Source organism: Anthonomus grandis, chromosome 3 (assembly GCF_022605725.1).
Source record: "Anthonomus grandis grandis chromosome 3, icAntGran1.3, whole genome shotgun sequence".
Taxonomy (NCBI): domain Eukaryota; kingdom Metazoa; phylum Arthropoda; class Insecta; order Coleoptera; family Curculionidae; genus Anthonomus; species Anthonomus grandis.
In genome coordinates this window covers 32,123,968-32,264,553 of record NC_065548.1, presented here as the reverse complement: position 1 = coordinate 32,264,553, position 140,586 = coordinate 32,123,968, and the positions used below count along the sequence as shown (strand labels likewise).

Genomic DNA, 140,586 nt, shown 5'->3' with positions numbered 1-140,586 from the left:
GTAGTTTAAAAAAAAAATCAAAAAGGTAATTTAGATTCAGGCTTAAGGTGTTATTGTAACGCTACGTCTTTTCAAATAGACAACGAATGTCTTCCATCATGCGCGGATGAAAGCCATTCTTTCGAAAGGGAAAGATGTGGTGCGATCAAGGTTTGTTATATTATGTTATATTATTATAACCTTGATGATAACCTTATTCCGAGGTTGTGTTATTGTTATAATGCGTCACAACCAAACTGTATTCAGAGGAATCAAGCATACGATAAAGCAGTCTATTACCAAACCTTGTTATAGTCTTATTTCATACACCCTATGGTACCTACCTTCCGCATATTGCTGCTATTGCGGTAGTCCAAGTGTTATCATTTTAATTGGTAAGACTGGCTCTTAATAAATTAAACACTGTTCTCATAACACGCTCTACTTGGCCATTTCCTCTAGGTACGCCGGTTGCAATGTGGTGAAGTTCAATTTTTTGGTCATTTAAGAAATTTTTGAAAATTGTTAAAGTAAAAGCAGCAGCTCTGTCAGCAATAATGCGTTGAGGTTTTCCTAATTCTTCAAAAACTGGCAGTAAGGCACGTATTGAATACTCTGATGTTTTCTTAGGAATTGGTTGTAATCGACATAATTTTGAAAATGTATCTATTATTACTAGGATTTGGGTGCATCCATTTGAATTAACTAACGGGCCAGCATGATCAATATGCCATGATGCTAGTATATAATTTGGTTTTTTCCCACGCTGCCAAAGTCCATGTCGGGGGCCAGTGTTTGATTTCCCCAGTACGCGTGCTCTACGATTCCTAATATATTTTTTTAAACACTTGCCCATCCTAGGCCGAAACAAATGTTTCGTATTTTCTTTAAACACTTGTCCCAACCAATATGAGAGGATAGGTCATGGTATAAACGCATCGTAAGCAAACGCGCGGCCACGGGCACGAAGCACTTAGGAGCCAGCCGATCAGACCATTCAAACATAGAACTTTTTTTTAACAAAGCAGTTATAGGCACACTTAGTTGTAAAAATCCCTTAATAAATTTACGGAAATAACCGGCGAGTTCCATAAATTGACGCACATTTTTCACATTTTTTGGAGGAGGAGAATTAACTAACGCGTTAACTTTCTTCTCACTAGGACGTATTGTTCCTTCACTTAATATAACACCCAAATATTCAGTTTGTTTGGCAATAAACACACACTTTTCGTAATTTAACGAAAATCCAGCCACAGATAAAGCACTTAAAACTTCTTTCAAGTTTTTTAAGCCTTTCTCAATCGATACACAGGGCACTAAAACATCATCAATGTACACCAATGCTTTTTTGTTTTTAAGAGAACCAAGGGCTTTACCAATTGCACGCTGATAAATTGCAGGAGCGTTAGTATATCCAAACGGCATCCGGTTGAACTCATAATGCTCATCTGGTGTTACAAAAGCAGTAATGTGCCTACAGTCCTCTTCTATTTCCATTTGGTAAAATCCAGATTTCATATCAAGTTTGATGAAGAACTTAGCATTACACAATGTATCAACTTGGTCTTGGATGACAGGTAATGGATACCTTTCGCGTACCACTTTTTTATTTACATCACGGTAGTCCACACACATCCTTAGTTGGCCATTTTTCTTTCTTACTAACTATAGGGCTGGCATACTCTGACTGACTCTCGCGAATAATACCGTCCCTTAATAGTTCAATTATTATGTCAGCAACTTGAACACGCTCTTCATAAGCTAAACGACGAGGGTGATATATTCCATTACCAGATTTACAGAAAAAATATGGGTACAAATGTTTCAAGTATTCAAAAACTCAGGAAATATTTCCTGAAGACCAGTGGCGAAGAATGGAATTTTGTGAAACCATGATGGAAAAAGCAAATGAAAACGAATATTTTTAAAAAAATATGTTGTTTTCTGATTAATCTTCTTTTCCATTACATGGCAAACACAATCCTTCCATGGTTCGTTATTGGTCTCAGGAAAACGAGCACAGAAGTTTTCAGTTTCGTACCCAGTATCCTCAGAAATTGAATGTTTGGGCAGGTATTTTAGGCGACAATGTTATTGGGCCATTTTTTATTGATGGCACTTTAAACGCCCAAAAGTACCTTGAGTTGCTGCAAAACCAAGTTCTTCCTGCTATTCAAATCCTACCTGATGTAGACCTGGGATCGGTTTATTTTCAGCAAGATAGGAATAAGTAAAAGAATTTTTAACAAATACTTTTCCTAACCGCCTTATTAGTGGGACTGGCTATATCAAATGAGTTGCGAAATAAAATTGTCGGAGGTGCCAATTCCATTTTACCTGAAACTCTTTTGGAGGTGCGAAATAGCTTTTACGATAGGTTAAGTTTTTGTTTAGCGAAAGAAGGCGGTTTATTTGAGCCTTTTATTTAAAAAATTATGTTTTGTTAAGTTTGTTTATTAGAGTTTTATTTCTGATTTTTAATTATATTTTTATTAGAGTTGATATTTTATTTTTTATTAGAATAACGGTTTCATTTTCATTATGCAAAACACAGCATATTATACATTTTAAGATTACAATTTTATGCGGGTTTTACACATTGTCATGTCTGTAAAAAACGCATTAGAATAAATATTTTAAAAATGCCTGGATTTTCGCGTAATATTTTGGAACATTTTGTCGCCAAACGACGCAGCTCCCACGAAAGTCAGATGGTTACTAATCCCGTCCTCGTAGTGATGCGAAGAGTCCGGATTAATCGTCCGTTCAATCCGAATATCAAATTATTCCGAATCAATCCGGATATCTAAATCTCCTCCCGTCGTCCGTTAGCCCGACGATGAAATAATTGTATGAGCTTGCACGAGGCTCACGAAGTGACACGAAGTTCCACCGGCTAAGAGAATCCGAATTAAATCGTCCGGACAAATACCCGGCAATCGGCAACAAAGCATTTTCATATTGATATTTTGCATCGTTTAAAATACACTTAATTTATTACATACATAATTAGCTATTTTAGTTTTAACATCATGTAGAAATCCGTAAAAACGAAATGTCTAATAAGTTGCGTAATGCATACCTTATATTTGAAAAACAGCTATAAAAAACGTTTATCGGACGGTCGAGCATCGAGCCCGAAACATGACATAATTTGCCGAACGGGCGAGACATCGAGCGGATGAATTAATCCGCATGAAAAAACCGAATTTTCAATTCATCCGAATCAATGCTGTCCGGATATTGAATTAATCCGAATTTTTACAACACTACGTCCTCGGGCCGGCCGGTGCGGTGCTCTGTCGCAGACACTCGTACACGCGCGACGTTGCAAAATTTCGCCTCTATGCGGTTTCCTATAAGTAACGAACGAAAACTCGATCTGTATGTGATCAATGTGGTACATAGATCTTTTATGCCTGATGCAAATTTTTTTGTGTTGACATTTTATGTTACATAGATCCCCGAAGTTAGGTTATGTTTTTGTTCATACCATCCTTTTTCATTTCCATTTCACATATTTTTCTTCCTGCTGTGCGTATTGCTGTTGTGAATATAGTGAAATAAGTTGTGAACAGGTCGGCAAGAAGTAGACGTCTAGTTAACTTAGGTCAAAAACAGTTTGAAGGTATGTTAAATCCAAATAATTTATCTTTCTTGGAAAAATATGTGTTTTATTTACAATTTGAGGTTACAATCTTACCGGTGGCCTTAAAAATGCATAAAGGAATGTATTTATTGTTTAAATTATTTTAGAACAATCCGATAAGAATACACAAGGCTTATTAAGTAGGAGCGAAACGAGGGAAACTGCAATTGTTCCAAATTTTGATTTGCAAGAACAAGAAAATAAAGAACATGAGATGATTATTGCAGATGGTATGTTTTTTTTTAAATACTTACCTTAACACAAAAATACCTAACTTGGGCGGTCGGCTTATTAGAAGCGAGTCCATTGTGGTTCGGAACCCACGTAAAACTGTAGGTCCATGAGGAAAAAAAATAGTTACCCCATTAAAAATAAAAACGTTAATTTATTACGTTAAAATAAAAAAAAACAAAACTAAGAAACAAACTATCAGAGCCTAGGCATGAGTGTTATTTTATATGATACCTATATCTGAAGTGATAAAAACTTAAAAAACTTTATGTTTATAGAGGTCGAAGAAGTTTTACCAACACAAGATAAAACTCCACCTAGTATCAGGAACATCGAATACGAGAAACGTACACAGCTTAAATCTCCACCAGAAGTACAAGATATATTATTTAACGGTAAATATCTAATTTAAAATGCAATTTAGGTCATAGCATAAATTCTAAATAACTAAAAAATGTTAGATTCTCTCTCCGGAGATGAAGCATTTTCTACAGAAGATACTTCGGACGACTATAATCCCGGCAGTACCGAATCAAGTGAAAGTTTTGAAGATGAGGATGAAAATGAAAGTCACCCTAAAACCTTACTACATGCTACAGCAGAAGATTCTGACAACTATCAAGAAAGGCAAGACAGTATTTTGAAGTCTAGGGTAAACAAAGCCAAGAGGAAGGTATTTGATTGGCCAGGAAAAAAATCAAGAATCAGAAAGCGTCGTCCTGAAACATGGAAAAAAAATAGGACTGCTTCGGCAAGACAGAGAGGCGAGACTTACATTTCATTAAAAAGTAAAAAAGAAATACCAAGCAAAAGTCCCGAATTGGGATCTTTATGCAAAAAGCAAAATTGTAAAAAAAATTGTGAAAATCAATTTGACAAGGATGATCGAGTAAAAATATTTAAAAAATTTTTCTCATTAGATCAAAATGCGAAAAACTCGCTACTTTTTAAATCTGTTTGGATTGCGCTTGTTAATCGGCATAAAAAAACATTACAAAAGGAAAATCATATACATTTAGGTTCGCAATAACCTGCAACAAGCATACCAAAACCGTTTGTAAAACTGTCTTTGTCTCCCTTTATCAGATTTCATATAAAAAAGTACAACTTATTCAAAATCAGCTGAAATCAGGGACTACAGCACCATCACCAGATAAAAGGGGTCTTCACCTTTTTTGACCAAATAAAATAGAAGAAGATGTGGTTGATGCTGTAAAAAAACACATTTTCTCTTTTCCTGCAGAACAATCTCACTATTCACGAAACAAAAAATGCCAATAAGATGTATTTGTCTCCGGTATTAAATATAATGAAAATGTATAAGCTGTATCAAGAATATGTTCAAGAAACTAATATGCATAAACGGTTTTTGGTTTTAAAAGTTTTTATACCCACGTTTTTTCAACGGAATTTAATTTTTCCTTTAGACAACCCAGGAGTGATACATGCAGTACCTGCGATGCCAATTTAGGAAATGAAATCCATACAGAAAATTTTAAATTTGCTTTTGAGCAGCAAAGATTCGATAGAAAGAGCGCCCTTGAGAATAATGAACTCTGCTATTTGACTATGGATTTACAGCAAACTATGCCTTTAGCACGACTTACCACTTCCAAATCATTTTATTTAAGGCAGATGTGGTTCTATAACTTTGGAATTCACACAATAATATCTGACGGTGATAAGGCCTATTTTTTTAATTCGACCGAAGATATAGCAACAAAGGGCAGCCTTGAAGTTTGCAGTAGCTTGCACACATTTGTTCAACTTTTAACAAATAGAAACAAGGACATAAAACATCTTCTCATCTGGTCCGATTCTTGTGCTGGGCAGAACAAAAATTTTAACCTAATATGCCTATATCAATATCTAATTTTAAAAGGATATGTCAAAGTTATATACCATAAATTTCCAGAGGTGGGACACTCTTTCTTGAATTCGGATAGAGATTTTAGAGAGAGATTAGATAGAGAATAGAGAAGAAAAACTCAAACTAAAATCTCTAAACTCTAAACTGTTATTAACATGACCGATCATTTTAAAAATATTCCTGAGATAGAAAATAAATTGAACTTGTTTAACAAAAAAAAAATGGTGTCGAGACAAAATAAATTTTAGAGATGATATTAAATGGATACGCGTGGAAAGCTATGGCGAATATTATTACAAAACCTCATTGGACCCAAACGCACCTTTCCTAAAAGTCGATATAATTAAAAATGCCAGGACAAATTCAGTAAATGAATATAAATTGGAAATAATATCAAACAAAAAAAATACCTTATCGGAAGAAAAAATAAAGAACCTAAAACAACAACTTTGCTTTATATAGAAACTTATAAACATTTTTATTCTCGTTTATGGGAAAATGAAGATAATGACGACAATAATGAAAGCGCAGAAGTCGAGCAGACAAGAAAAATTAAGAAAAAGAAAAACTGATTAGAATTTCTTAGCATTAATAAGCATATTCTTGTAAATGATACAAATAAAATATTTGATTTGAATTTATTTGTCCAAGTTTTGTTATACCTTGTAGGGGAACTATGGACAAAATGACATACAGTTTTCATATTGCTCCATAAAACTTTAATTTAAACAGTGAAGAAGGTCAAAATATGTAACAAATATCTTTGACACATCAAGTTTTCATGTAACAAAATATTTTGCAAATAATTGTAAAGGTATAAAAAGTTAAAAGCTAAACACTAAAATGTAACAGAAAACCATTTTGTCCATACTAAATGGACAAAATGATATATGTTCTATAGATAAAATGACATACACCAAAACTACTTTGAATCAGGAACACATAGTTCGCAAATAAACATTTTTGTCTTTTGAGGCACTTCGGTGCAAATAGCATGAGCCCACTGTGAACATTCCTTACTTCGTAACCAGTTCTCACCAAGTTTCGAACGCGAATACAGGTCGTTGCAATATATACAAGGGCAATCGTCTTCGTCAATTTGCGTATCACTTGTGAATGGATCTTCATCATCTTTGTCATTCTCATTATAATTAATTATAAATTTAATTCTGGTTCAAACAAAGACAAATTATAGATTGATTATAGATTCGCAGGGATATTAACCCGTTGAAAACCACGCACTTTTTTCTTTGACCCAGAAAACTCTACTGCTTAAAACCTTAAAACATGAAAATAAAAAATCTCTTCTCTCCCCAAAGGAAGTTTTTCAGAAACCTTCAAACCGGCCGCTTTCTCGGATTTTCTTTGGCGGTGCGCTATAGTACGCTTCACTTCTAAAATCTTGGGTTTTTAAATTAATATTCATATAATACAGTTTGATTCACTCATTACCTAACATCCTCTCCCCCCTTGAGGTAACATCCTCAACAAGTCTCAGATGGAAATGGACAAAGTTTAGTAATAAGCCTTACCAAAACACTGTTTTCGGTACGCACTTTAACTACTCGCACCTTACCATCCTTTCCGGGAAATATTTCTAAGACGCGCGCTAAAAGCCACTTTAAAGGAGAAACACCATCATCCTTTAACAGAACAATGTCATTCACTTTCAAATTCTTCTTAGCCGTGAACCATTTAGTGCGGTTTTGAAGAGTGTTAAGGTATTTAACTGACCAACGCTTCCAAAAATATTGCCTGATTTTAGCGCACCTTTCATAAAAATTAAGTCGATTTTCCTGAATATTCAAAACATCTTTTTCCGGAAAAATGTTCATAGGTTCTCCGATAAGAAAGTGTGCCGGAGTCAAACACGAAAAGTCTGTAGCATCAGTCGAAATTGGACACAGTGGTCTGGAATTCAAAATTGACTCGACCTGTGCCAGGACGGTTGAAAGTTCTTCATACGTAAAGCAAGAATTCTTAATTGCCTTGTATAGCAGTGATTTTGTGCATTTAATTCCGGCTTCCCAAAGCCTTCCCCAATGTGGACTGTTTGGTGGAATGAAACGCCACTTAATCTCTTTTGTTGACAAAAAATCAATAATTACATTCTTATTGGAATTTGATTTAAAAAATTTATATACATCTTTAAGGAGATTGTTGGTTCCCTGAAAATTTATAGCATTATCGCTAAAGATAATAGCAGAATTACCTCGACGTGCTATGAATCGTTTTAAAGTTAGCAAAAATGCCTCAGTTGATAAGCTAGTTACCAGTTTGCCTTTGTGACCATGCAAATGAAAAGAGCTATATAAGCTTTTGATTTGGAAGAATTTCGAAGTCTGGATTGTTTTATTAATATCGGTCCACCGAAATCAACCCCAACTTTAAAAAATGGTCTCGCAACTGTAGTTCTGTCCGCAGGTATAGCACCCATAATCTGATTTGATGAACTAGCCCTAAATCGAAAACAAGTTGCACAAGCTTTCAAAACAGATTTTACTTGACTTAAACCATGAACTGGCCAAAATCTTGTTCTTAAATTGGCCAAAACCGTATGTGCTCCTGCATGATATAACTTTAGATGTTCCAACCTAATTAAAAGCTTAGTAACATAATGTCTTTTTGGGAGTATTATAGGAAATTTCCGATCATATGCTTTTAAAAACCGATTGATAATTTGCATTCCCTGAATTTGCATTAACCGTTTGTTGTTTAAGATGCTCATTAAGATTTCTGAAAGAAAACATTCTTCCTGAACCAATTTAACAATTTTAAAAAGTGAGTTTCTCAGCTCATTAACGGTGACCAGGTTAGAAGAAATGTGTCCATCTGCATGCAATCCCTTGATATATATACATGCACCATATGCAACCATAGATGCATCTGAAAAACCATGAAGTTCAACCTCTGTTACTAAATTGGAAGAAAATAAGTATCTTGGAATTTTTAAATTCATTAAATTTGTAAGACCATCAAAAAGTAAATCCGATTTTTCCCTTAAGTCAGGTGGCACCGTTTCGTCCCAGTCTAACTTTCGCATCCAAATTTCTTGCATTAATAATTTACCAATGACAATGACTGGACCTATGAGACCCAGTCGGTCAAACATTTATGAAATTTTCGAAAGAACCAGCCTTTTAGTGACTTGCTTTAGTTGATCATGCTGTGGAAATGATATTTTAAATATATCGCTACGAGGCTGCCAAACTAAACCCAAAACCTTATTTGACAAGGTTTCATCCTAAATTTGAACGCCATTTAAATTAGAACAAAAATAATTTAATAAGGAAGTTTCGTTTGAGCACCATTTGTGAAGTAAAAAACCTGCCGAACCTAATATTTCAGTTAATTGCCTAATTAACTCAACTAATTGGTCTCTATTATTTGCAGTCCCTAAAATATCGTCCACGTAACATTGTTTTAAAATTGCTTCAGAAGCTAATGGATATCTTTGAGCTTCATCCTGTGCTAAGTGCTTTAAACAACGAGTAGCAAGAAATGGCGCTGAATTCGTACCATAAGTAACAATTTGAAGTTGCAAACATCTTAAATTCTCCTCAGGAGAGTCGCGCCAAATAATGTTTTGTAAGAAAAGTTGATCCGGATTAATTCGAATCATCCGATACATTTTTTGAATATCAGCTGTAACAACAAACAAAAACGAGCGAAATCTGATCAGAATATCGAATAGATCTGGTTGAACTTGTGAGCCCTTTAACATAATGCTATTAAGTGAAATTCCACTAGAAGTTTGTGCACAAGCGTCGAATACCACGCGCAACTTGGTGGTTAAGCTAGCTTCCCTAATTATGCAGTGATGAGGAAGAAAAACCCTAAAGTCCCTGTTTGGATTTTTAGAATCGAAATGTACATACTTTGCATGACTCAAATTGACATACTCGTCAATAAAATCTTTATATTGTTTGAATAAGTTCGAATCTTTGTGTAGTCTTCTCTCCAAATAAGTAAAACGTTTAGTTTCCATTGCAAACGAATCTCCCAATTTTTTGTAATCATCAACACTGGCAAAAGGTAAATCTACCCATTTTGTAAACGCTGTACCGTCTTAGAAAATATCTGTTCACAATGTTTATCCTCGTAAGACAAAACCTTTTTTCCAGAAACTACTTCTAACTGCCAAAACCTTAACATACTTTTATCAAGCTCCTGAATTGAATGACAGACCGTTAATTCATTTATGTCATCAGAATATTTTCCACTGGAAACTGTTGTGGACGCATTGCCACAAACCAACCAACCTAACCTGGAATTTTGTAGAACGGGCAAATCTTGACCCAATTTAATTATCCCAGAAAGAATAATGTCGAAATATAAGTCTGCTCCAATAAGCATGTCAATATTTGAAGTTTTAAAATAGCTGGGATCTGCTAACTTGATGTGATCTGGTATCTCAATTTTAGTAGTGTCTAGCAAAACATGTGGTAAAGGAGATGTGATTTTTTCTAAAACCGAAAACGTCCCTTCTATGTGAAAACTCCTGTCAAACTTCGACTGAAGTTTAAGATTAACTATTTTATTAACACGAGAAAAAGTATTACCTATACCCCCAATTTTTATAGAATTAGTGAAAAATGACACCTTTAATTTTGTAAGAATTTCCCCTGTTATAAAGCTTACTTGCGAACCTGAGTCTAATAAGGCTCGCACTGTGATTTCTTTTTTATCTTTTGTAACCAATGTGACCTTGGCTGTAGCTAATAAAACCTGTAATGTAGATAATTTACCCTGTGAAACTAAAACTGTCCGATTTGATGCCTCATCAGGCTCTGGAGTTTGATGTGTCCTTGCCTCATTACTTGAAGACCCTGTGTGTTCATTTTGTTGCTGTGAATAGCCTTGACCCCTTAAATTATTTTTCTCAGTATGTAAAAGTGTATGGTGTTTTTTGTTACAAATGTTGCACCCTCGAGACTTGCATTCAGCAACAGAATGCTTTGACCCCAAGCAATTATTATTGCTTTGAATAAATTCCCTTTTTTTGTCAAGATTAATATTGTTAAATTTGAAACACCAATGTATTTTATGAGTTGCCTTACAAAATGAACATAACCCATTATTGTTAGTCCCCTTGTCTTGAACCCCCAAAAGAGAACTTTTTGTTTTATTTTTAAAAGTCGAATGAAACAATGTAGATATTGAGTTTCTAGGTAATTCTGGACCTGTGATATTTTCTAAAGCTGTGCAGCGTTTTTCCAGAAAATCTAATAAATTCTCAAGTATTGGCAACCATCTTTTTCCAGCTCATAAGCCTTATGAGTCTCGAAATCTAATTTTTGTGATAAAATATAAACCAATAAAATATCCCATGTGTCCACTGGAACCTCCAGTGCCCGTAGTGAGTTTATGTGTTGCCTAACCGTGGTTAAAAATGTTCTTATTTGAAACCCATTATTAACCGAGTTAATGTCTAGAATCCCTTTTATGTGTGTGTTTATGATGATTAAGTTATTATCATTTACGTTCTTATCATATTAACGTTTTTTGAGTAAATCTAAGGCAATTGTATAATTTGCTTCCGTAAGTGGCAAGTCTTTGACAATATTTAAGGCTTCATTGGAGAGACTACCATTTAAATATAAAAATTTTTGTATATTTGTCAATAAAGAGCTGTTATCTATCATAGCTGTGAACAAATCGATAAATGTTTTCCAATCTTCATATTTTCCCGAAAAGGAAGGTGGGTTAATATTTGGCAATTTTATTTTACCAAGGGGATCATCTGAGGAAAATTGAGAAGCATTTTGTTCAACCCTAGAATTTTGTAAATTATGTGTACTTCGTTTTTCTATAGCCGATTTTATTTTAGCCCAAGTTTTAAAATATTGATTTTCCACCCCAATACGATAATTTTCTTCATTTAAATCATTACTTTCAATTTCATCTTGAACGGTGCAGTAGTTTTCGAAAGCTGTCTGTAACCTAACTTCCCTAACCGAAAACTCATTTATTTCTATAGACATGTTGTTTTCATTTTCATTAACAAAATTTTCTATCCTAGTGATTAGACCCTTTCTTAGTAGTTCTTTTTCTTTTAAGCTCATCCATGTTAATTAGTAAAATTAATTAATTAAAATTTATCCAAAAAAATTACACTTTAAAATAATTACCTAGTTAATTAACAGTAACAGTACCTTAATAATGTAATATACTTAATTCTTAGATTCAAAAACCTTTGCATTAAATGTACCTCTTGCCCCAACTTAAAGAAATTAATTAAAAATGCCAAGTTACAATCTTACTAAAAATATGCCAATCAGCACCAAACTGTAATATGTAATTGAATGAGAAATTATGTCTACTTTATGAATGTTTTCGTAAAAAGTCCCTATTTAAACACCTTGTTTAATTATAAAACGTTAAGTCCATATATTAATTAAATCGATCTGACCTTCTCTTCCTGGTAGTCCCAATGGTATGCCCTGTTTGTGTGATGTACCATGTGCGGTACGGCCTTGCGTCTCTTGTAAATCGTATCCCTGCGTATTGTGAGTACTCCTAACAGCTTGGTTCTCCAGTACATCCCTAGTGGATGTAGTGCGATGGAAATTCTGTAGAATTTAGTTCGAAATTTCCAGTAAAAACATCAGCGCCTAGACGTCTGTGCTTCTTATCCGTGACCCAGTAATGCAGCAACCCGTAACTGCCTCTTCTTACCAAAAGATGCGGCTCGAAATGGACCATAAATTATGTTCCAAATTGTGTTTTTTCCTTTGAAGGACCAGTCTGCAGCAGCGTTTTTGCGTTATAATAAACCTTAAGCAAATAACACAGTTTGTCATTTCATACATTTATTAAAAATGCCCAAATAAAACACTACTACAAACACATTTTAAATGAACTGTAATAAACTTAATTCTGGTTCAAACAAAGACAAATTATAGGATGCCAGAAGCATTCGAAAAGAACCGGCCGTTAATATGTAAATTACGCGTATGTAAAGGTGAATTTGTAAATTTGTATCATCATAGTTCGCAGGGATGTTAACCCGTTGAAAACCACGCACTTTTTTCTTTGACGCAGAAAACTCTACTGCTCACAGAACACAAATATATAAAACACTGCTAAAAAATCTCCTCTCTCCCCAAAGGAAGTTTTTCAGAAACCTTCAAACCGGCCGCTTTCTCGGATTTTCTTCCTGATCGAAGTAGGTTTTTAAAGGTCCATAAAAGCATACATCCAAAGGTTGCATCCGATGGGTGCAATGTGGTGGCAGACATAATATGACTATACCATTGCCTTTAGCATATGTCAGTGATTCTAATCCTTTGTGACTAGCATGACCATCGAGGATGAGGAGAACCTTTTCACTAAGATTAGCCTTTGCATAGGTTTGAAAGTGTTTGAGCCATTTGAAAAATAAATCTGTTCAGGAATCGAGCTGGATGACCAGCCCGATTCCTCTGCAATTCCAAGAGTGCCAGTTGGATCTCCATCCAAAAGCTCATTTTTTAAATTTTTCCTCGGGAATATTAAACATGGTGGAATATAAGAGCCTATTGCATTCATGCAACAAACAACACTAACATGAGATCCACGCTCAGCACTTGTTAAGCATCCGACTTACTTCCGACCAGCTGTTTAAATTTTCTGTGGTCTCTGAACCGTGGACAGACCCGATTCATCCATATTATAAATTCTATCCGGTGAAAAGTTGTGTGTATCCAACAGTTCTTGATATGCCCTAAAGAACTTCTCAACCTGCGGTTTATTAAACGCCTGAGCCCTAGCCGCTTAAGTCAGTTCTGGTTTGCGTACTGAAATATCTTTATTGCTATTTAAAAATCCGGTTAGCCATTCTTGTCCAGCTCTTTGTTTTTGTACATTGAAAATATGGGCAAATTTATTTTTTTCGGCCAACTGGAAAGCTAAGTTTTGAACGTCTTTACGAGTTAAACCAAAAAGTCGTGTTTCTAGTAATTTTAAATGATTAACTAGCTGCCTTTCAATTTCAGGGGGAAAAGTAGGTTTGAATCTGCCTAATCCTTTATCAGTGGCATTTAATGATTTGTTCTTTCCTGATGCATGTCGTCTAAGGGTCGCCTGAGGAACACCAAACGTCTTGGAGACTAAAAGCCAACCCATTTTATTTTGCTGAACAGCCTCGATTCCAATTTTCATGGACAGGTCACTCCAAGATTGCCGATTGGTTTTTCTTTTATAGTCGCGCGGCATACTAGCACTGTTACCTGTAAGCGAATAAATATAATGATAATTTTTAGCGTGTTAAATTATAACAACAAAATGGCATACTATGTCATTTTGTCCATATTGAAAATTGTTAAGTTTTCAATTAAAAATTTAATAAAATTAAAAATTCAAAAAAAATTTAATATTGAAATTGTACAATAAATGTTATGTATTCATCAAAATAATGGATCCATGTCTTACAATACACAGTAGAGCATTGATTTACAACAAAATCAATTGATTAAATAATGAAAACTTACCAAAAAATCGAAAAACAAATTCACACGTGGAAAATTTTCGAACACCATATACGTTCACTATACGACTGCCTCCGCCTAACTGAATTTTGAATATTCCCGCTTCGCAGGTGATCGCCAATCGTTTGGAGTACGTGACATACTAGTCGGTAGGGTGGTAAATGGCGCGAATTATGAAATAATGGCCATATGTCATTTTGTCCATATATGTTATTTTGTCCGTAGTTCCCCTACCTTTTATGCATTTTGTATAATTTTTTTTTAACTTACCTAGGGAATGAAGGATTCATGTACTTTTAGAACTTCATAGTTTTCTTTGATAATGTAATATGCATTATTTGTTAAGACTAGTGCACATTATAGTCTTAGGGTCTAAAACTTTAAAAATTTTATATTTATAAGTTCAATAATTAAAAAGTTCTGATTAAAAAACTTTAAATTCAGTTTGCGCAAAAAGTTGTTTTTGTTACGTAAATCCTTTAGGCACTTGTGTCTTTATTTATTATTTTCATCCTGCCTACATTGATTGACCCACAAGTTTACTGAAACTGAGTCATTATCATGTTTAACCCCATCTGCAATATCAATATGATATGCTTTTCTAATACTCCGAATATCCTTCCTTGTTATTAAATCTTCATGACTCAGATCTTCTTCATTAATTTTTTCAAGATATGAGTCTAGGATAAGTGAAGGAACACCTAAAAAATATTTATTATCTAAAATGAAACAACCTTTACATTTTTTTGTATTTATACTGACTTGATGGTAGAACCCCAGTGTAAGTTTAGATGCAACTATTCATTTATCTACTTGCAGAAGCCTTATATGTTGCAAATCAAGTCTATGGCTATAGTGTGTTTTAGTCCAGGTAACTAATTATTTTTATTTTTCTTCTTTAATAACTCTAATCATATTGATACAGTTTCAATTTATCTTACATGATCCTTGACTTTTTGGAAGTCTTTTGTTCAACATTTTAGTTTAGACTTTTCCTGGAAACAAATAGAAATTATTCAGCAACAAATATTTATAAAAAAAGCAGAGTGGGGAAAAGATAATGTATTTTAGGTGATAATAAAATAAATATTACCTATATACTTGCCAGATCTATTACATAAATAATATTTAACTAGCTTTTTTTGAACTTTGTTGTATTTAATAAAATTTAATTAATTATTAATTTTCTCTGTTAACTTCTTCTAGGTAGAAATTCTAAAAAATAAAAAAATTAAGAATTACTATTCACTTAAAACTCAAACCTCCACAGGGTTACCTTCTTTGCTTGCAAACTCTATGTTCTCACATTCAACTTTCTTGTTATGGTCTTTGGGTAAATGATTTTTCAGTCCTTTGTTATGCAGGAAAGAACTATTACAGTTTTTTTCTAAACACTTGTACATATATTTTGATTGGTCTTAAGAAACAATCTAGGGCTTGAGCTTATGTACTTTTTAGTATGTTTATTCCAATTTGACTGATTAGAAAAACATCTGTTACAAACAAAACGGAGAACAAGTAAGGCACACTCACAGTTTACTTTAATTGTTTAATCAAAAACTGGATGTCAGATGGCGCTGCTGAGTGAATAGCAAGACTGTTTGGTCGCTTAGTTTTTTCCAAAATTATGGTGTTTAAATTAGTGAATAGTTCCCAAAAGTTATAGTAACCTATTGTGCAAGTGTCAGTTAGAACAAAAAATTATGGTTAAATCAAAAAACGAAGAAACTTCCTACAAAATCTCAATGGATATTCAGAAGCTGAACGATAGATTAGAAGAAATGGCGGTAAAGTTTGACAGTCAAGTGCAACCGATTTATTAAAATAGTTAACACTAACATTGGCATCAAAATTACAAAAAATGACATAAATTTTTAAAATCGTCTAGGCGAAAAAAATACGATAAACTCAAACACCGGCGTTGATACCAAACCCAGGCCAGTTATAGTTTCGTTTTGTCAACGGTGGCTCCGCGACGATGTTTTTTACAATAAAAAACATCTTAAGGGACATAAACTTTTAATTACCGAAGTCCTTAATCCTGCGGTAGGAAAATTGTTTAAGGTTGTAAGAAGCCATTTTAAGAATTCCTGTTGGACATCCCGGGGCAAAATTTATGTCATGGCTAATGGTGTGAAACATCAAGTAAGTTCAGAGGAAGACTTTCAGGGGCTCATTAGTGCTCATTTCTTCATTGTATGACAATTATATGTTAATATAATTTTAATTTGCATTATAAATTATCCTGTTCTTATATATGTCAGGTTTATTTCAACACTTCATGATAAATTTAAAAGAAAAATTGATTGTTTATTAGTAGCGATTTTAATTTTAAGTCAAGTATTATTATTATTATTACTATTGTTACTATTATTATTATTAAATTGAGAGGGTTTAATTATAGTAATTAGGATAAGATTAAATTTTAACAAGTTTTATAACGAAAGTTCTTGAGCAATATGTTTATAATAAATTAAAAAAATAAATAATATCTTTTGGGGGCATATAATATAATATGGAATACTTTTGGAATATTATTATTTTGTTTACATCTGGTTTTTTGTGCGGTAGGAAGTGGATAAAACTTAGAGACCATCAGGCCACATTTTTTTCTTATTATATGTTTGCATATTACCATATAGTCGACTGTCTTTTTGTGCATTTTTTTGTGGAATGACATGGAATTTGGTGGGGCGGTTTGGCACGGGTTGGTGGCGAAGGGTTAACGTATACAATGGGGGATAGTTTTGAAATCCTGCAGGATCGGCAATCTGAGGCCAATTTCAGTGTTGCTCATTTAAATCTTCGCTCCATAAAAACCGGTTTCGATGAATTTCTAAATTATGCCAGTGAATATGACTTTGATATTTTGAGAGTTACAGAGACTGGCTTACACCAGATGAAAATAGCTCGAGTTTTAACATACCTAATTATAATTTTATAAGGAAAGATCGGAATGGGCGGGGTGGCGGGGTTGGTATTTATGCAAAGAAAGGCATTAAGTTCTCTTTAGTAACATTTCCCCATATAACTGATGAGTTTGAGTATTTAAGTATAAGGTTTATTGCAAATAAAAGAAATATTTTATTAATAAATATGTATAGGCCACCCTCTTCTAGCATGCCTACATTTCTTGAACTTGTTGAAGAAATTTTTACTATATCTGTTCCATGCTATGATAGTATAATTTTTATGGGCGACTTAAATATAGATTTACTGAGACCAACTGCAGCAACTCAAAACTTTAAGAATCTTTTGGAAGTATTCGATCTTCGGCAACTGATTAATAACCCTACTAGAGACAACAATCGGTCTAATACCCTTGACGTCATTGTAGCTAAGAGTAACATCGAGTGTATTAGCTCTCAATCTACCTCTATATCGGAGTCCATAACTGATCATAATCTAGTTCAAGCGATTTTAAACTTACCAAAATCTAAATTATGTAAAAAAGTTGTTAGGTCCAGGGACTACAATAGTATTAACATGACTTCATTTGGGGAGGAGGCCCAGCAGCTACAGTGGCATAATATTTATTATATTTTTGACATTAATCAAAAAGTATCATTACTTACCAATAATATTTCCTATTTAATAAATAAATACGCTCGGTTTAAAACTAGACTATATAAGGATAGACCATTTACGCCGTGAATAACGAGTAATATTAAATATCTAATTAAATTAAGAGACAAAGCTCGCAAAAAATATACTCGACAAAAAACTCTCGTGAATTTGACATATTACAGGCAATTAAAGAATTATACTAAACACGCAATTAATCGCAAAAAAACTACTTTTTATAAGCAAATGTCTATAGAAAAGGGTAAAGAATTTTGGAACAAAGCAAAAAAACTTAATTTTACTAAAAGAAGATTGACCCTATTCCTGAAAATCTCAATTTACCCGAGGACTTAAATAATTTTTTTTCGAACACCGTGGGCCTTACTAATTCAACATCAATAGAAAAACTTAACTTTTATAATTCAAATACATTTAGTCACTTTGAGACAGAATTTAATATAAGTCTTATAACTGAAAATAAAACTGTCAATATTATAAATAAAATAGGGTCAAATGCAATAGATGGTGATGGAATTTCCATTAGAGATCTTAAACTATGTCTTCCTTTTTGTCTTAAGCCATTAGTCAATATTTTCAATTCCTGCATCTTAGAAAACCAATTCCCCGATGATTGGAAAAAAGCGATACTCATTCCCTTACCAAAAATACCTTGTCCAACAGATTATAAAGACATTAGACCAATAAGTATTCTGCCTGTCATTTCAAAAATCTTAGAGCGTCACGTATATAACGAAATAGCTGACTATGTTTATAATTTAAAAATTATTCCTGATTGCCAGTCAGGATTTCGTAAATCTTTTAGTACTATAACAAGTCTTATCAGTATTGTTAATGATATCAGGTTTAAAGAGGATTCAAAGGAAATAACTTGCCTAACTCTTTTAGATCTAAGTAAAAGGCAAAACTGCACTATTATGGTTTTTCGGCAAATGCCATAAATTTTTTTAGCCTTTATCTTAAAGATCGGTTACATTGTGTCCGAACGGTGAATGATGGGGAATTTAAATTTTCAAGGTTTTTGTCATTTAAAAAAGGGGTGCCTCACGGGTTCCATATTAGGCCCCTTACTTTTCTCTTTATATGTTGCGGACATGAATCAGTGCATCGAAAATTCTAAGCTGCACCAATTTGCTGACGACTCCCAAATTTATAATTCTTTTAAAATATCGGTGGTTTTAAAATATGTTCAGGTGGCACAGAATAAAATTAACGCCGACTTAAATCAGATTGCTTTGTTTGCTAAAAACCATAACCTCAAATTAAATGCTTCAAAGTCATGTGCAATGTTTTTTTCACAAAATAAAAGTCATCTTCTAGATTGCATGGAAAATTTTAAAATTAATATTAATGGAACAGTTATACCAACCGTTGCGGAAAAACGTAATCTAGGGATTATATTCGATTCAAATCTCAGCTTTGCCTCCCACATTAAGAACTAAATTAAAATTGCTTACGGTCGTTTAAAAAACTTATATATCTCTCTCTTATACTGATTTTTGTATATATCAATACAAAAATCAGTTATCATTTAACACCAAATATTTGCTTTGCAATTCGCTTGTACTGTCTTTGGTAGATTATGCAGACATTGTGTATGGCGACTCACGTATCTCTGTCAAGGACGGTGCAAAAACTGCAAAATAGTTGTATGCGTTTTTCCTTTAATATATCGTATAGGGACCACATTACTCCTTATCTAAATTCACATTTTATATTAAATATGAGAAATAGAAGGAAGTGTCATATATGTATATGTCATATATGTTATATATGTATAATTTAATTTACAAAATAATTAAATCAGGTCAGCCGCCATATTTAAGAGACTTATTTTTTCACCATGATTATATACACAATGTGAGAAATCCAAACTTGATTAGAATTCCATTTCATCGAACATCAGGTTTTAAAAAATCATTCTAGTATGTAGGCATTCATATGTGGAACAAGTTACCGGATTACATTAAAAATAGTTCACCAAAGAAATTTATTGCATATGTTAAAGAAATTCCTCTTAATTCTCAACTAACATAGGCATTTTAACAAATTCACACCACCAAATTTTTATTAAAAATTTAATTTAATTATTTTTATTTAATTGCAACCATATTATTTTTGAGTTCTTACTTTTTAAATTAACACTGGTCTTGTTGATCTTGCAGGCATAAAAATAAAATTTTAAATGGTTCATTTTGGAATATCTATTAATTTTTGCGTCGTGTTGCCCTGATTTTCCAGCCTCGGCTCGTGTTTTTTGCCGCCCTTCCTCCTCTCTGTCTATTGCACAAATGGTACCTATATTAAAGTAATTGATATAGTAAATTATTACACTATATTTTTTTTTGTTTTTAGCTTTTATATGTTTTTAGGGTTTAATGACTTATTTTCTAAATAATTATAATTGGGAAAGTCTTTATTCTTCTTTTAGTTGTAATTAGGTTAGTATGTTTTAACGGTCTGAGCAGCACATGCGCGCTAGCTCGTGTATGTGTTATCGGTTGTTTTTATAATCGCAGTTCAGTCTGCATTACTCTTAGCATTGTGTAAATTCTTGTAATAAAAAAATGTAATTTTGTACATAGAAAATTACATTTTTTTATTACATGTTTAAGTGGTAATAAAAGTCTTTTGAATTTTGAATTTGAAAAACTAAACTACAAAATCAACTTAATCAACACATTTACGAACTTAATTAATTACATGAGGTTTCCATTATCATATGGTCGTGTCGAGAGTCTCGAGGATCGTGGTAGACACGAACTTAAAAATATACCTGGACTGCTAATGCATATGGCCACGATACCCAAAAATGACCACTGCATGGTGGCCGCCATTGTTATAGTGGTTGTGTCCTTTTGATGTTGGTCACTCTGAAAATTTTTAGTGTTGCCAACAAAAAATATATTAAATAACGGTAATGAAGTTGACATTTGACGTGTGAGTATAGCGGATTGCCTAGTTTTTGACGATTTGTAAACGACGCTTGGGTATATCGTCTGGAACAGGCGATGTAGCTTTCTCCTTATTTAATACGTGAATAATGTATCACCATCTTTATTTAAAGGTATTTGGTTCAGTTTCTCAAAACCGAATTATTGTGAAATGTCCGTATTGTTTATAATAGAATAATATATTTTTTCTATATAAACCCTTTATAATTACAAACCCTCATAAAAGCATCTATATTTTGATTCTTATATATGGTTGTACCTATTAATGTGGAAACACTGTACATGGAAGGAAAGTAAAAATCGTAGGTAATAGTAAAAATAGAAAGAAAATAAGTGTTTTTAACTGAATTTGTTAAGTAAATACAAGCAAAAATTTAAATGAATATCATGATTTTCATGGTATTGAATTTATAAGATTCAAGATTATCAGAATGATAAAACAAATATTTTAAAGTGCACGCATCTATTTCAAGTTGATTGAAACTTTGTCTCATTTTAGGTGAGGATTACTTTCTTTCATAAATTTTAACGAAATTCTTAAAGAAGTACCAGAAAAATCACAGATCTAACACAACTATCGTAAATTCTACCTATATGTATGTATTTTGTATTTTTGTAAACATAACCTCTCAAAAACTTTAATTGTTTTGTTTCCCTACAGTTGGCACAATTAAAATTTGTCAGAGTGACCAACATCGAAAGGACACAATCACGCAAAATGGCGGCCCCCTAGTAGTGGTCATTTACTTTTCATTGAATTGGCAGTCCAGGTATATTTATAAGTTCGTGGTGGTAGAGTCCCGAGGCGATTCTTGACAGTTCACAGCTGATCGATCCCCACCGGCGTTGCCAAGCTTCATGCATCTGTGGCGCATTTTCACTGTATGTATACTCGCCACAGGGCTCCCCCCGAGTGAGGGACCCGGCGGTTGCGAATGGTTCTGTTGAATTGCATTGGACAGCAAACGGTTGGCATATGAGTGTTCTTCGATGAATGTGACTGTGGCACATAAGCTGGTTTGAGTCGATCCATGGAAATTCGTTGTGGTTGGTTCTGAACATCTACTGTCAAGTACTTGTCATGACGCTCCAACACTCTAAAAGGGCCGGTATATGGTGGTGTCAGCGGAGGCTTCACTTTATCAGTACGGATGAACACATGAGTCGTCTTCTGCATGTCTGGGTGAACATATGCTGTGCGGTTTGAGTGGTTACTTGTAGGTACTGGCCGCAATGCTCCCATGGTCTGCCGAAGTCGCTGGACAAAGCTATGTTCATCAGGTGCCGCTGCAGCTAGGACGAGTAGCTGTCCGGGGAGGCAAACCGGAGTACCGTACACCAACTCTGAAGCTGTTCAATTGATATCTGGTTTAAAGGTGTTTCGAAGGCCCAGCATGACCAAAGGAAGGGCTTCTACCCATGATGTCGCATCGGCGGCGATTAAGGCAGCTTTTAGTGTTTGGTGAAAGCGTTCGATACACCCATTTGACTGTGGGTGGTAAGCAGTTGTCTTAATGTGTTGCACTCCAAGCAATGCATTAAGCTGGCGGAACAACTGGCTTTCAAATTGTCTGCCTCGATCCGTAGTTATCGTCACTGGCACCCCAAAGCGAGAAATCCATGCCTCAAGCAGCTTCTGTGACACGACTTCTGCTGTTATTTCTTGAATAGGGATAGCTTCAGGCCACCTGGTAAATTGGTCGATGATCGTAAGAAGGTACCGAAAGTTGGTTTATCGGCAGGGGGCTTACGATGTCGATGTGTATACGGGCGAATCGGTCATCAGGCATTCCTATCGGTGCAACAGGCGTCACGGTATGGCGTCCAATCTCAGCACGCTGACATTGGATGCATTCTCGGGACCATTGTTTCAATTGACGGTTCATGTGACGCCATACAAAGCGCTCAGAGATCATTCGCAGTGTAGCAGCATGCCTCGGGTGGGACTGGGTGTTGAATTTTAGGAAAACATCCCTCTGGAACGAAGCTGGCACGTAGACTCCTATACGACCATCCTGGGCTGAGCAATAAAGTGGTAGATGACTGTCCGGTAGAATCATGTGTTGAAGGTGTAATGCGCTAGCTAGGGTCGTTCAGTACCTGCTGCAGACTCTCATCTTGAGTTTGCGCTTCAGCCAACCGGTCAAAGTCGATGGTAATGGGCGCTATAATGGCGTCTACTTCAGGTCTCGAGAGGCAATCGGCAACGATGTTGTCTGCATCCTGGATATGACGGATATAACTCGAGAATTGACCAATAAGTTCTAGTTCGCGGATTTGTCGTGGAGACTGTCTATCATGGCGCTGCTGAAAGGTATATGTTAGAGGTTTGTGGTCGATATAGATGACAAACTGTCTGCCCTCCAAAAAATGGCGGAAATGATGAATACCACTGAATATGGCCATTAGCTCATGGTCATAGGTGCTGTAGTTTCGTTCAGTTCCAGAAAGCTTTCGTGAAAAGAAGGCAATAGGCTGCATGTGCCCCCCTTTAAGCTGTTGCAAAACGCCACCGATGGCAGAATCCGAGGTCAACTGACATGTTTAGTTGACAATTCGGTGCTGGGAAAACCAGCTGGCTAGAAGATGTCAACAGTTCTTTGACTCTGATGAAGGCGGCACATTTTGTTAGCACTGAACTACCCTAATTTCATACAGATTAGAAAAGGTTGTCAACATTTTTGTGCTATTTTCTTATAATATATCTAAAGGCATTCCCATTAGGTTAATAATATCCTCATTTTATTAACACATAGAGTCAATAGAGGATGAATTATTCTTATTTAATATGTACTTGTATCTGTTTCCTAAAGAAAAATTAATTAGATTTTAAAATAATTTAAATTATAATCTAAATATGAATTTTTTAAATTAATTAAAAATTCTATAACAGAGTATTATCGAAAGAAACAATATATCCATCGACAAAACAAAATAAACTCTTTGAAAATAAAAACAACTTTTTAGTATAAACATATATCACTTACGAGTACATAGTATATATTTGTTGGTCTCTTATAATACTAACAACATATCTTGGAACTATAATATTACTAAAAACTTAATTCAAGGATAGATGTTTACATAAAATAAAAAGAAACTCTTAAAAAAACAAGTTGTAAGAAAAACATTAATTCTGATCCATTCCCGGTGCTCAGGTCTCTTAGCCGCTATACCTATGTCTTGTCTCAGTGAACACAGGAAGTGGTATGATACGAGCAGGAAATAAAATAAAAAAATAGACAGTGCAAACCTTATGAATCAATTTACTAAATGATTCATGTAAAAAAAAAGACAAAATAAATGTTTAAATAAATATGTATTTTAGTGTAAAGCCAGGGGTATCAGCATTATTAAAATTTGTGAAGAACTGATCAGAAGAAATTCTATAGCTCAAAGTGTTAATAATATTTCCATGGTATATCCCTTTCCATGTTTTTTTTGTAATATGAACTGAAGAAAATTAAAAAAATCTTTTATTACTGTTTCTCAGAAACATTTAAAATATACATACTCTTACATCAAGGTCAGGAAAATTTCAATAAATTTTTAATTGTTGAATAGAAAATGAGAGGCCAGACATTTTGTAATATGTATTTATAATAATCAAGTTAAAAATTAAATACTTGAAAAGTGAAACTTCTTCATTGAAATCAACTGAAGTTGATTTTATTAAAGACTAAAGATTGATAATACAAAAACATAATAGTAATAAATAAAATCAGATTTTCTTACCAGAAACCTGGAATTGCTTGCCGCAAATTAATTAAAACACTACTCCCAATATTGAAAGAGAACTTTTTAGAAAAAAAGTTATAAATTTAAAATAACATCCTTAAAACAAATAGCAAACTCAACACACGCTGGCATTCATTGAAATGAAAAACAAACTCAAATGGTATGACAAATGCAAATGATGTTCTATCAGTCAATGTCAACAACTGTCTGTCAGCTCCCTGTCAATTTTGCCAAGCAAGATGGCCGATATACGATTCCGATTTTCACCATATAAGGCTGGGATTCTAAAATCACGACTCGACACGATTACTCGATATGACTGATTCTAAATAAAATTTTCAATCGTGAGTGTCTTGCGGATTGCCTATTTTTTAACGATTTGTCGACGACACGCTTGGGTATATCGTATACACCAGACGATATAGCTTCTTCCTTTTTTAATACGTGCATAATGTAACAGCATCCTTTTTTAAACGTATTTGTTTCATTTAATGTTTACCAATAGTCATACCAGGCATATTATCTATGATACCAGGTTTTCATTAGTATATCAAGAAGCTTTCTTAAACACAACAACTAATAAATTTAATTCGAACCTATTTTCCACAACCTTCTGTTAATAAAAGAGGCAGTTTGTGTACATTCAGTTTTTGTACATTCCTTAATTTTTCAAATATAAGAGATTAGTGAAATTATTAAATTAACATTTATAGAGAGATCCAATTTCCCTGGTGTTCTAGATCCTATTGATTGCACACATGTTGCCATATTAAAACCAAAAGTGGATGAACACAACAAGTTTTTGTGATTTTCCATGAATTCAATTATGATTTTCCAATGGATAGTAGTGGTTTTAAACGACAATTTTTTTATTTTAAAGAAATGATATGGCATATATTTAAACAAAAACACACGGAGGCGAAAAAAATTAACAAAATAAATATAAATTCTTGGTGTTTACCAATAGAAAAGACAATTGACGTTTCCATCTGTCAAATATTAGGGAAAATAACAAATATATACCAAGAAACCTAAATCAAATCGAATAAAACGAGTTTAGCCGACGATTGAAATTTAGAATCACCCTTGTCGTCACGACCGAGTCGCGATCGAATTCGAAGTCGGGATCGTATCGAGATCGAGTCGTGATTTTAGAATCCCAGCCCAGGTTTCATCCATGTGATTTAAACTAGCCACCGTATGGTCGAATTTGCAATTGTCTGCGGTTATTTTAGCCTGTCGAAACTGTGCTTCTAATCCGTTCGGCCATTGCGGAGAGCAAGTAAGGCACACTTACAGTTTACTTTAATTGTTTAATCAAAAACTAAACTACAAAATCAACACATTAACGAACTTAATTAATTACATGAGGTTTCGATTATAATATGGTCGTGTCGAGAGTCTCGAGGATCGTGTGTAGAGTCCCGAGACGATTCTTGACAGTTCACAGCTGGTCGATCCCCGCCGGCGTTGCCACAGCATAAAGAAACCAGCAGTCGCACTTCAATAAAAATACATTGGCTTGAATAAGCGAGTTCGGTGCATGTGTACTAACGCAGGCGAGGCATTTTTGCTTATAGTAGGGATGCCGCTGATACTCGCTACGGTCCACGCGGCTTTTGTCTTGGCTAGAGCCGGACTTAAACATTTTTTAGATGTTATTATCTTGTAAAATAAAAATACCTACATAGTACAAATATTGATTTTTTAATATAAATAAAGTTCATACATTAACAAAATATTTAAACAAAAATAAACATCGCATTTCTATATCTAACAACGACGATATAGAAGAATACGTGCAGGAAGTTAATTAGGTATGTACCATAAATTTAAGAGACCATTCTTTGAGTAATTTTAAAACAAAAAGTTCATATAAACATATGTCCAGAAATTCTTCGTTCTCAATATACAGGGTGTTAAAATTTAACAACAACTAAAATATATGCTACTGACTTTTGTGCAATTTTTATTATGTTCTGTGGATTATACAAATAAAACTTTTCTGTCTCTTGAATTTTTTTCGTATCTTGCTTAGTTAATAATAAATTCCAAATGAAACTTTTCCCCAAATTCCTTGTGTGATCCAGAGATATGCAATTAAGTGGACTTTTTTTTTCTCGAAAAATAAGCGAGATACGAGAAAGTTGTATTTGTATTTGAGTAAATCAAATAACATATTAAAAATGGCACAAAATTCAGGTGCCCCAATTTTTTTGCCACAAATATTTCTTCAGGTCCCGTTCGAGATTACACTGAACCTAATAAATTTAATCATGTTAGGGGTAAATTAGCTTCTTAATGTTATAAATAACACCGCCAGAGAACTTGCGGACCTATGTTCATATGAACTTTTTGTCTTAAAATTACTCAAACAATCGCCTGTTAAGTAATTTATGGTACATACTTAATTAACACCCTGTATAGTAACGCTTTTAGATTAACATCTGACTACATAGTAGTTTAAGGATAACTAATTATACAAATAAAGTAATATTACAAAACAAATAGAAACTCTTAGGCCAATAAATAAAGACAAATAGTTGGCAACAATTCAAAACAATTCTAACATCTGCGAATTTTTGTTATATTATTAAGTACCAACTAAAGTAAAAGTATACAATTTTGCAACTCTTTTAAATATGGCAACACTGTTAAAATGGCAGAAATATAAATAATGTCCTTAAAAATCAAAAAAAAAAAAATTACATTGCTGCAACTTTAATTGATGCTTAATTATGTTATTTAAGCCATACAGCCAAATTTGCAGCTATTAAAAACTTTGGCAAAGTCAATTATTTTGCTTCATTAATAATTTTTAACATACCCCTCTTTTAATACAAAAGTTTTTATAAAAAACGCTACGCTTTGTAAAAATGCTATTAAAATAGTCACTAAGTACGGCGCTGAACTAGGCGATACACCTATGAACACGGTTCGATAAACAGTGAGCTCGGCATCCGGAGAACATGGCTGCGGCATGGCTAAGGATGCTATTCGTTCGCTTACATTTTCGAGCGGAGTGAGACTGCTGGTTTCTTTATGCTGTGGCGTTGCCAAGCTTCATGCATCTGGGGCGCATGTTCACTGTATTTATATTCGCCACAACGCAACTTGTGACTTATATCTTGCCTATGCGGAAATATATCTTGCCTATGCGGGGTGAGCCGTAGCCGATCGAGAGTTCTAGCCGTGACACTTGGTTCGTGGCGTCAAAATTGAAGCCGAGATTTGGGGGCGCACGCCGTACAGTGGAACGACTAAGTGGAGATACCGCGGGACCTAATATTTTACATTTTACAAGATAATATATTTTTTTTATTATTACATATTTTTAGGTATATGATAAATGTTTTAAATATTTTTTATTATTTATTTTATTGGAAAAATATACATAAACGGTGTTTCAAATTCGTCTACCCTTAAAATACGAAAATGGATAATTTACCCCAAAGTTGCACATTATTTACTTATAAAAGAATATGCCATAAAAAAAATATATATATATTTTATGTGGTTTTGAAGATTATTGAAAAAAAAAACAAATTTTCAAAAACTTATTCTTGACACTTTTGTGGGTTATCTTGGTTGCTATGGGAAAGTTTTTGCATTGCTGTTTTTTTTTTCGTAAAAATGTTAACGCCGAAAACAAAATTAGGTAGGTACCTACGCCAAATTTTCGTTGCTTATTTAAAAAATCGAAAATTTTAATGATTCCGAAGATAATCAAAAAAAATTTAAAATCCATTTTAATTTTTTCTAAGCTTAAACAGGAATGCAGCAAGAGGTAGGCATTATTCTAAATAAAATTAAGATTGTAAAATGAACGTTAAAAATAAAATTGTTAATTTACCCACCTAATTTAAATACCGAATTTTTATTCTTTTTAAAACTCAAAGCAAGTATCAAGATAGTTTGGTAGTTTAAAATTTTAAATGCATAATCTTACTATAAACTACAATAATAACTGCAGTAAAATATTATTTCGAATCAACGCAAAATACGTGCCCCAGCGCGGAAGTTTTGCCATCGCGATGCGGTCGTCGCCTCGCATGATTTCGGCTTCTGTTGTGAGGTATCGATGGAAGTGGGGATAAGTGTCCAGGGCTGGGATTCTAAAATCACGACTCGACACGATTACTCGATATGACTGATTCTAAATAAAATTTTCAGTCGTGAGTGTCTTGCGGATTGCCTAGTTTTTAACGATTTGTCGACGACACGCTTGGGTATATCGTATACAGCAGACGATATAGCTTCTTCCTTTTTTAATAGGTGCATAATGTAACAGCATCCTTTTTTAAACGTATTTGTTTCATTTATTGTTTACCAATAGTTATACCAGGCATTTTTAGTTATTATATATATTATCTATGATACCAGGTTTTCATTAGTATATCAAGAAGCTTTCTTAAACACAACAACTAATAGATTTAATTCGACCCTATTTTCCACAACCTTCTGTTAATAATAGAGGCAGAGGAAATAGAGTTACCATTGAATAGGCAGTTTTAGTACATATATCAAGATTTTATGCCACATATTGTTACCAAAGAAGCATTGGACAAGATTTTAAATTTGAAATTAGCGAAACTACTACAAGTCATTGGATCCATAAAATTACTGAAATTATTGACAATCACCTTGCTGACCGATTCATTAATTTTTCAAATATAAGAGATTAGAGAAATTATTAAATTAACATTTATAGAGAGATTCAATTTCCCTGGTGTTCTAGGTCCTATTGATTGCACACATGTTGCCATATTAAAACGTTTAAACATACCAAAAGTGGATGAACACAATCACAAGTTTTTGTGATTTTCCATGAATTCAATTATGATTTTCCAATGGATAGTGATGGTTTTAAACGACAATTTTTTATTTTAAAGAAATAATATAGGCATATATTTAAATAAAAAAACACGAAGGCGAGAAAAATTAACAAAATAAGTGAAAATTCTTAGTGTTTATCAATAGAAAAGACAATTGACGCTTCCATCTGTCAAATATTAGGGAAAATAACAAATATATACCAAGAAACCTAAATCAAATCGAATAAAACGAGTTTAGCCGACGATTGAAATTTAGAATCACCCTTGTCGTCACGATTGAGTCGCGATCGAATTCGACGTCGTGATCGTATCGAGATCGAGTCGTGATTTTAGAATCCCAGCCCAGGCTAGAACTATCGATCGGCTACGGGTGAGCCAAATCTTAAAACTATAGCGAAGTGATGGTTGCATACAAACTGATAGAAATTCTTCCGAGAAATTTGCTAGCGTCCTCTCGCTTGGCAACGGAAACTGCTGTAACTGATAGAAAATAGTGCATTTTTGATTTCGATGTTAGCATCAGCTATTAATCAGGATAAAATAAAATTCTTATCTAGCTTTATTTTACATATATAAATGAATTAATGTACTGCAATAATCAGTTAACAATAGTGTACTATGTACATATCGCCAGTCTCAAAAAATTTAAATAAAACAATATGATTTTTCTCTAATACATTATTAAATTATATATTATTATAATAATTATACATTATTAATCATTTAATTTTATTAAAAAATAATTTCATAATCTAAAAATTATTTTAGATTAATTCTAACTTATATAATGTTTGATTAATAAAAAGTATTTTCTTAGCACTGATCTACGCCAACCCAAACAGATTAAAAAAAGTTGTAAAGATTTTTGTGCTATTTTCTTATCATAAATCTAAAGATATTACCATTAGATTAATAATATCCCTATTTTACTCTAACACAAATATAGATTAAATAGAGGATGATTTACGTTTGTTTAATATTTACTTTTTTTTGTCCGTGTCCTAAAAAAATTAAACAGATTTTAAAAAGTAATTCAAAATTCTATAAAAGTATTATCTAAAAAACATACATATATACAATATAAAATAAACTCTTTAAAAATGAAAACAATTTATTATTATTATAGTATTAAAATTGAAATAATGCTTTATTATATGAGAGTGTAGTACTTCCTCATTTACAAAGCTAATAGAAAAAAAAATTCAGAAACTAAAATTGTAACTGTAATGTTCTGGGTTATTATTTAACTATAATAAAACACCGGTAATAGCACTAACTGCTTATTTATTAATAGCTTAATAAATTCCTTTTTACTTTTACCACAAACGTTTTGTTAAACTCATGACCCGAGTACAACCAACACCCACTCAAAGACAAGGCCTTAGTGCTTGGCGCGTGACGTCATCGATGTGGGCCACCGATTTTTAAAAACCAAGGGATTTCATATGCTAATATCTCAATATTTGGCTTATTTTAAAAAATGCTAGGAATAGAATAGAGTTCAGGAAACATTCAAAGGTATGTTTTAGTTCTGGTTGGATGTCAGGTTAAATATTATGGTGTAATATTAAATGCAGACTCCCAACTCCCCTACATCTGCGCCAAAATTCAACATATGTATTTAGGTATTTATAATAATTTTTTTATACCATCAAGTAGTAAAAAATTTTATTATATACACATAAATACATATATTGACTTTAAAAGCTTAAAAAGCTTATCGTACTCTAGTTCATGTAATTTTTTAATTGCAGAAAAAGAAGTACATTTTTTCTTTGAAGTGTCAAAATCAGGAAAATAAATTTTTTGGTCTGGTTTAGAGTTAAGCCAATTATTAAATACACATGTAAGTAAGTGAACTGTGCCGAATAGGTAAAATAATGGTCTCTGATTATCTATGGGATGAGGATAAACAATGCTAAGTTGGTCTGCAGTTGAAAAATGGCTCATGGCTTTCCCGTTAATGGCATTATTATCACTTATAACACAAAAAACTATGTACCCAATCTCCTCTAAATATTCAACAATTGTCCTAATAAAATTATGAAGCATGCCTGATGTAATTTTGAAAATGAGAGCTATGTGAACTACTTCTTTAAAGCTGGAACACACACTTGTAATCATAAAAGTAAATGCCGAGGAAGCTAGAGACTTATTATTGACTGATGTTCCAGTGATATTACCGCCTTTATAGTCCATGTAAGGGTCAATATGAATTTCATCAAAAAGTAGTGTCACAAATCTCTCATGATTCTTTAGTAAACTAAACACATATGGGGCATAAGTTAAAAACATTTTTTTTCATCTATGTGGGGATCGGTCATGTGTTTGTTACAAATACCCATTATAGTTTGAGGATGTGGTAAAATTAGGGATCCATAATATTTGGATTTAAGTCACAGTCGGGGTTATCATTATTGGTAACATTTTCCTCCAAAGGCAGGGTAATAATAGTAAGGTCTATTGCTTCAAGTATTGCATATAAATCATCTAAACCATGGGAAGTATATGGAGTTTTAAATTTTGATGTTAAAACACAAACTGGCTCGCTATATAAAAAAGTTTCAACATTTAAATTAAAAACAATTGCTCAATTAATGCATGAACCAGGTGTGTATTCAATTTTAAAAAATTGTTAGCTTTTTGCTGTCTTGAGACTCACTGTGAGCAGTAAACCAATTTTTCGGTAGTTTAAAAGCAAAAAATTTTTCAATAAACTCTTCAAAACTGTCAAAATTATTTTGTTTCTCATGCTTGCCAAAGTCAATTTTGCTTAATTCAACTCGTCAATATTTTTAAACCTTTCATCTTTACTTGGCCGTATTTTTATAGTTTTTGACAAATAACTAGGGCAATTAAAAAAAATAGATGGTGTACAGTCTTCTTTTAGCCGTGGTTTTAGTAATTCTATTGTAAAAATTTTATCTGTGTTGGAATCTTGAACTTGAGTACTCTTTTAATATACTACCTTCAGGAAAATGAGCTTCACATACTTTGGTGTTGTTTGTGGGCTCAAAGTCATCTCTGTGTATGGCTTTTACCCATTTTCGCCTTAGATTTATATCTTTAGGAAAACCGAAGACATGCACTTTGGGTCCATTTTTATAGTTTCCGTTACAACCCGGAACACAACACTTTTGAGACATATATACACTCTGGTATTAACTACAAGCCGAACTAAGAGAAAAACATTAAATTAAACACGAACTAAAGTATTAAAGTCTGATATAAACAAATAAAACCGCGGCGCGCCGGAGAACCGGTTTTTTCGAGGATTTTTCTAGTCTGAAAATACGATTTTGCGATTTAAAAGTACGCGAAGAGTTTACATAAATATAACATACACGTTTCGTGGGAATAAACAGTTCCGATTTTAGAAAAAAAAACACAAAAATGAGTTTACTGCGGATCTGGTCAGAAATACCGGCAACCACAGAACATAAATATAAACAACCTAACCTCTCGTTTCATCAGGTGGCACAACTAATAGATGCGCCGTTGTCAGATTTATATAGAAAGAACTTCTATTGGCAAATAACAAGGTATTAGATAAATGATAAAATTTGGAAAAATGGAAGTTTAAATTATAAAAAGAGAAATAAGGATGCACTCTTTTTTTTAACTAAATTGTAAAGTAAGAGCAGTTAAAGATATAGATTTAATTATTTTAAGATAGTAATAGAGCATCCCAACGTTCACGGCAATTTGCAAAGTCTGGCAGCGTTGCAGGCAGCTTTCCGTGGACGAACAACGGCAGCGTCAACAGCTGAATTCACCCGAAAATCAACCCGAAGTTCATGGCCCAAACGCGTGACGTCACGAGCAAAATTTTTTGGAGCGCTTTGTCCTTTTGTAGAGGTGTTATTGGTACAACTGATCTTATTAGTAAGAATCTGCCGCATTTTTCACTACAATGTGCGGTATGTCGTAGTACATACGCTAGCTGGACGCATTACTAATTTTATTTAAACTGAAAGATACTACATTCTTGTCCCCGACAAAAAATAATAATACATATTTATTTAACCTTAAATTTGTAATATAATTATAACTCTGTATATATAGATATAATTCACCCTTTTAATTAAAATCCAAACCTTTCTATAGGTTTAATTATCATGCTAACTAAGTGCAATAAAGTGATCCAATTCTGTGATATAGATATTTTTAATAGAATATCTTTAAATTATAGAATATTTTTAAATTAGATAAATATGATGGCGCTTGAGTAACACAGGCTCGTGGTTGCTCTGTAAAGTTTTGATTATAATTAAGGTTTAAAAAGTTATCTACTAAGTGATAGCAGTTTAAGTGATTCTTTGGTGCTCTGGTCTGCTGTTTTTTGTATTTTCACCAGGATTAACCCCATAAATTGAGATTGCATCTTTTATGTGTTTGCCGCCAAAATGGGTCTGTCATCAGTAGACATCCGAGAAATAAAAACAATAATAAGTAGTGTTTTAAATGAAAAATTCTTGTCAGATTTGGCCGAAAAAGTTGCTTCTATTGTATCTAAAAAGTTTGAGGAGCAACTAAGGCTACAGAGAGAGGAAATAACGGCCCTAAAAGAAGATCTGTCCTAAAGGAGGAAAACACCAATCTTCATGTTAAATTAGATATGCTGGAACAGTCTAATCGTAACAAAAATATACGAATTTTTGGGATTAAAAGTGAACCCGGCGAAAATATACGTCAAAAAACGCTACGTATCTTTAAGGATCACCTTAAAGTAAATATTTCGGACTCCGACATAAAAAAGTGTCACCGTATCGCCGTTAAAGTCCCCAACAATAAGCCGCCGCCAGTATTAGTTCGGTTTGCATCTTACGATGCACGTTTGTCGATATTAAAATTCCGCAAATCATTAAAAAACTCCGGAATACACATATGTGAAGACTTAACAAAATTACGGCTCTCATTGTTCAATCGGGCTAAGCTAACTTTTGGTGAAAAAATACCTGGGTATGGAGTGAAAATGTGTTAGTGAGGTGCACAGATAACTCTGTGACTAGAATTATGTCTGAGGCAGATTTAGCAAGGCTCCAACGCTCAGGAAGCAGCTAGAATTCATGAGGTATATTATTCTATTAATTTTTTTTCCAAATGGTGACAATACATTTTAAAGTTAAAATTTACCGTAGCTTTTGTGGGTGTGTGATGGGGCTTATTTAAGTATAATTTTTAGGGTAATTAAACTGAAACTGCTAAAACTTTTTTATTGTTGATACTTAATAAGTAAGTTTACAAAATCCCAGTAAAGAGAGTAATAAGCTAGTTATCTCCAATATTATTTTGTTAATGAATATTTAAACATATGTATATTTTGTTCTACTAAATGTTTTTTTTAAGATAATTCTATTGTAGGTAGATGAACTACAGAGCGGCTATAGTATAATGCCTTGTTTTACAGATTTTTTCATATTCTAGTTTTTCTTTTTGCTTGTTATTTGGTTATAGACTTAAGTAGTAATAATAAAATTTTTATAATATGTTAAAGGTTGGACACTTAAATGTTAGATCGTTGCTGAACTCATCCGATGATATAAAAAACCACATATCTAATTACAGTTATGATATTTTTGCCATTACTGAGACCTGGTTGTCTAATAATATTACTAATAATTCCATAACTATTGATGGTTATCTGCTAATCAGACAAGACAGACCTTCGCGACGGGGAGGAGTGGCTGTTTATATGAAAAGTTTCCTAAAATATAAATTATGTATAAATCAAGCAATACATTTTCTGGAGCATATCTGGATTAAGGTTCTTGTTGATGGCTCGACTCTTTTGATAGAGGTAATATACAGGCCACCCAATACCAATTGTAGTGAGTTCTTTGCTTGCTTTGAGGATACTCTTTTACAGTTTTTTATGACTACCGATAAAATATTGTGCTTGGGTGATTTTAATATTGATTTCTTGGATGACAGTTCTGCAAACACCAGTACATTAAATAATATTTTACACACTTTTAATCTAAGTCAATATGTTTCTGAGCAAACTAGATTGACTAAAAAGACCCAAAGTATTATAGATTTAATCTGTTTTGATAGTGATTTTAAAATTAATACTGAGGTAGAAGATCTTAATATTTTGGATCATCTTCTCACAAGATGTAACATTCCTTTTCAAAATGAGGCTCCACCGAGCTCGACAGTGGTTTATAGAAATTAAAAAAAAATTAATTTGGCTGAATTTCAAATGGATTTAGAAATGATCGCTTGGAATGAAATTTATAACTTAGATACAGTTGATAAAAAAGTTAATTTTATAAGTCAGAATTAACAACCCTACTTAATGCACATGCTCCTCTTAAAACTAGAAAAACAAACAATAAAAAACCATACTGCCCGTGGTCAATATCTAAATTGTATATATAGACTTTATGTGGGTCTCCGACTTTAAAGGGTACAAGGATCGATTCTGTAATAAGAAGTTCTTCAGCGGTAATACCTTGGATAGAAACCTTTTCGGGAAAACGTTGTTTAAAATTTTTCACGGCATTTTCTTTAAATATTGAAATACCTGCACCTGTATCGATTAATAGTTTTAAGGTATTTGTCGCGTCTGTAATGTAGTATAAGTTTTTAGGATTAACTGTTAAAAGGGGGTTTACATAAAATTCTGTTCCGGGAAATTCAGTAACGGGTCGAAATCGTCTAGATTCAATGTCTGAATTTGGTCTTGGATTTCTGTCATTTCTGACTGATTTTCTGATTCGTGGGTCATATTGGACGTAAGGTCTGGTGGGTGGTTTTGATTGGATAGGGATAGAAAATCCTGATAATTTTGGATATCGATCTGATCTGCTGATTGATCGTATTGGGATACGACTTTAAAGGGTACAAGGATCGATTCTGTAATAAGAAGTTCTTCATCGGTAATACCTTGGATAGAAACCTTTTCGGGAAAACGTTGTTTAAAATTTTTCACGGCATTTTCTTTAAATATTGAAATACCTGCACCTGTATCGATTAATAGTTTTAAGGTATTTGTCGCGTCTGTAATGTAGTATAAGTTTTTAGGATTAACTGTTAAAAGGGGGTTTACATAAAATTCTGTTCCGGGAAATTCAGTAACGGGTCGAAATCGTCTAGATTCAATGTCTGAATTTGGTCTTGGATTTCTGTCATTTCTGACTGATTTTCTGATTCGTGGGTCATATTGGACGTAAGGTCTGGTGGGTGGTTTTGATTGGATAGGGATAGAAAATCCTGATAATTTTGGATATCGATCTGATCTGCTGATTGATCGTATTGGTTGAATTCTGAGGGAAAATGTCTATCGTGTGATTGATAATAATTATTAGGGTAGCCATTCTCATAGTTAGGATCGCGATTGACAAAATGGGCTCTAAACTTGTCGGGATTTAAATTTGGATTTCTTTGTATTACTGAAGGACGTGATGATGAAAATTACTTGGTTGTGGGTTAGAAGATGAAAAGTGGGGTCTTTGTTCATTGAGTCTATTTTGTTGATAGGATTAGGCTGATTGTTATTAAAGAGGGGCCTTTGGAAATTGTTGTTGTTGCCATTTTGAAAATAATTTGGTCGTTGTTGTGAGCGACATTCATTAGCGTAATGACCAATGCGGCCACATGAATGACATTTGGGTGATTGAAGACTAGGTCTTTTGTTTATTGGTTTAGGAGGGTTCGGTTTAACAGCTTTTTGATTTTCAAAGTAAGACAGTTGAAGTTCACGTCTTATGCGAACCTGGGCTTCTAAAAGATCTCTTGGGTTACTTGCTCGAATGATATGACCAATTCTGGGTTCTAATCCTGTTAGTAAGGTACTGAGTGCCATTGATTCGATTAGGGTTATTTGTGCTGGTTTTTCGTCAGTTGACATATTGGATTTCTGAATGTTTGCATGCATTATTGCATTTAAGGTCTGAACACGATTTAGGAATGTTAAAGGAGATTCGTTTGTTATTTGTTTAATGCGTTGCAAGTCCTGAATAAGTGAGGATAGGTCTCTAGTATCACCAAAATGAGAGTTAAGTAGATGCTTTATTTCTAAGTATGATAAAGGGTTTCTAGAGCTTATTAGCTGTGCTGCTCTTCCGCGTAATTTATTTTTGATGTGAATTACTAATAGATGTTTCTGATTTCTGGTGGACATGTTATAAGCACAATCGCAAGCATTAAGAAATGTTTGATCTCCTTCAAAGTCAGGAATTATTGAGAAAATTTCTAATAGTTTGTATGGTTCTATTTCTGCAGCATTATTCGCGGCATTATTATCGTTTTCTGTCATGGTGATCAATAAATCGATAGTAAATAAAATAAAATTACAAGCAATTTGTAAATGTTTTAACTTAATAAAAAAAATAATTGTAAAAGTAATTATTTGTTATTACAGATAAATGTATTGTTATTTGTGTAAAATTAATATTTTTTCTGAAAAATAAATAAATACTAATAATAACTTCCAATCAATAAAATTATAAAAACAATGAAATACAAACACGTGATGATTCAATATTGTACTTACAGTAAGGATTCTAGTTCATTCTAGTCGATTCTAATCATCTAGTTGATCGTCTTGTTCTCTACGTCGATTTAACTACCAGGGGCTTCACCAGGTGTTCCTTCCGTAGTTCGCCGTGAGTGAGGACGTCAGGACGTGAAGAATTATGACTTCGGGATTCTTTTATGGTTCTTTTTCTGTTAAAGGATAGGGATCCACCGTTACTAGTTAGAATGCTCGTGTTCTAGCAACGTTGTCAGATCCTACTATCGACTGCGCCAATTGTTATATCACTGATTTTAAAATTACCTTTTAAAAAAATATATTTTTATTATATAAAATTATAAGTTTCAAAAATTACAGTATCGTGACTTAACTTAAAGAGTCTAATCTAATTAATTCTATACAATGGTTTTTGTCATCCTATTTATATGTAAAATATGCCGATTCAGTGGGAACAGGCATCTTGGTTGATCGTGTGTGTGGGTGTCTGCTGATCCGGCATCTGGGAAGTGACTTATCTGGTTTAGATAAGTGTTATCCGATCCGGTGAGCACCAAGGACTGGGTGACTTTGTGAAGGTGACATTTATTGTGGGAAATTAGATATAACATTAATATTTATTATTTATCGTAAATAGAAAGAATAAATATACGTACGTTGTACCTAAAGACAGAGACGGAAGAGGTTAGTTGAAATGTTTGATTTTTACCAAAAATGGCGACTAAAATGTCTTGCAAATTAAATAAATTTAATATTTATTATTAAGTTATTATTTTGTTAAAACAAACACCAATCTAGGCTCGATTGGATCAAATGTCGTCGTCAGACTTCTGATTTAGTGGACTGTATTAGGTTTTTGAGATAGATTGAGATTTAATATGGTTCTTCGTTTTTTCAATGAATGTTCGAACGCACATTAGTGATGCATAATGGCTTACCTTGCTTTATTAAAGTCGGGCTTGGTACCGCTACCAATTCATCGTTCCTTCCATATCAGACACTCACACTTTAGGTAAAGTTTAATTTAAGTCGTTATTATTAGTTTAATTTAATTCGTTAAATAATTACTGCAGGAAAATCACCGGCGGTCAATATGTATAAGGCTCCAGATCTGTACCACGTCGCGCAACCGTACCACGTCGCGAACCAATTTGGACGTCGAAACGAACGCCGTCGCGAACTTAAAAAGTGTTGCAGCTCGGCGCTCGTCGCGATCCAGGGTGAGTCGGTTTTCTGACGAAACATCAAAGGATTGGTACGCGACGACGCCAAGCAAGTCTGGACGGGAAACGAACGACGAGACCGTACGACACGATTTGTTTCTTTATTTTAGTATTATTTTGGCTATCGGCAGGTGTCATGGAGTGGACTGAAAAGCATATATCTAAGTAAAATACAACGGTGGATGAAATTTAAAAAAAAATTACTAATTTGCTTTCCTCATTTCGAAGGGAGAGGGCAAAAATTAAAAAAAGTGTAGGAACCGGAAAAGGTATGTTTTAAAATATTAATTTTGCAATATAATTTGGGTATGTTTTATTTTCATATAGGGACAGATGAAATTTATGAAAGCAACTGGCTTCATTTCAAGAGCATGGAGTTTCTTTTAGACAAAAATACCCCTAGAGAAACATTATGTACGGTATTTGCATCTTTAAATCCGCAAGCAAATTATTCGCACCATATTTCAGTCTATTTCTATAAATTTCTGTTTGCCACCATCGCCTTTGTTTCCGTTTCGGTTTTTTACTTGATAAAGCGTAATGAATATAAATATATGCAGCAGCAGCAACATCCATTTTGAATGCTAAATTAACTACTGACAAAAATTAAAATATCAGTAAAATGGATCGCACAAACGGTTGCGAAGCGTTGTTCGGTACGGCGTACGTGGGTTTTCTGCTCGCATCGTGGTACGTGACGTGGTACGGTTGCGCGACGTGGTACAGATCTGGACGCGGCTTTAGCGGTTAGCTGTTTTACAAAACCTACTTGCAAGTGTGTGTAGGTACTATTGCGCGTACTTCCTTCCAATTTCTGGCAATGAATTTGGCCTGCATTGCGCAAGGTCAGTAAGGTTACAAGCCCGCAAAACAATGTGCGTATTTTCGCGGAAAAAATTTATTTTAAATAAAATAGTGAATTATTAAAGAACCATCCTATCATTTCCCAATTTAAACATTCCGAAAAATTATTAAAAAAAAATACAAATATTCAATATTAATTTCTTCCTAATTCGAAAATACTTTATATACTTTTTTTATATGATTTGATGGTTTATTAGGAAGAAATTTTGATGATACCACATAGCAGCTGAAAATTTGAAAGATAAGTATATTTTATTTTTAATTTAATTTAATTTTACTTTAATTACCTTGATAACGGTAGTAGATATAACAACCGAAACGTTGGTTCAAATTAGGTATTTTTTAAAAAAAGTAGGTTTTCTTGTTGTTTTTTATCGTTTTTTAATTGTAATATTCATAACAAAGTTAGGTAGGATATTGAAAAGAAGAAACGAGCTCAGAGATTAATAGATTGAACCTCAGCTCCCTCAGAACCTCAGCTCAGGTATATAAAAAAATCTATTATACCTCAAGTAAATTATTGTATTTAAAACTTATTGAACTTAAATTAAATTAAGTTTATCGAACGGTATCGTTACAGATTTAAGTTCATATTTCTTTTAAATACATGAATAAGTCTATTTTCTTCTTCTTTTCTATTTTTGAGCGTGTGAGATAAAAATTTCTAAATTGTTTTTTGCTATAAGTGACGTAATACCCAATATAATAAGTAACTCATTATGAATTCGTCACAACAATATAGATTTTACTTAGGAATGCTTATGCAGTAAATGATTTTTTAAATTAGTAGTCCCACCACCTGATATGTAACATTTACTACATATTAATACATATTAGAACAGTACATTTTCAATGTACCTGTTCCGACCTGTAACAATTCCACATATGTACCTATTCCAAAAACCTATTACAGCTCTAGCTACTTCAAAACAAATAAATTATAACCGGTAACGGGGCGGGCCGACTGAGACCACAGGTTTTTGAATTTTTGCGGCACTTTGTTCTTTGCTATCGCTCCGAAGAGACCCATTTCTTGACTTCTTGTTGTTACTACCTAGTATTAGTTTAGTAAGATAGTTAATAATAAATATGAATAGAAAAAGCAGTGCGGTTTGGGAGTTTTTTTCTATCACAGATGGCACTAAACATGCTATGTCTTATAAGACCACCGTGTCAAACTTAAAAAACACATGATTAGATAACATCCAACTGTGGAACTTTTTCAAGAAAATACACAAAAGTGTAATAATAACAAGGACAATACAACTCAATGTACAAAATAAAAATGATGTTGATATAAAAGAAGATAATGATATGGCGACCACATTAAAACGGCAGGTAAGTCTTGATTATATAGCAAATAGGTACATAAAAACAATAAAAACTATTCTTTTAAAATATCTTTATCTAATTGCATTATTTAATTTATTTCAAAATAAATATTTGGTGCAGGTATTTTTTTTTATAAAAGTTAAATAATTATAATTTATAATTAATTATAAAACTTACTTGCATTAAAGGAATTTTATTGTATTTATTTTAAGTATTTCTTTAAAAATAATTTACATGCCATTTTAAAAATCTTTTGACATATATGATTTTTTACTTTTTTGCTATCAGTATATTTTTTTTAAAGGTTTATTTGGTGTCGGATGCAACACTAACTGCGTCTATCTCCAGTATGACCGTGTACCAAATACCGAAACCTACTAGAAACCAAAAAACTATCGCATGTCAGTCTAACATTTCCTCATTTGTGCCCAAAAAGATCAATGCAGCTTCCAAAAAAAAATTCACGATCTGCTACTGAAATTATTTTATAAAGATTTTCAATCATTTAGTATAGTTGAGGATGAAGGGTTTCGACAATACACGCAGGCTCTTAATCCCTCTTATCAACTACCAAGTAGGCAGGTGATTTCCCGAACGTTAGTGCCAAGTTGCTATGAACAATGTGTGGTGGAATGCAGAAAGCGAGTTAAAGATATAAAAGCAGTTTCGGTGACAACCGATTGTTGGATTTCTGCAAATAACGAGAGCTATATGGCAGTAACAATTCACTTTATTAATGAACATGTTATTCTTCAGACAATGCTCTTAAAATGTGCCATATTCCATGACTCCCATAAAAGTGCCAACCTAGCTGGGGAATTAAAAACGATTACACAGGAATGGGGCGTTGAAAAAAAGATAATATTAGCAATATCTGATAATGCGACTAATGTAAAATGTGCCATTACGAATGATCTAGGATGGAAATTTTTTGGATGTTATGCTCATACCTTAAATTTGATCGTACGCGATTCGCTCAGCGAGGTAGCGGTAGCAGGAATTCTCGAAAAAGTGAAAACCGTCGTTTCACATTTTAAAAGAAGCTCAAAAGCAACCTTAAAATTAAAAACTTTTCAAGAGAATATTGGCATAAAAACCCCTAAAAACATCCTTTAAGATGTTGTAATACGGTGGAACTCCACATACTATAGCTCTACTAGACACAGTCCTGCCACAACTTACATTAAATGAATGGGTCATGCTAAAAGAATTAAAAGAAATCCTGGAGCCATTTGAGGATGCAACTAAAGTTATAAGTGGACAACAATATCTTGTAGCTTCTTTAGTTATAGTTCTTACAAATGGTCTTTTAGATGTATGCAGTGAACTTTGTAAAATTGAAATGTCCACAACTTCCAAGACGATAATAAAAAAAGTGCAGCATGGAATTCGAAACCGATTCGGAAACGTGGAATATAGCAGTTACCACATATTTAGATCCACGCTTGCCTCTGTCCTTTAAGAATCCTGATGTGTTAGAAAGGGTAAAAAAGAATGTAGTACAAGAATTTAGCGATAACGTTTTTAAAAAAGACCTAGTAAAAATATCTGAAATCTCACCATCCACCAGTAATGCAGAACAAAATATACAAAAAAAAACAACATTGTCAGTATGGTTTACTTTTGATAAAATTACTTCCCAAAATGAAACTGGAATACCTACTAAAAATTCTACCTCTAGGGCGATTTTAGATTTTAGAGATACATGGAAGACACCATTTTAGATAGGATAAAGGACCCATTGCAGTGGTGGAGGGAACATGCATATATGTATCCTAATTTAAGTGCACTGGCCAGAGAAAAACTAGGTGCTGTAGCGACCTCAGTACCATGCGAAAGTTTATTTTCGAAGGCAGGCCAAATATTAAGTAACTGTCGACGTCGCCTTAAATCAAAAAATGTCTAAAAATTATTATTTTTCAACTTTAATGCAAAATTTTGTAAATAGAAACGTTCATATACCTATATCTCAAAATTTGTCTTTATTTAGCTTTAATGTGTTAAAACTGATTTTTATTTAACCAAAGATAGAGCTATTAAGTTTCTACAATATTTGTTATGTATATTTTTATTTTTACACATTTTTTTTAGAATATCCTTGTTTTTCTTGTAGTATATTTTATATTAATAAAATAGAAAAATGATATAAAAAACTAGATATATTAATATCTAGTTTTACATTTCGTTTTAATTCATATTGATTCGGCAATCAATATTTTAAGATTTTATTATGACAATTATAAACCTCATTTAAAATTTGGTGTTCAAATAAACATATTTTAAATAAATAACTTCTTTTAGCTTTTCTGCGTATGCCCAACATTATAAATTTAAAATAGATATAAATGTACTATTATTTTTATTTATATAACAACCTGGCCAGGCTTATTCAAGAGAACGACCGCAATACATATTACATAGTTACAGTTCCAATGCGCTACTGAATTGGAACAGTATAACTTTCGGAATCGTGTATCGATTTATCAAAGCCATCATTATTATATGAACACGGAGAGGTGCACTCGGAACAGGTTCATCTAAGGTGCAATTCACACAGAACGGGCGTATGGCGGTGGCGTGGGACTGGCATGGAGCTGGAATGGAGCGGACGTGGCGCGCACAATTCACATAGAAAGGGATTCAATGTGATTATTGTCATTTATTTGTTACGTACATGACTGTGTAGTAAAGTACAATGCTTTCGGATGACGAAAATGATCAAGATATGTTGAACCTTGTAAATTTAGCTAACATTCAAAGGCAAATGAGTTACTGAATACATCCCTTGTGGTTGGATAAAGAAAAAACTGGTGATTCGTTTAATGTTATGTAGGAGCTCAATATGTACCCTGAATGTTTTGAAAGTTTCTATCGCATGTCTGTTCAATGTTTTTATAAAATACTAGCTTTAGTAAGGGTTAATATTGAGAAGAAATCTACAAATTGGAGAGAATTGTCAGTCCAGAGGAAAGGTTGTTAATAACGCTGAGGTAAGTTGAAGAAAATATATTTAAGTGAATTTATTTCTGTTTAATCTAAAAAAAATAACGATAATGTTACCCTAATATTAATTATTGTAATGTATAAATTTACTCAAATGAAATCTATCCGTGTACCTGTGCGGTACTGAATCTAGATTTCTATTTACCGAATCTTCAATCCAAGATTGAGAACTATCCATTGGGATAGTAGAGGCTTCAGGAATGGTTGAGGATAGTATTTGCTAAATTCAAAATTCCAATTTTGAAACGCCGCTTCTGAACAGAATTCATGGACTTAAAAACGCCAGGTCTGAGTCAGGAGGATCGATTGTGGCATTCGTTTTCGTGCTGTTTTGGGTCTTCAGCAATTGTTGTTTTTTTTTCAAAGTACTGGAAATCATGCTGGTTGACCTCATTAATAACGGTTGAGGCTGCTAACTTCTTTTTTTTCTAAAATCATTTTCTTTCTGTAGTAGTGTTTTAGGTGCTCTCATTGCTGTCGGTTGATCATCGATAGACGTACTGGAAGATGGTACAGGTGACCGAGAGAAACGACTGGATAGAATGTTATAAGGTGAGAGTACATCAGCATTGGACTTGTCTTATATTAATATAATATTCTTTGACTCGTTTTGTTCCTTGTCCTGATTTTGTTTTTAATTTGGCTTTATATTTTGAGTAGCTTCCTCGTATGTTTTTCCAGCGGTTACTTGTGCGTGTGTTTACAGCGGTCTTGACACTCGTTTACTGAAACAAAAGTATAATTTATAATGTAAACATGAGTTTAAACATCTTTTGTTAATAAACAAGTACATACTTACCTTTTTGATTGAATTTATTTAAAATTTTTCCCATGCTTGATTTTGTGCACTTCTATTGTAGTAATCCGACCTTCTATAGTCGTATAGAACTGCATACTGTTGCACATCTTTACAGAACTCGGTATTAAATAAATAATCATCCCGCATTTTACCAAATAGACGAAAAGAAGCAATATAAACCGCTGTTTGGTATATGGCATTTACCACTAGTGTAGGCCCCTCGTGGCGTCGAAGTGACGTGGCGGTGGCGTGACTTATCATGCCTGTGCCACGCCATTTGTATCTGTATTGCCCCAAAAGCGAACATGTAAGTGGCACATGCGTCTACCACGCCAGTCCCACGCCACCCCCATATGCCCCCGTTCTGTGTGAATTGCGCCTAATTTCTTGTAATTGGTACAAGGAATAGCCAGCTGATACCTATTCCGAAAGAACAGGTCCAGTTCCATCGTCACATCTCTACAACTTATTCAATATTCAATAATCGGTACCCTTAAATAAATTTTTCTAATTCGGAATACAAAATAACTGGTTTTCGGTTATTGCTTCAATTAGTCGGTTATCAGGTTTAACCTAAAGACAAGAATAACCGGTTAATAATCGGTTATTCGATATGAAAAAACCGGTTTTGTCCATCCCTGGGAGATATCTCTCCTCCTTTCAATCTTCTTAGCGCGACATTAACGTTTCTCTACTAACGTTATTGGCTCAATAACAATAGTAGGGGATGTCGCGATAATCGATATGCAACCAGTATATCGTAAGCCCCCAGTTCTATTACTTCTTGTGTGTAACATTTTAAGACAAATGTGTTATCCAAATTCCTAATTTTTACTAAAAGTCTTGTACTTAATTAGAAACTACTTAATTTAAAGCCAAACTAGTATTTGCTATTATATTTTTGTACCTAATGGAAATAATCAAAAAATCAACTGAGGTAAATTTTACACTATAGAATTTGCACTTCTTTAACTTAATCTATTTTCAAACAAATTCCTTTAAAATAGGTGGACCAAGATGACATCAAAGCCCTGGCCTCTAAGGGCATTGAAATTTGGGGAGTAGCCCAGGAAAGCCTTGAAAATCAAGCCTTAAAGGAATTGGAAATATTTGTTGAAGAAAATAAGACAAAACAACAAAGCACTCTTGATCAAACCACTGTTGGTAATCTAGCTTTTTACGAGTCCAATTTGGAACATAATTTTTCCAAAAATGTGGTTAACAACAAGTCACTCTCAGATGATGAAATATCACCAGAAGATTCTGATTACATTCCAGATGAAGTAGAAGGAACTGATGATGACTATCAACCTGATCCAATTAAATATATTAAGATTCACAAAAAATCAAAAAAACGTCAACGACAAAGAGCAAAAAAAAAAGGTATTACCAGCAGTGATGATGCGCTTGATAAAAACTATAAGGCTCGCTTGGATTTATACTATAAAAGGCTTGAAACTGAAATGCAAAGTCTAGCAGTGCAGACCAATAAAAATAAAAAAGATTATATAAAACTGAAAGGAGGCCTTAAAGTGCCTAAAGATGTGTGGGAGAAGCTGTATGAATATCAGAAGGAAGCAGTTTATTGGCTATGGGAGCTTTATCAGAGATTAACAGGAGGTCTTTTGGGAGACGAAATGGGGCTAGGAAAAACTGTTGAAACCATAGTATTTCTGCATGGTTTACAATACTCTAGTATCATTTCAAAATATGGGCACTTTACAGGACTAGGTCCTAGTATAATTGTTTGCCCAGCAACAATAATACATCAGTGGGTAGAACAGTTTCATGTTTGGGCCCCAGAATTCCGAATAGTAATTTTACATCAGTCGGGCACCTTTCAAGGATACATGCCTAACCTAATCACGAAAGCACATAAGGAGAAGTGTATTCTAGTAACAACTTATGCTGGTATTTTAAAATATAAGGCGCACATTTGTGAGTACCACTGGCATTATTTAATTCTTGATGAAGGTCATAAGATAAGAAATCCTGCAGCAAAAGTGACTGTTGCCATTAAAGAAATAAGGTGAGTTTGTTAAAATTGTATTTATGTTGGTTTGAAGATTAAAACTTATTCTTTTGACAAATGTCTGACTCAGTGTGATGAAAAAGTTGCCACCTTTGTATAAAACCTTAAAAGCACTTCCTTATCTATGATCTTATTAATTTCACTGTACTATTAAATTGTTTTCTTGGAACACCTCATGCACTGACATTTTCTATTTCATATTTCTAAGATAAGTTTAATTAAAAAATTTTTTTACTTTTTCTATATGGTTTTAAATTTCAAAAAGTATCTACTATTATTTTAAATAATATACTTACTTTCATCAGTTTTATTATTTTTAACCAATTTTTATAGAGTTGTGGTATTTTGATGCTTACAATACTAATGGTTATATTTCATATTATCTGCTTAATTACTTTTTTTAAAATCCAATAAGTAATATTTCTAGGGCTTAGAAAACTGAAATAGAAAAAGGAACATAAAAAAATCCATGATTTTAGTTAATATAAATAGATTTTTTTGTTTATATGTACTTTTGTTAATTATTTTTGGATAAAAAATTTGTCATAGAAAGTTTTAACATATAGGTAGTTAAAACTGTCACACTAAATTAACTACTTATGTTTGTTCAGTATTTAGTATATAAGAAAATATTATTATGATTAAGTTTATAAAATGTTTGCACTCTTGTTCACTACTGTGTATTTTTAATTCTAATTTAGAAAAATCTACTAAAAGTGAATGAACAAACATATTACTTATATACAATGTGTTAAAAAAAGTCTTGGATTCCCTTAATAATTTGTGAATGCATGCTTTTACTAGAAACTGTCCCGAATAAAAATAATAGATCACTTTCAGATCTACATTAGGATGTTAACTTTGCATATACAGGAAGCATCACAACAGTAGTAGAGACCAAAGTTACCCTTTTTACCATTTAGAATGGTATATTTTATGCATTTTCTAATTCTACACAAAATTTTAACACAACTTCATGTAAGATATGCTCTACCTGATGTTAGGTAAAATCAAAAGATATAATGCATTAAAAAATACAATGGGTTATGTAAAATTTAAATAATACATGCAAATATTAACCCATAACAAAAGACACTATACAAAAAAAGTATTTATAATATAAGTAATAAAAAATTATTTATAAGAAACCTATTTGATTAAATGTTAAAAATAGCCTCCTTGAATGGTTTGACATTGTACCAAATTGTAGTAAAAAGCATTTGCTAGAGAAAATAGTCTTAAGGGTGGGGTCAAAGTCATTAGTGTCAAAGGGTGTAAGATCAGGCTGTCTTGCTGACCACTCAATATCACCTCTTCTGCCAAAACAACGATTTGGAAAAGTCATACCTAAGAATCTTCTTACATTAACTTCAAAATGAGAAGGGGAGGCAGTCATCTTGTTGAAACCATATTTAATGAAAATTAGCATTAGCATGTCTCCTTATTTCTGGTGGTATCTGATTTTCAAGCAAATATCAGGTGGAATTTAGATTATCCTCAGTAAAAAATGGACCTATTATCTATTACCAAATATACCTGCTCAAACATTTACCTTTTTGAGACACAGAGTATGTGTTTCACCCATCCAGTGCAAATTTTTATCTGATCATTATTGCACATTTGATCAATTATGTCCGTTCATCATCAACTGTTGATTCATCAGAAAAAAACAATGTTTTTAAAAAATCGATTTTCTTCACAATTTCGCATGATGAAATCACAAAATTCATTCCAAAAGTGGCAGTCAAAATCGACTTGAAATAATTTCTGTGCTAAGGTGATTTTATATGGATTAAATTTATTGCGGTTAAGGACATTTTCAAGCAATATAAAATAAGAGTCTGTTAGCATTAATAAATTATTGATTGGCAACTTGGCGTAATGATAAATTTGCGTCTTCAACAAAATGTTGTAGTATTTCTACACTTTTTTGATTATTTCTATTGGTTCAAAGTTATCTTTCTAATGTAGACCTGAAAGAGATCTTTAATTTTTATTTGGGATACTTTTTGATAAAATAGCATTCACAAATAATTCGTGAAAAGGGGGTCTGAGACTGTTTTAACACACAGTATATGTTACTTGAATTTTAAACGATTCATATTAATCTGATTTAACAATTAATTTAATTTCTACTTGTCATTGTTTCTACAATCTCTAGGATCTGTCTGTGTTTTGATCGACCTTACAAAGCACAATACCTTGGACAGAACAAAATAACTAATTGAAAATGAGCAAAACCATAACGAAAATCAAAATCATTTAAAATCATTGGCTCACTATATGCTAACATTATTAATATTATCTAGAAAAGAAGGGAATTATGAAGAAAAAATATATATAATGGTTTCTATTACAGAAATTGTATAAAAACCATTATATATATATTATAATTGTACAATATACTATTTGTAGGATGATGGGTATGAAGGATAGAAGAGGATGGGTGTGAATGTGGTAAAAAAGCACTTAAATTATTGACCAAAAGTCATTCAAAAAAATTTGGAGCTTTCGGTTCCTCTTAAAAACTCTGGCTTTGCACTAAGTAGAATTCATCTGTCTCAATACTTCCATTATCAAGCTAAATGAAACCGAATGTAGAAGAAAGTATTTAAAAAACAAAAACTACAAAATCAGATTATTTATATCAGATTGTTGTATATTTTTGTAAAACCGTTGATTTTACTTGTAGGTTGAACTAACTTTTTAATTTGAACTTCTCCTGCAAAGGATGGTGGGCTATTTTTAATTTTTAGTAAATTTAATATTTCTACTTTTATTTTATTTAAAAAAAAGAGGGCTTGTACCTCCTGGTAGCAGCCACCACTGCCTTCTCTTAATTGTTGTCTGTTTATTAATTTGACTGCAAAAATATTTAAATATTCCAATATTTTCTTTATTATCCCCAAAAAATAAATTCCCCATTTTAAACTTTTTACTTATATTTAAGACCAATAATTAATTTATTTAGTTCTAATAAAGTCTTTCAGGATATTTATGAAAAATGAAGGTGCCATATAAGTATGGACATGTAATGGCACCAAATTTTTTTTTTTAGAATTGCCCTGGTAAACTCATTACCTATGGTATAATTTTTTATATTTCTAAGTGGTAATAAAACTGTTTTGAATTTCAATTTCACTGTCATAACACATTCACTATAATACATAATACACACTTAACATATAAGATAGACCTTTTTTATTTTTGTACCCAGATACTTAATAAAAATTTTATTATTTACAAATTCGATGAATTTCATATACCGCGGTTATGTCAAATTTGGTTTATAGGAACTTAGATTTAATACTTATTATATAGACTATAAAAATCTTTCTATATGATTGAAATCATGCATTGAATTACTTAAATTAAAAATATCAATACAATAATCACAAGTAGATAATAAATATATTTTTTTTGGTCAGCTATTTCAAATTTTTATAACTTATGAAGCACTTCTGTTCATTTGAAGCAATTGCCCCTATGATTTGATTCATACTTCACTAGCCTCCGCGAGTCTTTCATAAGTATAATTTTTTTTCTGCTAAACATATTTGTAAATGAGATCCTTTGGGTTGGACCCATCTTTAAATAGCTGAAGAAATGATTGCGCCAGTGTAGCGCAGTCAGTTCAGTTGTTTTTCCTATATTGAACCCGTTTTTTTTAGTAGCTGGCAATCCTGTCAATATTTTCAAAACTAATACGAACCTCATAGTTATTTCTCTTCGATGATTAAACCTAAATATAAATTAACGTTCAACTCACGATGAATCCTCCTGTGCAAAAAAAAATATATCTGAAGAAGTTGATTTCAAAATATATTCAAAAAATTTTAAGGACGCTAGAGCCCTTTTTTAGCCCTAGATTTTTTACAGAAATTGTTCAAAATTATCACCATTTGTTACTAGAATCTAAGTTGGGCATGTATTGGATCTTACTCTTAAAGAAATAAATATTGTGCAAAATTGTTGTGACATATTTAATTCCTTTTTGAATATAAATATGTGCTAAAAGTAAATAATATTTTTTTTAGGACTCCTTATAGAATTTTGCTCACCGGAAGCCCTATGCAAAATAATTTAACTGAATTATGGAGCTTATTTGATTTCACCAATCCAGGAATGCTTGGAAATTTACAAATTTTTACTGAATATTTTGCCAATCCTATTTTGCATGGAGGATTTACCAATGCCACCCCAATACAAGAAGCTACTGCTTTATCCGTAGCTTCAACGTTAAAAAATGTTATTAGTCCGTTTTTGCTCAGGCGAATGAAAAGTGAAGTTAGGGACGATATACATTTACCTTACAAAAGTGAGCAGGTGCTATTTTGTTCACTTACTGAACAACAGAGAGATTTGTATAAGGACTATTTGATGAGCGAACAGGTGAATAATATACTTGGCAGGGGGGTCAAGCAGTGGAGGAGTGATAATTTTTTAAGGGCCAATATGTTGATGGCCATTACTGCTTTAAGAAAAATCTGTAATCATCCTGATTTGTTTTTAAATGACGATAGACCAAATGAAGACTCTAATTACAAAAACTCTGGAAAAATGGTTGTAGTCTCAGCTTTGTTAAAAATTTGGAAAAAACAGGGACATAGGACATTGCTCTTTTCACAAGGCAGGGCCATGTTAAACATTTTTGAACGCTTTCTAGATAACCATGGGTATAAGTACTTAAAAATGGATGGTGCAACTAATATATCATCCAGGCATAGCATGATAGAAAAATTCAACCAAAATCCCTCTTATGATGTATTTTTGTTGACAACTAGAGTAGGTGGATTGGGAGTAAACTTAACTGGGGCCAACAGGGTAATAATATATGACCCAGATTGGAATCCAGCTACAGATATGCAAGCAAGAGAAAGGGCCTGGAGAATAGGGCAAGAAAAATCTGTAACTATTTACAGGTTAGTTTGTGCAGGTACTGTTGAGGAAAAAATGTACCAAAGGCAAGTGTGGAAGCAGCTGTTAAGCAATAAGGTTCTTATAGATCCTACAACTAATAAATTTTTTAAATCTTCAGATTTATTTGACTTATTTTCATTGCCAGAGTCAACAAAATCGGAGACGGCCAATATCTTTACAGAATCTCGAGTTAGGATACAGAAGAAAATTAACGAAAAGGGAAAGATACATTTTTCTGAGGGTAAGGTAAAAGAGATGACGGATTTAGCTCAAAAAATAGCCAAAAGTATAACAAAAGAAGATTTAGTTGTGAAGAAGAATGCATACGAACAAGAATTAGAAGAGAATAGACAAAAGCGATTAGAATTGAAACAGAAATTAAAGAAATTAACTGCGCCCGAACTGATGGAGTATAACAGAAAAAAAGCTTTACAGGAGGAAAATGATCAAATTAACCAAATCGATAATAAAGTGACAGAGGCAAGCTTTGATGAAGCCTTAGAACGGAGTTCTAAAATGGCCAAGCTTTACCATAAAATGGTTCATGGCGAAATAAAATGCAAAGTAATCAATGAAATGAAATCCAATAGCATTCCAAACAAACGCAAACGTAAAGAATTGTCAGTTGATACTTCTGGTAACATTGATGGTGAACAAGTAGAAGGACTTGTAAAACGTGAAACTAAGAAATATTCGTGTAAAAAAGCAAAACTGTCAACCAAAAGCTCAGATGATTATATTTTGGAGCATCTGTTAACAAGAAAGGGGGTTTCGGACGTATTGGAGCATGATTCTGTATTAAATGGGGGTAAGAAGAGGCAGACTCTTAAGGATAGGACTCTAGCAGATGAAAAAGCGTCTGAAGCGTTAGATGCCCTAAAGAAGTCGAGGGTAGACAAATGGAAATGGTAATTAAGTTTTGAAACTTTTTTTGTGATATTTTTGCTTATGCTAGCTGGTAAGATTTTTAATTATTTTTTTAGTATTTATTGTTTCAGGCAAAATAAATATGTTTTTCAAATGGTGTGTTATTTGCGTAAGATTTATTAGAAAAAAAACTGTATACTAAAATAAGGTTAAAATTTAACAATCGGTTGACGCAGAAATTAAAACTTAAAGAAGGCTGTTATATAATCGGTGTTTATGCATACTTTTTACAACCAAACTTTAGAATAGATTTTTATGAAAAGAAGTTAAGAATTAAGTTATATTTTCTTAAAAAAATATTAGAAGAAATTAATCACTATTAGTGATTTAATTTAATTCTCCTTTTTAAATATTTTGTTTTTGATATAACATAAATTTATTACTTGAAGTTGATCCCTACTAAATGTTGAAATCACCATACACCACATTTTATGTTTAAGGAAATAACTATTGTTGAACTACGGGACCTCATTAAATCTTAAATGAACAAAAATAGTCGGGACTTTTATGGTATGAATGCCCCACGAATTAAACATATTGTGAGTAGTATTGTGGACCCTTTAGTTAAACTTCTTAACATGTGTATTCAAGAGTCAAATTATCCCAGTGTGCTCAAAATCTCAGAGTTGTGCCTGTATACAAGAAAGGTCCTTGCAACCAATTATCGATCGACCCATATCAGTTGTGCCCATTTTTTCAAAAATATTTGAAAGAGCCTTAAAATCTCGAATAACTAGATTACTTTGAGTTAAAAAATTGTGAGTTTTTGTTATTTAACCAAAACCTTCTATGGTGTCTCCTTCAGAACTCTTTCTCTTGCTAGAAAACTAGTACTATGAATATTCAGACTCTAGCGTTAAATTAATGGAATCATATAGTAGAGCTCAAGTAGCGAGTTGCAATAGTCAACAACCAGGTTTAGTACGTAGTGGTCCGGGTACTGATTTTATTCTATTTGCGGATGATACCTACTACATTGGCGAAGAAGGTTGGTGCACTTGCTGATCTGGAGATGAGTCTAGAGGAGACGCAGTATTTGATGACTGGATTTATGGTAGTCAGTTAAGCATGAATCCTAATAAAAATCAAAAACTGTTTGTGATTACTCGTAATTTGAATTTGCAGGATTTTGCAAATGAACTATAATTACTTTTTTGGGCATTAAAATTAATTCGAAACCTATCTGGGATGCGCATGTTGATTAATTATGTCCGAATGTGGCTTCTGGTGTGTTTGCTCTTAGAAGACAGCCTAGAAGAAAATTAAGACATTAACTTGTATCTAAAAGTTCTTTTAGTATTAATGAATATCTGAATCTTGTGAATTAACGGGTAATATTGCTCATTTAAGGCTCTAATATTGACTTGTGTAAACTATCTAATCTTTTTTATATAATAAAGGGATGACTTTTAATCTGGGATAAATAAACTATAAATACAAATAGAGACTAGCGAATTTATAGGTTTTTATAACTATTGTAGTTGCATATTAATCATAATGGTACATAATTAAGGTAGATAATAAACAAGTTTAAACCCTCGGCTTCGACTTGGCTGCCAAATTAACAAGCGAACTTAAGCATTCTAGGTTATTTTCTAGGTTACTAGACCTGCTTCAGGGAGATAAATTACTACTTAAGAAAGTGGGACTGTTGTCTCGCTGTTTAAAATAAGAATTCCACATTCCTTCCTGACACCAAATTTAAGTGCTGACAAAAGGAAATAAAGAATTCTACTATTTCCTAATTGTTTGAAATAAAAATTTCCTTAACTTTAAAGTGATATTAAAATTCATCGTTGAAGTCACTCTCATCTCTGAAGAAGAAACATAGAATATTACAATGTTAAATAAATAAAAGTAAGAGTATTTAATTTAAGCAAATAAAAACTCCACAAGTTCATGAATATAATTTATTTACCTAATATATGAAAAATATTGTCTATTTGCTCTTAATAATATGTATATATACAGGGTGTCCCGGAAGATGTGGGAAATCTCTCGAATTCAAATAGAAAAAAAAACAGTTATATGGAACTTGCCTAAAAGATCTCCCTACGAAGATATGGCCTCTTAAAGACGTCGCTGGAAATCGGTTTTTCTTGAATAACTTTTAAAGTAACTGGTATAATTAGTTAAAAATTTAGAAACTCTTAAAACGGAGTCCTTAAAACACATTTACTTTACATTAACACCCTGTATGATAAAGGCTGAAATAATAAATGTGGATAGCTTGAACCTTAAACTAAAGAAAAAGCACTGTTGTTCATTATCGATAGAATTAACCGTTTTGGAGTAAAAAAAATTTAAGGAATCACTGTTTTGTTTTAATTAAAAAGAACCATAATATCTAACTCAAAACTTTGGTGTATTCAACTCCTGTCCATACTGGGGAGGAACTTTTACAGAGAATTAGGATTCATCGTGATGTGATAAGGAACAATCCAGGGTTGTAGCGAATAGGAAAGACCGGGGTTAGTTATTCATAGAGGCTGGTTGAGCCAGGCCCTTTAATTTTCCATGCAATTAGTAGATGGCACCGCAAGTCACATCAAATGAAGAAATTCGTTAGTCTCCACCTATTGTATTAATTTCTAATTGAGACACTTAAGTGCCATTTTTTTCTATTTCCTTACATCGCACGTTACTTTTTTAGTGTTTGTAATATGGTAAGTGTTTTTATTATTTTTTAATTATGCTATAAGTGGTGGCTATTTATGTGATTTTTTCAATAATATAAAAATATTTTTATTAAAGAGGTTATAAGTCAAACCGATTTGTTATAGACCAAGACCTGTGGGGCTAGTTGAGCCACCTAACTCGGAGTTAGTTGGTCCTATGTCCACCCAACCCCGATTATGACAATTAAAAGGTATAATAATGGTTTGTTTATATATTAATTGTTTTACTTTGTTTTAAGAATATCCATATTGAGAAACTTTAAAAAGAACTGAGAAGGGCCAGACGCCCAAAAATATTATGATGCGTGCCGTACAGCCCGGCTACTTCGAACGAGTGGCCGAAATTCGAACATTCGAGTTTCTTGTCGCCACGTCCAGATTCTCATAGTACGTCGAATTCCACTAATCCCAAACGGTGACAGACACTTTGCCGATTGCTTTCACGCTAAAACGAGATCATTTATAAGGTAAGTAAGATCGTATTTTTGGTTTCATAGTTTTGTGAAAACGAACCCAATTTTGAGAACTATGATGAAACAAATTTGTGTGATGATCCTGACAGGGTAAAGGTCGTTTGCAAGAAAGGCACAAAATATGTAAATAGAATTTTAGATTCTAGCAAATACAGCATTACTGTAATGATTTCAGTCACTGGGTCTGGAAAATTGGTACCCCCGTATGTTGTTTACAGAGCGACAAAATACCTTTACCCTACTTGGACTGAAAATGCTCCCGATGGTGCATAATACAACCGTACCAAAAGCGGTTGGTTTAATGGCGCCGTATTTAAAGACTGATTCGAGCAGTGTTACCAGGTTAAAATCACCACAAGCAGTAGATTTATCATTAAAAAAGCGATAGATTCAAAGATAAAACGGCAGATTTATTTTTGTATTTAAAACAAGAAATAAGATTATTAAACACAACGTTTTTCATTTTAAAACCTAATAAACACACAAATATAGTTATGATCAATAAAAATTTTATTGTCAAAAATAAATACCTAACAAAAGTTCGCTAAAGTCGCCACCGTCTAAGAATTTATGAGTGGTAATAGTAATTTAACATTTATACTATATATTTTCTTTGAATCAAGAAATGTTAAAAATAAATTGACATAATACATAGTTAAATGCCAAATTATAAAATCTTATAAGGCGGTAAAAAATTTTCATTCCTACATATAAACAATCTGACTAAAAGTCCATATTTAATTCAGTATGAATCAGAAAGGTGATCGGATTTTTTGTATATATTATTATTATTATGATATGACAACAATTCTTGACCAATGTTTTAGTTATAGCATTAACTGCTGCCTATATATTCCATAGATAAGGTATAACTGATGTATTCTTTCTAAAACATCAGACTAACAATAGTGTTAGTGGGTAGTTTGTTCTTTTGTTTTGTTTTTAATAAATTAATTTGTGAAAATTTCCTTTCTGCATCTGTAGATAAATGAGCCAAAATTGAAATATTAAAAGCAAAATTTGAGAGAAGATACCTCGGTATATCTATCTATGTACCTCGGACTATGAGCATACTGCTCAACTTGAGTTATCTAAAATGGCATCTATTGAACGTGTAGATAGTTGCTGTTGTTTTTTGATAATGAAAACAAATAATCATTATATGCTACTAAGTTTGGAAAATTTATTAATAAAGGTATATTTTGTGGATTCCCATGTGCCTTCAAAAATACATTTAGGGTTTATTAATGATACGTTTTTAAATATTATGTCATCAAAATTATATCATAGTCATCAATATATACAAATTTTAAAAAATTATATTTTTTTGACATTTTACGTTCCCCATTGTTAGCTCTGTTTTAAACTCACTAAAAACTTAAACTACAAAATGTTAACATATATTTACAAAGATCGGCAATTTGTCTATCAAACTATTGACTATTTGTCGTGTGCGAACTAATATTTATTAATTCTTCTCTATTTTTTTGTAAATTTATTTGAAAATATGAGTAGTTTATATTTATAGTAGTATAAGTTTTAACGGTAGATCTACCGCAAAAACGGTAGACCTGGCATCGCTGTCCTCCCAAAGTTCGATTTTCCACGAATGTTAAAAACCCTTTTTGACACTGTTGGACTTAATGCCCTTAACAATATCCTGCCTGGTTTCAGAACTTGCGGAACAATTCATTGTGACAAACATGTTGTTTTAAACAACATATTTGCAAACTTCCAAAGCTTATGCCTGATCAACTGGAAGAACAGCAAAACGAGATTGAGATTGATTGGCGCTGGTCTGCAACTTTTCTTGACTTCTTGCAAAACTCAAGAACTTTGCAAGAATGGCAAAATATGAAGCGAGGCAAAAAATTCGATGTAGCGCCAGGGAAAGGAATTAAGGCATGTGATTTAGGTCAGCATTCAACCACAGTATACTATAACAACATACTATATAACAGTATACTATAACAACCAGTAGGTTATCTCGATGCTCCACGCGCCGAAATTTCGTTGACCTCCAACGTGCTTCATCCGAAATATTTCACCCGTCGGCTCTTGCCTATGATCAGTGACGTCGTTAGCAGGGGAGAGATACGTTTGCCTCTTTTATTTTTGTGTATGTTATTTGTTGCGAGAAACATTTATATTTGATTGCGTGAGTTTTATAATTTTGTTTTTGTATTCTTATTGAAAATGGAAAGACGTAACAAATTTAAAGGGAGAACTGTTTGTGCCGTACAAGAATGTAAAAATAAATCGTACAATTGTAATGAAAAGTTTCACAAATTTCCTAGAGATATAGAGAGGTAAGTATTGTTTTCTTTTAACATATTTTTTTATTTATATATAATTAAATAATATCTAATGCGTACGAAGTATCGTACACGTTATAAATTTAAACAGGTCCATCAATAATAATTGTATTTATTGTTGAATCAAGTATACCTAATAAATTTGTGTAAATATACGAGGTGACCATATAAAGAATGTCTAGTTTAAGATAATGTAAGTAGTTAAAAAAAAATCTTTTTCAGGGCCAAAGTGTGGCTTGAAGCTAGCTAGAAATTAGATTTAATGCCCAAAGTTGATGTTTTACACAGACTCAGTTATTGTATATGTAGTGCACATTTTGAGCCCGATATGGTCATGCAGAATCATAAACGGAAACTTCTTAATAAGTCGGCAATTCCTACAATTTTTAAACAGACATCAGTTTCCAAAGGTAAAGAGTTTTATTTATTATAATTATAATTACGTTTTTCCATAATAAATTGTAATCTCTATCGTATGTGCATGTAATATGGCAATCTTAATTTTAAGCAAAAAATAGGTTTTGATTTGTTTTTTCCAGGATCCTCATCTATCAGCTTTGCAACAAACTCATCAGAAATACAATGTGAGTTTGTTCAGTTGGAAGAAAGCAGTTTGGAATTAAAAGGTATTTGTTAAAACATTTCTTATAATGTATTAGTATAAAATCGGGCAATTATTTTAGTTGTCTTTTTTATAGGTTAAAAAAAACAATTTTTTAATCCTGTTTGACATGGTGATATTTTGGCGAAAATATTTTTACAGTTTACGAATATAATATGCAGTTAGTGTAAGATGTTCTTTTTAAGCCCAGAATAAAAGTTTTCGCCATGCGCATGTGCCACAATGAAAATTACTTCTATTATTACTTTTATTACTATATTATTATTGTTATTATTATCATGTATTTTAAAATAGAATTGGCCAATTAAATTTTTAAAATCTAGCCCCTAGAAAAGTAAAACTAATAAAAGTGCAATAAAAATGGAAATACTAATAAATCTAGCTATTAACACTTTTAGGGATCTTATAAATAACTAATCGTTTTGTACTGGCACAGCTTATTATCTAAGGGTGAAGCGTGATGGTACATATATTATTAAAAATTAAAAATGATAAAATTTTCAAAGAAAATTGAGAATTGGTTAAATGTATCTTTTTCTACAAGTATAAAACGATGGGATGAATTAAGTTCTTAAGTATTGCAAGCGACAGGATAAGTTTATACATTTTTCGTGTGGATGAAAAGCTAAAATGTTTAAAATTCTAATTTTCATTTTAGATTTATCTTTAAAAGACTGTGTGACTGAATGTTTTCATAAAAGTAATTTAACGTTTTTAAATATTGTTTTGAGTCAATTGCCCTGATAGATTTGGTCAAATTAATTTATGTTTATTTTAGAGTCTCGAAAGTTCGGTGATGCAATCTAGTGTTTCAATACCCACAAAATCTACTAGTTGTGTTCAGACGTGTCAAATGTTAACCAGTCATACACCACGAAAAGAAAAACTGAAGAAAACTTGCAAGGAATTACAAAATGAAATAGATGAATTAAGAAAACAAAATAGCGCATTAATTAGACAAAACGGCGAGCTAAAGAATAAGTTGACTAATGTTTACGATTCAATAACTTTAGAAGAATTACAAAAAATTGTTTTAAAGTCTTGCTCATCGACTGAACTGGCCGAATTTATTAATGTACAACTAAGTTATCATCTACCTAAAGGTCGACGATATTCTAACGAGTTCAAAAATAGATGTTTATCGATATATTTTTCTGGGCCTAAGGTTTATAGGGGTATATTAATGAAAATATTTTGTTTGCCGGGACCGCAAACTTTAAGAAAATTATTGAACGGTTTAAAAATATCTTGCGGTTTGGAAAATGAAAGTGTATTTAAAACATTAAAAATTAAAGCAGAAACCCTTAGTTCTGAAGATAAATTTTGCGTTCTGTGTATTGATGAGATGAGTATTAAGTTTTTTTTTACAAATTTATTTTATAGTACCCTAGATAACATTGTTGGATTCGAACACAATGGAATGAGCCAAGTTTTTAAACCTGCGAAGGTTTCAACATCTATAATGGTTAGGGGCATTTATTCTAATTGGAAACAACCTTTAGCATATTTTTTTTATAATACTACATGTCCAGGCAAGGCTTTATGTAATATGCCTTTAGGTTATGTAAAGTGGTAAAAGATGCAGTCACAAAACTAAAAGAAATTGGACTAACTGTGATTGTTTTAGTATGTGACATGGGATCAAACAACATTAATTTAAAAAATATACTTAAAGTATCATCAGATAAATCCTATTTTTATATTAATGAGCAAAAAAATTTTTTTATGTTTCATATTCCTCATCTTCTAAAGGCATTAAGGAATATGCTGATAAAACAACTTTTTTTTGGAAGAAAAAAAAATTTCATGGGACTATATTAAACAATTTTATAAAATGGATAAAATGTACCCTATTAGGTCAGCGCCAAAATTAACGCCGTCGCATATTTACCGAGTTGTTTTGAAAAAATGAAAGTTCGGTTTGCCACGCAAATTTTTAGTTCGACTGTTTCTGCTGGTTTGCAATTGTATATTCGTTTGGGAGAATTACCTGTGGAAGCCTATGAAACAAGTCAATTTGTGGATAAAATGGACAAACTTTTTGATATTTTTAATTCAAAACAATATACAAATGTGAAACCCTTTAACTTGGCATTTAAAGGTTCAGAATACCAAATTGAGTTTTTAAATAAAAGTCTCAATCTATTTAGAAATTTAAAAGTTGTTAATAAGGAAGGAGAAACTATTACTAACAAAGTAAAATTTATAAAAGGATTTTGTATAACAATTTCTTCATTATTACAATTATGGCCTGAGTTAAAGTTGTACAATTATAAATTTCTACTAACAAGAAGGTTAAACCAGGATTGCCTCGAAAATTTTTTTGGATTGGTCAGGCAGCAAAATGGAAATTGCCGAAATCCCACTGCAATACAATTCAAAAGAACATTTAAAAAAATGTTTTGTGTAAACCTTCTAAACTCTGGTACAGGTAACTGCATGAATGACGAAGCAAATGTGCTACTTAAAGCTGTAGATCTTTTAAAAAAACACGATTCGTCTTTTGAAGATAGAAGTATGCGTCCAAAAAAACAGATTATTGACAATTCAATAACAATACCCACAGATTATCGAAAAAATGATTTATTAGAAAAAAATTTTGCGAGATACTTTTGTGGGTATCTCATTAAAAAATGCTGCGAAGTTCATATATGTACAATTTGTGAAACTTATTCAAAGTCGTACCAAAATTTGGACGAATCTTTATTGTACTGCTATCTTAGAGCATATGAAAATAAGAACATGGATGATTTTGGAAACTTAAACATGCCACATGAAGATTTTATTAATTATATATCATTATTAGAAATTATCTTTCAAAAGAATTTTGAAAAATTAGCGACACAAAATAATATTGTGGAAATGTTTATAGATATTGCTAAGCCAAAAATAAATTTTGTTCATCCATGTTCTAAATTTCCAAATTTGTACTTATTAAAACTTTTTTTAGAGTACGTTTATATTATACACTTAAATTTGTTAATAAAACGTTTACAAAATCAAACAAATCAAAAATATTAATTTGGAAAAATCAATAAAACTTTTTAGTGTATATGACATTAAATTAAATAAAATTATTACACTGTACCCCATTGCATTTTATTTAAAAATATCTTGTTTATTTTCTTGCTTCTTTTTTCTATTTTTACCCTTTACCGGATATCCAACATAAGAACCCTAATGCTGACTAAAAAATTAAAAATCCGAATGATTCGGAAGATATTCGAAAAAATCCAAAACTGTGAATTTTCGTGTTTATTTTTTCTGCGCTTATTTCTTACCTGATTTTAAAATAATTAGCAAGTTTTTATTTAATTAATTGAAAGTTTACCCACTAGCTAGCTATTTATCCTGTGCTATTATTAAGAAATTTATTTTGCATGCTAATTTTCAATTTTCCTATTAACATGGCTTTCCATAATAATGTTTATATTAATTTTATTCCTCTTTATAAACAATTTATAATAAGTAATAATATTGGTAAACAAAATTTGCCAGTTGCCGAAAAACCATAATCTAAAAAATTAATATCTAAATTTTATTATTGCACGATGCACGCCGCCCATGGTTTTACGTAAAATTACCGTCTATTTGCTGTCGGTGCGGGCTTCAAGGTTTTTGAGACCGTCGTCGATTTATGAATGGAAACGGGGAGAGATAACCTACTGGTTGTTATAGTATACTGTGCTTCAACTTCAAGAGAGTCGATAAGCTTTGCCATAAATCAAAACAATGATCTCGCACACAAATATTGAATCAGTCATGTTTTAAGGAACAAAATTCCATTGTGAATAACTATATCTTAGTCAGGTTTAAATGTTCCAAGAATTTTTTATTGGCAAAGTTACTGAAGTTTTTTCTGATCAGTCTGACCTTATATTGTTAAATTTTGAGGCGAAGACCATCTGAGAAACTAGAAAATTGTTTTAATTACCCAGATGTCAAAGACGAGTCTTTAATACATCGAACTGACATTATAAAAAAACTTTATGTTCAATAATTTACCGGCAGGATATTCGATCGAATAAGCATTGGTTTGTCTGTATTTCTTTTTTATGTAGGTATAGTTTTAAGTTTTGCATTTCAGGTATTACCTAATCACTATTTGTTTGTTCATTTTCAGAATAAGTTTTTTACTTTATATTTTTATCAAAACATACCTAGCTTGAGAGAGGAAATGTAAATTTATGTTAATAAACATTTATTTTGTTATAAGGTTGTCAGTATGTTACGGCAATTGGTTAAAATGCCACCAAATTGGTGTAGCTGAAGATGATTGGTTTTCTGATTTTTTAAAACGCCATCTCGACATATCTATAAGGACACCAGAGGCTACAAGTCAAGTTAGAGCTTTATGTTTTAACCCAACTAACGAAAGTAGTTTTTTTGATAACTTGGAGCGGGTTTTAACGAAATACAAATTTAATTCGGCTGATATTTATAATATGAACGAAACTGTTCAAAAGCCTAATAAGGTGATTGCATGTAGAGGATTTAAGCAGATTGGAAGGATAACATCTGTAAAAGGAGGATCTTCTGTAACCATGGCATTTCCTAGTTCTCCGTCACGAAATAGTATTCCGTATGTATGCCCATATATAATATTCTCCAAATGGTAAGGAAGCTTTGCCTTTAGCTTGCACGACTAATAACATTCAGTTTAGGTTTAGGATCACTGGAATTATTCCATTTAGACATATTTTTACAGAACAAGATTCTCTAAGCAATTATTTAACTGATCGACCACCAAATGAAAACCCTAATGACAAACAAGAGTAATAGTATGGAAAATATCCAGGATACTACACATGTTGGTACAGTTAAAACAAGTTTAATAGAGAATAAAATAAATATCTTATCAGATATTTGATATTTCTATTAGCAAAACAGTAGCTCGCAATATACCAGATGATATTTCAAAGCAAAATAATAGTTTTAATACCAAAAATATAGATAATAAAATATCGGCCAAAGATTTATTGAAAGCTGGACTCTTGACTACTTCGAAAACATTCTACCTCCTGAAGATGTTCTACCTTTTCCGAAAGCTTAGGCGAGAAGAAATGATACGAAAAGAGGTAGGAAGCGCATGACTGCCATTTTAACACACTCTTTTTAAAGAAGAGCTTGAAAAAGAAAAGTAACAATCTAAAGATAAAAAAACTAAAGATTAACACAAAAATCAAAGCTGTCACCAGGGAGCTATTTGCAGAAACAGAGAAAAATCCAATAATGAAAATAATAAATATTTCCTCATCAGACGAAGATGAATGTTTTTGCTTGGTCTGCTTAGAAACATTTTCAGATAGCCGTAAAGGGAAAAAAATTGGGGATCCAATGCACCCAGCGCAAAAACTGGGCTTACGAAATATGCACTGATGGAAACGTCATATTTTATACATGTGAAAATTGCCTAGCTGATGATGAATGAATAGATTTGAGCAAACCAGCTTTTTAAAGACATTTCGATGAACGCTATCATTTTTAGTTTAATATTTGGTTTTTGTATGTTAAAATTGGTCTTACCAGAAATAATATTAATAAGGAAAAATTCAGAATACTGTAATGCGGTATTTAGTTTGTTTAATTATATATTTATTTCATTTATTATATATTTTGTTTATGTAAAAAAAATATATACGTTTTGTTCATTTTCCTAGCTTTGTATTTATATATTTCTTAATGTCCCAAACAATCCCAATCCTATGACAAATTTCCCTTATACCCTGAATGTCATATTAGCATCAGTACATTTAAACCATTCTAGCTTATAAAAGAATAAACATACATCTTTTTGAATTTATTTTAAAATAAGCTAAAAGTTTTTAGAATCTAATAAGGAAATATTGCAGTAAAAAGAAAGTATGATGTATTTAAAAACAATAAATAACAAAAAGATGACCCAACTAGCCCCAGTTTCCCCGATTCGTCGTACCCCTGCGAATGTATCAGACGTCACGGAGCTTTGAACCTACTTATGAAGTTTTTAATTAATTGTTTCCAATTATTTGTTACTTTATTTATTACATTCTTTTTTCGTTTCAAGAAAAATATAGGTTTATATTTTTTTAAGGTGTCTTTCCAAGAACCTGTACATGAGTCTAATAGAGATGAGGTTTCTGGAGCAGTCTTCTGCGATTTTACTAAGGCTTTTGACTCTGTCAGTCATGAAATACTACTTCAAAAGCTTGAGACTTATGGGTTTAGAGGTATACCCCTGAATTGGTTTGGGTCATATCTTACGGTAAGGATGAAGAGTGTGTCTATCAGTTTCAAGTTTCCAATCTGTAAGTTGAGGAGCGCCGCAGGGGTCAGTGCTGGGACCTGTGTTATTTCTTTTGTTCATTAATGACATTTGCCTAGTCGAAATTATGGGCTATTTGAAACTTTTTTCCGACGATACAAGCATCTGGTGGAATCACTCTGACTCTCAGGCACTACAGAATAATGATCTGCTAAAGATCAAGGCTTGGTTTGACAACAATTTGTTAACTTTTAACATATCTAAGACTAATGTGCTTACCTTTAGGTGTGACCTTACAGACATTATTCTTGACAGAAATAAATTAAACAATCCAGAAAGTTTAAAATTCCTTTGGCATCAATTGAACAGAAAACTAAATTTTCATTATCACATAAGCGCTCTATCTAAAAAACTGTCTTCTAATTGTTACGCTTTAAGAGTTATTTCTAGAGAGTTGGATCAAAGTTCAGTTACACTGGCGTATTTTGCTCTAATTGAGAGTAATTTGAGATATGGTCTTCCCTTTTGGGGTAGCTGCAGTGGTTATCTCTTTAGGTCTTTGTTTGTATTACAAAAGAGGGCAGTTCGAATTATGAACCATGTTGGATTAAAGGAATCATGTAGGCCTGTCTTTTTAAATAACAAACTTATGACTTTGCCGTGTCTGTTATTCTTGACAGTGTATGTTTAGTTCATCGAAAATATAGGCATCTTATTACACAAAGGTAATATAATACTCATCACGAACAACATGTACCTTTACCCATACCAACAAAAACCCTTGTAAAGAGATCATTTATCTATTATGCAAAAAAAATTATAACCATTTGCCCTCACAACTTAGAAATCTAAATAATTTAAGAAGTTTGAACTTCTTAAATTATTTAGTAAGTATTATTACACCTTAGATCAATTTTTTAATGATCGACTTGCATGAGTAATGTTAAGATTTACATATGTACCAACCTCATTTTAATTTTTGTTTGTGCCAAGTGCTATATTTATATGGTATGTCAATTTTTATTTGTATTCCAAATTTTGACCTATCTATATTATTTTATAATATAATTTTAGCTTTGTCAATGAGATGTTAATCTTTCAACAATAAAGCATGTTTTGACTTTGAACCACACTGCATTTTTAAAAACATGTACTTTTTCAGATTAAACAACTTAAATGGAACTTCTGTTTGAATAGCTGTCGCATCGCTGAATATAAGAGCATATTATGGTTCTTTTTAATTAAAATAAAACAGTGATTTCTTAATTATTTTTCTCAAAACGGTTCATTTTATCGATAATGAACAAAAGTGCCTTTTCTTTAGTTTAGGTTCAAGCTCTGAAATAATAAATCCACATTTATTATTTCAGAGTCTTTATCATACAGGGTGTTACGAATTAAGCATTATAATGTGCAACCTAATCCGCCCCGAGTAAAAATAGATAACGTAAATGTGTTTTAAAGACTTCGTTTTAAGAGGTAGTGTTGATCACGTCACATTTTTATTCAATTATACCAAGTATTTCAAAAGTTGTTGAGGAGAAAAATCGATTTCCAGCGGCAAGTGATCGTCTGAATGGAGGGCCTATAGGAATTTTTTTGTATAGGAAAGTTCCATATTATTTTTTTTATTTTCAGAACAGATATATATATATATACGCTTTCATTTTTTAATTATATATATATATATATATCCAATTTATTTTATTTTATATATATAATTAAAAAATAGATTGAAAGCGTATATATATATATATATATCTGTTCTGAAAATAAAAAAAATAATATGGAACTTTCCTATACAAAAAAATTCCTATATATATATATATATATATATATATATATATATATACAGGGTGAGTTTTTTAAAGTGTTACAATGCGATATGTCAAAAACAGTTGCAAATTTTTTTTTGACATTTTGGTGACATTTCAAGTATACCGGGGGGCACTTTTTGTGATATTTTTGACATTTGTCCCTTCACCCCCCTAAGAGGGGGGGAGGGTCACTTTCTTATTTTAAATGGAATGACGTGTTTTTTATTTTTAAATACGAATCTACATAAAATATGAAGTCTGTTTACAAACAATTTTTAAAATTGCTCTGCTGGTTACGGAATTATGATCAAAAATGTTTTGATTAAATTTAAAAATAATTCGAATATTTTACCATAATAACAGCCGGTTGCCATGGAAATCCTACTGTTTATTTTACTAGTATGGATGGAAATGAAAATCCTAGTAACAGTAGGATTTCCATGGCAACATAACAAGCAGTGTCACATAAAAATTTTGATGAGTTATTAACAAGTAAATTGTGTTTAAAAAGAAAAAAATGGAAGCGAATTTCAGTGTGAAGTAGATATGTTGTTAATTTTGGGGGAGTGCAGAAAAAATTATAGGGAGGCTGCAGTAGTGTGGGCCGAGAGGTTTCCGGATATTCCAAAATCTCATATGGCTTTTAAGAGACTGGAGACCAGAAGTCGTATGACTGGTAGTCTAAAAAGTAAACGACGAAATCGGATTAAAACGCAAACAGATGAAAATAAGGCAGTTGCTGTATTAGGAGCAGTAGCTATTCATCCTCAAATCAGTACCAGGCGGCTTGCTTTAGATGCTGGAATTAGTCAATCATCAATTATAACAATTCTGCACCGGTACAAGTTTCATCCTTACCACATTACACTTCATCAAGAGCTTTACGGACATGATTTTGAGAATCGCATTAATTTTTGCACTTGGATTTCAACAAAAATGCGTGAAAATAACCATTTTTTGAGAAACGTTATTTTTTCTGATGAGGCTTCTTTTAATAATTGCGGGCAGGTAAGATTTAACTTATTTAAATTAGAACATATTCAAGTTTTGGTTGTTTGTTTTTCTAAAAGGTAAACAGGCACAACATGCATTACTGGGCAGCAAATAATCCTCAATGAGAACAGTACCAAATCAACATCCCTGGTCTGTGAACGTATGGTGTGGTATTTTCGAGGATAGAGTTATTGGTTCGCATTTTTTCCAAGGTCATTTAAATGGACAGGTCTACACAGAGTTTTTAAGAAATCAGTTACCTCGTCTACTAAACCAAAATTTAAATCCTAACGTATGGTTTCAGCAGGACGAAGCTCCACCCCATTATGCCATACAGGCCCGTACTTATTTAAATGAGATTTTTGAAAACAGGTGGATTGGTCGAGGTGGTCCTGTCAACTGGCCTGCTCGTTCGCCAGATTTGACCCCCCTTGACTTTTTTTTATGGGGATTTATAAAAGACAAAGTAATGGCTAGTGCACCTACAACTCCAGAGGACATGAAGAACAGGATTCGTTTTGCTTATTCATTAGTGACACCAGCAATGTTACAACGGGTACGAAACTCATGTCAAGAAAGGATAAGAAAGTGTTTGGAAGTCGAAGGCGGTCACTTCGAACAGCTCCTTAGGCATAATACATAGACGATAAATAGTTAAAAAGTAGGAAATAATTTGTTTTTATTGTAGTAGAATATTCGAATTATTTTTAAATTTAATCAAAACATTTTTGATCATAATTCCGTAACCAGCAGAACAATTTTAAAAATTTTTTGTAAACAGACTTCATATTTTATGTAGATTCGTATTTAAGAATAAAAAATACGTCATTCCATTTAAAATAAGGAAGTGACCCTCCCCCCCTCTTAGAGGGGTGAAGGGACAAATGTCAAAAATATCACAAAAAGTGCCCCCCGGTATACTTGAAATGTCACTAAAATGTCAAAAAAAAATTTGCAGCCGTTTTTGACATATCGCATTGTAACACTTTAAAAAACTCACCCTGTATATATATATATCTATATATATATATATATATATATATATATAAATCATATATATATATATAAATCATATATATATATATATATATATATATATATATATATATATATATATATATATATAATTAAAAAATAGATTGAAAGCGTATATTGTAACAAGTTTACTTGTTTGCCTTTCTTAGAATTTTATAAGTGTTTTTAGATAAAATATAGCTTAGAGCAGCTGCTATTGTCGTTCCAGCTGTTGCATACCTAAAAAAATTACATTAATTTCACTGTATGGCAGTGGCGTATGTAACCATTCTTACCATAAGCCCTGTAATGCTGGATGATTCACATAATCAAACACAGGGGCTGCGAGCGTGATGCCAACTAACAGTAACTGTACTGTTGTGTTCACTTTGCTAATAAATGTTGGTGCCAATTGAGCAGTAGCATGTGTTGCGTCAAAATATCTGACAAAAGTCTTCTAAAAAATCGCCTTAAAACTAACCTAACAGAATATTAAATTGAAACTTACTGGAGGTGGCAGGGATTTGTATCTTATAACAAAACCTGCTATTACTAAAAATAAATCCCTAGTAATTATTAAAGAAGTTAACGCAATAGGTATTAAATCTGCGTATGTAAGAGACAAAAATAAAGTGGCTATTAAGATTTTATCAGCCATAGGGTCTAGGAAACTTCCCATCTTTGAGGATTGACTTTCCCATGTTCTTGCTATCCAGCCATCTAACTAAAAATATATAAAATGATGGTGGATATGATTTTTTCGAGCTAGAATTGTATAATATAATAATATACCAAGTCAGTAACAGCAGCAAATCCAAGTACACCAAGGGCAAAGTCAAAATTGCCCTGGATAATCAGCAATCCCAAATAGGGTGATGCCACCATTCGCGCTATGCATAGAAAATTTGGTATGGTATAAATGTTTTCCTTCTGCAAATAAAAATGAATTATTCAACTGGAAAGCCATTATAAAATATTAAAATATCTTTAAGACAATAATAATAAGAAGGGTCGACGGACCAGCGTCCAACCATGCAGATCCCTGGGCGATCTTAAACATTTGAAATAAAATTAATAAAAAATATTGTTTGCAGTCAAATGTAAATCCAGAGAACAATTCAGCATAAAAATACGGTTTATAGTAAAGGGATTAAGTGGTTTAGTACGATTTTTACGACTACTCTTATCACATATTGTCATTAGCTTTGTTCTTTTAGGGAAAACTATAAGAAAATAAAATAAATTGGGACAAATTTGCGCAATACTATAGCAGTATTATAGCTTAACAAAAGGGCCAAGACATTCAACAATTTCCGAACAGCAATCCGATCTTCGTTTAAAACAACTAAGATGCAAATGTACATGGTATTCACACATGACATTAACAAATTTGGGTTTAACGTTCAAAACATCGAATTTTAAATGTGAAAAAGCTACTAATAGAGGAGAAAAAGTAATAAGGAGTAAAGTTTAAGACGACAAAATTTATATTACTTTATATACTTATATAACATAAGTTTAAAAAAATAACGACTTTGAGAATAATCCTCCCTTAACGAAAAAATGTTTTGTGTTTATTAGCGATTAGTTGAGGCAGTGGGCTTACATTGAGACAATAGTGGAGTCAAAGTCAATAACTGTTTAATCGTTACAGCGAGTTCCGACAGAACTGACCTCCTAAGAGCATCGGCTGTTCATTATACGTTATGTTCATTATATACATTAATATAATGTATGTAATGAACACTTCTGGTTGAATTTCTATATCATATGGTTGCTCAATAACGATCTGCTTTGAAATAGTTGGAATCGGTGTAAAGTTAGTTGGCTGCTGGCGTCATAAACATTTCCAAAATTCCTAGAAAATATTCCCGTTGCTTTAAGGTTGTTACTCCTTTTTCTATTAGCTGCTCTAGGGGAGCTTTATTAAACAATCCTGAAATATCGTATGATGAAATGCCTATTAAATATCTTGACCTTTTGCTGAAGTTTCACTGCTTGTAAACTCTTTTAAGCAAGGATGAAAGCGCAATGTCAAGAATTTGAAGGATCTCCTAGAAGTCAGTTTATTTTCAGGTGTGGTGAATGACCAAATATGAAAAACGCATGAATGATCCAGAAACACTCATAGCCATAATATTATCTCTTTCCGATGATATTACAGATTCAATCCGTTTTTGCTCTTTGGGAGCAATAAATTTAGTAGACTATCGTTATTCCAGTTTCGTTTACATTGTAAATCATCAGATTCACAGTTGTGTTGCATCATCAATCTCTCCAAGTTAGAATATTGTGTTAATACTAATAACTTCGGCCTTTTTAACCCTCTGATCAGGATGACGGTGTAAACATCCAACCAGGCAATTTTTCCCGCAGCTGGATTACGTTTATCGCATAAACGTACTTGTTCAACTACACTGTAACATACTTTACAAACTGTTTTCTAGTTAAGCCCTGAAATGTATGAGTCCGAAGATGATTAGCCAATATTTCTTCTTGCGCAAAATTGAACACAGTACGTATTCCAAGCTTGAGAGTTTTTGTAGCTAGCATCAGTAGCTTAAGCTAAGAAATGTATCAACCGTCCAATAAACCTTCGCGGTTGTCCGATTTCTTTTATGTAGCCTCTGAAATAAAAAAAGGAAAAATGATTTTAAAATGACGTAAACTTACGTCTTTTACATAAAAGTTTACTGTCATTTTATATTTATACTATGAAAGCTATGAAGCTGAGTGACAGCCATGCTACGCTACTATTATCCGCTGACTAAATTTAAAAAAGTATTAAACTAAAAATTAGTAATTCTACTTTAAATCAACGTAACCAGTTGGACTTATTCGCAAATTAATCTAGGGATATAATAGGCATAAAACTTCATGCTTACCTTGTCGCTATTATCTGAGTGTGAGCGAAAGACGAAGCAGTTCCTGGTGATGTAAGGCACTAACGACTCACGTTCCTAAGACTAAGTTTCTTGCTGACGGAAGTGACTCAGTATGACCACTGCATAGAGCTGAATGCATGCTTTTTACTAGAATATTATTCGGTTCAGTTTCGGCAAAATTCGAGTGCAAAATTTTCACACATGAGCATTTTTTTTATGTTTAAAGAGTTTAGGTACCGTTTGTTTTTTTTTAGATTTAGATATTCTTAATTTTGAGATTGGCTTTTGTGAGTTGTTTTTTTGAGAAAAACCATGCAATGTTGAAAATTATTTAAGTGTGTGTCTAGTGCCAATATAAAAATAGCATAAAAAAACACTTAAGAAAAATTACATTTCCAAAAAAGACGGATGATATGGATTTTGCGAAATTAAAGCCCTTGCTTGCAAATATATGAACAACCTAAATGGAAACCTAAGAACAAATACCGATAAATTTCAGGTGTGGCAAACTTTTTATGGAAAGTAACAATGTTCCTGGTGCAAAAAAAGCCCTAGCGAGTTTGTATCTTTCCGCTGCCTTAACTTTTCATCTTTCCGCCGCATTGATGCCCGCGTTTAAATTACATTCTATTTAAAAGTGCGGGTCGCTATAAAAAAAAATTTAAATTTAGCGGCTTTTGTCAAAACTGGCAAAAAATGGTCGGGTTTTTTGCAAAATTAGTAGATTTGGATATATATTTTTCACTAAGAGTGGCGGAAAGCCAAATTTTATCACGACGAGGGTGTTATCACGCACTAAATCACTCACTATGGGACGTGATTAATCGTTAGAATAACCCTGTATTAGATTAGTTTTGTCAACAAATAGATGACAACCTGAGGTGAGGTTAGGTGTGGTGTTGTCAGTTCTGTCGTCAACTGCGTTTTTTCACTTTGCAGCTTAAGCCTTGTCCTCAGTTAAATAAAACAATGCAATTTAATAACATTTAAATTGGAGAACTAAATAAACTAAATATAATTCTGAAACGTTTTGTATTAAATTTTCAGTATATGGTATAACTATTATATGTGCATGCATTTTCTTAATTATTTTCATAATTTATAATTTAAGACGGTAACAGTAACATGCATATACATAAATGCAATTAAAATATTGAAAGATTTTTATTATCACAGTACTATAATAATATTCCAAAAAATATATCCTTTGGTGTAACACTTAAATAAAAAAAGTTTAATGTTTTGCTGAAGATGCTAATATCGTTAGCGAAACAGGTATCCAGAATAAATTAAATTGATTTGGTAAAGTGGTAAAACTGTTTTTCTACTAATTAGTAAAGAATAGATAAGTCTGTTCTATTCTATAATAATGAATATACTGTTAAATTTGTATTTGTATGAAATACATATACACATGTTTCATTATTTATGATCGAGTATTTTTTTAATCAATAAAAATTAATTAAAAGAATAAAACAGATTACAGGTAAATTTAAAATAGCAGCAAATAGTCAGCACAGATAGTCCGAACAAATGTTATTCTTGTAATTATTTTAAGTTATATTATAAAAATTAAATTCATTTGACTATTTATGTTAGTTTTTTAATTTTTTTTAAATGTTTTTTTTGTAAATATCTTCATTTTTTCTTTTGAACCTCCATGGAATACCTATTTTAACTACAGCCTTAACAATTACCTTAATGAACATATTTCTCTTCCTAACACAAGTAAAAACACTAAAATTTGTATCCTACAAAAAAACTACTGTAACCAAGTTCACCTAAATCCGGTAGGTAATAAAATACGTAAAATTTAAGCACTCGTCCAAAATCTCAATTAATGATGTAAAACAACAACTATTCAGCCATATTAAAATTCACATGTTCATGTTGAGCAAGGATTGCACTGTTGTCGTACTTAATTATAATTTTAGAAATACTAGAGAATTGGACACAAGCTATCCCGTATTTTTGCTCTACTTTTAAAAATACTTTGCAACTAGTTTTAAAAATGTATCATGTAATTTTAGTCTAAGTTTATTATTTGTAAATAAATTTAAAAACAGAGTCCGATAACATGGAAAGGACTCCATCAGAGCTTCATCCTTCTTGTATCAGATTTCCATTGATTCACCAGATTATTATATTGTTATATCAGATTTCTTGCTGTTTGGCATTAAATCTAATAATAATAATAATAATAATAAGAATGTTAACAACAATAATAAAGATCTTTTATTGTAAATCAACCAAATTACCAATAAAATTAACTAAATTTTCACAAATGGCCACAATGAATGAGATTGCCTGACTTTGTAAAAATGTCACTCAAAAATGTTCTTCCATCTAGCAACAACTCTATGAGTCATAATAACTTTAAATTCTTATTTTTCCCAAATAATAATAAGAAATCTAAATGAAAATGGCAAACTATATAAGAGAAACAAAAAAGCAAGCATCTTGTCTTCTTTGCAAAGATATATTGATGTGAAGGCAATTTTTAGTTGATTCGAAATAATATGTAAATCAAAATTTATTCGAGTAACTGCTTGATTACTTCATCCAGAGCGAACAAAAGGTACTGTTGTTTTGGTTTGTATCTCATCTGCATAATAATGGTAATTGCAAGACAAAAGGACCAAAGGAAAATCAGACATTTATACAGAATACAATATAGGGCCCAAAATTAATCCCTGTGGAACCCCCAGAATAGTTCTAAAAAGCTAGATATTTGCCCCTCCCAAAAAGTGCTTGCTTTCTGCAAAGACAAGAAAATTGAATTCCAGTTGCTTTATTTAAATAAAGTATAATGAATAATGAAAAAAAAATAATAATTTTTAAAAATCCAATAAAATTAAGAATTGAAAGACCAGTGTATGATTAAAAGTGTCACAGTTTGCTATAATCAAGAGTATTAAAACTGTTAAATGACCTTCATTAGTAGGTGAGGTAGGTATATATTGTTACATGTTATAGGTTAAATGTTGACTGGCCCAAATTGATTTGATGTGTCTGGAGTATGTAATTTATGTATGTATGTATAAATCTTGCTTTTTTTTATTATATGTGTTATGTAAGGTAGTAAGTAAGATAACCACAGTTTAATTGTTGTAATATTTATGTTATCAACTCCTGCCTTAGGCTTAAGTGTTGGTATTATTTAAAAAAAATCCATGTCAGGCACCCGATAAAATGTTAGGTCAGTTGTAAATAGATTTTTTTATTGTTATTATAGAAGTTATATAGTTCGTTATTAAATGGAGAGTTTAATTAATTTTTTATTAAATATTAGAAGTTCAGCAACTTGAACTGAATTTATAAAGTCACAAACAGTGTCTTCCACATTCTTTAGGTTAGCTGATAAATCATTGTTAACTTTTGAAAAGTTTTTTCAGATCAAAAAGAAAATAATTCATCAAATGAAGGCTTGGTTTTTTGATGAAACACTTATTCATTTCACTTATGAAATAACAGGAGAATTGTTTGTGTGGAAAAGTTTTTTCTGACCAGTGGTCTATGCGCCTCAAATACATTTATTTATTGTAGACTTTACAAACGCCAAGGGTAGGTAATTACATGTAAAGTGTTAAAGAAAAAAGGAAAGAGAAAAAAAAAATACTAGCCTAATAACAAAGAACAAAAAAAAATACACAAGCCGAACCTCAGAATGTAGCAACAGCAATCTAAGTACAGCCTGTATCTGTTTGGACCTCACTGGAACAGTCAACATTCTGCTGTAGAAACTACTACAGGGATTAACATGAAATACTTTCTGCTTGTTTCTTAATTTAACATTTGTTACATAAATAATTAATATAATTTATAAGATGACAATCTTTGTACTTATACTATTAATACTATTTATAATAAAATACAGAAATCATAGGCTAAGTTTTTTTTTTCTAAGAGATTTAGAATTACCTAATGATTTTATGCACAGAATTGTCTAAGATTTTGTATGGCTATGCACTATGTTTTGTTAATATAAAGTTAGTAACAGTTTCAAAATTATTTTATTTAAAAAGACATTATTTTTAATTACTCATGTGGTGCATAAAAAAATAAAACTTAAATAATTTTTAATGAAATATCCAGAGAAAAAAACACTTATTTTATATGTAATTTCTTGTATTATTATCTCTTTAAATAGTATAACTATCAGTTATATTAAACTTGTTTTGTAAGCTTTTATTGATGTTTGCATACCCCAAACCACACTAATTTTTTTTGTTTATTAAAAGCTAAGTCATTTTTTCATTCAAAAAAGGTTTATCTATCAATTTTCTTTTTTACATGAAAATTATTCCTACTCAACATAAAAATGTAATGTTTTTATAGTCTGATTGTAGCATGTTAGATGGATTTAGGACTCTCACCAAAGCCCATGCTGTGGGCATTAAGTGAATGACTCCCCTTACCTCTACTATTTCCTCCACTCTTTCCTTAACTTTTGATTTAGTGTCTTTTAAGTCCTGCAAAATAACATATCCTTGTTCCTTTAGTTGTTGTTGTGTATCTCTGAGTTTCTCCTTATTTAGCCTGATATAAGCCTTAATTTCATCTTTACGTTTAGTTAATTCTGTCCCAGAACTATTCTGATCTGTGGCTAAGCTCCTGCAAGTGCAACTCTTCAATCTTTTTAGGAGAAATTTTGTATTTATTAGCTCACAACTGGTACTATAATTATAGGTGGTTGAATGAATAACATACGAGGGACAATTGCGGAAAAGCAATCGAAAATGGTAAAACTCTGTATTAACTATAGTTTTAATTATAAATTGTTTTAGAGTGTTCATGATTAAGTATTATAAAGAAACTTAAAACTTTTAAAATTAAAAACTATTTTAGGTTAGGTTTGGTTTTCTTCATCTTCTTCAACCCTATATATATATATACAATTTTTATAATACAATTTTTATTTGCGCCATCTAGTCGGAAACGACGAAACCTCAATAATTCTGCGGTTAATTCTCCCTACAGTGTTCCTTATTTTAGGTAGAGCGTCATCTCTTACTGTCCTCATGAAGTGGAAATGTAATAATATTAGTAGTCTTAGAGATGTCTGTATTAATTTTGATGAATTTAATAGGGCCTGAATATATAGGTATTATATAAGCTTATCATAAATCTAATAAACAAAAGAAATATTGTAATTTTGCAATAGAGCGTCGGCGGCTTAAAAATGTTTATGGGGAAATTATTGTTCAAATAATTATATATATAATTTGATATATACTTAAATAAATAGAACAAGTTAGAACGACAATACTATATAATGTATATATTACATAATTCATTAATTTTGAATGAGGCTCGACAATTTCCTCTTTTTTTGTATATTTAGATTCATTAAGTTTTTACTTTAGGCTTTTTTCTTTTCATACTATTCTATTTAAGAAATTAATTATAAAACAGTTACAACACCCCTTGCCTCTCGACACCCCTCTTTCATCCCCACCACCGTTATGTCCTTGTATGACCTTGTGTGGGTTAATATCGAACTCCGCCCATCCAAAACCGCCCAGCCAATAGGCCACGTGTACATCCTGTTACGTCACACGGCCCAAATCGATAACCGGACTTTCTGGAGTTCAGTCCGGGCGAAACTTCTAACGGAGCATATAAATTTTATTTGAAAATTGTATTTTTTTTCTTAAATACTTGGTGCGGTGGTTCAGTACGGATGGTACGAAGGGACGGCTCGGTAAATGTTGGGTCTAAAGTTTAGGACGCGAAACTCGCCCTCACAAAAAACCTCGTTGAGGTGGGGCGATTGCTGTTTGAATCACCTCGTTCGAAACTCGAAAGTAGTCCATATATAGAAAGGTGATCCTAGTATTGGAAATAACATATTTGGTTTTTCGCATTTGCGGTAAATATTTAATTTTATATTATACTTTAAGATTAAATGTTTGTTCAGATCAGAAATTGGAATATTCTGAGTTTTCTCACTTAACATTACAAACTACAGTCTCACTTATTTGTCTTATCTGTGTAAAAAAAGAAACTTACACATTCCTCATAATTATATAAGTCCTTTAAAAGTAACAAAAGATTATTATTAGCCAAAATGACTGTTACCTCCTTTTGTAAAGATTCGCTTTTAAACCCAAATTCATGTGACCCACTTCCGCGTTTGGATAGAAAGTCGATCATTAAATTTTGTATTCAAAAATTTTAGCATTATTCCAAATATCAAACACAATTTTGATAGAAAAATTCAGGCGCTCTGAGATACATTTGTTGTTTTTTAAAAAATGAAAGAAACATTCGCAGTTTGAATTTAATTTGTTCTTTTGTTACTTGATTTTATAGATGCAGTCATGAATTCAATATTCGAAGGCGTTTAAGATGCGAATCTTAAATGCTCAGTGGGCGAAGTACGCCTTGATTAGTTCAGAAGTTTTTAACAGGAAGGCATTTGTGTTATGATGGTCTACGGTTTTTTTTTCCTTGTTTTTGTTATAGTAGACTCGTTTTAACAAAATTTTTTTAAATTTGAATATTCAAAGGTTTGTAGAAAATAGGATTTATTAATTTTAAGGAGCGTGTTAAAAAATGCAAATTGTAAACTTTAAAATTCAAAATTTAGCAAATGGCTTTCTCAGAAATTCGCTTTAAAAAGTATTTCATAATAAAAAAAACTTCTTTGGATTAAAGGAAAACGGCAAATAAAAAAATTTAGCAAGAGATGGCAGGGTCATTCGGATACTAGACAACGAACAACTTTAATAGTTTGATTTGTTGTTTCTAATCGTTATCACGTTATCAAACGTCATTACGTCAAAGATAGAAATGAATACTAAAAACTAAAAATTATCCATAAAAATTACTGGGCTTGTTCTTTAACTCCATTTTTGAAATTTATTGAATTATCGTTACATGTAATTGTATTGTCCAAATACTTCTAATAGCTGATACTTTTCTGTATATGTTCATAGATTTCCTATAATTCATCGATGTTTCCAGAGAACTACGGCGTAATCACAAAAAAAAATTTCGGCGATTTACAAAGTTGAATATACCCTCTCCTCCCCTTATTAATTTAAACACTAGCTAGCCATCGTTGTTATACGACTTAAGACAGTATTTTTTTCCTTTTTGTTTGGTCTTCCGAAAGTAATAGAACATAGAACAACAGTAGATTCCTTATATCAAAATAATGTGATTAAGGTCAACTTGCCTTATCCTAACTTAGTAACTGAAATACAGGGTGTCAAAGTATTATTTGATTTATCGTTTTTTTCTCATAGGTCCTGAACCAAATGACATACTGACATGAAATTTAGAACATCTGAGTCTTTTAGAAGGAAAAATAAAATTTCGTAAAACAGTTTTCGTGTTTTCGGCGCTCGTTGCGTTAGTTTTTTTAAATCCCCTAACTTTTTTGCAGCTCCGTATAAGTAACAAAATAATTTTCTTTTTTAATATTACATAAAAAATTTATACCTTAATAAAGTCGCTAGGTGCAACCATTTTCGCAATGATCGCACTTTTAGGTTTTCATAATATCTGAATGACTTAAATTTACTAGATTTTTAGCAATGCAATCCTAAATAAAATAAAATTAATACCTAAGATTATTGATATTTATGTAAAATTATATTAGAATACAACAAATAACAAATTACTGCCGTATTTTAAAAAGAAGATCCTCATTATTATTTAACATATTGCCAGAATTTACAATTTTTACATTTAGTTCATTTATATTATTTATAGTACTATCATAAACAATTGATTTCAAATATCGCCAAATACAGAAGTCCATGGGGTTTAAGTCTGGACTACGCGCAGGCCAAAGCAAAGGTGTCCTCCACGGCCAATCCAACATTCGGGATATTGTTCATCAAAGTAATTGCGTACCTGTCGAGGAAAATGCGCTGGCGCCCTATTTTGCATAAAATACATGTTCTGCCTAAAATTTAATGGTATATCTTCTAAAAGAAGTCCAAGTTAATTTCGTAAGAAATTTAAGTACGAGTCTCCGTTCAAATTAGGTGGTAGTACTTGGAGGCCTATTATGTGGTTTCTAATAATACCACTCCAAATGTATTTTCAGTATCCCACATATGAGCATTTTTAAAGTTAAATACGCTGCGTGTAAGCAAAACACATGACTTGCTTACACCCGTAGCTGCCGCTATTCGCCTAGTACTTAATCCGAGATTTTCGGTTACGCGGACTAAAATTTCTTCTTTCTGTTCTTGGGAAATATTTTTTGGGCGGCCCAAAATAAGCATTTTCGGTCGAAATGATCCAGTTTCTCCTAGTCGGCTATAAATTCTTTGGAATAATTTATGGTTTGGTTGTTGTCTATCTGGAAATATTTCCTGATACCTGCGTCTGCGTGCATTAAAATTTACTTGCGCGTGAATAAAAAGCATATCACGCATCTCCAAATTGGTAAACAAATTATGCCTAGGCATTACTTAAAATGATTAAACTTAAGAGAAAAACTTATTTACTCATTTTAAAAGTTTTATATGATACTCAAAAAGTTTGACATAAATAATACAAACACTTTAAATAAAGTAGATATAAATAAAGTAGTATATAAATATTATTTTAAATAGTTATTTGAAAAATGGTGATATGTCGAAAATGGTTGCTCCTAGCGACTTTAATAAGGTATAAATTTTTTATGTTAAATTAAAAAAGCAACTTATTTTGTTACTTCTTAAACCGATATACGGGGCTGAAAAAAAGTTAGGGGTTCTAAAAAAGTAAAAACTAACGCAACGAGGGCCCTCTACCGAAAATTGTATACGAAAATTTATTTTTCTTTTTAAAGGACTTGTATGTTTTAAATTTCATGTCAGTATGTCAATTGGTTCAGCTCCTATGAGAAAAAAACGATAAATCATATACTTTGACACTTTGTATTTTAGTTACTATTAAAGTTAGGATAAGGTAAGTTGACCTCAATCACATTATTTTGACGTAAGGAATCTACTGTAATTCTATGTCCCATTAGTTTCGGGACACCCTGTAGAAATAGAATTTATTCATTAATATATATATATTCACAAATATATATATTCATATATATACCATATATATAACCCAACCCATGTAAATTTTAAGGGGGTCAATTATTGGCTTCCCTGTATATTTTATAGAAAAAATGTTAAATAACTTTTTGAAGAGACCAATCCGGCAAACCCCTGTGCAAAGTTTTAAAAAATTTTAATAAGCGAATATTGAATTATTCAATTAAATATAATTGCAAAATTAGCAAATTTTCAGTTTAGGCAAAACCAAACGGGCACCAGTAAAATGAATATTGTCACTGACGTGAGGATCGTATCCATAAATCATATCGATCGTGTCAATAAATCAGTGACAGTCGATATTTGAAAACAAGTATGAATTATTCAATCGACGAAAAAATAGCCATAATTAAGTGGCATTATGCGGGAAACAGTTTTAGAGTAGTATCTGAAATGTTTTCAGTTTATTTTCCCACCAAGCCCATTCCGTCCATTTCAACTATTAAACGTATTGTCAATAAGTTCGAGTCCAAAGGTAAAGTCGAAATTATACCCATTTGTAGTTACGTCATCCAGGTGAGAAAAAACGTATGGCGTAGATATTTTTGCCAATCAATATTAGGTTAGAACCTTTACCATCGCCTTCAGAAATTAATAGTCTGCTATGTATTTTTATACGTTCAGAAATTGACAAATGATTTATTTTAGCAGCATATTATTATATTTTTATATTCGTGTATATACTTTCATACCCAAAAAATTTAAAAAAATCTTGTAGTATTTATTGTATTATTAACAAACTTAACAATTAACAAATATTATTATAATTAATCATAAATAATGGGACATAAACAACAAGTCTGAAACGGAATTGAACTTCAAATTGAGAATGTGATAAAGCGAGCCGCAGATGCAACAAAATTGAGCACAACAACGATCGCAAATATAAAGAAGAATGGGATAAAATCAGATCAGGATTACGCTGCTCATATATTTTCCAAGCAAAAGACCGCAAAAACCAAATCTACAACATATTTGAAAAGTAGAATTCCGCACGAGCAGTAGACGTAACAAAACCGAGCTTACAAAAATTGTGAATAATGGTATAAAATTATTTTAACTCACTGGGAAAAATTTAAATACTGACAATTTAATTTACTTGTTCATGAAAAAAATGCTGCTTGAAGGAATATGTTAACACATTAAAATGAAAATATCATTCCAAAAAATAAAACATACAAACTCAAAAAAACACGCCATATTGCATTACCAAGATAATGAAATTGCAACGATATGATTGAATACTTTAACGACGATCATAAAATAAAATTTGCTAGAACAAAAAAGCTTAATCAATCTGGTCAGTATTGTCAGAGTCAGAACTGAAATCAGAAATATTGTCTTCGTCATCGTCGTCTTCTTCAGTCGTAATCACAAGTGGCAGAATGTCATAGGCATCACACACTTGTATTGCCTCCCAAGCCTTTTCAATTACCTTTTCTGTATGAAAAACATATTTTTGTCAATGATCTATAGAAATTCCGTTTATTACCCTTTCCCATGTAGTCAGAACTTCTGAAAGTGACCCCTTAAAATTGAAAATATATTGATCATATTTTCGTTTACATTTCGACCATACCATTTCAATTGCATTTAACTGGTATAAAGGCAATTAATATGGTGGCAGTCGCAAAATTTTGTGTCCTAAAGGTTTAACATATTCATCAAGGAAGTACTTTTTTCACTAGGGCAGTTTCTGCATGCAATACTCCATATTTTATCTTTCATGCCTTTTTCTGGAAAGCCAATATTCTTTTTCTTCAACCATTCGGTCAGTCTCTGCTTTGTCCAAGATTTTCTCGGGATTTCTTCTAATAAACCAGAATGGTAACTTGATTGTCAATGATTATAAATGACTTTGGGGGAAGACTTGGAACCAGCTGAGTTTTAAACCAGTTTTTTTCCTGTTCATATTGTCATGATAATCTCCCGTCTTTAATCCACTCTTGAATATTAAATTTGCACCCTTGATGAAGCCATCTTTGGTTCCGGCGTGGACCACGATATAACGATGACCTTAAAAATAAAAGATAATTCAATTCTCTTCTTTTAGAAATCATTCTTTCTGAACATAAATTTAATATAATTAATAAGTAATGTTCCATGCACATACGAGTAGTGTATGGAGTTAAATTCCCTCATATTGTCTTAGAGAGAAATTATATGAAACTATGAAACAGATGAAATTATGAAGTTAGAGGGCCCTTACAAGGGCAATATGTTTTATTCAAAAAAAAAAACTAAAAAGAACCAGATAATTTTTACCTTCACTGTTTTTCCTTGAATCCGTGTGCTTGTGTCATCTTGCCAGCTACTACGAAATGATCCCTTGCTAAAAATCCACGTCTCGTCAATGAAAACTGGAGTAAAACCTTCCGGACCTACATTTCTATTTTTGATATACTCCCTTAAAAAATTGATTCTTTTATGAACAATATTTGGCAAGTCCATCTAATATTTTTTGTTATTTGATTTTTTCCACTTGAAGGCTATACTATTGATCCATCTTCTAAAGGAGTTAATGGAAAACTCAAAATATTCAATTTCTTCCCTGAACTTTTCTCTTATTGTTGCCAATATTACATATTCTTTTCTGGCGTACATAGAATAAATTGTGTCCCGAATTCTATGTTTCAAATATGTTGTAATTTTGGTTTTTGCTGTCTTTTGCTTGGAAGATATACGGGCTACGTAATCCTGATCTGATTTTATCCCATTCTTCTTTATATTTGCGATCGTTGTTGTGCTCAATTTTGTTGCATCTGCGGCTCGCTGTATCACATTCTCAATTTGAAGTGCAATTCCGGGGTCCGTTAAAGTTAAAGGGACGTCTAAAAAACGATTTTTTTTTGAAAATTTTTACATAGAATGTTGAGTTTGAACAGTTTATTGATAAAAAAGTGAGGATGAAGTAAAAAAATGCAAAATTTTAAAAATTATAAAGGATTTTCTACTTACGTATGATTCACAATTACACTCTATTTGCGACTAGGCATCACGTTGATCATTATATATGCTATTAATTTAAATTTAAAGCCTTAAGTAACAAAATTCTGCAACTTAGAAGGATTTACATCACTTCTTTAGGTGATAAACACAAATTTCCATTCACACGCAAATCAGGAATATCAAATATGTAAATACGAATTTATTCATAAATAAAAAAAACTGTCAAAATGTCACATATTTATTGGGAGTGGCTACTGTACTAGTACGATTATCGTAATTTTCTGTCCTGTCTCATTATAGGTAAGTATTTGTTAATTTATATAATCATAAAATATGGGGCTACCGCCCCGTGTGCGCATACAAAGTGGGCGCACATGGGGCGGCAGCCCCGTGTGCGCACATGGGACTGTGTGGTTGGCGCACATGTGGAGTTGGGATTGCAAAAAGGGATTGGAACCTTGGGTTGGCGCTAAATAGTGGGTTGGGTAGTCGTTTGAGCCCTACTTAGTGAATGGGATAATAATTAGAAAATGCGGGGCTCCCGCCCCGCGTGTTTGTGCCTATAATTCCTATGCCTTATTCCTATTCCTAATGCCTATAATGAATTTAAAGATATTTATTGTTTTGACTATAAGTTAAAGTACATTAAACCTTATCGTTATTATTTACCTATAAATAATTAAATATCTTAAAATTATGTTTTTTTTTTTCAAAATGTATATTTATTATATATAAAATTACACAAAATATCAAATAATTTAAATAAATAATACCTATTTTTTAACACCTGATAAATGTGTTTTGTTTATGTAATGTAAAATCTAACTATATTGTGCCTTTATTATCTAAAATTGAGTCCACAGCCAACCCATCCAACTAAAAAGTGTACCCGGCAAAACCAAAAAATACTACTGAGGACGTCGTGAAGCCACTGCCATTTTTGTCAAGAAGGTTGTTGTTTTATTTTTCTTGTGTGTAAATTACAAAATATGTAATTAAAAGGGGTCCAAAGCGATAAAAAATTATACAAATTTACAATAATAACCCCCAAAAAGTTCCAAAATTGCCCCAATATATATATTTTTTAACTATAGCAAAATCAAGAGCTAAAAAACCTTGTGCAAGTTGGCAATAATTACGTATTTAACGTATGTAGAAAAACCTTCATAATTTCCAAAATTTTGTATTTTTTCCAATCATCCTCACTTTTTTATCAATATTTTGACCACTCAACATTCTATGTAAAAATTTTCAAAAAAAAATCGGTTTTTAAACGTTTTACTTTAACTTTACCGGACCCCAATTCCGTTTCGGACTTGTTCCTTTTCCAGTTGAAAAAAAGCCAATATATTTTAAATCATCAGCTGCGATTGTTCATTATACCTATTATACCTTTTTTTAGGCATTATCTAACACTTTTCGAAATAACTTTCAAGAACAAGTTGACAAACCAATATTTTTGATTGACAGTGACGGATATTACATACATAACCTAGTATATAAAAGATGAATAATCATCAGACACCAATTTTTTTCAAAAGTTTGTTGTCGCCATAAACAAAAATGACGTCATTACAAATGGGTATAATTTCGACTTTACCGTAATAAATAATTGTAAATGTTCAACTCAGGATATCAAAAATAGAGCCGAAGAAAGAGAGAACAGAGATCTTAATATTCTACTGAGTGTGGAATAAATCAAGATGGTTAGTACAAGGGTTCTTGGGCAAGAAGTAAATAAACATCATACAACGGTATTGCGCACTTAAAAAACACAAATATTATTCGAATAAATTCGGAAAACATCAAGAGCTGCAGAAAGGAGATAAAGAGCGAAGAATGGCATTTTGCTTTGAAATTATGGAGCAAATAATGATAGAAATTTTTAAAGAAATATTTGTTTTACCGATGAATGTACATTTACCCTCAACAATGAACCAAATGTTCAGAATTGCCGGTATTGAAGCCAAGAAAATGAACATCGGCTCATAATAGCTTTGTTCATAGTCGGACACAATATCCCCAAAAAACAAATGTATTCGTGGGAATTATTCGATACCATATCATTGGACCCTTTTTTATGGACTATAACCTAACAGCTGAAACCTATTTGGACTTATTTCAAAATCAAATTGGATCCGCCTTGGAAGAAGTTGTTCAGGAAGATCAAATGATCTGGTACCAAATGGATGGTTGCCCGGCCCATAATGCCCGTATGGTTAGAGAGTGCTTGGAAAATGCTTTTAAGGGCAATATTATTGGTCCATGGTACCGGATACTTTAGCCAGCCAGGTCACCTGATCTTTCACCGAATGACTTCTTTTTGTGGGGTCATTTATAAAAGTGTAAAATTTGAGAATCTAAACCAGTTACAAAGCGCTATTTTGTTAGAATGTAATAAAATTTCCCAATATCAACTTAGTAACGTTAGAAATGAATTTTATGATTGGTTATAGGATATTGTTTAGCTGTTAATGTGGGGTTGTTTGAACATTTGATTGATTGATGTTTTTATGTAATTCTCTATTATTTTTAAAAAAGTTATTGTATTTTATTTTATTTTTCTACAAGTATGATAAAATTATTTTTTTAATAATCGATAATAATAATTGTGATTGGTTTAACTTCATCGTTATATTAAATAAAAGTTTAGATAAAAAAGTAATGTTAACGTGTCTTACTTTGTATGTATGGTTGTGAGATTGAGAAAACGAAAAAAAAAAATTCTTGTATTCGGCTGTACGTCAGATTTGACAAAGCCTTATAACAAATTGTTTGCTGGTGGCTGGTGTCTGGTTTTACCTGAACCGAAAATTTGGTAATTTTGCAATTACATTTAATTGAATAATTCAAGATTCGCTTATTAAAATTTTTTGAAACTTTGCACGAGGGTTTGCCAGATTGGTCTTAAAAAGTTATTTTACATTTTTTCTGTAAAATGTACAGGAAAGCCAATAATTGACCCCCTTAAAATTTACATGGGATTTCCTATGTTTCGCTCGGCGACGCACCACCCGGTATATTAATTGTGAATATAAAAAAAATGACACGAGATTTGCATATCTAGTTTTTAAACGCCATTATTACACCTCAAATATTTAATTAAATTCTTCTTACTTTTTTCCGTCCATATTATCCAATCTGATAACGCTCTTTTTAAAGTAAATATTTATATATAAATATAAAACAAATTGAAATAAACTATATTATTAAATTAAATATTGAATATATATTTTCTGTAAAAACATTGTTTTTCACCAACACAACCTTTACCCCCCACACATCCCAAACATTTGCCCAGTTAGAAATTTTTTTGAAACATCAATGTTTTACATCCATAATATTTAATCGTATAGCACTGTTTTTGTATTAAGTATTTATTAATATACATATATATATATAATTATATGAAATATTAATATATATAATATTAAATTCGTCAACTTATATCACGCGGACATTTTATCCGATATTTATCGTTGAATAAAACCAAAATAAAGGTTTATTTAACTATCGTGTGTCGCTTGGGTATGTCATTTTAAAAAAAGAAAAAATCACGACCTCAGAATTTCGGGCTTCTTTAAAAACTTCGGGCCCGGGAGACTTTCCCCCATTCTCCCCTCCCTCTCGGTGGGCTTGCATCCAGCTAACCTCTTTTTGATGTCAAATGGGAACCCATCATTGTAAGTATCAAAATGTCTATTCAACATTGCCACAAAAAATTGTTGAATAGAATCAGTTGACGTACTAGCGAATAATGAGCTAAGATGTCTGGTAATAATCAATATTTTATCGATGTCACACTAGAATTTATTTTTTCAAGTGCTCAAAATTTACTCTGTTATTCGCAAGATAATTATAAGGTCTGTTTTGAAACTCCTTACGAACATTCGCAAATGTTTAACCGCTAATATCTCTATATTCACGAGTAATTCGATCCTTCGGTATTTAAAGTTATTAAAAATGCTAGTTACTAACTGCAGTATTATTTTTGTACCTGTTGCAGTCATATCACAAGTGTCTACCAAGTATAGTAGTCAGCAGGCATTTATGACACAGCATAAAGAAACCAGCAGTCGCACTTCAATAAAAATACATTGGCTTGAATAAGCGAATTCGGTGCATGTGTACTAACGCAGGCGAGGCATTTTTGCTTATAGTAGGGATGCCGCTGACACTCGCTACGGTCCACGCGGCTTTTGCCTTGGCTAGAGCCGGACTTAAACATTTTTTTAGATGTTATTATCTTGTAAAATAAAAATACCTACATAGTACAAATATTGATTTTTTAATATAAATAAAGTTCATACATTAACAAAATATTTAAACAAAAATAAACATCGCATTTCTACATCTAACAACGACGATATAGAAGAATACGTGCAGGAAGTTAATTAGGTATGTACCATAAATTTAAGAGACCATTCTTTGAGTAATTTTAAAACAAAAAGTTCATATAAACATATTTCCAGAAATTCTTCGTTCTCAATATACAGGGTGTTAAAATTTAACAACAACTAAAATATATGCCACTGACTTTTGTGCAATTTTTATTATGTTCTGTGGATTATACAAATAAAACTTTTCAGCCTCTTGAATTTTTTTCATATCTTGCTTAGTTAATAATAAATTCCAAATGAAACTTTTCCCCAAATTCCTTGAGTGATCCAGGGATATGCAATTAAGTGGACTTTTTTTTTCTCGAAAAATAAGCGAGATACGAAAAAGTTGTATCTGTATTTGAGTAAATCAAATAACATATTAAAAATGGCATAAAATTGAGGTGCCCCAATTTTTTTGCCACAAATATTTCTTCAGGTCCCGTTCGAGATTACACTGGACCTAATAAATTTAATCATGTTAGGGGTAAATTAGCTCCTTAATGTTATAAATAACACCGCCAGAGAACTTGCGGACCTATGTTCATATGAACTTTTTGTCTTAAAATTACTCAAACAATCGCCTGTTAAATAATTTATGGTACATACTTAATTAACACCCTGTATAGTAACGCTTTTAGATTAACATCTGACTACATAGTAGTTTAAGGATAACTAATTATACAAATAAAGTAATATTTCAAAACAAATAGAAACTCTTAGGCCAATAAATAAAGACAAATAGTTGGCAACAATTCAAAACAATTCTAACATCTGCGAATTTTTGTTATATTATTAAGTACCAACTAAAGTAAAAGTATACAATTTTGCAACTCTTTTAAATATGGCAACACTGTTAAAATGGCAGAAATATAAATAATGTCCTTAAAAATCAAAAAAAATAAATATTACATTGCTGCAATTTTAATTGATGCTTAATTATGTTATTTAAGCCATACAGCCAAATTTGCAGCTATTAAAAACTTTGGCAAAGTCAATTATTTTGGTTCATTAATAATTTTTGACATACCCGTCTTTTAATACAAAAGTTTTTATAAAAAACGCTACGCTTTGTAAAAATGCTATTAAAATAGTCACTAAGTACGGCGCTGAACTAGGCGATACACCTATGAACACAGTTCGATAAACAGTGAGCTCGGCATCCGGAGAACATGGCTGCGGCATGGCTAAGGATGCTATTAGTTCGCTTACATTTTCGAGCGGAGTGAGACTGCTGGTTTCTTTATGCTGTGTTTATGAGTCGCATTCCAACGACGAGTTCGGGGATGGAAACAAAGAATGTGTTCGCACCGAGTCGATTGAATATTATATTATTTATCTTTGTTTTCGGGCAGAATAGATTAGAATTCCCAATCATAGACACGCAAAGGGATATTGCATTGTATTCTTGTGTTGTTAAATTGTTATTTATTGATAATAATAGTTAGTAACGTGTTCTTTATATATTATACATACAGTTTGTGATTTTGAAATAGGCTTTTATTACAAAAGCCCACATCAGAAGTGGTTGAACTAATATTGTGCGGTGTTTTGTGCAAAGTTGATGCTAGAATGGGAAAAAAAAGATCAAGGAGGTCCCGATCTTCATCGTCCTCTAGTTCATATTTTCTAGTTCACATTCATTATCTAGTACTTCATCTAATGACGCAGGGTATAGGAAAAGTCATAAGAAATTAAAACTAAAGAGGCAAAACAAAGGTAAGAACACAAAGTGACACACTCTTAAAAATAGGTGAATAAAAACTCAACAATTGTATAGATTTTACATACAATTTGATTCTGGAAATGGTACAGAATCAATTTGTGTAGAATTTCTCTATGCTATTGTGTTTAAACAACTGTGGTTCTATAATCAACAAATTGTGTATCAATTTGATTTATTTTATTGTATAAATAGTACACTATTTGTGTACTTAAATTCGACAATATTTTATATTTATTTAATACAATTGTTCAGTAAAAAAGTAAACTCCCAGTTTTTTTAACATGGTATGTACAGGAAAAAACACAATTTGTGCATTTTAAATACACATGTTAGTGTAGGTTGTTTTAACAATATATTTTATTTTCTTTCATTTCAACTATTAAATTTTATTACAAATTGTGTATAATAATACTATATATTGTTTTATACATTTAAATATAGTGTAGGTTACTTATTTTAGGTTTGTATATCAAATTAACATAAGAACTGGAGTTTTTTATTACAATGTTTTGTATTTATATTCATAAAATTTAAAAATAATCAATATATTTGTATAAAAAAAATTAACAAATTGTTTAAAAATTTAAAATACATTTTAGAGAATTTCGTCATAAATCTGTGTAATAATAAATTCTAGTGCGCCTGGGAAAAACAGGATAAAAAAAAGCTGTTTTTTTATTTTAACAATTTATTTAATTGTATGAAATATTTTCGAAAATTCCACCATTAATACATTAAAGCAATGTATTAAATCTTTTCTAAAATTTTTTTCCATAGATATTTTACACTGTCTCCTTTATAGCTCCATGTAAGTTTAGGGGATCTTGGTGGACACGATATATCTACAGCCTTCCTTCCTATCCAATAAAAAAAATCTTAATTATTTGTTTTAATAGTAATAGGTAATTTTTTAAATTTAATTTTAAAAGGTTTTTAGTTTGTTGATAATAGTTTAGTTACCATAGTAACATATCCAAACATTATTTATTTTCTTGTTTCCATAGCAACTAGACTAAACCAAAATAAACAGCAAAAAAAATGAACAATGGTTATAAAAGCTTAATTTTTAAAAACAACCCTATCATGTGATACATCATTAGAATCAGATTCCGAGATCCCTGTACTAAACATCGAAAAAGGCTCACCCTGTATATATCGTATTTTTCCCCCTCTCTAAGGTTTTAATAATTTAGTAGGAACTTTAGTAGGTATATATCTACCTACCTATAGTTGTGAAAGTTATACTTGCTAGATTTAGTATCTGTGGACTGCGGTTCACTTTTATGAAAAGTTTGATTTAAGTTTAAACAAACCACATTTATAAAAACTTACATAAAGCATTTCAATGCAATGACAATATTTGGTTTTTCTAAACCAAGTTAACCAAAGGACGAGAGTGTGAGAGCTAGTGGCTGCCCACAGTGAGTAGGTATATGTAGGTATAGGTGTTCAAATTTCCTTACAATACTACTACATGACTTATAAAGGACGGCACAGGACTGTCAGACAGTGTTATGATTAAGTAGATACCATTTTGTAATACAAATTGAAATACAATGCAATAAAGGTTACAAATTAAACCGACCTCTACATTAAAATTGGATAGGTACAAAGATAAAAAAGATGTAAAAAAAGTAAGTATACCTACTTATCTATTCTATAAGTAAAGTTATCAGTTATCACTGAAAAACTAAATAGGTACCAGCTACCTGTCTAAACATCAAAATATCCAGTAAATTCCAAAGTATACAATAAATGCAAAAAAAATATGGTGCTTACCTAATTACCTACCTACAAACTGCTCCTGGAGTTGGTCCAATAAACCCCACTCCTTAAGTTTATCTTCAACGAATATATCCATTTTTTTCTTATGCAATTTTAACACTCAACGAAACGAAAAAACCTTAAAACAAATTAATGCCGGCCGATTGATTGAAGGACTGAGGAATGAACAGTTGAACACCTGTGGCACTGGTAATTATAGCGATGCTGCCATCAAATGTATCTTAAAGATTACACCGCCAAGTAAAAAAGTTACGTTTCCTTTTTCCTTACGCGTGTTATTATCACGATATTATTTAAATAAATAAAATTAGAACTCATGCTGATCGGGCTTATTTTTAAATATCCTATTAAATCATTTTCAATTAACAACTTTAAATCGACTGCAAATTTTGATGCATACCTTTACAACTGTTTAATATTGAATCTGGCAACATTGACGCTAACAACGAAGTTCTAGCGGCAAAGGCAAGGGCGTCGGGCGCGTCCTCCTTTATACACAATTGTGTATTATAACTACACAATACATAGTTTAAAATTCTATAATTGTGAAGGGCTATTAGCAGGAATCTTTTTTATTCTACACAATTGTAAATAAAATCAACACAAGCCAGAATAAAAAAATAATTAAAAATTGTAGTAAAAATATACTTGGTTATTAGATTTTTTACCAAACTGCATTGGATTTAAAAAAAAATGTGGAATATTTATACACATTATCTTAATAATTAATATCCACTTATGGTGTATTAATTTAATATACAATAATTGTATGAAATATACACATTAAAACATATACAAAATGCCTGAGAATTTTTATACAGGACTGTGAGATATTATCTAACAATTGTGTATTAAAATAAAACATTTTTTTTTACACAACAAAATGTGAAAAAATCCATCGGGATTTTTCTGTGTGCAGTCTCATCAAATCCATATAATTTTTTAAAAGCTACACGTGTATAAAGAGGGACATCAGGCAAACTGTAAATTATACACCTCCACGTCAGTATATCGACCAGCCAATAGTAGAACCAAGCACAATTTCAAGAGTGTTCACTATTATCCCCGATTTTGACCCTAAAACTGTAGATATCATCGACTGAATAGAAATAGTTTAATACAATGCCAACACATATCGATGGTCTAAGTTAACAACTATAAGCTAACAACTTTTAAAGCCTTAAATGAACTAAACGGTCCTGCAAAAATGTGGTATGATAGCTATATAGAAAGCGAGTTGGGGTGGTCTCAGTTTTCTTGGGCAAAATGGAAAAATATTTTAACATCTACATTTTAATCAAAAGGGATGCTTTTAAAATATTAATGAATATTGTTAACCATACACCTACTGAAGGCTGCTCATTATACGACTTTTATTTTAAGCATTTATCTATAATAAATAAGCTTAAAGTCAAATTTTCTGAAACCGATAAAATTTCTTTAATTTGTGGTGCCATTGGGGACAATAATATAGCATAGCAAATATGTCAGAGCTTAATACACTAAGCGCTTATCTGAAAAATAAATCCTATACATCTTTGCCTCTTAATAAACCTCAGAACATTAACATATCCAAATTTAAACCAATTTTACACGAACAGAAAAGATAAAATAAATGTGGTACCTTCCACAAGCGAAACAATAGGGGTAGAAAACGAAAAATTAGTATGTGTGGCTTGTAGAAAAAAAGGGCATGATCGTTCGGTTTACCGTCATAAGCATCAAACATTCTGTCATATTTAGGGCTATATTGAAGTAAATTGCTTAAAGAAAAAACGTAGCTCAATAAACCACAATAACGGAAAATTATTATTTGCGGGAGGCGCAAGATTTGGACCCTGATATTAAAGATATTAAATATATTTAATTAAGTGGTGATGATATAAATAAACAAGATATTTTTTATAACTATGAACTTCGTGGAAATAATCTGTTTTTGAAGGTGGTAGACAATGGTACAGTGAAAACATCTTGTCGGACTTGCATTGTCTTATTTATTTAATGTAACACGACGTTTCGGTTGGTAAGTATCTCCAACCGTTATCAGTTTACACTGACATATAAGACAAATAAGACAATGCAAGTCCGACAAGATGTTTTCTCGTGGAAATAAGTTGTTTAGAATAACTCCGTATAGTCTTAGATGGGTAGTACCTAAACTTTGTAGGTGGCAAATCGTTAAAAATAATCAAGAAGATGTTGGACATTTTTCATTTGATAAAATTATTGATAGAATTAAACGTTTATATTGGTTTCCTAAAATAATCGATTTGTAAAGAAATACATAAGCGCTTGTTATTGTCTTTATCATAAAGAACATGGTGGTAAACAACATGGTTATCTACATTCTTTGCCCAAGTATGCTAGACCTCACCACATTCTGCACATGGACCACTTAGGACCATTTGCTGAAACCGAAAATGGCAACAAATATTTGTTAGTTATTGTATACGGGTTTTCAAAGTTTACCTATATTAATCCAGTTCCAAATACTTCTGCTAAACACGTGCTAAAATAGCTACAAAGCCTCTTCTGCATCCTGGATAGCCCCAGGCCTATAGTAGCAAATGCCGGAACCGCATTTGCTTCGAGATTTTACATCGAGTGAATTTGAAAACTACTTGTGTAGTAAAGGTATTCGATTGTTTACAACAGCTTTAGGCACACCCAGAGGCAATGGACAGGTCGAACGGGTCAATAAGGTTCGGACATTCACACCGAAAGATCACAGAAACCTTACGAAGGGATCTTCAGCCTGGATAACATCAAACCATTTAGAATCCAAAATTCATCAAGTTGTCATGTAATATAAGTTCAAAAATCTCTCAAAAATTGATTCTTATCTAAAGACAAAACTGATCGCCCTCTTTGGCATAACTGATCGCCGTCTTTGGCATAACTGATTGCCGTCTTTGGCATAACTGATCGCCCTCTTTGGCATAACTGATCGCCGCCTTTCGCATAACTCATCGCCGTCTTTCGCACAACTGATGACCGTTTAGATCTTGGTCCAAAATCTTGTTTTCCTTTTTTCCAGAATCCTCGCGAGGACGCAAGGACTACAGGATGGCCGTGCGTTTTTCAAGTCATATCACAGGTGTCTACCAAGTATAGTCAGCAGGCATTTATGAGTCAGCATACCAACGACGAGTTCAGGGATGTAAATAAAGAATCGATGTGTTCGCACCGAGTCGATTGAATATTATATTATTTATCTTTGTTTTCGGGCAGAATAGATTAAGACTCCAAGCATAGATACACAAAGGGATATTGCATTGGATTCTCGTTTTGTTAAATTGTTATTTATTAATAATAATTGTTAGTAACGTGTTCTTATTACATACAGTTTGTGATTTTGAAACAGGTTTTTATTACAAAAGCCCACACTATTAGGCACTGCAAAAAATACTAGTAACATAAATACACCAAATCTCATACAAAAAAATTTGGGAAGAATTTCAAAGTAACTTTCATTATTTTCTTACAAATAATAAATGCATATTTAAAAAAAATATATTTGGACTCAATCAACTGTTTAGTACTATAAATTTTTACTGGTAAATCGCTTTAACTTGTATCAATTTGGTTATTTTTTTGGCGAAGTAAAATAGAAAATTGTTTGCTATTTAAAATAATGTGTGACACTATGAGACAACCATTTCACCTACCAAAGTTTAAGTTGATAAAATGTCTTTTATTACCACACTTTTTGCTTACTTAATTTGACATATCAATGTGAGGTTAGCTGGATGGACCGAACATTGTCAAATATAAAATTAAACGCCCATGTATATCTAGATTAACGTGTTTCTTTTTTAAGAAATTATTAAGAGTGGTTCGTTTTGAAATGAAAGCACTGTATAACAATTTAGTTCTATTCAAGTTGTTTTTATAAAAACAAACTTTCAAAGATTTGATTGCAGATTTGATTTCTATGTTCCACCCCATACTATAATTAAATACGACAGTAACGACTCTACCAAAGATTTATAAATAAGAAGATATAACTAATTACTCAATATCTCTCGAAGCACATAGAAATTGTGAACCAAACTACGAATTTCAATGCAAAGGTAATCAATAGGGTCACTCGATTTTAAATTTTTATAAATTGGGATCACAAGATATTTAGTCTTATTTGATTCAGAAAGCTTTCTTAGTTCTATTTTTATTGAGCGGTAAAAAAGTTATATAGTTAGTTTTATCCGTATTATTTGTAAATTTATAGGACCATAACCATTCCTTCACTTGTCCCTCACGCATCAAACTTTTTACTTCTTCCCATCCACTTTATTTGAAGCATATAATACCAATATTATAATACATATTTCCTCTGAATAAAATACTCATTTAATAAATTCAAAACTTATTATTTGTCCATATATAATAAGCTTAAGTAATGAGTTTGATATACATAAAAAAACTAATTAGACCTAGTACTGTTCCTTGTGGTCTTTTAATTTTTAATAATTCTGGGGCGCTAAGTATATAATTATTTTTAGGTAGTATTTTATCTTTAAGGTAACTTTCGAATAGCAGTTTGGCCATACCTTTAATACTATAGTGTTCCAGATTATCTAAAAGGAAGAGGCGCAACACCGAAGGCCTTCGCCAGTCAATAAAAGTCAGCAATAAAGTCAATAAAAACAGCAATGCATTTTTTCCATTTTTCAAGTCTTTGGTGATTTCACATGTTAGTTTGTATAATGCGTGTGCGGTGCCGAGAAGACAAATTGATTCTGTGATAATGCCCCAAGAGTTTCTAAAAAAGTTTTTAGGCCATCTCAGATACATTTTCCTAACACTTTCGAAATGCTTTTTAATAGGCTGATTGGTCGATAGTTTTCAATATTTGTTGTAGGTCTTCTTTTGTATTGGTGTCACAATTGATTGTTTAAAGTATTTTAAGATTATACTATTTTATGAAGTAAGAGTTACAAAAGTTCACCATTCCTTCCTTGATAAAAAAATTCTGGTTTTTGTTGTTTACTAAATTTCATTAATTATTTTTCGTCCATTTTATTGTTTGTTGCATCCTTTATAATTTGGTAGATTTTCTTTATGTTTTTTATAATTTCTAAAATTTGTTTTTGTAATATTCATATTAAGGTTTTTTAATTAAGTCATTTACGTAACTTCTAAATTGTTTATATTCATTGTTGACATTTGTGCTCAAATTTTTAATTATTTTTTCTCTTTTATGAATACCTGTAATTAGTTCATTAGATATCCATTCTTTGATTTCTCGTTTTGTTTCTATTTTGTTTTTTAATTTTACGCGAGTTACGTAGTTCATTAAACTAGGATATAAAAATTTCTGTTGGCCAAGGAAAGGTTTGTTGTTTCGATAGTTTCTGTACCTGTTCTTGTTTTTTTTGATTTCAAGATATTGTCGTAGTTTTATTTTTAGTTTTTACAAAAAGGTGGTTGATACAGGCTTTAGTCTCGTTATTTACTCTTGTAAGGATTCCCATGTAGTGTTGTAAACCATATGAATTTAGTAATAATATATATTAATTTACTTGAGCTTTATTTATTTTATTACTTTTCTAAAGGTTTAAATTATATCCCTTGAAAAAATTCTCGAGTGTGTGTGAGAACGTTTTATGGTTCTGGTAAAAACCAACTGACCCGCATTAATAAGCAAGAGATTCTCAACAACATGACGATTTAAACTTGTCATATTTCTTTAGGTGTTAAATGTTTAATAATTTTGAGTTTTATGTTTTTTTTTTTGATAATTAATTAAAGAACTGACCGAGACAATCTTCTTAGAGGCCGTTGTTTAACATCATACTTCAGCTTCGCCTTAAAATAGCTCTGTAGCTTCTAAATGTCTTTGAGTAAAAAGAATCTAATATACTATAGAAGATTTCGGTGCATCATTGTTGCGTCTTTTTACGAAATTCCTACCATTATGCATATAAGCTGAATGTAGATTATTGTCTTCTTTGAACTCTCAGGCTATTTAAAAGCAACAGAATCTCTCATCGAAATAACAATCCACGATTTTCTCCAGCGAACGACATTAAGGGGTAAACCAGCACATCAAAATTTGAACGCCTATTAGTCTAAAGACCATCTCCAGCATACTGCGAATCATTCTTCAGTACAAATTATCGAGTTCGCATGCAAGTTTATGAATTACCAGGCTTCGCATATCCTCGGCAAGAAACTCCTCCTCTAGAGAACACAAAGCTTCCCAAGCGTCCTTATAGGTTCTGATATGATGTCTTTTTGGTAACCAGGTAGACAAGATTTCTACATATCTCTTAATAAATTATATTGCGCGACTCTGCAATGTAATGCAATAGTCTTCATTTTCTTGACTACAAGCATATACAAATGTTCTGGAACAAGCTGGTTTCAAAATTTCGTCCTTAGTCTAAATGTAACTCCAAACAAATCACATATATATAATATTTTCATCTTGTCACACATATGTCATATTTCCTGCACCAATGCCTTACGTCTTCGTGTTGACCTTGCTATTTACCTAGTGAAATTTGTCGCTTATTTTTCCTAGGTTTTTGTAACTCCAAGAGGTCCGCCTGATACACCGGGATAGATTTCCTGTAGCAACTCCTAAATCCAGCATTAAGGTACAACGATTTAACTTCTTTCCTCTTTGTCGTGATCCATTATTAGGGACTTCCCAATATGACTTGACATTTAGAGAATACTTGGCCACTTCTTCCCTTTCTTAGTTTGGCGAGAGTAGAACTAGTGCCTTCTGAACAGTGTCTTTCAATGTAATCCGCTTTATCATATTTCCGTTGCCGGTCTTGACAGCTACCTTTTCCATAAACCTCCTTAATGATCTGATTGATCGATTGATCAGAGTCATTCTCTCCTTGCCGAACATGACTTTGACCCTTGTTCATGTTCTTGGCAGCTTCAAATTCAAGGGTCCGACGTGTTAGTACATCTACAAGCTTAGGTGGATGTGCTAGTAGAAATAATGCCAGATTTTACTATCGCTGACTCAATCCAGGAATACTCCAATTGTCAAACGTTCCATGATCTTTTCCTGAACATCTAGATATGCCAGCCGAACTAAATGTGCAATATGGACATCAAGTAAAAACTTGATGTCTAATGATGCTATAGAAAGTCACATTTTAGAAAACTCTCAGTATTAGTATTCAGTATTATTATTTTAAAAACAATTGTTCAGTTTAACCAAAAAGCAGTACTTCTTATCTTTATCAATGGGCGCAGCATAGCTGGACGTAAAGATATTAACCAAACGCACCCCGGTCAAAATGTAGCGGAGTATCAGTATGTATAGTAGCCAAATTTAAAGAAACGGGTTCTGTCACGAATATGTTATATGTTGAAATACAAAACCACACACGTATGTTATTTCGCAACGAACCAGAGTCAGCAGTTCTAGGAATTGGCAACAATACCATTTCCGTCGATTAGCAAACCGGTGGCCTGATTCCTTTATCATGGGAACCGCTGACGCAGCTCTACCATTGTCTACGTCCGATGCTTCTACCATGGGAACCGCTGACACCGCTGTACTATTTTGTATAAATACAGTACACATAATAATTTTAAGTTAGTTCTGTAAGATTAATTTTAAGTAGTATATTAAATCTATGTCCATTTGAATGTTGAAGTTTTAATAATTATTTTAATTAAATAATAATTATCTTAATAAATAAACCTTTTTTTAAAAAGCGAAATTGAGTTTTAAAGTGATAACAATTGGCGCAGTCGGTAGTAGGATCCGTAAAACGTCAACAGAACAAGAGAATTCTAACTGTTAACGGCGGATTCCAATCCCTTAAACGGACAACGGACCATCTTCAGGACTCCCAGAGAGCAAACAAGGCGTCCTCACTCATTGGCACAGGCAGTGGAACATCGTTGGAAAACCTCTGTTTGTTCTGACCAATAGAGAACAAGACAACTCCATGCATCTGGCTTTAATGTAAGTAATCGAATCATCCCGTCTTCTTTTATATATTATAAGCGATTTGATGATACCATTTGTTCGATAATCTGATATAGGTTACCCATTTTTATTTGAATATTTTATATATCTTTACGTTTAATAATTTTAATATTTAAATATAATAAAATGTATTTACCAAAATGCCACCGAAAGAAACTCGTATGGCAACAACCGCTAAAATAGATAACGAAGAAACAGAAATTGAACCCTATAAACTTTCGGAGATATTTTCAATTATCCCTGAGTATGAAGGTGATCAAATCTCTTTAAACACCTTTATTAGTTTACAATCGCACGATTGTGCAAATAATATGGCTATAAATGATCAAAAAACTTTACTAACTCTATTTATAAGAAATAAACTTAAAGGCAGAACTGCCCAACTAATAAATTCAAGAAATCCGCAATCGTATGCAGAAATAAAGCAACTTCTTAATCTTCATTTTGGAGATTCTAGAGATTTATCGTCTCTTATTCAAGACCTACAACGACTTAGGCAACTACCAAATGAATCCCCTCTTACATTTTTCAATCGCTTAGAAATTCTAAACTCAAAAATGCATGCTTCCCTTCAAAAATCTTTACTAAATGCTGATCAAAAACTTGCTCAAAGCCATCTAATAGATACTATGGCTCTAAATACTCTTCTTACTGGTTTGGAACCTAGATTAGGGCAAGTCATTCGTGCTGGAAATCCAAGAGATCTTTTAAATGCTTAATCAAGAATTCGTAGAGAACTGCAACTCTCTTATTTTGAAACCCAGAAACCCTCCGCTAGGACGGTCATACTTCCAAAACCACAACAACAAACTATTAGAAGACCTTTACTTCAACCACCTAAATGTTTAAATTGTGGCCGTATAGGACACTATACCAATGACTGTCGCGTTTCTCAAACACAGATATCTAATTATTCTTATAGTAATAATAATATTCATCACCAAAGTATGCAACAAAGACCAAATATACAACAGCCACAAGCTGAACGCTTGCCACCAACGCAGACTCATTACAATCGACCCCAACCTAGCTCAACTCAATACCCCTTCCGTTTCTCCATTATTCAGAAAAATCCAAACTATGTAAGCAACAATCAACATCGTACCCATCATATAAATTCTAATAATTCTTATATACCAGACTCCAACGAATATGATAAAGAATCCCACTTAGAAGAGGATCAAAATTATTATTCTTATAATAACCAAAACGAGGAAATTAGTCAAGACACCGTAATACCTGAAAGCGACTACCAAAATTTTCGAGCACTTTCAGATCAAAACCACCCTCCGGAAGACAACAACCTATTATACATCCAGAATACTATTCAAACATTGAATCTAGACGACTTGAACCCACACTTGAACTTCCCCGAACAAAACTTTCTCTAAATCCACTTCTTACCGTCAATGCGAAAAATTTATATTACATTAAAGATGCTTCCAATACTTTTAAACTTTTAATAGACACGGGAGCAGGAATATCGATTTTCAAAGAACACATTGCAACACAATTCCCCCATAGATTTAAAGAAAATATTACCATACAAGGCATAACCAACCAAAAATTGCAAATTACCGAATCCACTTTAGTTCCTTTTAATGCAAAAGACCCGCATAAAGTTTTCATTTTTAACCTGGACATAGAATTCGATGGAATTTTAGGTCTTGATTTTCTAGAACATTATCAATGCACAATTGATTTAAATACAAAACAACTTTTTACAAATTTTAAAACAATACCCTTGCATAAAGCAACTTCCAACACCCTTCCATCCGAAGCTCAACCCTCTTCAAATACCATTTCAATTGACGCACGCACCGAAAAAAATTTTAAATTAAAATGTCATCTTTCCAATACCGATGCTGTCTTGTTAGGACAAGAAAAAGAAAAAGTTAGGCTTCCTCATGCCCTAATACACGTCAATGAAAAAGGTGAGTTTCTAACAACAATTATTAATGCAAATGCAATTCCTAAGACAATAGATTTATCCGATTTAACCGTAGAAACTTTAGATTCATCGAATCCAATCATGAGCCTCAATGCACAAGACAATGTCATACCCGAACCAATAGACAGAAGGCATATTATAAACTGAACATCTTAACCCGAAGAAGAAGAAGCTATAATAGAAATCTGCTTGGAATTTGAAGATATTTTCTATCTCGAAGGAGACACCTTAACATTTACCAACGAAGTTAAACATGTAATCGAAACCAATAACACCAGACCGATCTTTACCAAATCTTATAGGTACCCACAAATCCACAAAGAAGAAGTGAAAACACAGGTAGGAAAAATGTTAGACCAAGGCATCATATGACATTCTACATCACCCTGGTTTTCACCTGTTTGGGTTGTACCTAAGAAATTGGATGCGTCAGGAAAACAAAAATGGCGTGTCGTCATCGATTACAGGAAATTAAACGAATTCACCGTAGATGATAAATACCCTCTACCGAACATATCTGACCTATTGGATCAATTGGGAAAATGCCAATATTTCTCCACTCTCGACCTTGCTTCTGGTTTCCATCAGATCGAGATAGATCCAAAAGATATTCCCAAAACGGCTTTCTCAGTAGACCATGGCCATTACGAATTCATTCGTATGCCATTCGGCTTAAAAAATGCCCCGTCCACATTCCAACGTGTCATGGACAACATCCTTTTGGGCATCAAAAATGAACGTTGTCTAGTCTACATGGACGACATTATTATCTATTCTCCCACCATTCATGAACATCTTGAACGTCTTAAAGAAGTATTTAAACGTCTTCGACGAGCAAACCTAAAAATTCAACCGGACAAATGCGAATTCCTCCGCAAAGAAGTCGCATACCTAGGACACCTAGTCACTAAAGATGGTGTTAAACCTAACCCTTCTAAAGTCGACTGTATCCAAAACTTCCCGGAACCTAAAACACCAAAAGAGATAAAATCTTTCTTAGGTCTCGCCGGTTATTATCGTCGCTTCATACCCAACTTTGCCAAGATCTCGAAACCACTCACCAAGTTACTTCAAAAAGATACAAATTTTTTCTTAGATTCAGAATGTAAAATCTCCTTTAACGAATTAAAACAATCATTTCAGACGCCATCTTAATATATCCTAATTTTGAAGAACCTTTCTTACTTACTACCGATGCGAGCGCATTTGCAATAGGTGCTGTCCTTTCCCAAGGTCCCATTGGCAAAGACCTTCCAATAGCATTTGCCTCGAGAACCCTCTGTAGCGCCGAAACCAAGTACTCAACCATCGAAAGAGAATTACTCGCTATCGTATGGGCTGTCAAACACTTCCGCCCTTATCTCTTTGGCCGAAAATTCACTTTAATAACTGATCATCGACCTCTAACTTGGCTATTTTCTATCAAAGATCCAGGTAGCAGATTAGCTAGATGGCGTCTAAAACTTGAGGAATACACATACCATATCGAACACAAACCTGGAAAAATAAATAAGAATGCTGATGCCCTCTCCAGAATAAGAATTAATTATTTTGAAGAATGTGCCTCGATGCAATCCAAAATAAAGGTTTTTGCATCTAATGAAAATACATCTAAAGAAGAAAAGACAGAAGAAGAAGAAAACCCATGTCTCCCTGCTACAGTTGATTTCGAAGAAACCGAAGAGTATATGGTACAAGAATATAATAAATTTACAAAATTTTACAAGACGACATCTTTACTAGATTATTCCAAAATAGAAATATCAAATAACCAACTCTTAGATAAATCCCATAAAAACATAATTTCCTTCTTTTGGCAAAATAAATTACAAAACTTACATCATGAAATAATGGAAGATATACTTGAAGAACACTTTGATTTCAGATCTTCTAGTATTAACATCGTCCATAGCAAATCAGTTAAGAATAGGAAATACTTCATAGTTCTATTACCTTATAACCTGGAAACAGTAGTTCCACATCTATTTTATACATTATACAGGGATAGACACGAATTTGATGACTCTGAAACTTATTGTATAGAAAACAATTTAGAACTACCCATTTGCCGACAAAGAAATTAAAATAAGAATTTGCCAAGATTTAGTTCGAACCCCAGACAAAGATGAAATACCAGAAATTCTAGATCATTATCACCGCGGAAAAGCGAATCTCCACCGAGGAATCAACGAAACCATAAGACGAATCAAAGAAAAATACACTTGGTCCCATCTTTCTAAAGATGTCGAGCAATTTCTAAAAAATTGTGAAACATGCCAAAAAACCAAAATTTGCCGGAAAAACTTAAGTGGACCATTAATTATAACAGAAACCCCGAAGACCCCTTTTGAAAGAATTAACATCGACGTTTTCGAGTACCCAACAAGAAATCAAGCATTAACAATTCGAGATGAACTAACCAAGTTTACACAAGCCTACCCTCTTGAAAATAAAACGGCTAAGACTATAGTCAATACGCTGTTAGTATTCTTTCAACACTACGGACCTGAATTTAACAAGACGTTGTTAAAAGATCTTTGTCGCTTATTTGACATCAAATTAACATTTTCTAGTGTTAGTCATCCCCCATCAAACGGATCTATTGAACGGTTTCATGCAACCCTTTCCGAAATGATTCGTGCTAACTACGCCGATAACCCCGATGAACATCCTTTTCAAGTACTACCCTATGCGGTAATCTGTTACAACAATACTCGCAATAAAACGCATGGATTTACTCCATATGAACTCATTTTCGGACATACTCCAAGTCGGTCCCCTGAAAATTTATACAATCAAAAAGAACTAATATCTAAATATGTTAGAGATCTTAATAATCGAATGGACTTTTACTATAAACAAGCACGCCAAAGAACTGAAACACAAAAGGAAAAAGCAAAGGCAAGACACGATGAACATGTATCAAAACAAAACTATGATTTTAAAATCGGTGATAAGGTTTACGTGAAAGAATCTCAAATTAAGTCTAAAGCTGAAAACCTTTTTAATGGCCCTTTCGAAATAATTGAAATTTTCCAAAATTCCGCAAAACTATTAAACCTCGACACAAGCCAATTTTCAAAAATTAATTTCGACAGATTAAAACCATACTATGAATAAATTTTCTTCTTTTCAAATTCTGCGGCCTGTTCGCAATGTCCTTATCCCAAACATTCCTTACCCCCTATAAACAACAAAAATTCTAAAACCATCAAAGATTCTATCGCGAATCTTACTGATACTACGGGTTATTATGCTGCGAAAATAAGAGTTCTTGAATCTGTTATGGAGAACTATGCCTTTATTGAAGACTCCTTAAATGATCTTCTAAATGCCATCACCTTTGCACGACTAAAAATTCTACATAGTTCCATTATCACACCAATTGATTTGATCAGCTCTCTTAAACAAATCTCTCAAGCAATAAATAAAAACAATCTACCCTTACCAGTCTATTCATCTAATATTGCTCAATATCTCACCATAATTGAATTAGAAGCATATCAATCTGACTCGAAAATAGTTTTCATTCTTAAAATTCCTCTCGTAGAACCAGAAACTTATACCTTATATCATGTTTACCCTATACCTATATCAGATAATAGAAATGGATTTTAAGACATCATTTCAACAACACAGAAATATATTGCGCGAGATGATGATTCGATGCTTTGCGTATCTTTGCAAAATTTGGAACACTGTAAAAGCTTAGGACGAAGCCAGAAAATCTGCCTGGAAACACTACCTCATCCAATCGATAGAGATGCAATTTGTGAAGCACAACTCTTGAAGCAGAACGCCCAACTACTACCACAAACCTGCCAAATTAACGTTCTTCTAGCCAAAGATGACTTCTCATAAACCTCGAGAATTCACAACCGTAAACTCCAAGGCTTTAGACTCAGCGGCATCCTCCTCAGAAGAAGACCTGCCGTTCATCCTGATGACTCCCCCGAGGACTCCACAGAGTGGAACTCGCCCTAAAAAGTTGCTGCAAGGCATCAGCTTTTAACTAAATGAGGGAGCTGTTATATGTTGAAATACAAAACCACACACGTGTGTTATTTCGCAATGAACCAGAGTCAGCAGTTCTAGGAATTGGCAACAATACCATTTCCGTCGATTAGCAAACCGGTGGCCTGATTCCTTTACCATGGGAACCGCTGACACCGCTGTACTATTTTGTATAAATACAGTACACATAATAATTTTAAGTTAGTTCTGTAAGATTAATTTTAAGTAGTATATTAAATCTATATCCATTTGAATTTTGAAGTTTTAATAATTATTTTAATTAAATAATAATTATCTTAAAAAATAAACCTTTTTTTAAAAAGCGAAATCGAGTTTTAAAGTGTCACATATAACGAATATCAGGTAAATCCACCGAGATTAGTCAACGAAACAGCGCAAATTGAAATTGTCAATATGCAATGAATTCATAACCTTATTAACTCGCAATGAACAACCTCGGTTGCTCAGATTTATTAAGACTAGGGGCCACTCGTGCAAATCATGAACTGATGGCGGGCCGGCCGCCAGAAGTACAGGTAAATGAAGACAATAAAGAATTGATAGTAATTTATTAAAATTGAAAAAAAATTCTTAATTTGAAGCGTGGCACTGCATAGTGCTTACAATCTTTTTTTACATTTTGCCTCAAATTTAGTTGCCTCAATATTAATTTACTTGTAGCAACACGTAAGATTGCTTCCAAATTTTCATTTGCAAGGCGGTTTGTATTTGTTGTGTAAATATTGGTCGTTTTGAATGTCGATAATTTCTAACTGCATTGACTGTGGCGCATTTTCAACTGAAATTTTGAAAGAATTGCTGAATATGTCCAACAGAGGTTTCACTTTTTTAAACTCCGAAAATTTGTTTTGAAGAGATTGAATCAAAATATCTAGCTTTTCTACATAACTGAAATTAGTCGCAGTTTTGTTGAATTTTTCAGCCATTTTCTTATAATTCGGAAAATGATTGTAATTTTCAGAATTCAGTTGTGAACTGAAAAGTGTCAGCTTGCATTAAAAGGATGATACATGAAATGATGTTCAAGACATTCAAATGATTTGTAATGTCAACTTAAAAAGCCAAATGACACAACCAATCAGGATTTTAGGTTCCGGAATATCCCTTTTCCGGAATTCCCTGGCTTTTCCGCCAGAAATATTCCAATTTCTTTGCCACCTTACTTCTGTATAATACAGTAAATCTCCGTATTCGCTTTCGATGTCATTGTCAAGGAATTGTTTGAATTATCTGTGATTGAGTCCTCGTAATCTTATACAATTTACAGTCGAAACTACCACTTTCATGACATTTTGAAATTCAATTTTTTTAGAATAGAAGGCTTCTTGGTGTATAATGCAGTGAAACTGTATAAGATCTTCAGCGTTTATGTTTTTTTCTTGCAGATGTTTCTTCGGCAAAGTAACTAGCCCGGAATTGAGACCAATCGAAGGAGCACCGTCAGTCGCAACTCCCGATAATTTTGATAAGTCTAAATTTTTGAATTTTAAAGTTTTTGAATACTCATCCAAAAGTACATTGAGTATATCAACTCCTTTGGTTTGACCTTTCAATGAACACATTCCAAATAACTCTTCTAAGACTTTAGGTTTTGAGTAACACCTCGTATGAATATGAAATCTTGAGCTGTGAAACTAATATCAGTGGATTCGTCGAGTGCTAATGAAAAAAATAATTCATCTTAGTTTTTTCAATTAATTGTTCCACAATATTACCTGACAAAGAGATATTTCGTCTTTGGATAGTCATACGATTCAGTTGAATTTTCTCAAACTTTTGTGCTGCCTCTGGAAACAGTTTCTTAGCGGCAATTTCTAAGCATTCTTTTACAAAATCGTTATCATTGAAGCGGCGACTTTGCTTTGCTATCATTAAAAATTGCATAACTAACTTCTGTAGTTGTTTCTGAATCTTAAATGGGTTTTATAAACTTAGCTTGCTGACCAATCAGCTCCCGTTTTAAATACAACATTTTTTGCTTTCTTAATTCGCCTGTAAACTTGGTAAAAGAAGGATGCTGCGTTTCATAGTGCCTTTTTACATTATATTCCTTTGCAATCGCTTAATCGAGTAATCGTTTAATTTGCAAAAACAGATTTTTTGCAAATTAAACAAGCGACTTTGATATTCGACCATACAAAAAAGTATTTTTCAGTCCAAATTTCTTGAAACTGCCGATTTTTATCTTTAACCTTAGGGTTTTTACTGGGTCCTGGCTTCTCCGTGTTGCGTTCTAATTTTGGGGGGATTAACACAGCACCTAAAAACAATTACAGTACCTATATAAATTATCCATCCTTTTTTAATTTATCACAAATAATTGTTTAAATAGTATTCCTCAGAAATTTTAATATTTTAATACAGATTTTATATCTGAAATAATGACGTAGTTATTACAGTTAGAGAAATTCTGAAAAAACAATAGTAATTTATTTGTTTTAAGTTTTTGCCAACATTAAAGCTAAATTTGATTAAAATCGATTAATTAGGTAGAGAAACACTTATTCATAACAAAGTTTTACTTACGATTTCACAATTCAATTATACACGGCACTTGACGGGTTAACACCGCAACAGGAAATCTACGTTGATTGTGGATCAAAATATATGACACCGGCTAGTCGAGTTAAAATCTACACTAGAACTATTGCCTCCCCAAAACACGATTAAACTGTACTTATTCCCAATCACTTATTACTTCGCTTTGTATTTTCGCGCTTATTTCTTTCTGTTGACACTTGACTCAAATTAAAACTGAACTGTCGCGTCGGTCGCTGCAGTTCTCTTCGCAGCGGACTCTGGAAGCTTCGTGTATCTACCTACGCGAGCAATCGGGAATTCAGGACTAATGCTATCTCGCTTGCTCACATGGCGCTAGAAAATTCTTGATTTCTCCGCTATTTTGAACTTTATATAAAGGCGGCAAGGGATGTTACTTGACTTAGCATTTTTGGGCGCTAGATTCAAATAGCGCGCGCAAGATTCAATTTTTTTTTTTGGTTTTATCTGGTATAGAATTCAATATTTTTCGAATGTACGAGAGTATTATTTTTGCTGTCAGCGGGCCACCAGTATTCGACCGGCGCGGCAGGCCGCGGTCTGTGCATCAATATAAGGATGCTCGGTGGATATTATGCTACTCAGACTGACGTTGGTCTAAAGGAAGAAATAAATCAGCAGTAAAAAAGAATAAAGACTGTCGTATTTACTGCAAATACTTTTTTTTATTCGCTATGAATCATTTTCACTATTTTCAGTGGAATAATCTGGTATTCTTTATATGGTTTATATATATGGTTATACAAATAACATTTGTATAACACATCGTCATTATTATTTTTAATTGACAAAGATTTTTTTTAGATCTATAGAATAGGAATAAATGTAGAACATAACAATGTTATTATAACAGTATTTCTAAACAAAGTCAGGCCTATAATTCAAATCCCTATTATCAACTTTTTTTCTTATTATAAAAACAAAAATAAATATCATTAAAGCTAAAAAATACCATTATATGTTTGCCAAGTTAAAAAAAAATATGAGTATTAAAATTAATAAATATTTTCTAGATAAAACTCTCTCAAAATGATAAACATAGCAGGGGTGCTTTCGATTGTCATATTCTACATAGTAATCTTGGCTGTAGGAGTTTGGGCTGGAAGAAAAAAAGAGGAAGGAAATGACTCTGAGGAGGAAGTTATGCTGGCTGGTAGGAATATTGGATTATTTGTTGGAATATTTACGATGACAGGTAATGATATATACATTTATATTAGAACAATTTGAAGAATAGTGAGTGAAAGCTTTGTTGCGTTTTTTAAATTGTATTCTTTTAAAATACATTATCTTTCTATATTTCTCATATATTATCTTTCTATATCTTCTAATATTTTTCCAAAAAGTAGTGGTGGCTTGATCTTTAAAGACTTTTTCATTTTTATTAATTTATTGTTAGGCTTCGGAATAGCAAATATTTATAACAATAAATCACTTTTGAAGAACATCTTTCTCTGATTTGATAAAGTCAGCTTATTTCTCAAATAGTAATATACTTTTTAACATATAACTTTTAGCCACTTGGGTAGGCGGAGGCTATATAAATGGTACAGCAGAAGCAGTATACACCAAAGGTTTAGTCTGGTGCCAAGCCCCATTCGGTTACTCGATTAGCTTAGTTTTTGGAGGTATCTTTTTTGCCAATAAAATGAGACAACAAGGCTACATTACAATGCTCGATCCCCTACAAGATACATTTGGAGAACGTATGGGAGGTTTGCTGTTCTTGCCGGCCTTGTGTGGTGAGGTAAGTAAACAAAAATGAACAGTCCATCAATAAGATTTATCACCATTACAGAAAAACCCAAAAACACGTCTAGGACTTTTTATGCCCTTTAAAAATGTATTACAATAGTTATTATAATAGTTATTTAATAAATGTGTAAAATCATCCTTTTTTTTATGAATAGGATCAAATTGACAATTCGTAAACTGACAAAGCGTAATTGACAAGGCGTAAAAAGTGAAACTTTATAAATACCTGGAAGTGTGTAACGTACTTTACGCATGGTAGTAGAAAAATTATTGTTTTCAATCCCTCCGAAAGGGTAAAATCTAACACTACAGATTTTTTTTTAATTCGATGATGTCACTTGTGTCACCTTGTTAGAAAGCGCTTTTAAAAAAGAAATTGATGGTGTACTGTTTAGAGGTATGAAAATTAAAAACAAAATATTTGGACGTTAAACCCGTGTTTTTTTTATCTTGAGAAAGTGATCAATGTCTAAAAAATTCCTGAGTCATCCCATAAGGTAAGGTCAGGACTTACTCCACATATTTTTTTTAAGGGGAATGAGACGTATTGTGCTATCTTATATGAATGCTAGCTTAAATAGAGGCTGGTGGCACATTTTGTTTGCTATTAATTTATTAAAATTCTAATTTCTTTTTAATTGTCTAAATTAAATTAAAACGTTTTTAACACTGTTACTATTTAAGTTCTAAAAGATTATGAAAATATATGTAAATTTTTTTATAAAACTTTGTAAAATTTATTTGTACGTTTGTTTTAACATTCGGCGTATTTATTAATTGAAATTAATTTCTAATCCTCTGTTTTAGTTCTTTAATATTTCTCGATCTTGTAGCATATACTTTTAAAGTAACAAAGATAAAAAGGGAGTAAGATCAGGTTACCGTGCTGGATATTCGATTGTCCGTTTCCGTCCAATCTATTTATTGCGGGAAAACGTCACATAAAAATTATTATACTCTATTAATTCAATTTTCTTATTGTTTCTATAATAATTACAAAAAACTATTGTAAACAAGATTCCGTAGCCATAAAAAAACTAAAAATATTCTGAGAGAAAACTTTACAAAGAAAAAAACATAAGGTAAAGAAATATACAATTGATAGACTATTTAAAGCTAGAATAGTCCATAACATTAAGACCATAACTCATATGGCAAAAACGTTCTGTGATTTGCAGTACTACCTGGCAAATTTCATAAGCCAAAGCCGGATTTAGCGGCTTAAGTTTTCTAAAGAACTCAACATCAGATCAATGAGCAGGCCTCACCTCAGAGTATAAAGCAAATAAAAAAATATGATTATGGTTAAAGCTGTAAGAAAAGTCCTTGTAAAGAAATTTACAAACATCATTAGTACTTAGGCGACTTTGAGCAAATAACCCTGGCAGTAGAGATTGTGAGGTTGAAGGTTAAATAAGTAGAAGCGCGTTGAAATTAAAAGAAGAATAGAAAAACGTATGCGAAGCTCTGTTTGCTAATAAAATGTCCGATTGAAATAGTTTACTCTTATATTTGTCTAACAAGACAAGCTTGTGTGTGTTAAAGTTACGTGAAGTCAAGGCATATAGTATGTCACAACAATCGATCTCGTTAAAAAATGATTTTAGTTGCGCAACTCAGTTATATCTATTGTCCGTTGATGACTGCAAAACCCGGAGCAATCGTAAAAAAAGAAATTTTAGGTAATCTGTTTTTATCCATGAGGAGCAATCTGGAAAAAAAATTAATTGAGAGCCTAAAAATTGTAAGCGCAATATGTGTAGTACTTGTTTTAAGCCTTTTTCGTGGACTTGAGGTGGTTTCTGGTAAAAGTAAAAGGAGTTTAAAAAATGGTGATTGGATTTTTTTTTTGAATTTCCACATATCTCAGACCCCACGTCGGCGTCGGTAAGGAGTATAACGTATTTAAAACTATTAAATTAAATAAGGTAATTTTTGACGATCACGAGGTGCTTTTACTAATGATTACAAAACTTGAGACCTGCTGTCCTTTTATCAAAACTTGCTCCGCTATGTGACGGAAAAGTGCAGAGGATAAAAAAGTTATGCCAAGATACGTATAGGTAGCCACAATCTTGATTTTTTCACCATTAAACTGGAAAACATAGCTAGGTGCTAGACCTCCCTGCCTAAAACCCATAATTTGCGATTTTGAGGCATTACTAGTCATTCGGTTTTGTTGAAAATATAAAAATAGTGTATTTAATTATCCTTGCAAGTCGATTTCGGATTCTTTTAAATTTAACAGTGCAACGTGCAGTTACAAGTACAATGAGAAATGCTGATAATGTTATTGTTATTAATATATGTTATAACATTATGTTATTAGTTTCATATTATTGTTATTCTTGAAAGCAGTAAATACCTGTGAGGTGATTATCATAATAATTATTATAACTGTTTTGATAATCACAAGATGCTCAGTGTTAGCACTTAGTGTTTGTGTTACTGAATACTTATAAAGGTATAATTTGACAGGTAACATAAGTCATCAAAAGACTGTTATTGATAAAAAGCTAAATGAAAAAAAAATACTAATGAAATGAAACTTATCGTTTATAACAAAATTGTAGCAAGCATTAGACCCGATACTATAATATTCGATAAGAAAAAAATTGTTGCATATTTGATTGATATTACTCAACCGAATGACGATAAGTTAAAAAAAAACAGAAAGCGAAAGGGTTAATAGATACTATGAACTGTCTGAAAAAGTCAGTAAATAAATGTATAAATACAAGAACTTACGATCCCAATAACTATCTCAGCGAGGGGAGTAACAAGGAACCTTCGAACGAATCTTGATACATTAACCCAAAGCAAAAAGGTATATTATTAAAAATGCAAAAATCAAGTATCCTAGAAATATATTCGTAAAATATCAAATAATAATAATATTATAATTAATAATAAAATAATTTTGGTCACAGGGGCTTTAGTTCATTGTAGAAACTAAAAAGCCTTAAAATAAAATGCAGTTTGTATTATGGTCGCGTATTGTGAATTAATACTATTATGAAATGGCAAAAATATCTTCTTTCATTATAAAAAAGTGAAAAATATTCAGGGTGTCCCGGAAAATGTGGTCTAGAAAATCTTTTGGATTCAGGTAGAAAATAAAAAAATAATATGGAACTTTCCTATAGGCCCCTCCGTAAGATATATAGTATAAGATACGGCTCCTTAAAGACGCCACTGAAAATCAGTTTTTCTTGAATAACTTTTGAAGTACTTGGTATAATTGAATAAAACTTTTACGTGATCAACACTACTAAGGACCTGTTAAAACAGAGTCCTTAAAATATATGTACCTTGTTTTTTTATCAAGGGCGAACTATAATGTACAACTTAACATTATAATGCTTACATTTTTAGCACTCTGTATGATAAAGATTCTGAAATAATATATATGGAAACCCCGAACCTTAAACTAAAGAAAAGTCACTCTCGTATTATCGATAAATTGAACCGTTTTGGAAAAAAAATAAGTAATCACTGTTTTATTTTAATTAAATATGTTCTTTTTTTCAGTGAGGCGATAGTTATTCCAACAACAGCGAAGTTCTATTTTAAGTTGTTTAATCTGAAAACGTACATGCTTTTAAAAATGCAGTCTGGTTCTTAGAAAGGCAACTTAAAGTTGTTTAAAAAAATGTAAACCTATGATTTTCTTGAAATTAAAAAAACACCTGAAAAAAGAATGTAATAAATAAAGAAAAAATAAATAAAATAAAAATCCAATGGCGTTAGATCGGAAGACCAAGGCAGCCAGGCAATGTATCCTCCTCTACCTATCCAACGGTTTGAAAAAACGTTATTCAGGTGGTTCCTTCCAGCAATGCTGAAATGAGGTAGAGCCTCAATATGCTTAAAATACATATTTTGGCAGATGACAAGTGACAAATGTTCTATTAAATCCAGAAGATTGTTCTAAAGTTACCCCAAATAAAGTTCTCCATTCAATTGTGGCGGTAATACGATTAGTCCGATCAAAAAATTGCCAGTGAGTCCTGCCCAGATATTAATTGATTGGAAGTAATGTTGATGATAAGAAACAACAGCGACATGAGGATTTGCATCAGCCCATATATGCGAGTTATGTAAATTCAGAGTACCATTTTTGGTAAACTCTGCTTCATCGGTAAAAAGAATAATGCTAATGAAGTTTGAATTAGTTCGCTGCTGATCTAATAGCCACTTCGCGAACTGTAGTCTACGAGGAAAATCTTCAAGAGCAGCTAACTTTCGAGTGCTTGTTGAAGAAGTATCAGCTACAACATTCAAAATATTTTCCTCCTCCGTACGTACTGTTCTTCTCTGACTAGCATCAGTACTTTTTTTTCCAAAACTTTCTAAAATTACAATAAGTTAGGAGAAAGTTATTAATATCATCTTATTAAGTGGGCGAGTCGACTACCAGTTTTCCTTAACCGTTGGTCAATTCGTTAAAATGTCTTTTGATTTAAAATAGTGCGATTAGGAAATCTTTCTTCATACAACCTTTTTGCTTCCAATGTATTGCAAGACGCAAAATCATACATAGGATGCATATCTGCATACTCAATAAATGTCAATTCTATATTTCAACTTAATTCAAATTAAATTCACCAAGAAATCCAAAGATCAATAAATTATTATCGAAATAAAGGATCAATGTATTAACAACGTGAAAGAAGGTAAGTTTTAAAAGATAACTATTTGTTTATTGTGTACCATAGAAAAGTTTGCAAGAATAGTGCTTTTAGAAGAACAAAAACGATAAAAAGATGCAAAAAACATTTTCCTTGACATTCTTTTTCAGGTTCTTTTTATAAGAATCACAACAGTGCATTTTTAAAAGAATATATTTTTTCAGATTAAACAACTTAAAATGGAATTTCTCTCTTGCTTGTATTCAAATAAAAAGTACTTCTTTTGAAGTATCTCAAAAGTTATTCAAGAAAAACCTATTTCCAGCGGTGTTTTTAAGTGACCGTATCTTTATAGGGAGGGCCCATAAAAAATTTGTTTATAGGAAAGAGTCATATTATTTTTTATTTTCTACCGAATCCGAGAGATTTTCCACATTTTCTGGGATACGCTGTATATTTAGCGGATTTTATACATTTGATAGTACAAAAAATCCAAATTTGAGTTCTTTATCACTGTAAATTTTTTAGAATATTGTATAATCTAAAAAATTTACAGTGACCTTTATTTCCTCTTTACAGTTATATGCTGAACTAATATACACTGATGGATTTCTTTTTCTTTGTATTTATATTATAAACTTATTTATATCTATGAGTGAGCATATGTAATATCTTATGAGGAAATATAAACTGTCTATTATTATTATTATTATTATTATTATTATTATAACCCTATTTGAAAGTTAACGGCAGGTTTTTGAAACCAGGCCGAAGAAATGTTGCAGTTGCTTAATAATATTTAATATCTCTGTTTTTTCTTAATTTCTAGGTATTTTGGGCAGCAGGAATCCTGGCTGCTCTAGGAGCAACTTTATCCGTAATAATTGATATGGATCACCGCACGAGCGTCATATTCAGCGCATGTATCGCTGTTCTGTATACCTTGTTTGGCGGACTTTATGCTGTAGCCTATACTGATGTCATACAATTGTTCTGCATTTTTATTGGTTTATGGATGAGCATTCCATTTGCATGGATGAACGAACATGTACAACCATTATCCTCTATTGAGCATGAGTGGATCGGATCTGTCAGCTCTGAAGATATTTGGTCTTACATAGATTATGGTTTATTGCTGATTTTTGGTGGAATTCCGTGGCAAGTCTATTTTCAGCGAGTATTGAGTAGTAAGTCAGCTGATAGGGCGCAGGTGCTTAGTTATGTGGCTGCTTTTGGCTGTGTCTTGATGGCGATACCTCCTGTTCTAATTGGTGCTATAGCAAAGGGAACAGGTACTATTCTAGTCTTTTATTTAATATTTTATCATTAGTCTAAACCTTTACAGCCTGGAATGAGACAGGATATAAAGGCCACTGGCCTCTAACAGCTGATGAGACTGGCATGATCCTTCCAATGGTGCTACAATATTTAACTCCAGACTTTGTCTCGTTTCTGGGGTTAGGAGCCGTGTCTGCGGCAGTTATGTCTTCTGCTGATTCGAGTGTGCTTTCTGCTAGTTCTATGTTTGCTAGGAACGTTTACAAGTTAATTTTTAGACAAAAGGCTTCGGAAATGGAGATAGTTTGGGTAATGAGAGGAGCTATATTAGTGGTGGGGTTTTTGGCAACCGTTATGGCGTTAACAATACCTTCTATTTATGGACTTTGGTAAGATCAATATATTATGTAAAATAAATAGCAAAACACTTGATAAAAATCAACATTTTATTTTAGGTCCATGTGCTCCGATCTGGTATACGTAATACTTTTCCCTCAGCTCCTCATGGTAGTACATTTCAAAGAACACTGCAACACATACGGTAGCTTGGCAGCTTATTTAGTTGCCTTCTTCCTTCGCCTTTCAGGAGGGGAGCCTTTAATGAGCCTTCCTGCCTTAATTCACTATCCTGGATATGATGAAGTGGCGAAAGATCAAAAGTTTCCTTTTAGAACAATGGCAATGTTAATGTCCTTAATTACATTAGTAGCAGTTTCTTGGGGAACTAAATATATATTTCTCTCAGGCAAGCTTGCTCCTGGATATGATATATTTCATTGTGTGGTAAATATTCCTGAAGACGTTCAGCGGGTAGGTGAACCTGCCGAGGAAGGTGAACAGCTGTCTATGATGGCTACAGCGGCTATAGGAAAGGGTTATGGGGCAGCAACCTTAGTAGGAAAGGACGAACGAAATGGTAGAATAAATCCAGCTTTGGAGGCGGATGATGATATTCCTGCAGCAGAAGTGGATAGGCTAAGGAGTTCCGTGGGCTCTGGAGGTGGAGGAAGTAGGACTAGCGTAGCTGCTAATCCGGTTCTCGACAACTATCAGACTAAATTGTAGATTGTTAAATGAGGTAAGATATGAGGAAGACCTAGTTAGATAAGTTTATTTGATTTATTATATGATTTAAAATGTTTATGAATTATGGTCACACATTTCATTTAAGAACCTTTCGTATCATTAGGTGTCTCTAAAGCCAAAAGGAAGACTACTTATTAGTTTAAGAGATTTATGAAGACGCGTGTGACTTTTGACGGTAAATCCATATGAAGCTTTTTTAATAAAATAAAAGTCATTTTGTCAGATAGGTGGGTTTGTTATTTTTATTCGAAATTCTAAAACATCTATCTAACTAGATAGATGTGATATATATGATAAATAGTCACAATATTCGATGAATAGTTTACGTCTTACAGGTCATATTACAGATTATCTTACTCTCATATTAAATAAAAAAATAATAAATTAAACTGGAAATGTGCAATTTGATCTCGTTCACAAAATATTATTAATTCTTAATTATATTATTTACATTAAATAGATCTAGCGGCTTTTACCAAAAATACCTTCTTTGCTAAAAAGTTATGAGAACATTAATCACAAAGCAATTTTCACTTATAAATAAATAGAAGTATGTTACTTTTTCCTATTATGTAATATTCTTGTTTTTTCTCTGGTACATTGTCTTTACAAGCTAAGTGTGTAAGCCCCAATTTTACACTTATATACTAATTCAGATATATCATGCCACAGCTAGAATTCGAATCCAAGACCTCATGACGGCACGGCAGACAACTAATCCATCGGGACCGGCAACGTCCCTACGGGCATTTCGTATATCGATTTTATTTTTAAAGAGGCACCTTCTGGTTCGGCTCGAAGGGATATTGGTTAAAAATTTAAGTCTATCTTTTGGCAGCTCTTCCCTTTTTAGATAGGACTTAAAACCTAACAGCTCTTTCTAAGTTTATGTATTAGGTAATATGGATTGTAACATAATTAATAAACTATGTTACGATCCTTTTTCATATTTCTTTTAATAGTATGAGTTAGGTAGAGAGCGGCATAAGCAATTGACCGGTCAATTGGTCTTACAAGCAGTTCAAAATTAGGTAGGTACCAGATGTCCTATCAGGTCATAAGATCGTCTATGGATTTTTCATTATTACGCAAGTACTGAAAATCATTTTTAAGCTTTTTTGTTGGTCGCTAGAATTCAAATACAAAAGTGATACTAAAAATATATTTTAGGAAAAACTATCATAATCTCTTAAAAAAAACCTTTTCGTTTCAATCATTATTTTATATTTTTACAGATTATTAGCAGGAAATACCTATAGAATAAATAGGATAGTAAAAGAATATTTTGTAATGTAGGCTTAATCAGTTTTACTACATGGGATGTCTTATTATACTGTTGTTTTGCGATTGTTTTTACCTTATTTCAAAAATTCCTATGTGTCTCTGAGATTCATATCCGATTGCTATTACCGTATAGCAACATCTATTATTTAGATCCCTTATAAATATCAAAACATTAAAATTTCCTCAAAATAAAAATGACTATAGTAAATAGTGAATTCTACTACTATCAGTAATCCTTGTATATAATTAAAATTCCATCATGCGTCAAGTTGGAATACCAACCTCAAATAATAATAAATTAGTTATACTAGTACTTTTAATATGTTTATAAGATCTTGGGTTCGAGAAGAATAAACCTTTGGAAATAAGAATGTGTAAAACAAAACAAAGTTTGTTAAAAAATATTATAATTATTTTCAGAGGAATTTTAATGGTATTTATAATCACGAAACTTCGCAAAAAATTAAATTGAAAATTATATTGATGTGGAGCAGCAAAAATATGGATTTGCCAAGTAAAAAAAAACAATTGTAAGACATAGTTTTCGAAATATAGTCGACATGATGTTCTGATCTAACAGGACACATGGAATATACTTAATACAATATCGGGATGCTTTACATCGAAATGTTAAAAATAGATCCCAAACCAAACTTAGATTTTAGGTAGATTTACGATAAAGACTCTCCTATTTAAGTACATATCACTATCGTACATATCATATTGGGTGTAGTATATAACTTGTTACAAATGTGGTATATATTTTAGGTAATGTTATTTTAGGATATGATGATTTTTGTTATTTATATTTTAAGAGCTTTTATACACTTTAGTGAATTATTTCGAAGGTTTAGGTTCTAGACTTAGTTAGATCTATATAGTGGATCTTTTATTTGAAATCTGGATTCTAAGGGAGACTATATTAATTTACACCCTCTACAAATCAGAGGTCAGTAAATGAAACCATTTATAGTAATTAGAAGATCTTGTTGTTTCATTGTTATTTTATAAGAATTTAGTTGAAATAATGTTGCCAGCACAAATTGTGAAACTATACATATCTCAGATCTCTAATAGAAAACATATCATACTTGTACGCTGTAAAGAAAATAATATAAATACAAAATGTAATATTTTAATTAAAAAATATATGCAGGGCAAAGCACGAGGGCGCTATTTTAAACGATGTATAATAGTCAAGGTTTAGACGTATGTTTGAACCAAAAAATATAGACTGTTAAATATTTGTCAGGTTTTAGTTGATGTATGAATAATAATTTAAATTAATGTGTAAAAATAAATTAGTCTGTTTAGATCTCTATCGTTGTTGTATGAGAAAAATAAATTCTTAAACAAAAAAGGCTGTGTTATTGTAATGTATCCTTTGGTCAATAATATTTATTAGTATACAATACATCTTGTTTACAAATTAAAGATTAAGTTACTACCTAAAACTCATTTATGTAATATACTAATAGTATTTACCAACACAATGGATTTTAAAAGTCTGTGCGTGTTGGTTATCTACCTATTCTAGTAAATTTCTTCTTATATTTAAAGTTTCATCTTATCTTATAAATAATATTTGTACTTTTTTGTATTAAACATGAAAATATTATAAATTAGCAATCAAAACATACCCATAAGAAAACAGTCTAAAAATTCAAGCAAGGGCTTTTCCCCTAATAAGGAATAAGGCATGAACTGATTTGAAAGACTAGATTGAATTAAATAATTATGGAGATTAAACAATGAAGTCATACAATAACATCAATAATAAAGACATGAATTGGTAATAGTGCAACAAGTTACCTGTGTACCAAATTAAGAATTAATTCAATATTCATAAAAGACATTTATTATTTATTTCATGCTATCACGTTAATATTAACACATAAAGACAAACACAAAAACTAATCATATGAATATCCTTGAGGCTGCTGATTCGAAAAACTAGTAGTATATTCAAAGTCAGTTCCATGTGATCTTTGTAGTGTATGGTATGATCGAATTCTATTTTCGTTTGCTGATTGATTTGAAGTTACGATACTAACCGGAGAATAAGCTTATACATTGGAAGGGTTTGAGAAAGATTCGCTAAGCGGTGAAAATGCCAAGTTCGAAATGCCAATTTGAAATTTTCTTTTTTGAAAATCAGTCATTTTTTTCATGTCCGGTAGCATACTTATCAAGAATGCCCTGTCCGGATCCTCAGTTTTTTCAGGACATTCTTGTAGTTTAGTTCGTTTCTTTTAAAAATATTTAAAAGCACTTGAATTGACTTCTTACAAAAAAGGGTATTTTTTTTACAAAAATCTTATCCATTATTGTCCAATAGACCAACATACAAAATTTAAAAAAGCAAAGAAAAACACAAAGTCACAGTCTCACAATATATAATCACAGGCTACACATGTTTCGCTCTAGCTAGAGCATCAGGCCTAAAATTAAAAATAAACAAAAAACTTACATAAAAGCACTAAAAAACTTTTAAAAGCCATTCAAACACTTCACAGTACACAAATAAACAATAATTTTTAGGTTTTTATAAAAGGTAAAAAACACGAAATCTACAGCATCACAAATACATTTAATAAAATAACGAAGGTTACATGTTTCGCTCGACTAGAGCATCATCAGACCTAAACAATAATTAAAATTATGTAACCCGAAAAAAGGAGAATTCAACAAAAACTTACCATAACATACACAAAACACCTAATATTTAAGTAAGCAAAGATTACAATAAAGTGGCACTATCTATGTACAAAGAACACAACTAAACAATCAAATTACTTTATACATTTTAGAAATCTAACCATCATTTAAGAGTCTAGAACTACTTGAGGTTATTAAAAACTAGGTGGCCATCAAAATCAAACCTTTCATTAACACAGGACAGATCTGGGCTTTTGAAAGCTTTACTAATCTCCATTGTCTCCAACAAGTCTAATTTTTTACTTTTGTTGCATTGATGCAGTATTTTTATATTTTGGCTGTCAGGAAAATCATGTTTGGAGTCGAGAAGGTGATTAGCAAAAGCTGATCTGGTCACTGTGATTTCGGTATTTTTAAATTTATTGTATTGGGCCTTGTGTTCACTAATCCTAGTAGAAATCTTCCTACCAGACTGGCCGACGTACACTGCAGGGCACTCTTTACACATAATCTCATAAACTCCTGGAGAAGATAGCGGGGGTAGTTTATCTTTATCTTTTAAGGTATTATTGGTTTTAAAAGCTGGGGTTATGCCAAAGGGAGAAAAAAAAAGCGGGATATTTGTGACGAAATTGGTCCAAAATAAGTAAACGACCTAAAAGTTTTGATATTGTTTGTTTGTTGTCTGATAAAATTAAATGATAATTTATACTTGTTCACATACTGAAAATACATTTTATATATAGGTTTAAGAGGGAAAAAGTTACTGACTGCTAGTTGTTTAATGGTAAGGAATTCTTTTTTAAAAGCTTCATGAGAAAGTGGGATGTTAAAAAGTCTGTAAAATAAAGAATGGAAAGCAGCAAATTTATGTGAGGACGGTGATGTTGAATTATATTGTATAATATTATCTGTTGTTGCTTGTTTACGAAATATTTCAAAGGATATCTTATTTCTTTCCCTCTTAAGTAATAAATCTAAGAATGTTAAGGTGTTGTTCTGTTCCCGTTCGATTGTGAACTCAATTTTAGAGTGAAGAGAGGGACATAATTATGGAAATTTGTAAGCTCTACCTCACTTCCATTCCAAATCAAACATATATCATCCACATACCGTTTATAAAAGATGATGTTATTTTTAAAATTACTGCTCATAATTTTTGTTTCTAAGTTGCTAAGAAATACTTTACTAAGAAATGGCGATAAACAAGAGCCCATTGCTAGTCCTTCTTTTTGTGTGAAAAAACGGTTGTTAAATTGGAAAAAATTTTGATCTAACACAGTAGAAAGAAGCAAAAGTAGATTTTCCACCAAAAGTGAATCAAGTTTCCCCCTGAGAAGATCTTTGACTAAGACCAGACAATCAGCGGGTGGAATGCTTGGAAATAAGTTTTTCACGTCTAGCGATATAAGCTGGACTGTTACAGAATATGGCGCTTTGAAGTTTGAGACATTTCTAAGAACGTTGTTAAGCCAAGATGATAACTGGTAACAAGGGGAGTCAACAAAGGAAACCACAGGTCTAATTAGCATGCTAGTTTTATGGACTTTTGGCAACCCATATAATAGAGGTGTTTTAGGGTTCATGGGATATAGTTTTTGTTTTGTGAAATTAAAATATTCTAATGTTACCAAGGTCATGTCTAAGACTTTTTTTAATTTATTAAAGAATGGACCTGTCGGATCTCTGTCGACCTTTTCAAAGTCTAGATTCGTGTTTTTTACCTTTTATAAAAGTGTATGACCAGCATCTTTGGGATAATGGATGAGTTTTTCGAGTTTTAGATTTTTAGGTTATAATTGTACAAAACAAAAAATTAAAAAATAGAACGCAACAAAATAGTCTCATCGAGAATCGAACCCGGTACCGCAAAGTTAGAAGTATGGGGGTAAATTATATGGTTGCACAGACTTATTAAGACTAGGGGCCACTTGAGCAAATCATAAACTGATGGCGGGCGGGCTGCCAGAAGTACAGGAAAAAAAGACAATAAAGACTTGATAATAATTTATTAAAATTGAAAAAGAATTTCTTAATTTGAAGCGTGGCACTGTATACAATCGTGTGCTTACAATCTTTTTTACATTTGGCTCAAATTTACTTGTATCAACACGTAAAATTGCTTCCAAACATTCATTTGCAAGGCGGTTTTAATTTTTTATTTTATTATTATTTAGTATTGAAAAAGTTTGTTCTCATATATAGAACCAAATAAGCTGGCACATTTCAGAGCTTTTAGGCGCAACTCTTTCTACATATTTTTATCAATGCAGCGGTAAGAGTTCAGCAAGTCTCTTTCATTGAACTTGTTGCGTAAATCTTGGTCGTTTTGAATGTCGATAATTTCTAACTGCATTGACTCTGGCACATTTTCAACCGAAATTGTGAAAGGATTGTTGAATATGTCCAACAGAGGTTTCACTTTTTTAAACTCCGATTTTATGAAATTCTCGTGATTTTATGAAATTTACAGTCGAAATTACCACTTTCATGACATTTTGAAATTCAATTTTCTTAGAACAGAGCTTGGTGTATAATGCTGTGAAACTGCATGAGACCTTCAGCGTTTATGTTTTTTCAGTAAAGTAACTAGCCCGGAATTGACACCAATCATCGAAGGAGCATTGTCAGTCGCAACTCCCGATAATTTTGATAAGTCCAAATCAGTTTTTGAACACTCATCCTAAAGTACGTTGAGTATATCAACTCCTTTGGTTTGACCTTTCAGTGAACATATTCATAATAACTCTTCTAAGATTGCATAATCTTGAGTAATACCTGATATGAATATGAGAAGTTGAGCTGTGGAACTAATATCGGTGGATTCGTCGAGTGTTAATGAAAAAAATTGAATAATCTTAATTTTTTTCATTTAATTTCCGCAATATTACCTGACAAAGACATGATTCGTCTTTGGATAGTTATAAGATTCAGTTGAATTTTCTCAGACTTTTTTGCTTCTTTCACATTTCTGGACTTCTGGACACATTTTTTTAGCGGCAATTTCTAAGCATTCTTTTACAAAATCGCCATCATTGAAGGTTTCGGACTTCGCTTTGCTATCATTCGAGAAATTTCATAACTAACTTCTGTAGCTGTTTTTGAATCTTAAATGGGTTTTGTAAACATAGCTTGCTGATCAATCGGCTCCCGTTTTAAAGGCAACATTTTTTGCTTTCTTAATTCTGCGTTTCATAGTGCCTTTTTACATTATATTCCTTTGCAATCGCAACATAATTCTTGCAAATTAAATAGGCGACTTTGTTATTCGACCATACAAAAAAGTATTTCTCAGTTCAAATTTCTTGAAATTGCTGATTTTTATCTTTAACCTTACGTTTTTTACTAGGTCATGGCTTCTCCATGTTGCGTTCTAATTTTGGAGGGATTAACACAGCAAGTAAAAACAATTACTTAAATTACCCATCGTTTTTTAATTCACCAGAAATAATTGATTAAATAGTATTCCTCAGAAATTTTAATATTTTAATACAGATTTTATATCTGAAATAATGACGTAGTTATTACAGTTAGAAAAATTCTGGAAAAAATAGTAATTTATTTGTATTATTTTAATACTTGGCCAACATTAAAGTTAAATTTGATTAAAATCGATTAAATAGGCAGAGAAACACTTAGTTTCTCTTTACTTACTTGAGTTTTACTTCCGATTTCACAATTCAATTATACACGGCACTTGACGGGTTAAAATATATAATTGGTGGATCAAAATATGTGACACGTGCTAGTTGAGTTTAATCTACACTAGAGCTATTGCCTCCCCAAAACATGATTAAACTGCACTTATTCTCAATCACTTATTACTTCATTTTGTATTTTCGCGCTTATTTTTTTTTGTTGATACTTCACTCAAATTAAAACCGAACTGTCTCGCTTGCTCACATCGAGCTAGAAAATTCTTGATTAAGACCTGATCTATTATTTTGAACTTTATATAAAGGCGGCAAGCGATGTTATAGTTTAGGTTACAAGCATAAAAACTAAAAACGTTTAGCACGCGGCGTTTATTTTATGACGCATTATCGTGCATATAATTTTTGTTCTCTGGCTTAATATACCGGGTGACACAGAAAAAAGGGAACACTTATAACTTTTTTATTTTTCAACATAAACAAATGAAATTTGGTATATCGCTAGAATAATTATAAGAGCATCTTTTGACATATTCTATTGTTTACCATTGCTTTCGGTTTAACAGGCAGATATACTAACTTTCTTATTTTAAATGGGACACTTGGTATATTATTACGTATTTTGTGTTTGTGACCCAATATCTTCAATATTGCGGAGGGTTGTTGGGTGGGGTCAGAAATAAAACAGAAACCTGTTTACCTAAATATCGACGTTTCGACTTATATTAAGTCATCCTCAGGACACTGAAATGGATTCAAGTAATTACAGAGATAAAACAAAGTAATTTCAAGTACATAAAAAACACTATTAAAACAAATGTTCTTTAAGTTACAAAAATTATAACAACAAAAAACAAAAACCACGACACAGTTAAAACTAAAATCAGGTACAATCCGTTAAAAAAAAATTTTATAAAAAAAAACAGTATAAACACTAAAAATGTCATTTTGGCGGCCTTTTGATACTAGTGATAATGAATCGAATAGTTGTGGTTATCACCTTATCCATAATCACATTGTATGTTTAAACCTGAAAACTTTTATCACTAACAGATTTTGTGATCCATTCCATATCCCTCTGAATGGCTTTTAAATGTTGTATTGATGTCTTAATCACCGCGTTGGCTTTAATTAGGTCTAAACCTTTCGTTTGAAGGTATTGCGACAGTGGTCCTGTAATCGAGAATATTTGTAAGAATATATGGGCCATCATAATCGTTTCAAACTTTGTCAAATTAATTTTAAAGTTTTCTACCGTAGATCGGATATCTGGATTAAAATCTGTATCTTTTGAAATGATGTCTAGTGATTCTAGTAGATCTACATATAGCGGGTAAGATTTTTTTTTAGCGTTTTTACTAGAACATTCAAGCTGAAATATTTTAGTTAATACTTGTTCTTTCGACCACCATCGGGTTTTTCCTATAGTTTGTAGTACTCTAAGTTTTGGATCTTGTGACTTTTTTTCCAAATATCCATTCTCTTGTATGACTCTTTAAAGAAAACTGCAATTGAGTTCAGAAATGCAAAAAAGGTTGCCGCCTTAATATGTCCTTTTAAAACATCTCCCAGGACTAAATTCAGTATATGACTATAACACCACACATGGACATGCTTGGAATTTTGTTGCTTCATCTTACTAGTAAATCCGCTATATTTCCCTTGCATGTTAGCAGCACCATCTGTTGAATCAGCAATACATTTTGTGCAAACCCTTTTTACTGGTACACATATTCGGCGATGTCCCTTCTTCAATATAAAAAAAAGTGGACTGTATTTTCAGGAAGCGCTGGAGTCGGGAAAAAAGACACTGCCGATGAGAAAATTCCTATAATACACTATTTACAGCAATTTACACGTTTTATTTATACGATTCAGCATTTTGCTGCCTTAAAATATAAAATAGAAAACTAAAAAAAAATATTTCAGTGCGCTTCTTGCGGACTTTTAGAATGCATTCACTAACAACGCGGCTTACGCGCCCAAAGTCAATGTCACATCAATCACTTGTCACTAAAATCAAATAACTGGCGTAGCGTCGCATCATAGGCGTGCACATTACTTACAAATACTAACACAATTAAAAAATACATACAAATAAAAGGTTGTTGGATTTGTTTCCAACACATTTGTTTATGCTTAGTCCGTTTTTTTGTGCAACTTCTCTTATTAAATCTTGAAACCCTTGTCCAGATGTATCATGACAATTTATTACTGCCAGAAGTCTCTCGCGAACCATTCCTTTATAGACATACCTAAAAGATTAAGTCTTTTGAAATTTAGATTATACTTAATATGATTTTAAAAGAAATTAGGCTAATAAATGTTGGAAGCATAGACTAATTAATAATGTATTATAAATTTTATAAACAATTTTTTTTAATAAATAATGAATAAATGAATACTACTCACCTGATCACAACAGAACACTGGTCCTTAACCGAGATATCTTGTGTTGTATCTATTTCTAGAGAAAACATTCCAGACTCCTTTATTTCTTCACAAATAGTTTTTTTAATTTTATTTGTTATTAAAGTTATAACTAAATTTATGGATGTTTTTGAAATAAATGTTAAAAAATTCCCTGATCTTTGTTTAACACCAGCATTATTAAGTTTCTTACTTTTTTCAATAATTTTGTCTAGATGTTGTTTTAGTATTATATCGTATTTGGCAAGAAGTAGGATAATTTCTAAAAAATTGCCATGATCCTTATTAGCATCATCTAGCGTATATGCAGCTTCATCAGCGTTTCCTCTGTAAAAAATACGGTATTATAGTTTTTGATTTTTTTTCCATTTGGGCTAGACGCGACAAAAATTAAGTTTATTACCGGCGCTATGAAATGTTTATACATATACTATAAGAAATAAAAAACTATAATAATAATAAAATCGAGAATAAAATGAAATAAAATCTAAAAAGCAGAAATAGATAAGTGGGAACTTGCCTATAGGATAAACCCCTCTTTCCAATTAATTTAATAACATCTAACACTCTGTGAAGAATTTTTTATTACTTCGGGCCTTAATACATACTTGTCTATTGTTTTATTGGCTGCAAATCTTATATACGATTGTATATTCCTTGTATGGAGGTTTGACGATTCATGTTCGTTTAATCTCTGGTGTACATGTTTCTAGTCTCTCATACCTTCAATAAAACTGTTTGACTCATTGGTGCCACAAAATGCCAGGCAAATAGAGCAAAATAGCGCAGATTTGCCTGTGCTGTATGTTAGCCACTGCCTTTGGGTGTCATTATCTCTATCAAATACTTTTTGAATGTTAAAAGGTATCTCTTTCTGACTTTTAAGCCTCTGCGGATGATACTCAAAAAATCGGATTAATTCATCAAAAACTGGACGTTTAAAAAAAATTCTCCCCTGTAACCATAGATTGGTCATTTGAATTAAAATTCTCAGTGGAATCACTTTTTGGTGTACTTTCCTGACTAGTACTGGGAGAATCAGCATTAATTATAGTATCACGTTCACGTTCATTTAAGTTTACCGGTTTTAAAAACGAATCTAAATTTTGGCATTTACTTGCCTGGTCCATCCATCGCTTTTTCTTCTTATCCCTTTGTTTTTCCGCCCCTCCTTTCCTTTTTGCTTTATCCATCCTGTTATCCCGGTTTATAAATTTTTTGGCAAGGCACGATAACGATAATAATATAGTACGTATAATATACAGTGCTTTCATTTCAAAACGATCCACCCTTAATAACTTTCTTAAAAAAAAAAAAAAAAAAAAAAAAAAAAACACGTCAAATTAGATATACAGGGGGGCGTTTAATTATGCATTTACTGAAGTTCTGTCAATCAGCTCCTCACCTCCAGCTAACCTCACTTTAATATGTCAAATGGGAACCCCCATCGTGTGATACATCATAGTAAGCAGCGTAAAATTCTCTATTCAACGGTACCAAAAAAAAAATGAAATCGGTAAATGTGTAAGCAAATAGTTAGCGAAAATGTCTAGAAATAATGAATATTTTATTTACGCCAAACTTTGGTATTTTAAATGAATACTTTAAGTGTGGTACCTACATCATTTTAAAATTCTTACATTGAAGTACTAGGACAATTTGCTATGGATCCAACTTTGTCTATACCAAAGGCCGCAAAACTAACAAATATTTCCACTGGTTCCGTACATAAAGTTTAAAAAAAAAAAAAGTTCTTTCCTTATAAAATTCATATTCTTCATGAACTCGGAGAAGATGATTTTCATAGGAGAATTCAATTTTGTGAAGTGATGTGCCAGCGAATTGACGACGATCCCCATTTATTGAAGAACATTTGCTTCAGTGACGAATCGACCTTTTCTTTAAATGGCCTGGTTACAGACATAACTGTAGATACTGGGATAATGAAAATCCGCATGTTTTTCGGGAAGTTTATTTAAACCTTTTAGAAAATGCAATATACCCTTCCATCATCCAATCTATGGAAAATCAAGTAGATCAACATGGTGCTATATTATTGAATGAAAATAATATACATTTTCAGCAGGATGGAGCTCCCACTAGATAGAACTCCACTTTGGTAGTTCGAGAGTGGCTTCATGAAAATTTTCAAGAAAAGTGGATTGGCAGACGTGGTGCAATCGAATGGCCTGCGCACATTTGCACCTTGCACTACATTTTGTGTATAGAGTCTATTATTTGTTTTTGTTATAATAATTAAATTATAATTAAATAAATTTACCTCATTAGATTGATCCTCCTGTATACATTCTAATGTATACATTACTAATGGCTTTGACAAAGTTGAAAATGTTTCTTTCCCTGGCCGATTCTCCTCTCCATCCAAAATAAACAAAAGATATTTGTACAGAAACCAGCTAGGCTCTGATATAACATCATCCCTTCCAGCTCCACTTCTCTTCTTTGTTAGTTCACCGTGTATTTTGCGAAAGTATGACCGAAAACTTTTTATTTTATTTAAAACTTCTTTTTTTGAAGGGAGTTTATATTTATCCGCCAGATATTGTTGAGCATCACCTCGTTTAAATTTGTCTTTATAATTATTATCGGATGCCTTCCAAAGGCAAGTAAAACTGCGGTAATCCTCGACAAACGCAATACATTTTTCATTAGACCACTCCATCTTACTCATTACACATACAAATATTAAATTTTAAAATTGCCAAAACGATAATTAATTATAAAATATCCCTAATCTGTAGTGACAATTTTAACAAAAAACGTTAAAGAGGCAGATAGACGCACGTGTCTGCCGCTACCAGATCGAACGACTTGCGTTTATTTCAAACTGCCTCGTATGCAACTATTTTCGGCATGCCTCTCCCTTTGCGTCTACGCGCCACTGTCGTTCAATCGACGCACACGTCTATATTGCATGCGTAGTTGCATAAGTGGAAAGCCCGCTTAAGGGGATTTTCTGCGTGGTGCATTGAAAGCGGCGTACCAATCCGATCTCGTTTGTTTTGGTTTTGAATGTTTTTATAGTTTTGACAGTAAAATGCGGGATGATTTGGAATTTAATGTTCGCTTTGTCGAATTAGTTAAATCAAAACCATGTTTATATGATTATAATCGACCTGATTATTGCAACAGAACTGCACAAGATGCTGCCTGGAATGAAATCTCGAAAATAATTAAGGAAACAGGTAATTTTTCATACAATAATTTATTAGTAATAAATAAAGTTATAGTTACAACTCAGAAAATGTGGTAGAAATAACATGGTATTGTAATATCTATTGAAAAATATTATAAATTGTAATATTCTTGGTTTGGAATGGGAGAAATGTTACAAAAGTAGTTACAAAGCCTATGTCTTAAATTTTGTGGGGTGTTTCTTTGTATTTGCAAATCCTAAAGAGGTATGTATTCGTTTTTATACAGATGGGCGTTTGAAATATTCCAAATTTAGTACTTAACATACCAAAGCGCCATTCCACTGATTTGCGTCCCCTAGAAATTCTGTATACCTTCGTCTTTCATTGGTAAGTTGATTTCGGGCAAACGGTTTCATAAGATCGCTCCTGAGCGGAAATTCACCAGCTAGTTGAATTGAATCTGGTATATTAAGTTCTCCTCGAACCAAACACTTTCCAAATTTACCTTCCTTTGACGCAGGCCCATCGCTATTGCGGCCATATTCACGCACATCTACAGAAATAATTAAGCCATCTGCATCGACAACAGCTAACAGCACTATAGGAAAAAACCTTTATATTTGTGGAATGCAGATCCTGAATTTGCGGGTGCTTTTATCCTAATGTGCTTACCATCAATGCTCCCAATACAATTAGGTAAATTCCTAGATTATAAAAGCAGCGATATTCAACCAATTTTCCCTAGTCGGTTTTGGTAAAAACTCTAGCTGTAGAGTTTTCCATAACATTTTAGCTGTATGATAAACAAGTTTTCGTATTGTTGTATGCCCTCTTAAAAATAAAATTTAAAAGACTTGAAAGATGAGCCCGTGGCAAAATATCCAAAACGATATAAAGGAAAAACTGTTAAAAAGAAAGTTTCCATAATATGTTCTTATTTTTTTTTACATAAACAAGTAATATGAAACATTTTTTTTGTTTCAGTAAATGATTGCAAGGAAAGATGGAAAAATATTCGGGGAAATTTTATAAAATTTTTAAATAAAAAAGTTCCGTCGGGATCCTCAGCCAAACGAATCAAATCCTGCTATCTAATTGAAAATTTACATTTTTGACAAAATTAAGAAAATCATTTGGGGAATACTAAAAAGATTGAAGAAGCAAAGTATCGCAAATGAAATTGATTCGAGCAAGTCTGACAGTGAATAAGAGGTGGTGATTAAGTGACATCAATCAATATGAAGAAAAATGTAGTTCAGAAGTGTCCACGTACCAAAAAAGAAGAAAGAAATAAAAACATGCCCTTGACGAAAACAAAGAAAAACACAAAGTCACTGTCTCACAAAATATCACAGGCTACACGTGTTTCGCTCTAGCTAGAGTATGATCAGGCCTAAAATCAAAAATATTACTTAAACAAAACTAAAAACTTACATAAAAAACCTTTAAAAGCCATCCACCCACTTTACCGTACATAAATAAACAATAATTTTTAGGTTATAATTGTACAAAGCAAAAAATAAAAAAGTTAAAAGTAGAACGTAACAACATAGACTCATCAAGAATCGAACCCGGTATCAGAAGGTTGGAAATATGGGTGTCAAGTATATGAGAACAGGACTGTTTTTAGCTTTTGTACCTTTTAAAACTTTTTACTTCTTACCTTTAGGGCATTCATGAAGCATTTCAGCACCCACCCCTGAAGGAAAATTATGTGTAGAGGCCAGCAAATGGTTAGCAAACGCTAATTTGGTATCACTGATATACTTGGTTTGTCCACTACCCAGACCAATTTTTACATTTAGGGATTTAATTGGATCCTAAATTTAAGGAGATTGAACCAAAAAAGAACAAAGATCTAAAGGAATTTCTTGCGTCGGTATTATGAACTATATTGCAATATGTTTTATAATCTTCAGTTCTTTAGCGAAAGCTTCTTTTGACAAGGGAATATTAAACAATCTATAGAAAAATGAATTGGAGGGCAATGAAAATTAAAGGAGGCAAATTTGTATGAGTAGGGAGAATTTGAAGAGTACTGAATTATATTATCGGTAGTGGTGAGCTTAAAATACATTTCAAAAATAAGTTTATTGTTGCATTTCTTAATTAGAAGGTTAAGACAAGACAAAGTACTATCTGTTTCTTTTTCTATAGTGAATGAAATGTTTGAGTGTAAGGAATTCAGGGACGGATGGGACAGGCGGGAGACTGGGATATTTCCCGGTGGGCCGGTCGGCAAAAAGAAAAAAATATTAAAATTATTTTTTGTAAAAAATAAGAAATAAAAAATAAAAACAAATAAAAAAAAAAACTAAGTACCGCACTGACCATATCACTCCCGCCCGCTTAATGGTAATCCTGTCACAATAACAATCATTATATCCACCAATTCCGAACTTAGATGTCATTCCGTCCTGCTAACGTCTGCACGCGCCGCGCCGCCGCCGTAGGAAATAGGTCTTCGAATTTCGGACTGAACTGAATTGGGTGTTTTTTTGTGATTTTTGTGAGTGGTTGTTATACAGTGCTTTCATTTCAAAACAATCTACCCTTAATAAGTTTCTTAAAAAAAAAAAAAAAAAAAAAACACGTCAAATTAGATATACAGGGGGACGTTTAATTATGCATTTACTGAAGTTCTGTCAATCACCTCCTCACCTCCAGCTAACCTCACTTTAATATGTCAACTGGGAACCCCCATCGTGTGATCCATCATAGTAAGGAGCGTAAAATTCTCTATTCAACGGTACCAAAAAAAATGAAATCGGTAAATGTGTAAGCAAATAGTTAGCGAAAATGTCTAGAAATAATGAATATTTTATTTACGCCAAACTTTGGTATGTCAAATGGCTACCCCATGGTCGATACATTATTTTAAAAAGCATTCATTATGCTATCAATGATTGTAAAAAAAAATAAAATTGATTGACCAAGAAGCAATTAAAGTAAATATAAAAAATATAAATCGGTAGGGTAGAAAAATAAATTTAATTAGTTTAACAAATTTATGTTATTAATTTATGTTCAAAATGCGCGCCGTTATTAGCAAGACAATAAAAAAGCCTATTTTCAAACTCCTTACGAACATTGGCAAGGGTCTGCCCGGTAATTTCTCTGCATTCTTGAAATATTCTATTTTTTAAATTCTCAATACTGTCAGGTGGGGTTTTATAAACTTTGCTTTTTAAGTAGCCCCAAAGAAAAAAGTCTAGTGGGGTTAGGTTCGGAGACCGCGCAGGCCATTCGATTGCACCACGTCTGCCAATCCACTTTTCTTTAAAATATTTTCAAAAATGCTTTTTAAAATAATGTATCGACCATGGGGTAGCCATTTGACATACCAAAGTTTGGCGTAAATAAAATATTCATTATTTCTAGACATTTTCGCTAACTATTTGCTTACACATTTACCGATTTCATTTTTTTTGGTACCGTTGAATAGAGAATTTTACGCTCCTTACTATGATGGATCACACGATGGGGGTGCCCATTTGACATATTAAAGTGAGGTTAGCTGGAGGTGAGGAGGTGATTGACAGAACTTCAGTAAATGCATAATTAAACGTCCCCCTGTATATCTAATTTGACGTGTTTTTTTTTTAAGAAACTTATTAAGGGTGGATCGTTTTGAAATGAAAGCACTGTATAACAACCACTCACAAAAATCACAAAAAAACACCCAATTCAGTTCAGTCCGAAATTCGAAGAACTATTTCCTACGGCGGCGGCGCGGCGCGTGCAGACGTTAGCAGGACGGAATGACATCTAAGTTCGGAATTGGTGGATATAATGATTGTTATTGTGACAGGATTTCCATTAAGCGGGCGGGAGTGATATGGTCAGTGCGGTACTTAGTTTATTTTTTTTTATTTTTTATTTCTTATTTTTTTACAAAAAATAATTTTAATATTTTTTTCTTTTTGCCGACCGGCCCACCGGGAAATATCCCGGTCTCCCGCCTGTCCCATCCGTCCCTGAATTCCTTACACTCAAACATTTCATTCACTATCGAAAAAGAAACAGATAGTACTTTGTCTTGTCTTAACCTTCTAATTAAGAAATGCAACAATAAACTTATTTTTGAAATGTCTTTTAAGCTCACCACTACCGATAATATAATTCAGTACTCTTCAAATTCTCCCTACTCATACAAATTTGCCTCCTTTAATTTTCATTGCCCTCCAATTCATTTTTCTATAGATTGTTTAATATCCCCTTGTCAAAAGAAGCTTTCGCTAAAGAACTGAAGATTATAAAACATATTGCAATATAGTTCATAATACCGACGCAAGAAATTCCTTTAGATCTCTGTTCTTTTTTGGTTCAATCTCCTTAAATTTAGGATCCAATTAAATCTCTAAATGTAAAAATTGGTCTGGGTAGTGGACAAACCAAGTATATCAGTGATACCAAATTAGCGTTTGCTAACCATTTGCTGGCCTCTACACATAATTTTCCTTCAGGGGTGGGTGCTGAAATGCTTCATGAATGCCCTAAAGGTAAGAAGTAAAAAGTTTTAAAAGGTACAAAAGCTAAAAACAGTCCTGTTCTCATATACTTGACACCCATATTTCCAACCTTCTGATACCGGGTTCGATTCTTGATGAGTCTATGTTGTTGCGTTCTACTTTTAACTTTTTTATTTTTTGCTTTGTACAATTATAACCTAAAAATTATTGTTTATTTATGTACGGTGAAGTGGGTGGATGGCTTTTAAAGGTTTTTTATGTAAGTTTTTAGTTTTGTTTAAGTAATATTTTTGATTTTAGGCCTGATCATACTCTAGCTAGAGCGAAACACGTGTAGCCTGTGATATTTTGTGAGACAGTGACTTTGTGTTTTTCTTTGTTTTCGTCAAGGGCATGTTTTTATTTCTTTCTTCTTTTTTGGTACGTGGACACTTCTGAACTACATTTTTCTTCATATTGATTGATGCCACTTAATCACCACCTCTTATTCACTGTCAGACTTGCTCGAATCAATTTCATTTGCGATACTTTGCTTCTTCAATCTTTTTAGTATTCCCCAAATGATTTTCTTGATTTTGTCAAAAATGTAAATTTTCAATTAGTTAGCAGGATTTGATTCGTTTGGCTGAGGATCCCGACGGAACTTTTTTATTTAAAAATTTTATAAAATTTCCCCGAATATTTTTCCATCTTTCCTTGCAATCATTTACTGAAACAAAAAAAATGTTTCATATTACTTGTTTATGTAAAAAAAAATAAGAATATATTATGGAAACTTTCTTTTTAACAGTTTTTCCTTTATATCGTTTTGGATATTTTGCCACGGGCTCATCTTTCAAGTCTTTTAAATTTTATTTTTAAGAGGGCATACAACAATACGAAAACTTGTTTATCATACAGCTAAAATGTTATGGAAAACTCTACAGCTAGAGTTTTTACCAAAACCGACTAGGGAAAATTGGTTGAATATCGCTGCTTTTATAATCTAGGAATTTACCTAATTGTATTGGGAGCATTGACGGTAAGCACATTAGGATAAAAGCACCCGCAAATTCAGGATCTGCATTCCACAAATATAAAGGTTTTTTCCTATAGTGCTGTTAGCTGTTGTCGATGCAGATGGCTTAATTATTTCTGTAGATGTGCGTGAATGTGGCCGCAATAGCGATGGGCCTGCGTCAAAGGAAGGTAAATTTGGAAAGTGTCTGGTTCGAGGAGAACTTAATATACCAGATTCAATTCAACTAGCTGGTGAATTTCCGCTCAGGAGCGATCTTATGAAACCGTTTGCCCGAAATCAACTTACCAATGAAAGACGAATGTATACAGAATTTCTAGGGGACGCAAATCAGTGGAATGGCGCTTTGGTATGTTAAGTACTAAATTTGGAATATTTCAAACGCCCATCTGTATAAAAACGAATACATACCTCTTTAGGATTTGCAAATACAAAGAAACACCCCACAAAATTTAAGACATAGGCTTTGTAACTACTTTTGTAACATTTCTCCCATTCCAAACCAAGAATATTACAATTTATAATATTTTTTAATAGATATTACAATACCATGTTATTTCTACTACATTTTCTGAGTTGTAACTATAACTTTATTTATTACTAATAAATTATTGTATTAAAAATTACCTGTTTTCTTAATTATTTTCGAGATTTCATTCCAGGCAGCATCTTGTGCAGTTCTGTTGCAATAGTCAGGTCGATTATAATCATATAAACATGGTTTTGATTTAACTAATTCGACAAAGCGAACATTAAATTCCAAATCCGCATTTTACTGTCAAAACTATAAAAACATTCAAAACCAAAACAACAAACGAGATCGGACTGGTACGCCGCTTTCAATGCACCACGCAGAAAATCCCCTTAAGCGGGCTTTCCACTTATGCAACTACGCATGCAATATAGACGTGTGCGTCGGTTGAACGACAGTGGCGCGTAGACGCAAAGGGAGAGGCATGCCGAAAATAGTTGCATACGAGGCAGTTTGAAATAAACGCAAGTCGTTCGATCTGGTAGCGGCAGACACGTGCGTCTATCTACCTCTTTAACGTTTTTTAAAAAAAAATTGTCACTACAGATTGGGGATATTTTATAATTAATTATCGTTTTGGCAATTTTAAAATTTATTATTTGTATGTGTAATGAGTAAGATGGAGTGGTCTAATGAAAAATGTATTGCGTTTGTCGAGGATTACCGCAGTTTTACTTGCCTTTGGAAGGCATCCGATAATAATTATAAAGACAAATTTAAACGAGGTGATGCTCAACAATATCTGGCGGATAAATATAAACTCCCTTCAAAAAAAGAAGTTTTAAATAAAATAAAAAGTTGTCGGTCATACTTTCGCAAAATACACGGTGAACTAACAAAGAAGAGAAGTGGAGCTGGAAGGGATGATGTTATATCAGAGCCCAGCTGGTTTCTGTACAAATATCTTTTGTTTATTTTGGATGGAGAGGAGAATCGGCCAGGGAAAGAAACATTTTCAACTTTGTCAAAGCCATTAGTAATGTATACATTAGAATATATACAGGAGCATCAATCTAATGAGGTAAATTTATTTAATTATAATTCAATTATTATAACAAAAACAAATAATAGACTCTATACACAAAATGTACAACACAAATCATACATGTTACAAATATACAGCTTGCCAAGGGACAGCTCCTTCATGAGACATAAAGTAGTTCATAAATCCCTCTCTTATATCTTTTGCTTCTTTCGTGGCATTTCTTCCCGTCCTTGCAAGGTTTGTAATTCCAGTGTCGTTTATAATTTCCTTTCTCCATCTTCCAAAAATCAAATTTCCATCTACATCAGAGTCGAGGGTACCCGGGGGGGCAATAAAGAGAAGACGATTGTCGGCTTCGACGTAAAAAGTTGTGGATATAAACACAGGCCAGGACGATATCCTCAATAGTTTCTGTTTTAAGCTCAATCGGAGATCGAAAAATTCTGAATACTGATCTGAGTAAGCCAAAAGCATTTTCCACTATACGTCGGGCTCTTGATAATCTGTAATTGAATACCCTTTTGGGAGATCCTTTTACCAAATCCGTTGCATAGGGTTTAAGAATGTGTTTTGTTAGTGGAAATGCATCATCCGCAACAAAAACGTATGGTAGAGGAAAGTCAGTGCCCGGTAAAATGTTTTCATGCGGTAAATTGAATACACTATCTCTTAAAGCTGTATATAAGGAGCTGTTAGAAAAGACATCCCCGTCTGACATTCGCCCTAGTCTATCGATATTTACATATCGAAAACAGTAATTAGCATCAACCAGTACAAATAGGACTATACTAAAATATCCTTTATAGTTGTAATAAGAACTTCCAGAATTGGCAGGTCATTGGATGTTAACGTGTTTGCCGTCAAGGGCACCGAGGCAATGGAGAAAATTCCACCTTTCTCCAAAGAGTTTATTTAGATATTTCTAACCATTTTTCATCAGTAGTAGGAAGCTGACACAAAAACATAAATTTAAAGTTTTCTTAATACTTACAATAACAGCTATAAACTATGTGTTACTTATAGACAGCCTAATTGAAAACTTTTATTTTCAGGCTCCTGAAGAAGGGAATGAAAATATTAATCACCAAAGTATCATTATTGACAAATCAGAACATTCTGTGACCTCACCTCCGATAGTAAGTCGTAAAACTAATAATGAGGATAACAGTACCCCCAAACAAGGTTCGTCTTTCAAGAAAAACACGAAGATAGCAGATTACGACAAACCGAAACCTGCCGAGGAAGCTATCTTACTCCTTAAAAATGTTACCGAAAACATAAAGAAAAAGAGATCATATTTCCGCATTTTCTGAGTATGTTGAGGCTAGGATTCGGAACCTCAAAAAACCTCGTACTCAGGCAATTGCGCAAATGCGTATAAATTCTCTTCTTTTCGAGATAGAAATGGAACAAGACGACTCTATGAGCGTCTCTTCTAATCTAGTCTCTAGGAAAAACTCACAGGTCAACCTTTAACCCATAAGCAAACCGAATCCAAATGTGGTTAATCAGTATTGTCTTCGCCAAATGTCTATGCCGGTCATGAAGGCTTTTTTCGTTTTTTTTTCCGCCTCAACATCATTGCAACTGCAGCAGCAATTGCACCAATTTGTATTTTATTCAACATTGGTAAAAAGACGAGCAGCACAACTAACACCAAATGTTTAAACAAATGTGGATATAAAGAGCGGCAATATCATTTGAAATTGAGGCATAAATGGAAACAACATTAGGCAAGATACAAATGGCAAGCACAGTTTTGCATGCGTTTGTTGTTCATGATCCATGCGTGATTGCATGCATGCAATCAAGTGGAAAGCCCGCTTATATTTTCTGTAATGTACCTTTAGTGGTTACAATATGGTGTGACACATCTGCATTAGACGCCACTAAAAAGCACCCGACTATCCCATTCGGATATTTAAATATTATGTGAATGGCGGGCAACCAACAAAAGAGCAATGTTTGCTGCTAGAAGCAGCGGTTTCTGGAAATCAAAAATTAATGTAAATAATAATTAATGGAATAATAATTTAATTAAAATAAAAAAGCGTTTCTGGAATAATAATAATTATTGATTCTTTAAATAAATTAAATATAAATAAAGGATGCAAACAAGAAAATTGAATTATTAATTTTATAGATAATACCCTAATGTAAGTATCAAAAAAATGCAGTTTGGTTGAATGATCCAATGGAATGGAAATTGAATTATTTTTTTTGAATAAATATTTTTAAAAATTTCTTTGGGCAGACATGGATTTATTTGATTTTGGATATTATTTAAAATTACTATAGTTTATTTTTGAGAAAGTGCTATTTGAAAATTTTATTTTTCTACTACCTTATAAGAAAATTTTTAATTTTATTTCCCTGCCTAATTGAATTTTTTTATTTGACTATATCTTGCTTATTATTTTTTATAAAATTCATTTTTTACATTAAATTGTGCTTATTAATAAGAATGAAAGTAGAAAATATTATATGAATACTGTAGGAGCAGTGTCATTTCCTCACTGTGGATGCTTTTGCTGGATCAAACTTCATCCACGTAAGGAAATTATGCACTTTGCTTCCTTTTGTTATAAGTCATACAAATAACTATTATTTTTTTAAGTTCTCTATATGTGGACATATCAAAAGGAAAAGCCCAACTTAAACAATAGGGTATTGTATATTTAGAAAAAATAAATAAATGGAAAACAAAATTTATAAAATATTGTAGTATTGTACTTTAATTTTAATCTTAAATATATAAATGTTATTAATCTTTTTGAAATAAGTACCTATTTTTTAAAATAACTTTTATACCTTTAGGTAGAGAGGTAATTTTGGTAAGTGAAAACACAATGGATTTAATTGGTTATACTGTTATATAAATGTACCATATATTAAAAGTTTTATTTTATAAATGCTGCAAATACAAGTATATGACTAAGTTGAAAAGAAACTTAATTATTTTATGCTAAAATATTAGTTTACAATTTGCAGTTTCGATTAATACTCATAAGAAGAAACTGCAAGAAACTTATGAGATTTAGGCAAATATTTGCCTAAAACTTACATAAAAAATTAAAATACACATATAGATATGTATATACTTAAAACTATAAAAATATACCTACTATTATATAAAAAAAATACTTATAAATAGAAAAAAATATATAATTTATTATTTTTATTTATTGCTCCTTCTTCTTCTTTGATGGAAAATAAACTTGTTTGTCCATTTTTCGTTTACCTGTATTTGTCTTATTTACCTATTCCATCAGCTGTCTCATGCACCTAGACATTTACAGGTATATGTTAATACA

The 140,586-nt window shown here is 32.2% G+C and overlaps 3 protein-coding genes across 10 annotated transcripts; 2 read left to right on the top strand and 1 right to left on the bottom strand.

The window, feature by feature from the left end:
- The first annotated feature begins 45,681 nt into the window (after window positions 1-45,681).
- LOC126734394 (DNA excision repair protein ERCC-6-like) lies at window positions 45,682-75,718 on the top strand. Of its 3 annotated transcripts, XM_050438006.1 has the most exons (4): window positions 45,688-45,946; window positions 46,017-47,038; window positions 51,079-52,005; window positions 52,080-52,217. In XM_050438006.1, the coding sequence occupies exons 1-4, from the start codon at window positions 45,920-45,922 to the stop codon at window positions 52,087-52,089; spliced, it is 1,986 nt and encodes a 661-aa protein (XP_050293963.1). In that variant the 5' UTR covers window positions 45,688-45,919; the 3' UTR covers window positions 52,090-52,217. The 3 variants fall into 3 exon arrangements, with proteins under 3 accessions (XP_050293964.1, XP_050293963.1, XP_050293962.1); XM_050438007.1 differs by lacking the exons at window positions 51,079-52,005; window positions 52,080-52,217 and adding an exon at window positions 75,476-75,718 and having other exon boundaries at window positions 45,682-45,946; XM_050438005.1 differs by having other exon boundaries at window positions 45,692-45,946; window positions 51,079-52,982.
- LOC126734407 (probable cardiolipin synthase (CMP-forming)) lies at window positions 69,179-76,788 on the bottom strand. 3 transcript variants are annotated; one of them, XM_050438036.1, is made up of 6 exons: window positions 76,640-76,771; window positions 76,348-76,543; window positions 69,837-69,974; window positions 69,553-69,768; window positions 69,341-69,501; window positions 69,179-69,284 (listed from the first exon to the last, which is right to left on the bottom strand). In XM_050438036.1, the coding sequence occupies exons 1-6, from the start codon at window positions 76,723-76,725 to the stop codon at window positions 69,194-69,196; spliced, it is 888 nt and encodes a 295-aa protein (XP_050293993.1). In that variant the 5' UTR covers window positions 76,726-76,771; the 3' UTR covers window positions 69,179-69,193. The 3 variants fall into 3 exon arrangements, with proteins under 3 accessions (XP_050293993.1, XP_050293991.1, XP_050293992.1); XM_050438034.1 differs by having other exon boundaries at window positions 76,348-76,788; XM_050438035.1 differs by having other exon boundaries at window positions 69,341-69,498; window positions 76,348-76,788.
- A 723-nt stretch (window positions 76,789-77,511) lies between these two features.
- On the top strand, window positions 77,512-119,720 carry LOC126734396 (high-affinity choline transporter 1). 4 transcript variants are annotated; one of them, XM_050438012.1, is made up of 7 exons: window positions 77,512-77,801; window positions 109,346-109,527; window positions 109,850-110,079; window positions 115,548-116,010; window positions 116,064-116,385; window positions 116,452-117,074; window positions 117,755-119,720. In XM_050438012.1, exons 2-6 carry the CDS (start codon window positions 109,362-109,364, stop codon window positions 117,059-117,061), a joined length of 1,791 nt encoding a protein of 596 aa, XP_050293969.1. In that variant the 5' UTR covers window positions 77,512-77,801; window positions 109,346-109,361; the 3' UTR covers window positions 117,062-117,074; window positions 117,755-119,720. The 4 variants fall into 4 exon arrangements, with proteins under 4 accessions (XP_050293969.1, XP_050293970.1, XP_050293966.1 ...); XM_050438013.1 differs by having other exon boundaries at window positions 117,739-119,720; XM_050438009.1 differs by having other exon boundaries at window positions 116,452-119,720.
- The last annotated feature ends 20,866 nt before the right edge of the window (window positions 119,721-140,586 follow it).

Excerpts from the sequence above, each read along its gene's own strand:
- LOC126734394 (XM_050438005.1), top strand. The coding sequence starts at position 45,920 with ATGGAAATAATCAAAAAATCAACTGAG. Across the intron at positions 45,947-46,016 it reads TAATCAAAAAATCAACTGAG|GTGGACCAAGATGACATCAA; the intron begins GTAAATTTTACA and ends CCTTTAAAATAG. Across the intron at positions 47,039-51,078 it reads GTTGCCATTAAAGAAATAAG|GACTCCTTATAGAATTTTGC; the intron begins GTGAGTTTGTTA and ends TATTTTTTTTAG.
- LOC126734407 (XM_050438034.1), bottom strand. The coding sequence starts at position 76,725 with ATGAACACTCTAAAACAATTTATAATTAAAACTATAGTTAATACAGAG. Across the intron at positions 69,502-69,552 it reads ACAAATCCCTGCCACCTCCA|AAGACTTTTGTCAGATATTT; the intron begins GTAAGTTTCAAT and ends GCGATTTTTTAG. Across the intron at positions 69,285-69,340 it reads CCAGCATTACAGGGCTTATG|GTATGCAACAGCTGGAACGA; the intron begins GTAAGAATGGTT and ends TAATTTTTTTAG.
- LOC126734396 (XM_050438012.1), top strand. The coding sequence starts at position 109,362 with ATGATAAACATAGCAGGGGTGCTTTCGATTGTCATATTCTACATAGTA. Across the intron at positions 110,080-115,547 it reads TGCCGGCCTTGTGTGGTGAG|GTATTTTGGGCAGCAGGAAT; the intron begins GTAAGTAAACAA and ends CTTAATTTCTAG. Across the intron at positions 116,386-116,451 it reads CCTTCTATTTATGGACTTTG|GTCCATGTGCTCCGATCTGG; the intron begins GTAAGATCAATA and ends ATTTTATTTTAG.